We start from the raw sequence: 144,179 nt of genomic DNA, 5'->3' as shown, positions 1-144,179 counted from the left end.
AAGTACGCCGTCTTGCAGTAGTGTTGCAACAGATTCCGTGGAAGAAAGTCAGTGATAATATTCAGACCTTGGAGGAGTACCAAATTCTTCTACAACAACTGTTTCGTTTGAATTTTCGATGCCACGTAGTGTGTGTTATAGTGGCTTTGTTTTGGGGTCTTCGTTTACTTTATTGACGAAGAGTACCTGCACGATCACTTTGACCTTTTCAATAGATTCATAGTGTTGACGAATAGTTCCTGCAAAGACATCATATTTGCTCCTTTAATGCGCACAAGAGACTCATTCTGTTAAACTCATTGCGCTTTGATATCTATACTTCTCTACCTCTGCGTGAAAAAAATATTTGTGAATTTTATCGATTTTGGATGCTTAACAAGATGTGTTGTTTGCTTGCTGGTGACACAAATACTGGATAAATGTGCGTGACTGTTAAAGGTTTGGATTCGATGGTTGGACTTAGAAAATTGCTGACTGTGCCAAACATTTGCATAATTGATCAAAGAAAATAAGTTGATTTAAAACGCCAAGTGAACACTGTGACATTTAAACCCTTCTTCGAAAGAGTTACAGAGGAACCGACACAGGTGAAAACGACATTCAGGACAGCAGCACCGTCGTCATCGACACAAATGGAAAGTCATTATGGGAGAACTTTCAACAGAGTAGAGACTCAAAGAACATTACTGTGTGTCCCCAGAAATTCCAGGGTACAATTGAATCGACAATGCTGTACAGAGACTTGTTTGTATTGCTCTTTTATCCTGTTGCTTTGTATTTAAGCGATGTACTTAACCATTTGTCTTATGTGTTTTTGATTTCATGTCATATTTCAACTTTGAACACCGAATAAACGTGTATGGAAAGTTTAAAATCTCTTGTCTTATCCAAGTTATTTCTAGAATTCTGAACACCTTCGCCATGGCTACAGCTTCCTCTGCTATGTATTCATTTGCTTTCAAAGTCATTTATAAAACGTTAGAGCGTTCAAGTTGGGTGGAACTGTTTCGTTGCCATCCCTTTTACAAGTTGATTGTGGACCGAGTGGTTCATGCAATATCAAATTTATCAAACGTTTGATTGATCACAAACCCAACTTAATCGATCATCCACCTCACCGAATTGTCAGGGGTTACAAAGAGTGGCAATTGGCTTACAGTCTATTTGAAGAAAGTCAAGGAGAATCCATTGTCTTTGTGAAAGGGATTCCTTGCGAAGACGAACGGCAAATACATCTGGTCTTCTTCGATCTCGTGTTAGAAGACGAAGAAGTAATTAAACGTTGGTTTACACGCAAAGGGCATCTTCGTAAGGCCAGCACCATTGACATTACCCACAAGTTGTTTTAAAAAGCTGAAGCCCATCAAATCATCAATATCAGCGTTCATTACGTGGTCTTGTTTAAAAGTCTTACAGATAAATCTCAAATTCAAGTGTTAGTCAAAGGGGTAGGAACTCCTTGGCTGACATATGCGTACAACGATGCCACTCAGACACCTCATGCGTATTTAATCGTCGGTTTAAACACGTACCCATCAGTTTCACGACTAGAGCCAAGAAGAAAGAACCACGGTCGTTTAAGAAATGTATGAGTGTGTTTGTGTGTGCGTGTGTTGGATTTGCAACGTCGCTTTAACAATGTTTCAGTCATATTGCTACGATGTCTGCAGCGTGACAGTTTATATTGATGTCTAGCACTAGGGCATCATGCTGCAGACATGTACCATGATGTTCCACACAGACACATTATCCTGACACCAGGCCGACCAGGACTAACACTAACCTCTCTTAAGGCTGAGCGCCAAGCGAGGCAGCTGGTTGTACCATTTTTGTAAGGCTTTGGCATGACTCGGCCGGGGATCGAACCAGCTACCTCCCGCATCCATTGAGAACTCTCCAACCACTAGGCCATTCAAGCGGTTCCCCAAGAAACAAAAGGGCTCAAAGAATTAACGCTTCTTCTTGAAAGAGAGGAGGTGCCGTACGGACACAGCGATACTCCCCAGACAACGACCTCTGGTGACAGTGTCTCCAGCTTCTTCGACTTCGCAGTTGCTCGGTGGGATGCCACCCAAACCCGATCCGACAGTCGCGTTTCCCATTTTGATGAATAAATGGAATTTGATGGAAGGACGAAAGCTGACTTTATCGCTTTACAAGCAATGTATGGAATTCCATCCTTGACAAGAACAACGGACCCAACATTTACCTCCCAATCTTAATCTAACCAAGATATCACATTTTCAACAAGAATTACAATCGTTGATTGATGTATGAATCCGAAAGAAAGGTTTAGATGAAACTGCTAAATCGACTGTGAAAGATTTCAAGGCCATGACAAGGCCATGACAAACTCCATGTGGAAAAATGAAAGTGCATTGGAAAGGATATATAAAACTTTTGATTTTCGGACAAACGCTTTGCAAGTCATCGACTATAAAATGAAGTTACCATCATGCGACCACTCCTTTCAGAGTTCTTCTCTTCAATATCTACAAAAGCAGCCCCTGTGAGTGTGGTGCGGAGAACATGTTCCTAAAACGTAAATTGTCCTTTTCTGCCAAATCCTTCCCTATTCACAACATGACAAAGCATAAATAGACGCACAAGCTCCTCCAGAGCTCATAAACACGTTGATAGAAAGACTAAGAAAATAAGAATAGCCAGAGAATTAGACGTCTTTGATTACTAAAGAAAAATGATGCACCGAGATTTTTGCGAATGTTCCAGTTCAGAACTGGATTTGTTTGCAATGTCATCCACCATGATGACCATGCAGGAATTACAATGGGTCGAATATAATCCCGTTTCGTCTTTGATGGCCTCATTCCCTATTGAATTTTAATTCAAAGGACATTCCGAAGATTACTGTATAGAAGTTGCTTGTAAATCGTATAGAATTTCATGCATTCCTTGTTCAGCGAAGTTGATTTGTACTTCAGCAAAAAATAATTACCCTTACCGAGCGTACCTAGGAAATCTCTTGATGTACGGAAAAAAAGCCAAGAGTACCCATCTGGCTCTTGCATGGTATAGTAACATGTCAACAAGACAAGATTGACGAACCAGAATTGATTCAAGATGAAACAAACCACACTGGGAGATTCACGACTGTCGAAAGGAAATTAAATATGGGGTCAGTTTAGAACTGATGGATCGTTTACATTTGTACACGTGGCTGCCAGACATGTGTTTGCTGAGACTGAATCGAATCAGTGCCACTTTGCATTTGATGGCTGATTCTCCCCATTACAAAACCATCATCGAAGGAGCCCTACTCTACGTGTGGAAATGGTACAGAATGTGGCAAACGACATCAATCACGCTTTGAGCAGTTCGACCGCTAAGAATCCGATATGAAGAGTTGAAGTAAAACCTTCACAATTGCCGCTAATCTCCGATCTAAGGTCGAAGATCATCTTTTCCATGGACAGTGACCCAAACATTTAATTATTGACATCGTCAGTAATGCAGCCCTCTACAGAGACATAACTCTAAATCCTTTCGAGTTTCAACAATACGAGGTGTCCAAGATAGAAATCAGTCGAGATGGTAAGACCTTGTGTACCTAACTAACGCAAGAAGAATTACTTGAGGTCGTACTTGTCCCTGCACGAAGCCACCGGACAGTTAGGTACCAACACTAGTCACGGTATTTCGTACGATAATTAAGCAGCAGATTACACTTTGTGCTCTTTTGATTACACTCTTGATCAAGGTTGCGACGAGAGACATATCCACCCTATACAAGCCTGTCAATTTCGCGTGGAACTTCAGTTTACACAAGCTCTTCTGTCACGGTGAACGTCATCTTGTATGCAGAATTTGATAATGGTCTGGAAAACAGCAGCTTGAGAGATATAGAATCTATGTTGGGGTTTGGACCGGGACAAGGAAATCCCAGTCCAGGGGTTATATTATTTGTCCCCCCCACGAGGCTTGCCCGAGTGGGATACATTTAATATAGCCCCGCGACTGGGATTTCCTTGTCTAAGTTCAAACCCCAACGTAGATTATATTTCTGATCCAATAGTTTCCTTTAAAGTAAAAAGAATTCTTCACTAGTGTTCACGTCCAATGTTTATATGTGGCGCATGCATATAAATATGTTAATGAGGGCTGTGGTGTGACCGTTGTGTCCGAAGTACACAGTTTATACGCATGAGCAAAGAAACAAAAACAACATAAAACGTCGCATAGTAATGAGGTATTATCACATTTAATAGACGGATGTTATATGAAATTGACAATAAATAATTAATATTCATTGCAAGAAACTGTTTTATTTTCATCAGTTCCAATTTTGAAAAGTTATATTGTAAATAATAAAACGATATTGGCTACTCAGCCCTACTGTAGTTATACTTAGTTCAAGCAGTAACGAACAGTAACATTTTGCTTTAGATTATTCATGGGTAATTAGAGATATGAGTCAGTAATGTATATAACAATTATTTTCTTTGGAGGAGGTGAAACTGTTTGTGACATACTTGTGTTGTCCTTAATATTAATTGTAAAATTACCCGAGTATAATAGACCCTCCAAAAACTGACTCTAGCGGATAACCATGTGCTAAACTTTCAAATTCACGGATTCTTTGAACATTTACTTTTCTGTCCTGGAAATATGGCAAGTGCTACAGTGAAATGTGCTTTGGATTAAGGTGTTGATGGATAAATGATTCCTTCTGGCTGGTAAGTGCATTATTTGTCTTTAAATATTGTAGTTATATTTTTGATTCAACCGAGACACAATGGAGATGGTTAAGAAAATTAGAATATAGCATGTTTTATATAACAAATTTCTGGCTGTTACTAAGTGTTCCTTAGCTGTTAAGAGAGTTGGGAGGCTATGAAATATATAGGTCTATAGTCTATGTGCATGGATCAGTGTTTTATGTTATAGTTCATTTCACACTGCATTGAAAATTTTATCCTATCAGTAGCAGTCATTTTTCAGGACAGCGTCATTAAATGTAGCTAACAGTTTCACTCGAAGTATTTCAAACTAGTTAGGTAGCTTTAGCTATATTTATTGACGCTGACCTGAAAATGTACTGAGCTAGGCCTGCATATTGGATAAAATTGACCATGCTGTGTGGAACGAACTAACATTATACCAAAAAAGTTCAACATCATATGCGTTTGAGTCTTTGTCTCTCTCGAAATGTTTTTGTATGGTGTGTTTCCAAAGATGGATTTACCTTAAGTTTCTATGTTTTTGTTATATATTTGTTGCTGTTGTTGTTGTTGTTTGATTTTAGTACAACTATGTCAGGCACAGCAGAAGACAGCACGGGTTTCTTTTTTAAAAGTAGTTCTGAGCGCGTGAACACCTTGACTGAGACGACTGGTCTGAGATGACTAGACTGAGATAAGAAAAGAAAGGTTAGCGAAACAGCCAGAACACAAAAGGATTTTTCTGTTGATAAATGCGAACTTCTTCTTACACACAGTTCATATAGGGCTTCGTATAATCCAGTCATGTGTGCTAAAATTGAACTTCATCATCTCAAACCTAAAGGCATTTAATCCTATGTCATCAACAACGACAATGCATGTTAACTGTGGTCCAGTTTGGTCTAACGATATTGGATATATCTTGCTTACAAGCTGACATCATCTATTTTTAGCTCTAAGCATTGCCTTTTTATCCTAAAATTAATTCACAGCGACATCTATGTAATCAATTACCGGATTATGTCAATATATCCAGATTTTCAATTTTGCTTAGCTTGGTTTAATAGTTTCCAAGATCTCATGTTTACAAGTTCAGTATGATGGACAATGGACATAAGGACAGGGCAAAACAAGTCTCCCACCAATGAGATTTGGTTAGGTGGTGGGATGGTTGCATAAAAGTGCAGATTTATGAACAAAGAAACCAAGAATTCTTGTATTATTCTCAACTCCCTTAGACCAAGTAAACATCAAGAATTGCATCTCTAATGTGGTTCTGATTTTTAGGCGCCATTTGTTTACATACATACATACATACATACATACATACATACATACATACATACATGCATGCATGCATGCACGCTTGCACGCACGCACACACACACATACATACATACATACATACATGCATACATGCATGCATGCATGCTTGCATGCACGCTTGCGCGCACGCACGCACACACACACACACATACATACATACATACATACATACTTTATTGAAGAACACTTGCGCGCAAACACTAACTAAAAGCATGTACACCAAGTCCTTTAAATAAAATCCAATCTGTACTATCTCACGTTTGAATGAAGGCTAACATAGCTACTGTGTGAATTTCCTTTTCTTCTTTTCATTCAAACAACATTTATTATTGTGTAACTTAATCCTTCCTTAAAAGTAATGATGAAAATGTGTGCATTTGGATTCACGGATCAGCGCGGGGGTATCAAAGTCTGCCTTTTCGTAAAAGCCGCTGAACATAAATCATCCAAAAAACATAAAACATAGAGAGCACATGGAAACATCTCATTACTTTGACACCAGGAACATTCATTCCTGTGCATTCATCCAATCATCGTTACTAATAGTAACATTAGCTTTCCCGTTAAGGATTACATATGATGACTGGACTGAACATAACAGTAGGTATCACGTGGCAGATCACCATTCATGATGATTTTAAACAATAATTAAAGAAAATGCAACTTTAACGTTTCCGGCTGATTACCAATGATATGATAACTGTACCCAATAATGATCATCCTGAAAAACAACAAAAGTAAACAAACCGCTTATTAATCATTGTGCTATTTGTACGTTTTATAATTATACGTTCTATGATATTATAACGTTGTGATATTCATATATTATGCCCGCATTTTTGTTTGTTTGGGTAACGAATATATACTGTGAAGTCTTAAGTACCTCTCTCCGTCAATAAACATTGACTTTATTGTTGAGAATCAAGTGATCAAATTTCAGACATTATCTATGCACCTTTTTGGATCATTTATCAAATTTCAGATATTATCTATGCACCTTTTTGGATCATTTATCAAATTTCAGATATTATCTATATACCTTTTGGACCATTTATCAAATTTCAGATATTGTGTATGGACCTTTTGAATAATTTATCAAATTTCAGATATTATCTATGTACCTTTTGGATCATATCCTGAAGGAAAGGTTTAAAAACTGTTTTCACCATAGAAGGGAACCTTTCACTGGCATGTAAACGTGCATTCTATTATTTCTGTTGTTTCCGTTTTCCCATTTTCCTACTGTATATTTGCAAAACAGGTTCTTTATCTCTGTAACGGGTAAACTTGAGAATGGGTGGTATACGTGGCCCGTGGCCCTTTCCACGGATATTCCTGTGTCATCAATGCCCATTTCATCAAAATTATAAAATCTTATTAGGCTTTTAGTGTCTTGCGACTTTTCCCTGCATGATTCTGAGAGACCCTATGAAATTGTGTTGATTTTTTGGATTTTAGTTCTTGATATTCCAGTTTAGTTTTTGCTTTCTTCATCCTTTGGGAGATAACCATCCAATAACTTTATCCTTTCCAGCCTTTTATTTTCCTGAGTTCGATTTTAATTCTTCAGTCTTTGGGACCAAACATTTACTTTTCCTGGGGATACCAGGGATTTTCTTAAGATCCAGATTGATTTCTTTCTTTAATCTCAAGATCATCAATTTTTTCATCTAATATAATGGAACATAATTTTTCTAGAAATAAAAACAAGATTATTCTTTCAAGCTATTTGTGCACCTGAATTTTGTAATATACGTTTTGCCAACTAAATATAATTGCATAAATAAGTTTAAATAATAACGATGTAGTTTTTAATAAAATGAATACATTATAGTCTGTAGGAAAAGTTTCAAAATATTTATATCATTTTTCACTTGTCTATAAGGGTCCTCGCACGTATTTATAGTACATGAGTAATCATCATGAGGTTTCGACTCTCTCTTGGTAAATGTGTTCATAATGTTATCCAGTAAGTATAATAAACTACAATTTCAGTTAAGATGTATTATAACGAGAGGTGGTTTCACAAGTGCGAATATTTCAATGTTTACCATCGTGCTTTGATATTGTCCCTTTCACATGCCTATTTCTGTGTGGATTGACATAAACCAATAGTCAAGAGCAGATTGAACAGTAATACAGACTTGTATCTGGTTTTGTGAACGATAAAATGATAGACAGACGGCCAATGTTAATTACTAGCTTACTTCCATACACGTAACGCATTATTTGTCCACTGTATAATAACTGCAATAGAAATTTGTATCGATCCCTAGATGTATCAATAGGAAACAATCTATATTTAATCGACAATATAAACATTTAAACTAGCGGTGTTTCCCCGTGAACATACATTACCTCTGTGTTTTGGCTTTGTCCCTTTACTTAGGTATTTTATGCGTCTTGACATGTGTGGTTTTTATTAACGTTCCTTGTTGACAGTACATTGAATACAAAATACTTTTGAATAATACGTACTTACTAATCAGTAACGTATGCGATCCAGTCTACTTGGAGTTTCAACAGAATTCATCTAAAGGTATCTAGTTGGACCCAAACGAAAATAATGTCAATTTTTCATCCAAGACAGCAACCACAGTGGCCATATTTAGAATATTACTACCGCTACTACTAGAGAATAGACAGTCAATGGAGTTTACACCGAAATATTTCTTCTAATATGTAGTTGATTCGAATTAATTATGTCTCCGATTTTGCATCAAATATGGCCTCCTCGCATTTAATTTGAATATAGCGTTAAAATATCTGATGGTACCATTACACGGAGCTAAAACGAAGAAATTGTCTTATCTTGAAATTCAGTAGAGCATCAGTTCCATCAACTTATCAAATTTCAAATATTGTCTATGTGCCTTTTTGGGTCATTTACCAATTTCAGATTTGGCATACTTACCTTTTGGATCGTTTATCAAATTTCCGATATTTTATGTGTACCTTTTGGATCGTTTATCAATTTCAGATATTGTCTATATACCTTTTGGATCATCAAATTTAAGATATTGTCTATGAACCTTTTGGATCATTTATCAAATTTTACATATTGTCTATGGACATTTTGGACAAATATCAATTTCAGATATTGTCTATGAACCTTTTGGATCATATCTGAAAAGAAAGGTTTCACAACGTTTTTCATCATAGCAGGGAACATTGCACTGGCACGTACATGTGCATTCTATTCTTTCTGTTGTTTCCGTTTTCCCATTGTCCTACTGTATATTTGCAAAGCAAGTTCTTGATCTCTGTAACGGGTAAACTTGAGAATGGTTGGTATACGTGGCCTGTGGCCCTCTCCACGGATATTCCCGTTTCCTCAAACTTGCAAGATCTTATTTGGCTCTTAGTGTTTCACCATTTTTCCCTGGGGGGGGGGGTTCTGAGGGACAACATGAAACTATGTTGTCTTTTTGGATTGTAGTTCTTGATATTCCAGTTTAGTTTCTGTTTTCTTCAGCATTTGTTGGAGATAACCATCGAATAAGTTCATTCTTTCCAGCCTTTTTTTTCCGGAGTTCGATTTTCATTCTCCAGTCTTTGGGACCGAACATTTACCTTTCTGGGGATACCAGGGATTTTCTTTAGATCCAGATTACGTTTTGTCTTTTATCTCAAGAACATCAATTAAAAAAAATCTAATACAGTGGAATTTAAATATTTATACAACTTGAATAAAGATTATTCTCTCAAGCTATTTCCGCACCTGATTTTCGTAATATATGTTTTGCCAAATAAATATAATTGCATAAATACGTTTAAATAATAACAATATTGTGTTAAGTCAAATGAATGTGACAGTCTGTAGGAAATGTTTTGAAAAATTTCTATCATTTTTCACTTGTATATAAGGGTCTTTGCACGTATTTATACTACATGATTGACCATTATGCCGTTACGACTCTCTTGGTAATTGTGTACATAATGCTATCCAGTAAGTATAAAAACTACAATTTCAGTTGAGAGGTACTATAACGATGATGGTTTCACAAGTGCGAATATTTCATTGTTTACCATCGTGCTTTGACATTGTCCCTTTCACATGCCTATTTCTATGTGGATTGACGTACACCAGTAGTCAAGAGCAGATTGAACAGTAATACAGACTTGTATCTGATTTAGCAGCAGGGAAGTTTAACAGACCTTTGCGTTCCACCAAAATAAACCTTCCTACGAGAACTTTCTCCGTAGAAGCCTCAGAATTCAAAAATAAAGCCTTCTACGGAAGCTAATTTTCGTGCATTTCAGACCGGATGCATCGGGTGGTCACGCCGTGTGTGTTAGTAAATATAGCATCCGAGACATGAAAAATAAAAGTCAGGGAATAATTTTTTGTTTTTTGTTGCATGGTGGGGCTGTTTTTTCATGAATAAATTTGATCAAGACCAATTCGATACCGACTGCGTGGATCGTGAAGATTTATCGTGATGAAACCATGCGGCGTTGCCTGAGCGCGGCTGAACAAATTTTTAAATTTATTTATATCCATGTCGCCGTTGCACCAGGTTTGATGGATATTTCTCAGCGTGTGCGTGTCTACGCCGTTGAACACCGATAAAATATTACAATTGTCTCTAATCACCTTTGGAATCTGCGTATATCTCTGTGTCACGTAAATAACATCGGTGTTCTTGTGTCTGCCACGCGAGAATATCCTAGCCGGGTTGGTTTGCTTGTCCAGCATAACGTCATCGAAAACAACAAGATTATTAACATCGCCGTCCAAATTTTCCACGGATGGAGCTTCATTGATGTCTGTGATGAATTCGATTGTGCCTTCGTCGGTATTGTCGCTAAATTCTTTTAATACTTGATAACAACGTTGATCGTCAACGGATGGTGCAACCAAGTACAATTTGTCCCATTTTAGCCATCGCATGATCAAATTCAATAACAATTGCGTCTTACCAGATCCTGACGGGCCGATGATTATCATTCTGATCGAATTCGGTAATACCGCATGATGTTTCACTTGTTCGCGTCGTTTAGTGGCTGAAAAATCAATTACATTCATGTTATTAAAATACATGGATCTATATTGTGTTAAGTGTCGCACACACACACAGCTACGATAAATCCAACCGAAATCGTTACACGCAATAACAGAAACGCAATTGCAGGGGAATGCGAAGTTTGTAAGACACGCAAGTTCAGATTTGTAAAAAAAAAAATAGAAGAACCGGAGGAGATATCGCAGCCTCCTTGACAAATCTACCTGGGACCCCCTGGGCAAAATATCCCAAAGAAAAGCATCTGCCAGGGTATAATTATTGTGGACCCGGAACGAGGCTCGATATCAGACTCGACGATAATGACCAACCAAAGCAAGGTGAAGATCCGGTAAACGCAATCGATAAAGCTTGTTACTACCACGACCTCGCATATCGCAGCGGAGATTTACAACAAAGGCATCTCGCTGATATCAAGCTAATTCACGCACTAGACGCAATTCCTGACAAAAGTTTCAAAGAGAAATTGGCATCCTGGCTGATAAAAGGCGCGATGAAAGGCAAATTAGTATTCGGTGCTGGTAAATAATATGGAACAAATATATTATTCTCCGCGAGGATTCTGGCGAGGAAAATCAGCGATCGCCAAACTCGCTAAAGCCGCCAAAGTAAAACAATCCGTCGCTGAATCGTGGCTATCGAAACAGGCAATTTGGCAAATATATCTTCCTCCACCTAAGAAAATACCGTACGCAAGTTTCACCGTCAGTGTCCCTAATGAGGTCCATCAGGCTGATCTAATGTTTCTTCCTCACGATACCGTTGACGGAGTCACGTACAAATATGTCCTGACAATCGTTGATATCGCTAGCAGGTATAAAGAAGCCGAGCCATTATCGAATAAAACAGCAACAGAAATTGCAAAGCATTTAACGAAATTTACTCACGATCCCCGTTGACATGGCCGAATCTTCTCCAGGTTGATCCGGGTCGAGAATTTCTTGGCGCGGTTACTTCATTGATGAAAAAGAATAATGTGAAAATCCGTCGCGGTATCGTAGGTGTTCATCGCAATCAAGCTATCGTCGAAAGATTCAATAAAACGCTCGCAGAACGATTATTCGGATACCAGTACGCGCGTGAATTTATTCAAGATAATCGATCTCACGATTGGGTATCAAGATTGCCTCATGTGATTAACGCGCTAAATAACGAGACAACTCGAACAATAGCAATGAAACCTGCAATTGCAATTACAAAATCGAATATACCCCTAAAGCGAGATTCCACAATTCAACCTGTACTAGGTAGTGTCACAGACAGATATTTATATAAGGAAGGCGAGGCTGAAGGAGGCAGAAAAAGAGCAACCGACCCAACCTGGAGCGTTACAACACATAAAATATCCGCCGTAACAAGATCGTCAGGAAGACCAGCGATTTATATCCTAGATTCGTTAGCGCCTCAACGCGGATTTACCAAAGAAGAATTACAAATAGTACCAGAAGATACTCAACTACCACCAGCGTCACTAAGATAATTTACTCGAATTCGTCCTAGCTGGGATAATTTTCTTACTCTCGACACGGCTAAATACACTAGATTTGACCAGGAAATTCTATCATCGACTATCCAAACTTGGCCATCTACGGTCAATCCTTGCGACGAGTGTATCGTTGTTGCATATCCTAGTTTCCACGGTGATTTTTCTGCATTTATCGCGTCATTGGCAAGATTAATATCAACAAAGATAATATCATTTAGGACCAAAATCTTTTCTTTTCCGCATGGTAAAATAATATTAATATTTTGTTTCCTAGTATTGGCGGGCCTGTAGCACAATGGTACCTGCAGCGTTGGAAATTTCTCGCAATGCAGCTTGAATAACATTTCCTGAATAATATCACGAATAATTTTCCTACTAGCAACGATCAAATGATCGGGACGCCACAAATTTAGAAAATCGCTCATCGAAGTCTCGTCGATTATTTTCCTCATGACATCACACTGAATCTTATTCGGTTGTAATCGAATCAATTTTTTAAATTCGGTCAACAAAATATCTGTAGATCTATAATCAGCGTCGATTTCCTCATAATAATCAACGAAGTTTCTGAGCCACTCGTGGGGCGATTCACCATCGATAGGATTAGGTTGGCCGTGATCTTCGCACATTATCACAGCGGTATTTTTCCCTTCCAGCCAAGATAATATCGATTTTAAAATATCTAAATTCACCGTGCAAATCTCATCAAATATAATGATCTTGTTGATATATTTGTTTCCCATGCGTGCCGATTCCCATGATCCACCGCTGTATTTGAAATAACTGTGATACGTGCAAGAACCAACGCCACGCTGCTTTATTTCTCGCGCTAATCTGTGAGTTGGAGTCAACACAATCATGTCAGAATTTGCAAATAAGTTTATTGCTCGCGTTGTTTTACCGCTACCACCAGGTCCATTTAGGTAAACGAATTTGCTGCGTGAAATTGGGTCAAATGCAGATGCGGCTTTGGAAAAATCTAGAATCGAAGATTCTCCAGATTTACCCCGATGAAATTCATCGCGATCTTCAACATCGGCGTCTTCGCAATAATCTAGAATATCTTCATTTTTTATCCTCCAAGTTCCCCATGAACTACCGTCGGTGATTAAATTTTCCAGCCTACATTGGTATTTTTTATCGATATAAAATGAATCCGTCGCGACTCTTACCGCGATATCAGAAAATTTGTTTATCATCGACAGCAAATTTATACTAACATATGCGAGCATTGACGATCGTAAATGTGTATATTGAGCTGATTCTCCGTCAAGGTAACTAATTACGGTACCTAACTTTGCTCCATCAATGATAATATTTTCTCTGTTACAAAATATTCCCCGCGATACCGTATCGGCGATAATAAAATCCATCTCGGCGTCGTTGATAAATAATCTAGCGTGTCGATGCTTGTGATCAACGGATCCACCCTGAGTAAATTTGCCAATTATTTTTCTTCCTATATCTTTCGCGTTGTCACAATCTGTCGGTAGCCACACATCGGTCTGTTTTCTGTAAGATATAATCGCCTCGCTCACTGTCAACGATACTAACATCGACGAATCCAGCATATATCTCAATAACACCGTAGGGACCCAACGGCGCTGAGATAAATGCCTTCCGAACCAAATATAACAAATTTTATGTAAATTTTCAGCAAACTCGAACGACGTTACACAAGCGAATCCGGTCATGACAAAATTAGGTAACGGTCCGTTAATCGCTACTCTTGTCATTTCGCTGGTAGGATGGCCGAATTTAGCAAAATAATCTGCACAATCGCCGTATCCAAGGAAACTTCCAGGATAACACGCGCTCATGTCAACAGAGATCATATCTTCGAAATCGTACCTGGTATTCCACAATCCGCCATGGCCGTATTCGATACAACTAAGTTGAACATCAGCGAGAAATTCGTTCCTCGTAGGCTTCCACGAGTTTTTCTCTCTGGCGGCGTGAGCGGCCACAGACGGAACTGTAAAGCAATTCGTTAGTAACTGATCGGGATTCGACGAATATTTTACCGCAAGTTTTTTCATCGACTCGTGTAATATCTCATCCCGGTAAATATCACCGCATGGCAAAATAAACTGATCGTATTTTTCTTCACTCGAGAATAACCATATCGATATTGGATCAGATGCGCTTAATTTTTTGATATATCTAAACATGGCATCGGAATTGTCCTTCGCGGTGTCAACGGGATAAAATTTAACCACACGATCCCGCGGAAATATCATTACCGATTGCGACCACGCATGGGAATTGTGATCGACAATCTCGATTGGTGCTCCTCGGGATCTATACGGCGACGAGTATAATATTTCTCCCGATAACGTTTTCACGGTAATTGGAAATTTAAGTTTTTTGCTCAACGCAGCTACATCGTCCACAGATGCACCATCAGCGACGGTCTTCGCCCACGCGTTAATTTTATCCAACCTCAACTGGGTCAAACCAGATCCACGTCGGGCGTTTTTCATGTGCTCCATAACACGCTCGGCCACGCAGTTTATCATCGGTGATTCTTTCATCGCAGGTAGATTTTTCACATCCGGGTTGTTATTTAGCCGATAAATTCCATAAACAACTGCACTAGATGGATATGCCCTAGCATAATAAGGACCGTCGATTCCCAGTAATAATCCGGGCTTAGAGTTTTTATCGAGAACAACGTTTTTCTTACCGCCACGCACTGGATCTCGTTTATCGCGAATAATCCAAGTATCGTCGGGCATTTGTGCGATAAATTTTATTCCAAAGATAAATCGCTCTTCTTTGTGTTCGGTTTTTATGTGTTCGATTATTTTCTTGGCTCGCTCCAGATTCATCGTAGCATCGACAGAGTTCGTTTTCCAGGTCGACCAAGTGTGAACAGCTCCATCATCGAAGAACTCTTTCTTCGCTCGGTCAACTTCAGGTATAATATATTCTGCCTCATCAAGATCAAATGCATCCATTGATTATATTTTAGACATATGTTTAAATTATAATGCATTGCAAGTGGATATTAATCGGCTCAACAAAATTCTGTGACAAATCCTGCAGAGGCGATTATTGCGGCGCTCATATACACGCGATTCGACGTGGCAGTAAAGGACCACAGCGATGTTTAGTTTGTCAAGTTGGCACGCGAGGAAAAATTCGGTTGTGTTTGGCCTGCGGAGGAAAGAATTATCGGGAATTGCGGCGATATTATGAAAAAAGATCCTCGTCGGTGATAACATGTGAAGAAGATTATATTAATCGATTCAAGGCAAATAACGATTTAGACATATAATTATTATATAATGAACTTGAAATCAGTGATTCCAGAAACAACAATGACATGCGAGTTTAAATCTCATCCAACGATCGAGGGATACGAGGCGTCATCGGATGGTGTTGTCAGACATATCAAAACGAAGAAACATGTTGGTAGAGTTGGCAATTCGGGTTATTTGATATGTACCTTCAGCGGGGGTAGAAAACGAAGATACACAAATTATACCCTTCATAGATTTGTGTTCGAGTGTTTTCACGGACCCATCAAGAATAATTTGGTAATCGACCATATTGACGGAAATAAACTTAACAACAAACTGTCCAATCTTCGCGCGGTAACTCAGAGTGAAAATTGCATATCCGGCAATACCGGCCGCGGATATCGACCAGCTAAGGCGGTTAAATCAATAAATAAAGAAACAAATGAAGAAATTATATTCACATCGATGAATGCCGCTGCAAAGTACTTTGGTATTCACATGGTCTCGGTGCGACGTGCAACAGAAAAAATAATCAACGCGACATTTTCCTATCGATTTGGTGAATGGATCGAGTTTTCTTATATTCCGATAATTTCAGACTAAAAATAAGGAATCGGAGATTCTTCAGGATTTTCTAAAAATTAATTAAATATTACAAATTTGTATAATGAACGAGAAGAATATAAATAACATCATCGAGGCCATCGAGGATTTAAAAAAGAAAAATATAAATTTATCTTCAGATTTGGACGCAGGTAAAATCCGGTCCGAATTTGAAACGATTATCCAAGGGAAACTCGAATACAGGTACACGCTACCGTCAGAATACAAATTTATAAAGAAAATCCAGATTGCGATGTACCAATCTCTTGCGACTGTCAGCGATGATCAAATCGAGGATTTTGTTAAATTATCGACGCTGGTAGAAAAAGTTAGGTCGAGTTTGTCTGACGAATATGAGTCAAGAAAAATTACCAGCTCGCGCGTCAGGCAGCTAAAAAAGCTGGTCGATGAAAGTAAAATTAGCGTCAAAGATTCTTAAGATTCTTAAAAATCTTTGATTTTCATTCTTGCCACAAAAAAACCCCAAAATTTCAAGAATCTTCGATTCCAATTCTAATTTTTATTATTTTTTTGATTCATTTTACTGAAATTGTACAATTTTCTTGTTTCTGACTACCATTTACCACAACAAATTTAGGAAACTATATAAATTACTCAATTTGACGGGTATTTACTCCAGCAGATTCACGAAATTATATAAATTACACAATTTGACGGGTATTTACCCCATCAAAAACATAAAATTACACAAATTTCTTAATTTCCCTGATTTTTATTATTTTTTTTTATTATTTACTAAATTAATTTATTTTCTGAAATTGTACAATTTTCTTGTTTCTGACTACCATTTACCCCATCAAAAACATAAAATTATATAAATTACTCAATTTAACGGGTATTTACCCCAACAAATTTACGAAATTATATAAATTACTCAATTTGACGGGTATTTACCCCATCAAAATTAAGAAATTTACTAATTTTGAAAAATTTCCTGGTTTTTATTTATTTTTTTGGTTATTTTTCTCTGGCGGGCAGATTTTTTACGATCTCACCAGCAAGTTGATACTTAGCGTTTCTTTGCGTATATCAAGTAAATTTCCGTTTTGATCCGTCAGTTTGAAATTTATCTTCGATAATAATCGATTGTGGCATCGCAGGTAAAACGGATTTACTGGCTCTTTTATTATCAAAAAACCCGGAGATGCGCTAGGTGAAAACGAATATAAGATAAATCCCTGCTGTGCCTGCTCTGACACAGACGAATCCACGTTGTAGCTACCTTCGACGACATCCGCGTGAAGATAAATCGCGATAACTTCCGTTATGTTAACGATACCTGGCGAGATATGTCGTCCCTGCCCGGTTGGATCATTATTATGTTTGAGAATCGATTCTGATTGTATTTTTTTAGTCCACGCGGCATGTAATTTCGGAAATAAATCATCGATGGTATCAGTGACGGATTTTCTCATTTTATCAACATCATAATCGGGAAATTTGAAATTTGGTAGCGTTTCCTCGGTTAATCCAAATACTCTCATGAATTTTTGTTTTTCTCCTGAATTTCTGATCAACTCGAATTTGCTAATAGGAAGAACATAATCGGCAATTGATATATCGTCGATTATCGCCCGAATGAACATACCATGATAATATTCAACATCATTCGCGAGTTGATTTAAAATCTTCACGCGATCGATAATTTCGCTACATGAACCTGATTTATTTAAGATGCATTCATGAAAGGATTCCCGCAATAAATTTAATTGTAATTTATGTTCTTGAATAAATTCGTCGAGGGTTCTTCTTATCAAGATACCGTCTACGGGGTTTATTATCCTGTTAATATTGGTAGCGTCGAAGATTTTCACACCGGGGGGAATTTTAGGAAGAGGCAACCACGAGAGAATTCTTTCGTCCCTAAAAGTAAAAGCGAACATTACCAGGTTAAATTTGTGGTTGTTCATGAGATTAATGGCATTGTGGATTATAGGTTTATGTCTGATATCTCCGTACCATCCTTCGTCGGTGGTAAAATCTGATTTTTTTGGCTCCGGTAGCTCTGGAGGAGCTTCTTCGTGCCAACCTGGAATAATAAAATCTGGTTTTTCTGGTTTTGCCAGAGGTGCGATTTCGGGCCAACCTAGAACTGTCCTAATCGATGACTGGTAAATATCGACGATATATGGCGATTTTACTTCGATTATCGATGACAGCGTTGGTTCGTGTGCTAATATTTTTATTCCTGGCTTAGCATCGCCGGTTATATTCGATATTCTACTGGTGAGTTCCTTGTTGATTTGCTCAATTTCGTAACTGCCTGTTGGTATGCCAACGACGATCCAATCGGGAGTTCCATCGGGGCGGTTTTTATTGGCAAAAACAAGCGAATTATTCGACGATAATCTACCAAATGATTTCGATCTAACATTGGGCCAGCTATTATAGACGCGTAACTGTGACAGCGCAATTTCCTTGACGCTAATTGGGATTGGAAAATCGATACTAAATTCTGGCCTGTTTGAGCTTGCCGATATCAGCGTTGTTATCGGCGGTGTCGTGTTTGTCACGATTTGAGTTAGTTCCGACATTATTGATATTCATTTGTTCAATCTCAGAGTAGATATTTACCATCATGGAAAATTCTAGATCGGATATAACTCCGTCGTTGAGACTCTCAGAAAGCAGCGATGATAATTTCGAATACGCTTCGTTGACCTGGGATAGTTTACTCGTGTACAGGGACAATTTTTCATTTGTGCATGAGGATATTTTTTTTGCGATAATATTAAGAACACCGGCGATTGTTGTTGTCGACGAGATTATTATCGTTGCTACGATTGGTGCGATTGTTGTCACCGCGGATAAGATTATTCCCGCGCCGGCGATTATTGCACTTACCGCGTACACGGCGACATCGATGGCAATTAATCTGCGTTGATATTTTTTTATTTTTATCTGATATTCGTCGAGGAGCTTTTTTAACGAATCCTGCCTTGAACGCGCCTGATTGTATCGGTAGTCCGATGCAGTCATTTATTAGTTAATTTATCTAACCAATTGCGTATATTCCGGATAAATATTCGAAAATTGCATGACAATTGTCCAACATCACGGTTCTAGTTAGTGGTTCTAGCTTAAAAGTTTTCGTTCTATTTTTAAATATTGTCATAACAAAAAACCCAGGATCATATTCACGAAAATCATAACCATCGTCTATTATCACATTGAATTTTGTTATCAAGGAGATAATATATACTCGATATACGCCAGTAATTGGCGAGGTAAAGCTAAATGTGTTATTCTCAGGTGTCCATGTAATATATTGTATTTTTACCACAAATGGTACATGGCAAGAAATATTTTCTGTTTCTACCTCCGCTGGTATCGAAATACATGCTAATCTTCCAAGATTCATTGACGATATTTTTGTGTTAATATCGCTAATTTTTGTGGTTGTGTCGAGAAGTTTCGTGTTAAAATCTCGAATTTCTCCATCGTACACCGATGTATCTACTTTTTGACGCGCCAATTCACGCACCGCGTTAATTTCATCGTTAATTTTGATAATATCATCGTTGATTTTTTTTGTTTTCTCGCTGAGATCGTCGTGTAATGTTTTATCGCTTTTCTGACTCATTGCGATATTTATTTCGGTAATATCGGCGAGAATATTAGTAATATCATCGTTGATTTTTCTCACTTTATCGCTGAGAACATCGTGCGATGCTTGATCGACTTTTTTCTTTGCTAGCTCGTTTGCGGTGGTGGAGATATTATCGACGGATGTTTTTATATCTTCCTCGATTTTTTTGCTAAATTTGGTTAAGGTATCGTCGAGTTTTTTAAGATCTCTATTTAGCCCGTTTAATCTTTTTGTCAATCTTTCTTGAAGATCATCGTGTAATGCTTTATCAGCCTTCAGAAGCAACGTTGCTGATAATTCGCTATCTTTTTGCTCAACATCCGCGATATTAGCCTTCGAGGGTAACTTCGCTATAATATCGGCGATATCAGCGATGGATTTTGATACCGAATCTGACAGGCTAGTAAATTGATTAATGCGATCGTTATATTCGTCTCGCTTGATTATATCTGTTATTTTCACGTTGCTGGTTTGTAATCTTCCTTCGCGGCTCTGAAAAACAGCAACTTCGCCAGGATCTACCTCTGACAGCGATAGAAGATTATTAATATCATCCCTGGTTGCGAATTTTGATAGATCGACGTCGGCTACTTCCTTCTTCCTGTAGAGGAATCTCCCGTAAATATCAACCATGATACTTATCTACGACATATTCAAATACGATTCTATGATACGGACCGGATGATTTTGAAATTGCGTCGAGGACATTAATTGATTCAGGACCGCATATCGGTGGATCCATTAACGTCTGCGTTGGAAGTGTCGAATACCAAATCGGAATATTTAACTTTGACACGTAATCGATAAATTCTTTTGGTGGAGCTAGTCCGTACGAGTCAAAATAAACAACTTCGCGAGGATTAATCGCGTAGGCAACCCAGTGTGTGCCAGGGCCAGTATTTGAATCGAGATTTATTATTCCTGTCTCGGTGGAATTTGGTTTTTCTGGTAGTTGATCCCGCATAAATACGCCTCTGAAAAATTTTATTTTTTTATTTTTTGCTTCGCTTGACAATTCTAAATTTGAATAGGGCGCGCTAATCTTAGGCCGGATCCGTACGGGGGGCGTCTTAGATAAAGGCCGCTTCCCTTTTTTTTACCATATCGCCCTCCCATTACTTTGTGTACTAGTTTGTCGCCTACAGCTCCGGCCGCACCTAATCCTATCGATTTTGCAATTGCCGGAAGAGCCCCGGATAATAATCCAGGAATAGCAGCTAGGAAAGGGAAAATTCCACCTGTTTTGACCATGTCTCTGATGGCACCTATACTAAGATTCACATAAACGCCAGAATTTGCTGATTTGGCTTTGGTAAAGCGTTCACGTTGATTCTTAGTTAGCGACAGTTTGTTAGGCCCGCCCTGAATTTGATCATTTTTCAGGGTTAATTTCACACCGCATCGTTTTGCTGTTGCTGTTTGAAGTTTTTTCATCTGACCCGGGGTCAGAGTTACGCTGACGTGTTCGTATGGCATATTAATAATCGTTTAATCTAAATTTAGAAATCTTAAAAATCTTAAAAATCTTCGATTTTCATTTTAAAGTTACATTTTTTCGACAGGAGCGTCGATGATTCTCATTCTGCCGCTGATTCCTTCCAAGATCATTATTCTATCGCTGAGAATCACCGCGATTGCTTTATGTAAATTATTTCCCGTGCGAATTCTGGCTTTGAAATGGATATCGACAACAGATTGTTTTACCAGATCGAGATGCTCCAGGGAAAAATAGTAGATCGGATAAAGTTTATTAAAATCTAGCTGCGATATTTGCAATCCGGTATCGATATTTTGATCACGACCCATGAAACACAACAAGCGATGATACGCGCGAGCTGTCGAATAATTTTCAAAATTAATTGATATTTCCTCTGATGGTTCTTGTTGGCCATTTACTCTTAGAGACACATTTGTTGCGTGGATACTATCAAATATCATGTGGCTGTATAATTGATGATACCTTCTTGTGTGCAAAAAAGCGATAAAGATATGCCTAGGTGCAGAGGTGCCTTGCGATGCAATACGCCAGGTAAAATCACCATCAATATCGGTATTTATGGAATCTGTTGTTGTTGTTAGCCATGACATGACAGATTTACCACCTTGGTTCATAAATGACAATAATTTTTCTTCTTCGATCATTGATGGAGTTATCGCTGGCATCCACAAGGTAAATTTGAGTAATTTTACCTGGCCGCTATTTGCGGGATCGGCATTGGCATCTATCACATTAGTATTGTAATTGATAGCACCTTCTCGCCAGATAGCATCATCGCTATTTCCTTTTCTGACAAATGTTACGGTATGTTTCGCTCCGTAGATAATTTTCCTGAAATGCCTGCAAAATCCGAATATATGGGATAACGGAATAGCACAAGAGAATCTTCTGCGACCTCCTTCTAGCATAAGTTTTCGCGTGGCAAATCCAATATTATGATCATTATTAGCACTAATAATCATATCTTCGACATCAGCGAGAGCATTATTAGCGTGATTATTCGGTTGTCTGACGATAAACGGCCTATTATCGGGGCGATCAGAATTATCTTTGGCAAACATCATACTAGGGCCAGCTGATCTGGTAAAATCATCCGAGTATCTAGCTAGGCCTATTATCGTTGTTGCTAAGTCAACATCATTAGTAATTGACTCAATCTCTCTTCCGTCGATCATGTAAGTGGCACTCTTGAATAATGCCATAATGCCGTTGTTAACAAATCCAACTCTAAAATTTGCTCCATAAGCGGTATTATCTGCTTTAATAACTTCCCCAACAACTTCGATATATGCCTCAGATTGAAGAAAATATCTTGTTGTATCGTGAACTTGAATTTCCAAGCGATTAGATGTGTTTGGTTCAACTGCGTCGTATGAAAAATACTGGAAATCACGCACGGATGTGTCTCTACCTACAGGCTCGTCCATGTCGAACACTTCGTTTGACACTTGTGCGAACATTTATTATTAAGAATTATCGTCTAAAACGAAGACCACTACCTGATATGAAACTTGTGTTCGCTACTTCCTGTACTAGATCATTTATTTTTTTATTTGCTGCGTCGTTTATAACTTTACTAACATCAGCGGGCATTTCGCTGGTGCTAGGTAATTTGACAGGCTGCTTTTTTTTGCGCATTAAGTTTGATATTTTGCTTTTGACAACATTGAAGCCTTTACTGGCCAAATTACCAATACCAGAGATGACAGTCTCGCCAATTTTTCCTATTGCTTTTGATGCAATTTGCTTAGCTGCGGGTCCTATTTTAGGGACTACCCGCGTGACGAGGCTTCCAACGATATCGCCTAATCCGTTGCCGTGAATATATTTGTACACGGGCAATCGAGAGTTAACTACACGGACCTGTCTAGGTCTGCGTTGATGTTTGTGAACTATCATGTTATTTCAATTGTGTTGTTTTAATCGATGAGTTCGTCAACGAGCTCTTTGTAAATGTGAGAATCAATAACACCGCCGCGAAATAATCGCTGGCAAATATCTGAGGCCTCGTTGATTATTTCATGAGAGTTATTTCCGGCTCGTTTTCCTCCTATTAATATTTCAAGGCGAGATACGTCGTTGACAACGCTGTCAGGGCAAACGGTATATCCGCTTCCTATTTTAGGATCTTGTGGTGGTGGTGTGCTTGGTCCTCCAGGATCTCCCCATGTTACCCCGCTAGGATATTCTGGTACTGATGATCTTCTTTTCATTATTCTTTCATATTCATCGAGCTCCCTTTTAAAATCTGAATATCCGAGATCGAATAAATCCATCGGTTTTCCTAAACTACCAAAATAAATTAACTGCGGCCATGTTCCTGGTCCGAATGAATCAATGTACTCTTCTTTCAAGAATAATTTTTTATTTTCTGGAGTATAATTCGCAGCAATTTGTAATCTTGTAAAATTGTCTTTGAGTATATCGATATTGTCTTCTCTCAAATAAATATCAGCAGGTTTACTATAATCAACTTTTCCTCTTAAATGAGATGCAATTTCTTCCTCAGGTAATAATCGAACTCTCTCGTCCGCAGGTCGTTTGTAATCGCTTGGTTGAACTATTGGTTCCTGGTCGCTGTTATCTTTTTTCTTTGGTTTTTTCTTTTTTTCCTGAGGCTGACTTCTTACTTTTGGTCTGGCCCCTAATTCCTGTGGTCGAAATTCTTCTTCCTGTGGTTGAAATTCTTCTTCTTGTGGTTGAATATCTTCTTCCTGTGGTTGAATATCTTCTTTTAATTTTGCTTTTCTTTTCCGTGAAGATTTAGGCTTTTCTTCTTTCTCCTGTCGTCTTTTTTCTCTCGTTTGTTGAATTTCTTCTTTCTTTTGTCGCCTTTCTTCTTCCGCTTGTTGCTTTTCTTCTTTCGCTTGTTGCACATTATAATTATACGTTTCCCTTGCGGCTGTTAAAAATCTTCTGTAATATGGATCCGTTTCTCTCGCCTGTGATTTTCCCGTGTAAACTTTATATAACATATTATACCAATTTTTACGGTTTGCGTATCTTTTTTTTCCTTCATCAGTCAGATATTCTCTTCGACCATCAAAATAATCTTCCGCAAATTGACCAAATTGATCTATATTACTATACAACGTCGAGAGCGGCTGTGATATTATTCCCCATCCCGCCTCGGTGAAATTTCCTCTTAAATCCTCGAGACGGAACGCTTTTTTTCCTACTCCAGGTTTTCCTACTCCAGGTTTTCCTCCTCCAGGTTTTCCTTTACTTATTTTAAAACCAATTGCAGGGGTTCCTCCTCCTGGTTGTTGCCCGCGTTGTTGTGCTAGTATTGCTAATCGTTCCGGTAATTCTCGTGAGTGTTCCTCGATACCTTTCTACATGGGATAAATTCCACTTTTCATGATATCCTTATCTTTTTTCTCACCATATACGACTCGCTCGGTTGTTTCGGTAACTGGCTTTAACCATTTTGACGATAACTCGGTGATTCCATATTGCGTATCTTCGTAATCACGAACATTTTTCTTGAATAATTTTTTTACTGGAATAAGTTTCTTTAGTGCCGCTAATTGTTCTCGCGCTAATCTAGCAGAAAGAGGCTCTCCAACTGTACTAGTTTTCGAACTCATATTATTTTCAAGTATATCATTTTAATGTGACGTAAAATTGGCCAAAGCAGCCCCTAATGACAACAAAAAACAAAAAATTATTCCCTGACTTTTATTTTTCCTGTCTCGGATGCTATATTTACTAACACACACGGCGCGACCACCCGATGCATCCGGTCTGAAATGCACGAAAATTAGCTTCCGTAGAAGGCTTTATTTTTTAATTCTGAGGCTTCTACGGGGAAAGTTCTCGTAGGAAGGTTTATTTTGGTGGAACGCAAAGGTCTGTTAAACTTCCCTGCTGAACATACATTACCTCTGTGTTTTGGCTTTGTCCCTTTACTTAGGTATTTTATGCGTCTTGACATGTGTGGTTTTTATTAACGTTCCTTGTTGACAGTACATTGAATACAAAATACTTTTGAATAATACGTACTTACTAATCAGTAACGTATGCGATCCAGTCTACTTGGAGTTTCAACAGAATTCATCTAAAGGTATCTAGTTGGACCCAAACGAAAATAATGTCAATTTTTCATCCAAGACAGCAACCACAGTGGCCATATTTAGAATATTACTACCGCTACTACTAGAGAATAGACAGTCAATGGAGTTTACACCGAAATATTTCTTCTAATATGTAGTTGATTCGAATTAATTATGTCTCCGATTTTGCATCAAATATGGCCTCCTCGCATTTAATTTGAATATAGCGTTAAAATATCTGATGGTACCATTACACGGAGCTAAAACGAAGAAATTGTCTTATCTTGAAATTCAGTAGAGCATCAGTTCCATCAACTTATCAAATTTCAAATATTGTCTATGTGCCTTTTTGGGTCATTTACCAATTTCAGATTTGGCATACTTACCTTTTGGATCGTTTATCAAATTTCCGATATTTTATGTGTACCTTTTGGATCGTTTATCAATTTCAGATATTGTCTATATACCTTTTGGATCATCAAATTTAAGATATTGTCTATGAACCTTTTGGATCATTTATCAAATTTTACATATTGTCTATGGACATTTTGGACAAATATCAATTTCAGATATTGTCTATGAACCTTTTGGATCATATCTGAAAAGAAAGGTTTCACAACGTTTTTCATCATAGCAGGGAACATTGCACTGGCACGTACATGTGCATTCTATTCTTTCTGTTGTTTCCGTTTTCCCATTGTCCTACTGTATATTTGCAAAGCAAGTTCTTGATCTCTGTAACGGGTAAACTTGAGAATGGTTGGTATACGTGGCCTGTGGCCCTCTCCACGGATATTCCCGTTTCCTCAAACTTGCAAGATCTTATTTGGCTCTTAGTGTTTCACCATTTTTCCCTGGGGGGGGGTTCTGAGGGACAACATGAAACTATGTTGTCTTTTTGGATTGTAGTTCTTGATATTCCAGTTTAGTTTCTGTTTTCTTCAGCATTTGTTGGAGATAACCATCGAATAAGTTCATTCTTTCCAGCCTTTTTTTTCCGGAGTTCGATTTTCATTCTCCAGTCTTTGGGACCGAACATTTACCTTTCTGGGGATACCAGGGATTTTCTTTAGATCCAGATTACGTTTTGTCTTTTATCTCAAGAACATCAATTAAAAAAAATCTAATACAGTGGAATTTAAATATTTATACAACTTGAATAAAGATTATTCTCTCAAGCTATTTCCGCACCTGATTTTCGTAATATATGTTTTGCCAAATAAATATAATTGCATAAATACGTTTAAATAATAACAATATTGTGTTAAGTCAAATGAATGTGACAGTCTGTAGGAAATGTTTTGAAAAATTTCTATCATTTTTCACTTGTATATAAGGGTCTTTGCACGTATTTATACTACATGATTGACCATTATGCCGTTACGACTCTCTTGGTAATTGTGTACATAATGCTATCCAGTAAGTATAAAAACTACAATTTCAGTTGAGAGGTACTATAACGATGATGGTTTCACAAGTGCGAATATTTCATTGTTTACCATCGTGCTTTGACATTGTCCCTTTCACATGCCTATTTCTATGTGGATTGACGTACACCAGTAGTCAAGAGCAGATTGAACAGTAATACAGACTTGTATCTGATTTAGCAGCAGGGAAGTTTAACAGACCTTTGCGTTCCACCAAAATAAACCTTCCTACGAGAACTTTCTCCGTAGAAGCCTCAGAATTCAAAAATAAAGCCTTCTACGGAAGCTAATTTTCGTGCATTTCAGACCGGATGCATCGGGTGGTCACGCCGTGTGTGTTAGTAAATATAGCATCCGAGACATGAAAAATAAAAGTCAGGGAATAATTTTTTGTTTTTTGTTGCATGGTGGGGCTGTTTTTTCATGAATAAATTTGATCAAGACCAATTCGATACCGACTGCGTGGATCGTGAAGATTTATCGTGATGAAACCATGCGGCGTTGCCTGAGCGCGGCTGAACAAATTTTTAAATTTATTTATATCCATGTCGCCGTTGCACCAGGTTTGATGGATATTTCTCAGCGTGTGCGTGTCTACGCCGTTGAACACCGATAAAATATTACAATTGTCTCTAATCACCTTTGGAATCTGCGTATATCTCTGTGTCACGTAAATAACATCGGTGTTCTTGTGTCTGCCACGCGAGAATATCCTAGCCGGGTTGGTTTGCTTGTCCAGCATAACGTCATCGAAAACAACAAGATTATTAACATCGCCGTCCAAATTTTCCACGGATGGAGCTTCATTGATGTCTGTGATGAATTCGATTGTGCCTTCGTCGGTATTGTCGCTAAATTCTTTTAATACTTGATAACAACGTTGATCGTCAACGGATGGTGCAACCAAGTACAATTTGTCCCATTTTAGCCATCGCATGATCAAATTCAATAACAATTGCGTCTTACCAGATCCTGACGGGCCGATGATTATCATTCTGATCGAATTCGGTAATACCGCATGATGTTTCACTTGTTCGCGTCGTTTAGTGGCTGAAAAATCAATTACATTCATGTTATTAAAATACATGGATCTATATTGTGTTAAGTGTCGCACACACACACAGCTACGATAAATCCAACCGAAATCGTTACACGCAATAACAGAAACGCAATTGCAGGGGAATGCGAAGTTTGTAAGACACGCAAGTTCAGATTTGTAAAAAAAAAAATAGAAGAACCGGAGGAGATATCGCAGCCTCCTTGACAAATCTACCTGGGACCCCCTGGGCAAAATATCCCAAAGAAAAGCATCTGCCAGGGTATAATTATTGTGGACCCGGAACGAGGCTCGATATCAGACTCGACGATAATGACCAACCAAAGCAAGGTGAAGATCCGGTAAACGCAATCGATAAAGCTTGTTACTACCACGACCTCGCATATCGCAGCGGAGATTTACAACAAAGGCATCTCGCTGATATCAAGCTAATTCACGCACTAGACGCAATTCCTGACAAAAGTTTCAAAGAGAAATTGGCATCCTGGCTGATAAAAGGCGCGATGAAAGGCAAATTAGTATTCGGTGCTGGTAAATAATATGGAACAAATATATTATTCTCCGCGAGGATTCTGGCGAGGAAAATCAGCGATCGCCAAACTCGCTAAAGCCGCCAAAGTAAAACAATCCGTCGCTGAATCGTGGCTATCGAAACAGGCAATTTGGCAAATATATCTTCCTCCACCTAAGAAAATACCGTACGCAAGTTTCACCGTCAGTGTCCCTAATGAGGTCCATCAGGCTGATCTAATGTTTCTTCCTCACGATACCGTTGACGGAGTCACGTACAAATATGTCCTGACAATCGTTGATATCGCTAGCAGGTATAAAGAAGCCGAGCCATTATCGAATAAAACAGCAACAGAAATTGCAAAGCATTTAACGAAATTTACTCACGATCCCCGTTGACATGGCCGAATCTTCTCCAGGTTGATCCGGGTCGAGAATTTCTTGGCGCGGTTACTTCATTGATGAAAAAGAATAATGTGAAAATCCGTCGCGGTATCGTAGGTGTTCATCGCAATCAAGCTATCGTCGAAAGATTCAATAAAACGCTCGCAGAACGATTATTCGGATACCAGTACGCGCGTGAATTTATTTAAGATAATCGATCTCACGATTGGGTATCAAGATTGCCTCATGTGATTAACGCGCTAAATAACGAGACAACTCGAACAATAGCAATGAAACCTGCAATTGCAATTACAAAATCGAATATACCCCTAAAGCGAGATTCCACAATTCAACCTGTACTAGGTAGTGTCACAGACAGATATTTATATAAGGAAGGCGAGGCTGAAGGAGGCAGAAAAAGAGCAACCGACCCAACCTGGAGCGTTACAACACATAAAATATCCGCCGTAACAAGATCGTCAGGAAGACCAGCGATTTATATCCTAGATTCGTTAGCGCCTCAACGCGGATTTACCAAAGAAGAATTACAAATAGTACCAGAAGATACTCAACTACCACCAGCGTCACTAAGATAATTTACTCGAATTCGTCCTAGCTGGGATAATTTTCTTACTCTCGACACGGCTAAATACACTAGATTTGACCAGGAAATTCTATCATCGACTATCCAAACTTGGCCATCTACGGTCAATCCTTGCGACGAGTGTATCGTTGTTGCATATCCTAGTTTCCACGGTGATTTTTCTGCATTTATCGCGTCATTGGCAAGATTAATATCAACAAAGATAATATCATTTAGGACCAAAATCTTTTCTTTTCCGCATGGTAAAATAATATTAATATTTTGTTTCCTAGTATTGGCGGGCCTGTAGCACAATGGTACCTGCAGCGTTGGAAATTTCTCGCAATGCAGCTTGAATAACATTTCCTGAATAATATCACGAATAATTTTCCTACTAGCAACGATCAAATGATCGGGACGCCACAAATTTAGAAAATCGCTCATCGAAGTCTCGTCGATTATTTTCCTCATGACATCACACTGAATCTTATTCGGTTGTAATCGAATCAATTTTTTAAATTCGGTCAACAAAATATCTGTAGATCTATAATCAGCGTCGATTTCCTCATAATAATCAACGAAGTTTCTGAGCCACTCGTGGGGCGATTCACCATCGATAGGATTAGGTTGGCCGTGATCTTCGCACATTATCACAGCGGTATTTTTCCCTTCCAGCCAAGATAATATCGATTTTAAAATATCTAAATTCACCGTGCAAATCTCATCAAATATAATGATCTTGTTGATATATTTGTTTCCCATGCGTGCCGATTCCCATGATCCACCGCTGTATTTGAAATAACTGTGATACGTGCAAGAACCAACGCCACGCTGCTTTATTTCTCGCGCTAATCTGTGAGTTGGAGTCAACACAATCATGTCAGAATTTGCAAATAAGTTTATTGCTCGCGTTGTTTTACCGCTACCACCAGGTCCATTTAGGTAAACGAATTTGCTGCGTGAAATTGGGTCAAATGCAGATGCGGCTTTGGAAAAATCTAGAATCGAAGATTCTCCAGATTTACCCCGATGAAATTCATCGCGATCTTCAACATCGGCGTCTTCGCAATAATCTAGAATATCTTCATTTTTTATCCTCCAAGTTCCCCATGAACTACCGTCGGTGATTAAATTTTCCAGCCTACATTGGTATTTTTTATCGATATAAAATGAATCCGTCGCGACTCTTACCGCGATATCAGAAAATTTGTTTATCATCGACAGCAAATTTATACTAACATATGCGAGCATTGACGATCGTAAATGTGTATATTGAGCTGATTCTCCGTCAAGGTAACTAATTACGGTACCTAACTTTGCTCCATCAATGATAATATTTTCTCTGTTACAAAATATTCCCCGCGATACCGTATCGGCGATAATAAAATCCATCTCGGCGTCGTTGATAAATAATCTAGCGTGTCGATGCTTGTGATCAACGGATCCACCCTGAGTAAATTTGCCAATTATTTTTCTTCCTATATCTTTCGCGTTGTCACAATCTGTCGGTAGCCACACATCGGTCTGTTTTCTGTAAGATATAATCGCCTCGCTCACTGTCAACGATACTAACATCGACGAATCCAGCATATATCTCAATAACACCGTAGGGACCCAACGGCGCTGAGATAAATGCCTTCCGAACCAAATATAACAAATTTTATGTAAATTTTCAGCAAACTCGAACGACGTTACACAAGCGAATCCGGTCATGACAAAATTAGGTAACGGTCCGTTAATCGCTACTCTTGTCATTTCGCTGGTAGGATGGCCGAATTTAGCAAAATAATCTGCACAATCGCCGTATCCAAGGAAACTTCCAGGATAACACGCGCTCATGTCAACAGAGATCATATCTTCGAAATCGTACCTGGTATTCCACAATCCGCCATGGCCGTATTCGATACAACTAAGTTGAACATCAGCGAGAAATTCGTTCCTCGTAGGCTTCCACGAGTTTTTCTCTCTGGCGGCGTGAGCGGCCACAGACGGAACTGTAAAGCAATTCGTTAGTAACTGATCGGGATTCGACGAATATTTTACCGCAAGTTTTTTCATCGACTCGTGTAATATCTCATCCCGGTAAATATCACCGCATGGCAAAATAAACTGATCGTATTTTTCTTCACTCGAGAATAACCATATCGATATTGGATCAGATGCGCTTAATTTTTTGATATATCTAAACATGGCATCGGAATTGTCCTTCGCGGTGTCAACGGGATAAAATTTAACCACACGATCCCGCGGAAATATCATTACCGATTGCGACCACGCATGGGAATTGTGATCGACAATCTCGATTGGTGCTCCTCGGGATCTATACGGCGACGAGTATAATATTTCTCCCGATAACGTTTTCACGGTAATTGGAAATTTAAGTTTTTTGCTCAACGCAGCTACATCGTCCACAGATGCACCATCAGCGACGGTCTTCGCCCACGCGTTAATTTTATCCAACCTCAACTGGGTCAAACCAGATCCACGTCGGGCGTTTTTCATGTGCTCCATAACACGCTCGGCCACGCAGTTTATCATCGGTGATTCTTTCATCGCAGGTAGATTTTTCACATCCGGGTTGTTATTTAGCCGATAAATTCCATAAACAACTGCACTAGATGGATATGCCCTAGCATAATAAGGACCGTCGATTCCCAGTAATAATCCGGGCTTAGAGTTTTTATCGAGAACAACGTTTTTCTTACCGCCACGCACTGGATCTCGTTTATCGCGAATAATCCAAGTATCGTCGGGCATTTGTGCGATAAATTTTATTCCAAAGATAAATCGCTCTTCTTTGTGTTCGGTTTTTATGTGTTCGATTATTTTCTTGGCTCGCTCCAGATTCATCGTAGCATCGACAGAGTTCGTTTTCCAGGTCGACCAAGTGTGAACAGCTCCATCATCGAAGAACTCTTTCTTCGCTCGGTCAACTTCAGGTATACTATATTCTGCCTCATCAAGATCAAATGCATCCATTGATTATATTTTAGACATATGTTTAAATTATAATGCATTGCAAGTGGATATTAATCGGCTCAACAAAATTCTGTGACAAATCCTGCAGAGGCGATTATTGCGGCGCTCATATACATGCGATTCGACGTGGCAGTAAAGGACCACAGCGATGTTTAGTTTGTCAAGTTGGCACGCGAGGAAAAATTCGGTTGTGTTTGGCCTGCGGAGGAAAGAATTATCGGGAATTGCGGCGATATTATGAAAAAAGATCCTCGTCGGTGATAACATGTGAAGAAGATTATATTAATCGATTCAAGGCAAATAACGATTTAGACATATAATTATTATATAATGAACTTGAAATCAGTGATTCCAGAAACAACAATGACATGCGAGTTTAAATCTCATCCAACGATCGAGGGATACGAGGCGTCATCGGATGGTGTTGTCAGACATATCAAAACGAAGAAACATGTTGGTAGAGTTGGCAATTCGGGTTATTTGATATGTACCTTCAGCGGGGGTAGAAAACGAAGATACACAAATTATACCCTTCATAGATTTGTGTTCGAGTGTTTTCACGGACCCATCAAGAATAATTTGGTAATCGACCATATTGACGGAAATAAACTTAACAACAAACTGTCCAATCTTCGCGCGGTAACTCAGAGTGAAAATTGCATATCCGGCAATACCGGCCGCGGATATCGACCAGCTAAGGCGGTTAAATCAATAAATAAAGAAACAAATGAAGAAATTATATTCACATCGATGAATGCCGCTGCAAAGTACTTTGGTATTCACATGGTCTCGGTGCGACGTGCAACAGAAAAAATAATCAACGCGACATTTTCCTATCGATTTGGTGAATGGATCGAGTTTTCTTATATTCCGATAATTTCAGACTAAAAATAAGGAATCGGAGATTCTTCAGGATTTTCTAAAAATTAATTAAATATTACAAATTTGTATAATGAACGAGAAGAATATAAATAACATCATCGAGGCCATCGAGGATTTAAAAAAGAAAAATATAAATTTATCTTCAGATTTGGACGCAGGTAAAATCCGGTCCGAATTTGAAACGATTATCCAAGGGAAACTCGAATACAGGTACACGCTACCGTCAGAATACAAATTTATAAAGAAAATCCAGATTGCGATGTACCAATCTCTTGCGACTGTCAGCGATGATCAAATCGAGGATTTTGTTAAATTATCGACGCTGGTAGAAAAAGTTAGGTCGAGTTTGTCTGACGAATATGAGTCAAGAAAAATTACCAGCTCGCGCGTCAGGCAGCTAAAAAAGCTGGTCGATGAAAGTAAAATTAGCGTCAAAGATTCTTAAGATTCTTAAAAATCTTTGATTTTCATTCTTGCCACAAAAAAACCCCAAAATTTCAAGAATCTTCGATTCCAATTCTAATTTTTATTATTTTTTTGATTCATTTTACTGAAATTGTACAATTTTCTTGTTTCTGACTACCATTTACCACAACAAATTTAGGAAACTATATAAATTACTCAATTTGACGGGTATTTACTCCAGCAGATTCACGAAATTATATAAATTACACAATTTGACGGGTATTTACCCCATCAAAAACATAAAATTACACAAATTTCTTAATTTCCCTGATTTTTATTATTTTTTTTTATTATTTACTAAATTAATTTATTTTCTGAAATTGTACAATTTTCTTGTTTCTGACTACCATTTACCCCATCAAAAACATAAAATTATATAAATTACTCAATTTAACGGGTATTTACCCCAACAAATTTACGAAATTATATAAATTACTCAATTTGACGGGTATTTACCCCATCAAAATTAAGAAATTTACTAATTTTGAAAAATTTCCTGGTTTTTATTTATTTTTTTGGTTATTTTTCTCTGGCGGGCAGATTTTTTACGATCTCACCAGCAAGTTGATACTTAGCGTTTCTTTGCGTATATCAAGTAAATTTCCGTTTTGATCCGTCAGTTTGAAATTTATCTTCGATAATAATCGATTGTGGCATCGCAGGTAAAACGGATTTACTGGCTCTTTTATTATCAAAAAACCCGGAGATGCGCTAGGTGAAAACGAATATAAGATAAATCCCTGCTGTGCCTGCTCTGACACAGACGAATCCACGTTGTAGCTACCTTCGACGACATCCGCGTGAAGATAAATCGCGATAACTTCCGTTATGTTAACGATACCTGGCGAGATATGTCGTCCCTGCCCGGTTGGATCATTATTATGTTTGAGAATCGATTCTGATTGTATTTTTTTAGTCCACGCGGCATGTAATTTCGGAAATAAATCATCGATGGTATCAGTGACGGATTTTCTCATTTTATCAACATCATAATCGGGAAATTTGAAATTTGGTAGCGTTTCCTCGGTTAATCCAAATACTCTCATGAATTTTTGTTTTTCTCCTGAATTTCTGATCAACTCGAATTTGCTAATAGGAAGAACATAATCGGCAATTGATATATCGTCGATTATCGCCCGAATGAACATACCATGATAATATTCAACATCATTCGCGAGTTGATTTAAAATCTTCACGCGATCGATAATTTCGCTACATGAACCTGATTTATTTAAGATGCATTCATGAAAGGATTCCCGCAATAAATTTAATTGTAATTTATGTTCTTGAATAAATTCGTCGAGGGTTCTTCTTATCAAGATACCGTCTACGGGGTTTATTATCCTGTTAATATTGGTAGCGTCGAAGATTTTCACACCGGGGGGAATTTTAGGAAGAGGCAACCACGAGAGAATTCTTTCGTCCCTAAAAGTAAAAGCGAACATTACCAGGTTAAATTTGTGGTTGTTCATGAGATTAATGGCATTGTGGATTATAGGTTTATGTCTGATATCTCCGTACCATCCTTCGTCGGTGGTAAAATCTGATTTTTTTGGCTCCGGTAGCTCTGGAGGAGCTTCTTCGTGCCAACCTGGAATAATAAAATCTGGTTTTTCTGGTTTTGCCAGAGGTGCGATTTCGGGCCAACCTAGAACTGTCCTAATCGATGACTGGTAAATATCGACGATATATGGCGATTTTACTTCGATTATCGATGACAGCGTTGGTTCGTGTGCTAATATTTTTATTCCTGGCTTAGCATCGCCGGTTATATTCGATATTCTACTGGTGAGTTCCTTGTTGATTTGCTCAATTTCGTAACTGCCTGTTGGTATGCCAACGACGATCCAATCGGGAGTTCCATCGGGGCGGTTTTTATTGGCAAAAACAAGCGAATTATTCGACGATAATCTACCAAATGATTTCGATCTAACATTGGGCCAGCTATTATAGACGCGTAACTGTGACAGCGCAATTTCCTTGACGCTAATTGGGATTGGAAAATCGATACTAAATTCTGGCCTGTTTGAGCTTGCCGATATCAGCGTTGTTATCGGCGGTGTCGTGTTTGTCACGATTTGAGTTAGTTCCGACATTATTGATATTCATTTGTTCAATCTCAGAGTAGATATTTACCATCATGGAAAATTCTAGATCGGATATAACTCCGTCGTTGAGACTCTCAGAAAGCAGCGATGATAATTTCGAATACGCTTCGTTGACCTGGGATAGTTTACTCGTGTACAGGGACAATTTTTCATTTGTGCATGAGGATATTTTTTTTGCGATAATATTAAGAACACCGGCGATTGTTGTTGTCGACGAGATTATTATCGTTGCTACGATTGGTGCGATTGTTGTCACCGCGGATAAGATTATTCCCGCGCCGGCGATTATTGCACTTACCGCGTACACGGCGACATCGATGGCAATTAATCTGCGTTGATATTTTTTTATTTTTATCTGATATTCGTCGAGGAGCTTTTTTAACGAATCCTGCCTTGAACGCGCCTGATTGTATCGGTAGTCCGATGCAGTCATTTATTAGTTAATTTATCTAACCAATTGCGTATATTCCGGATAAATATTCGAAAATTGCATGACAATTGTCCAACATCACGGTTCTAGTTAGTGGTTCTAGCTTAAAAGTTTTCGTTCTATTTTTAAATATTGTCATAACAAAAAACCCAGGATCATATTCACGAAAATCATAACCATCGTCTATTATCACATTGAATTTTGTTATCAAGGAGATAATATATACTCGATATACGCCAGTAATTGGCGAGGTAAAGCTAAATGTGTTATTCTCAGGTGTCCATGTAATATATTGTATTTTTACCACAAATGGTACATGGCAAGAAATATTTTCTGTTTCTACCTCCGCTGGTATCGAAATACATGCTAATCTTCCAAGATTCATTGACGATATTTTTGTGTTAATATCGCTAATTTTTGTGGTTGTGTCGAGAAGTTTCGTGTTAAAATCTCGAATTTCTCCATCGTACACCGATGTATCTACTTTTTGACGCGCCAATTCACGCACCGCGTTAATTTCATCGTTAATTTTGATAATATCATCGTTGATTTTTTTTGTTTTCTCGCTGAGATCGTCGTGTAATGTTTTATCGCTTTTCTGACTCATTGCGATATTTATTTCGGTAATATCGGCGAGAATATTAGTAATATCATCGTTGATTTTTCTCACTTTATCGCTGAGAACATCGTGCGATGCTTGATCGACTTTTTTCTTTGCTAGCTCGTTTGCGGTGGTGGAGATATTATCGACGGATGTTTTTATATCTTCCTCGATTTTTTTGCTAAATTTGGTTAAGGTATCGTCGAGTTTTTTAAGATCTCTATTTAGCCCGTTTAATCTTTTTGTCAATCTTTCTTGAAGATCATCGTGTAATGCTTTATCAGCCTTCAGAAGCAACGTTGCTGATAATTCGCTATCTTTTTGCTCAACATCCGCGATATTAGCCTTCGAGGGTAACTTCGCTATAATATCGGCGATATCAGCGATGGATTTTGATACCGAATCTGACAGGCTAGTAAATTGATTAATGCGATCGTTATATTCGTCTCGCTTGATTATATCTGTTATTTTCACGTTGCTGGTTTGTAATCTTCCTTCGCGGCTCTGAAAAACAGCAACTTCGCCAGGATCTACCTCTGACAGCGATAGAAGATTATTAATATCATCCCTGGTTGCGAATTTTGATAGATCGACGTCGGCTACTTCCTTCTTCCTGTAGAGGAATCTCCCGTAAATATCAACCATGATACTTATCTACGACATATTCAAATACGATTCTATGATACGGACCGGATGATTTTGAAATTGCGTCGAGGACATTAATTGATTCAGGACCGCATATCGGTGGATCCATTAACGTCTGCGTTGGAAGTGTCGAATACCAAATCGGAATATTTAACTTTGACACGTAATCGATAAATTCTTTTGGTGGAGCTAGTCCGTACGAGTCAAAATAAACAACTTCGCGAGGATTAATCGCGTAGGCAACCCAGTGTGTGCCAGGGCCAGTATTTGAATCGAGATTTATTATTCCTGTCTCGGTGGAATTTGGTTTTTCTGGTAGTTGATCCCGCATAAATACGCCTCTGAAAAATTTTATTTTTTTATTTTTTGCTTCGCTTGACAATTCTAAATTTGAATAGGGCGCGCTAATCTTAGGCCGGATCCGTACGGGGGGCGTCTTAGATAAAGGCCGCTTCCCTTTTTTTTACCATATCGCCCTCCCATTACTTTGTGTACTAGTTTGTCGCCTACAGCTCCGGCCGCACCTAATCCTATCGCTTTTGCAATTGCCGGAAGAGCCCCGGATAATAATCCAGGAATAGCAGCTAGGAAAGGGAAAATTCCACCTGTTTTGACCATGTCTCTGATGGCACCTATACTAAGATTCACATAAACGCCAGAATTTGCTGATTTGGCTTTGGTAAAGCGTTCACGTTGATTCTTAGTTAGCGACAGTTTGTTAGGCCCGCCCTGAATTTGATCATTTTTCAGGGTTAATTTCACACCGCATCGTTTTGCTGTTGCTGTTTGAAGTTTTTTCATCTGACCCGGGGTCAGAGTTACGCTGACGTGTTCGTATGGCATATTAATAATCGTTTAATCTAAATTTAGAAATCTTAAAAATCTTAAAAATCTTCGATTTTCATTTTAAAGTTACATTTTTTCGACAGGAGCGTCGATGATTCTCATTCTGCCGCTGATTCCTTCCAAGATCATTATTCTATCGCTGAGAATCACCGCGATTGCTTTATGTAAATTATTTCCCGTGCGAATTCTGGCTTTGAAATGGATATCGACAACAGATTGTTTTACCAGATCGAGATGCTCCAGGGAAAAATAGTAGATCGGATAAAGTTTATTAAAATCTAGCTGCGATATTTGCAATCCGGTATCGATATTTTGATCACGACCCATGAAACACAACAAGCGATGATACGCGCGAGCTGTCGAATAATTTTCAAAATTAATTGATATTTCCTCTGATGGTTCTTGTTGGCCATTTACTCTTAGAGACACATTTGTTGCGTGGATACTATCAAATATCATGTGGCTGTATAATTGATGATACCTTCTTGTGTGCAAAAAAGCGATAAAGATATGCCTAGGTGCAGAGGTGCCTTGCGATGCAATACGCCAGGTAAAATCACCATCAATATCGGTATTTATGGAATCTGTTGTTGTTGTTAGCCATGACATGACAGATTTACCACCTTGGTTCATAAATGACAATAATTTTTCTTCTTCGATCATTGATGGAGTTATCGCTGGCATCCACAAGGTAAATTTGAGTAATTTTACCTGGCCGCTATTTGCGGGATCGGCATTGGCATCTATCACATTAGTATTGTAATTGATAGCACCTTCTCGCCAGATAGCATCATCGCTATTTCCTTTTCTGACAAATGTTACGGTATGTTTCGCTCCGTAGATAATTTTCCTGAAATGCCTGCAAAATCCGAATATATGGGATAACGGAATAGCACAAGAGAATCTTCTGCGACCTCCTTCTAGCATAAGTTTTCGCGTGGCAAATCCAATATTATGATCATTATTAGCACTAATAATCATATCTTCGACATCAGCGAGAGCATTATTAGCGTGATTATTCGGTTGTCTGACGATAAACGGCCTATTATCGGGGCGATCAGAATTATCTTTGGCAAACATCATACTAGGGCCAGCTGATCTGGTAAAATCATCCGAGTATCTAGCTAGGCCTATTATCGTTGTTGCTAAGTCAACATCATTAGTAATTGACTCAATCTCTCTTCCGTCGATCATGTAAGTGGCACTCTTGAATAATGCCATAATGCCGTTGTTAACAAATCCAACTCTAAAATTTGCTCCATAAGCGGTATTATCTGCTTTAATAACTTCCCCAACAACTTCGATATATGCCTCAGATTGAAGAAAATATCTTGTTGTATCGTGAACTTGAATTTCCAAGCGATTAGATGTGTTTGGTTCAACTGCGTCGTATGAAAAATACTGGAAATCACGCACGGATGTGTCTCTACCTACAGGCTCGTCCATGTCGAACACTTCGTTTGACACTTGTGCGAACATTTATTATTAAGAATTATCGTCTAAAACGAAGACCACTACCTGATATGAAACTTGTGTTCGCTACTTCCTGTACTAGATCATTTATTTTTTTATTTGCTGCGTCGTTTATAACTTTACTAACATCAGCGGGCATTTCGCTGGTGCTAGGTAATTTGACAGGCTGCTTTTTTTTGCGCATTAAGTTTGATATTTTGCTTTTGACAACATTGAAGCCTTTACTGGCCAAATTACCAATACCAGAGATGACAGTCTCGCCAATTTTTCCTATTGCTTTTGATGCAATTTGCTTAGCTGCGGGTCCTATTTTAGGGACTACCCGCGTGACGAGGCTTCCAACGATATCGCCTAATCCGTTGCCGTGAATATATTTGTACACGGGCAATCGAGAGTTAACTACACGGACCTGTCTAGGTCTGCGTTGATGTTTGTGAACTATCATGTTATTTCAATTGTGTTGTTTTAATCGATGAGTTCGTCAACGAGCTCTTTGTAAATGTGAGAATCAATAACACCGCCGCGAAATAATCGCTGGCAAATATCTGAGGCCTCGTTGATTATTTCATGAGAGTTATTTCCGGCTCGTTTTCCTCCTATTAATATTTCAAGGCGAGATACGTCGTTGACAACGCTGTCAGGGCAAACGGTATATCCGCTTCCTATTTTAGGATCTTGTGGTGGTGGTGTGCTTGGTCCTCCAGGATCTCCCCATGTTACCCCGCTAGGATATTCTGGTACTGATGATCTTCTTTTCATTATTCTTTCATATTCATCGAGCTCCCTTTTAAAATCTGAATATCCGAGATCGAATAAATCCATCGGTTTTCCTAAACTACCAAAATAAATTAACTGCGGCCATGTTCCTGGTCCGAATGAATCAATGTACTCTTCTTTCAAGAATAATTTTTTATTTTCTGGAGTATAATTCGCAGCAATTTGTAATCTTGTAAAATTGTCTTTGAGTATATCGATATTGTCTTCTCTCAAATAAATATCAGCAGGTTTACTATAATCAACTTTTCCTCTTAAATGAGATGCAATTTCTTCCTCAGGTAATAATCGAACTCTCTCGTCCGCAGGTCGTTTGTAATCGCTTGGTTGAACTATTGGTTCCTGGTCGCTGTTATCTTTTTTCTTTGGTTTTTTCTTTTTTTCCTGAGGCTGACTTCTTACTTTTGGTCTGGCCCCTAATTCCTGTGGTCGAAATTCTTCTTCCTGTGGTTGAAATTCTTCTTCTTGTGGTTGAATATCTTCTTCCTGTGGTTGAATATCTTCTTTTAATTTTGCTTTTCTTTTCCGTGAAGATTTAGGCTTTTCTTCTTTCTCCTGTCGTCTTTTTTCTCTCGTTTGTTGAATTTCTTCTTTCTTTTGTCGCCTTTCTTCTTCCGCTTGTTGCTTTTCTTCTTTCGCTTGTTGCACATTATAATTATACGTTTCCCTTGCGGCTGTTAAAAATCTTCTGTAATATGGATCCGTTTCTCTCGCCTGTGATTTTCCCGTGTAAACTTTATATAACATATTATACCAATTTTTACGGTTTGCGTATCTTTTTTTTCCTTCATCAGTCAGATATTCTCTTCGACCATCAAAATAATCTTCCGCAAATTGACCAAATTGATCTATATTACTATACAACGTCGAGAGCGGCTGTGATATTATTCCCCATCCCGCCTCGGTGAAATTTCCTCTTAAATCCTCGAGACGGAACGCTTTTTTTCCTACTCCAGGTTTTCCTCCTCCAGGTTTTCCTTTACTTATTTTAAAACCAATTGCAGGGGTTCCTCCTCCTGGTTGTTGCCCGCGTTGTTGTGCTAGTATTGCTAATCGTTCCGGTAATTCTCGTGAGTGTTCCTCGATACCTTTCTACATGGGATAAATTCCACTTTTCATGATATCCTTATCTTTTTTCTCACCATATACGACTCGCTCGGTTGTTTCGGTAACTGGCTTTAACCATTTTGACGATAACTCGGTGATTCCATATTGCGTATCTTCGTAATCACGAACATTTTTCTTGAATAATTTTTTTACTGGAATAAGTTTCTTTAGTGCCGCTAATTGTTCTCGCGCTAATCTAGCAGAAAGAGGCTCTCCAACTGTACTAGTTTTCGAACTCATATTATTTTCAAGTATATCATTTTAATGTGACGTAAAATTGGCCAAAGCAGCCCCTAATGACAACAAAAAACAAAAAATTATTCCCTGACTTTTATTTTTCCTGTCTCGGATGCTATATTTACTAACACACACGGCGCGACCACCCGATGCATCCGGTCTGAAATGCACGAAAATTAGCTTCCGTAGAAGGCTTTATTTTTTAATTCTGAGGCTTCTACGGGGAAAGTTCTCGTAGGAAGGTTTATTTTGGTGGAACGCAAAGGTCTGTTAAACTTCCCTGCTGAACATACATTACCTCTGTGTTTTGGCTTTGTCCCTTTACTTAGGTATTTTATGCGTCTTGACATGTGTGGTTTTTATTAACGTTCCTTGTTGACAGTACATTGAATACAAAATACATTTGAATAATACGTACTTACTAATCAGTAACGTATGCGATCCAGTCTACTTGGAGTTTCAACAGAATTCATCTAAAGGTATCTAGTTGGACCCAAACGAAAATAATGTCAATTTTTCATCCAAGACAGCAACCACAGTGGCCATATTTAGAATATTACTACCGCTACTACTAGAGAATAGACAGTCAATGGAGTTTACACCGAAATATTTCTTCTAATATGTAGTTGATTCGAATTAATTATGTTTCCGATTTTGCATCAAATATGGCCTTCTTGCATTTAATTTGAATATAGCGTTAAAATATCTGATGGTACCATTACACGGAGCTAAAACGAAGAAATTGTCTTATCTTGAAATTCAGTAGAGCATCAGTTCCATCAACTTATCAAATTTCAAATATTGTCTATGTGCCTTTTTGGGTCATTTACCAATTTCAGATTTGGCATACTTACCTTTTGGATCGTTTATCAAATTTCCGATATTTTATGTGTACCTTTTGGATCATTTATCAATTTCAGATATTGTCTATATACCTTTTGGATCATCAAATTTAAGATATTGTCTATGAACCTTTTGGATCATTTATCAAATTTTACATATTGTCTATGGACATTTTGGACAAATATCAATTTCAGATATTGTCTATGAACCTTTTGGATCATATCTGAAAAGAAAGGTTTCACAACGTTTTTCATCATAGCAGGGAACATTGCACTGGCACGTACATGTGCATTCTATTCTTTCTGTTGTTTCCGTTTTCCCATTGTCCTACTGTATATTTGCAAAACAAGTTCTTGATCTCTGTAACGGGTAAACTTGAGAATGGTTGGTATACGTGGCCTGTGGCCCTCTCCACGGATATTCCCGTGTCATCAAAATTGCAAGATCTTATTTGGCTCTTAGTGTTTCACCATTTTCCCTGCGGGGTTCTGAGGGACAACATAAAACTATGTTGTCTTTTTGGATTGTAGTTCTTGATATTCCAGTTTAGTTTCTGTTTTCTTCAGCATTTGTTGGAGATAACCATCGAATAAGTTCATTCTTTCCAGCCTTTTTTTTCCGGAGTTCGATTTTCATTCTCCAGTCTTTGGGACCGAACATTTACCTTTCTGGGGATACCAGGGATTTTCTTTAGATCCAGATTACGTTTTGTCTTTTATCTCAAGAACATCAATTAAAAAAAATCTAATACAGTGGAATTTAAATATTTATACAACTTGAATAAAGATTATTCTCTCAAGCTATTTCCGCACCTGATTTTCGTAATATATGTTTTGCCAAATAAATATAATTGCATAAATACGTTTAAATAATAACAATATTGTGTTAAGTCAAATGAATGTGACAGTCTGTAGGAAATGTTTTGAAAAATTTCTATCATTTTTCACTTGTATATAAGGGTCTTTGCACGTATTTATACTACATGATTGACCATTATGCCGTTACGACTCTCTCTTGGTAATTGTGTACATAATGCTATCCAGTAAGTATAAAAACTACAATTTCAGTTGAGAGCTATTATAACGATGATGGTTTCACAAGTGCGAATATTTCATTGTTTACCATCGTGCTTTGACATTGTCCCTTTCACATGCCTATTTCTATGTGGATTGACGTACACCAGTAGTCAAGAGCAGATTGAACAGTAATACAGACTTGTATCTGATTTTCTAACGATAAAATGTTAGTTATACGGCCAATGCTAATTGCTAGCTTTCTTCCTGACACGTAACACATTATTTGTCCACGTATAATAATTGCAATAGAAATTCGTATCGATCCTTGGAGGTGTCAGTAAGAAAAAAATCTATTTTTAATCGACAATATAAACATTTAAACGAGCGGTGGTTCCCCGTGAACATACATTACCTCTGTGTTTTGGCTTTGTCCCTTTACTTATGTATTTTATGCGTCTTGACATGTGTGCTTTATATTAACATTCCTTGTTGACAGTACATTGAATACAAAATACATTTGAATAATACTTACTTACTAATCAGTAGTTTATGCGATCCAGTATGTTCTTTCAAGTTGGAATCGGAGTTAGTAGGTATTGAAATGAGATTTCTTTTCCATTGAAATTATATTTATTTTATTACCAGTGTGTTTTGGCATTTGCCCCTTCGGCTTGTCTGTTTTTGTGTAAATTGACGTTCATTTTAGGGACTGTTAAATTAGCATGTTCTTGATAAAAAGCTGATAACAATATCTTTAATTATTCTTACTTGCGTGTAAATCCTCTATGTTGCCTGTGTGTTTCTTATTAGAGATACACGCGGCATTGCATTCATATGCACTTTCTAATTATACTGGGAAGATCTGCATCTTGTAAACTCATATGTCTTTCTTCGATTATTATTAATATGCTGTATTACAGATGCAGCTAAGTGAAAGGTTGTCGAAATATCTTTATTAACCATTTACTATTTACTGAATATTGCCTTGCATATTATGCCGGTAAGTATCTGTTCTCCTATCCACCCTCCGTTTAATGGTACATAATTCGTGGAAAAAGAAGCTAATGCAAGGAAATTGCCACCCTCTGTCTGATCGTACATATGTCATGGAAAGGGAAACAAATGGAAAGAAATTGGATTAAAACGTTGCAGTATCCCTGTAATTGATATGCTGAACAAAGTGATACTGAATCGCAGAGGTGTCAAGCAATTTGTTTTGTATTATCCTGTTTGATTAGATGTGCACAGTCTCTTCATGTATGGACATGTTGCGTTGAAAAGCAGAAGAGAGTAAGCGTGATAGCCTTCTGTCGTGGTGTTTTAGCATTGGCAGTTAAATCACTAAAATTATTCATGGAGAGTGGTTGGATTGATTTAGTTTCTGTGGGTTTAACGCTCTTTTTCAGCATATGATAGTCTATACATAGCGGCCAGTACATTTGGTGGAAAAGTGTGTGTGTGTGTGTGTGTGCGTCCGTGCGTGTGTGTGTGTGATTTGAATTTTTAACCTAGCTTTAAACATGTTCCTGTCAGATCGCTACGATGTCTGCAGTATGGAAGTTCATTGTGATGTCTAGCACGGGGGCATGATGCCGCAGACATGTAGCATTATGTCTCGCCCAGTCACATTATCCTGACACCTGGCCGAACGGTCCTAGCACTAACCTCTTAATGCCATGCGCCAAGCGAGGCAGCTTCAAATACCATTTTTATAAGTCTTTGGTATGACTTGGTCGGGGTTCGAACCCGCATCCAAGGAAGACGCTCTAACCACTTAGGCCACCGGAGTGGTATCTTTGTTGGCCCCAGTTACCGCTTGAAGCTGACCAATCAATCAAGTAAGGACTATTTTCGGTTAATGTGAAGGAGAAGTGTGTGTGTGTGTGTGTGTGCGTGTGTGTGTGTTTGTGTGTGTGTGATTTGGAATTTTAACGTAGTTTTAACAATGTCCCAGTCATATCCATACGATATCAGCAGTGTTGGCAGTTGACAGTAATGTCTAGCTCTGGGTCATCATATCACAGACATGTAGCATCACGTACCACCCAGTCACATTATCCTGACAGCTGGCCGAACAGTCCTAATACAAACATCTTAATGCTGAGTGACAAGCGAGGCAGCTTCGAGTACCATTTTTATTAGAGAAAGATATATTGCCCTAAGAAGTATATCACAACCAAAACAATATGCTAATAAGATATGTATTATTCGAAGCAGCATTATCTGCTCATTAATTTAAACATTCCACAGTTACCGCTTGAAGCTGACTGACAACTCTGGGATGATTTTCTGATTATGTGAAAGAGTAACCGAATGTCTAAAGAAAAAAGCGATTGACCGACCAGCGATTTTCCTGGGTGAACTGTAAGTGACGTTTCCCCGCCAGTCCACACGTTTCTGTTTTACATTTAAAGGTTATTCTCCGATGACTCTAACACATATACCTTGTTTCACTATTCTTTTCTTGGCTACGTTCCAAGTCATAACGATTGATCTATTTTGTTTCTTGTTTTAGGTCTGTTTGTACTCTGTAGTCATCACATATCTGCATATCTGCAGATAGGTTAACATTGTGATGAAATTGCAGATATGTTTACACTATTAATAAATTTTTTTGTCTATTATTATTGTTCACAACCAAAACATGCATTTATAAATAGTTTCTATTTCTATTCAGTGCAGGTAGGAATGAAAATCTGATTCAGTGTCATGTGTACACATGAAGGTGGGTTTCTCATCAGTAAGATCCCGTGTTCTAAATTCTGTTAGCTCACGGGTAGGTCGTGTCTTATCAGTAACTTGTATTCCACGGATGGCGTTACCAAGTGGGATATTAATTAAAGAATGACCTCAAAACGATGTCTACCATATCGAGTCAAATACATCTGTAGCATTTTCTCTCAAATGGAAAGAGATTTTGTTATCGAAATCGAATCATTGAACAAGTAACATGTTGCGTAGACATTAACAACTGTTCGTATTTATCATACTTTTGTATGTAAGAAAAGTGAAAGAAAACTTTAAATTGATGAAAAACGGTGGTGACAGAAAATATGTGCGCTAAAGCCATTTTCTTTTAGCAGTACCCTTTCCGCCACCCCACCCTACAACATCTCTGCTATTTTATTGCGCATATCTTCTAACTAAAACTAGTGCAGATTCTCAGACATGTAAGAAATACAACTCTGGCGTTATTTGAAATGTATGCAAAACAGACCCATATTCCAACCCAGGTGCGTAAAAGTGTTGGCACAATTGACAGGCATAGGTATGGTTTGACATGTTTAGGTGTGCAAAAGTAGGTAAGCAACATATAAATTTGGCCGTCGGTACGCTTTAAAATAGTAAGGTTTCTTTGCTGGTTAAGGTGCTAGCTCTTCTACTACGAGTCAACTTTACCATACGGAGGAAGTACCTAGTTACAATACTAATGGAAAAAACTCCTCATAGTATAAGAATTCTGTAATTTATATGATACGGTGACGATAACATAACAAGTTTGGCCGTGGAAGCAACCTGTTCAGTTTGACTCGACTGAACAACCACTGTCAATGGACTCATTTTGCGTAGATCTGAAAAAAATCAACATTCCTCCTGGCTGGCTTTCACAAAAAATGATCACAACGAGAGATTAGACAAAATTATGAAGAGAACGCCGAACACATGGATGAATCTCAATGAAGAAAAGTCTTATTTTCGCGTATCTCAGTAAAATGTATAGGTCGCATAATTCCATCATCTGGTAGCAGTCTAGGCCAATTCAGTAAACCACAGCCAACACCTACATTATTAGGAGTAAACCATATAGAGCGTCTTCTTCTACTGAATTTCATTATTCGTTGTAAGATTGCGTGTGAAAACGTTATCATCATATATGAAAACACTAGACGAGGATTTACCCGCTTGAATAGAAAAAAACTTACGTCTCTTTGTAATGAGTGTTAATAACTTTTTAGTCTATCAAAAGAGGCACAAACAACATTTCTTTTACCTTATAACAACATTAAAAAATTGTGAGTCGTACATATAGTTAATATTGCGGATAACAATTAAGTTGCTGTCGCAGATTAAAACCAGTTGCTACAAAAAGCCGACAGTAAAAACTTAACGAGTTCGTTAGATAGCCCGATTGAATGCATAATTATTAAAAAATAAAAGGCAGCCAAACCGGGATAAAAGACTAATAATGAACAATTTGTATAAATTAAGCACCGTTGTACTGAAACACAGCGTGGGCAGAACTGACTTGAAATGTTGACTACACTATGAATTGCACATTCATTTTTTATATACATTTTGAACATATTGACTTGTGCACGCTACATTGAACTGTTGGCTGATTTTTTGTAAAATGAGATATCGGAATAATGATTACAGACATCATTTCATTAATTGTTTCTAATAATATCCAATCATATCTAACAATGTTAAAAAATGCAGATCATATGTATGTCAATATGCAAACGAATTGGTTAAAAAGTTTTCAAGAACTTAGATTATTATCTCGTAACATAAATTTAATAATGAACATTGCAGTATTCAATCTAGAGCGGGGAATGTACATAGTAATAAAATGACTTTGTTTTGGTAGGGAAGAAACCCGAAATCGTACAAAACAAACAATATTGTACTTTGCACAGCAAAAATTGTAAAATATAAGTCATAAATTATAAATTATAAATATATCTTATACCATGACACCAATATATGGTTATCATTTGTTTCCTTAAATCTAAAGCATAGATTCCAAGATTATACCGTGTGTGAAATAATCTGGCCACATTCAATACTTTATAAAACGTTAACAAACGGCCGACTGTGCAAATGTCATCTTGATTAGAAGCTATTTTATTCACTGCTGGATAGACACGGCTTAAAAGATCGACTAATAGATACGTGAATAGTCATAAACAAATGCGGTATTACTTTGTTCGAAGTGAACTCATAAGGTCTGAGTATTCAGTAGAGTAAACAACGATGCATAATTTTACCCTCTTAACCTCCAACCCTCCCAAACAAAAATAAAAATAAAACCAAACCGACGTTATCTTTGTAGATTGAATAAAACTACATGCCAACTTTACTAATATGGGAAAGCCAGTATTTAAGAACGATTTTAGATTCTCATGTGGTGTATTTTCTGTAGTCGTTGTGCAGACAAGATCTCTCCTATTCTTTTTGGAGATTACACAATTTATGACCGTTAAGTCTTGTTCTAATACTTTTTATCGAATAATATTCAGCCGAAATGAAATCGTCTCGTAAATACGGCGACTGAAGCAATGGGGGAAGGGGGCGGCAACAGGGCCTCAGATGAGTTTTTTCTAGTGAAAAATACCCTGAAAATGTATAGCCACAAACGGGACCTTAACAAAGATACGTAAGTTTTTTCTATTCAAGCGTCTAGTGTTTTCATATATGATGATAACGTTTCCACACGCAATCTTACAAAGAATAATGAAATTCAGTAGAAGAATTTGGATTTTTTTTAAGGTAGCTTTAACAATTTTTCAGTCATATCGCTACGATGTCTGCATTGTGACATTTTAAAGTGTTGTTTAGCACTTGGGCATCATGCCGCAGACATGTAGCATGATGTCCCACCCAGTCACATTATCCAGTCAAACCTGACCAGTCCTAATACTAACCTCTTAATGCTGAGCGCCAAGCGCCAAGTTATTTCCATTGTTGTAAATCTTTGGTATGACTCGGTCGAACACACGACCTCCCGCATCAGAGGTGGACGCTCTAACCACTAGGCCACCGGAGCGGTAAGCACAAGACGCTTTATATGATTTATCCTCATAATATAGGTGTTGGCTGTGGTTTATGGAATTGACCTAGACTGCTACCAGATGATGCAGTTATGCGACCAACACATTTTATTGAGATACGCGATATTTGACATTTCTTCATTGAGATTGGTCAATGTGTTCGGTGTTCTCCTCCTAATTTAATCTCTCGTCATGGTCCTTTTTGGATTTTATTTAAAGGTTTGGGTGCACATGCTTCTAATTCGTGTTGCTTGCAAGTGTTCTTTAAAACTCGTATGTATGTATGTATGTATGTATGTATCAAGAAGAAATCAAATACTTGGACGTGTGTTCGCTGTATCCCTACGTGTGCAAATATTGTCGCTTTCCTGCAGGGCATCCGCAATTGCTGACGGAACACATCGACCTTGACCACATTCGACAATACAAAGGCTTGATTAAATGTAAAGTCTTGCCTCCCACCGACTTGTACCATCCCGTGTTACCTCACCACTGCCAAAGCAAACTGATGTTTCCCTTGTGCCGTACTTATGCCGAAACGTGTAACCAAGACCAGCCTTGACAGCACACCCAGGAAGAACGCTTGACGGGAACGTGGGTTAGCGTGAATGGTTTAATACTCTGGACATGGGATACTAACTGTTAGAAGTGTACGAAATTTACCACTTTCCCAAGACACAATAATACCACAAGGGTGACTCGACTCAGAAAGGCATTTTCGCAGACTACGTGGATACCTTATTAAAACTGAAACAAGAAGGCAGTGGATATCCTTCCTGGTGTCACACTCTCGCAGACCAAAAGACATTCAAAGAGAAATACTGGGAACAAGAAGGTATCACTTTAGACTACATCGAGAAAAACGAAGGCAGGCGATCGTTTGCCAAAGTGATGTTAAATTGCTTGTGGGGTAAAATGGCACAACGACCGTGTTTATCCAAGACGGAGTATTTGACAGAACCTTCTCGCTACTTCCAGATGATTCACGACAAAACCAAATACATGAAACACGTGGACGTCGTTCGTGAGATTTGATCTTAGTCAATTACGAAGAAGATCTGGACTTTGTACAAGCCGACGAATTTGGAAATGTCATCATTGCGGCTTACGTGACAGCCCATGCTCGCTTAAAATTGTACGAAGCTTTAGAACTGTTAGGTGATAGTGTCCTGTACTTTCACACGGACAGTTGCATTTACATCGATCGCCCGAGTCAACGTCACCCTAGCATCTAAGGACACCGTTTAGGAGCCTGGACAGACGAGCACCCGGACTACAAGATTTTAAGTTTCGCTAGTGGTGGTCCTAAACATTACGGCTACGAATACCGGGACAAACAAGGAGAAGTGCACACGGAGTGTAAAGTGAAAGGATTGACTCTGAATTATCGTACCAGTCGAGTGGTCAACTTTGGGGTATTGAAAAAGGCCTTGCAGTCTGGACAGGATGAAAACTTTAAAGTGACCACCCGTGAACCGAACAAGATTGTACGTTTACCCACTCATCAAATCGTCAGTCGACCCTTGAAAAAACTGTATCAAATCGTGTACCAGAAGCGAGTGCGGCTTCGCAACCACTTCACTTTGCCGTACGGTCATGTCGATATTGGTCAGCATATAAAAAAGGACAACGTCCAAGACCATTAGTTTATTGTCACTACCAAGAACAATCGAGAAAAAACGAATCCTTTCAATCAGCATGTATAGAGCTAAGACTAAAGTCCAACGAGAAACTCGGGTGTGATTCTATGCCTCACTATCACATCACCAATGCAGTACCACATCTTAGTTGTTTATGTACTAACGCCATGACAAACTACGTGCAACCAGTGAAACTTCCAGACCACAAAACGTTACCTTATGGACATACTGATGTCACCCAGTATAAAAGGGACGACTTCCAAGAACGACACTTCATTGCGAGGACAAGCGACGAGAAAGATGAATCACTCTACGAAGATGAAAAAGAGAAGGAACAACAATTCATTGACCTCTTTCACCACCATACAGTCACAGTAAAGTGCGTCCAAGAAGGGAAAGGATTCAGTAGACCTAAAGGAGTATTTTAGCATCCAAATGACTCAGACAGCAACCTCGAGAAAATTTAGAACGACAACTTACACCTACACGGTGAAATTTAAAGACTTCGCGTCTGACGTTCCAGCCGAGGAAGTAACAGGTTTCATTACGGATCTACTTGACTCACTGTCAGAGGAACTCAAATGTCATTGCTAAGTCAAAGATCGAGGTCATTTGAGGCTATCTATGTATCACGACAATTTGAACTCCCATATATGTCTTGGGTTTAGCACTCCTGCAGAACTAACTTCTTCCAAACTTTTGAGGGCTATAGAAGACGTGCAGACGATGAGAGAAAAAGTTGACAACACCGATGGAAAAGTGCCCATTCATATGGCATACGTTGTACCTCCATGGGAAGAAGACGATGACTGCACTTGATCTGCTTACCGATAAGTATACCTAGCACGATGGACTTAACAGCAGATTTACGAATGAAAGGGAGTACGTGATGGGAAACATCTACGCTGGGACACAAATGGTAGCAGACCAGAATTTTAACAACGTGTGAGACGATATAGAGAGAAACATGAACTTTGTCCTATTTGATTGATTGTTACTTGTTTTGTTTTAGCTTTTTCTTATAAATGAACATTAATTGTAAACACGTTGCATATGAAGTGATTTTAGAAAGGAGTGAGCTTTAATTTTAAAGAGTAGTTTACTAGAACCAAGAACTAAATAACTTGTAAATAGGTTTGTTTAATGTCCAAATGTTTGTTTTAAATGGATAGTGCTTGGACCAAAGCACGGGCCAGAGAGCCCATGTATATCCTTGAATAAATGTTTTGAACCCATACAACATACTTTTCTTTTCCGAGTCTCTATTCTATCCGTGAGTCTTTCTTTTGAACATTTATGTCCACTTTTCTGTGTGTTTGGATGTGTATTTGTTTGTTTCTGTATGTCTCTATTTGTCCCTATCAACCCTTTGTCCCCACAAATACATTTCACTTTATAAAATGTTTTGCCCCTATAAACCCCATGACGTCACCAATGTTCAATTCCCATTGACCTCCAGGTGACATTCCCATGTTAAATTCCCATTGTCGCCAATTTTGATATACCCATTTTTAACGTTAAAGTCCAATTGTCGCTAAAGTGGCCATGTATTCCTATATTAAAGTTCCATTGTCGCCACAGTGCCGGCCCTGTATTCCCCATGTTAAAGTCCCATTGTCGCCAATTTTGATACACCCATTTTTAACCTTAAAGTCCAATTGTCGCTAAAGTGGCCCATTATACTACTCGCATGTGTATACCCCCCCCCCCATAGACTCACACTGCTCTGCCGACACGAGTATTATCATAGTTCACGCTGTTAAAACAAAGTCTTATGTTAACGTTCTTTTCTTTCACTTTCTAAGGCCCAGCTACGTGGAACGAATTGCCCATAGATCTTTGACATAAGGACATTATGATCTCATTTAAAAGTGCTCTTAAAGTCACCTATTCAGTCTATAAAGAACAGACTTAAAGTCTTCATAATGTTTACTTCCTTAACTGTTGACAGCATGTTTTTGTTTTGTAATTTCGTGATGCTTTTTTGGGTAACCTTGTCGTTGTATATGTTTTAATGTGTTATCTGATACTGTAAAGCGCTTAGATAATAATAATAATAATAATAATAATACTGATGTTGTTATTCTTGTCGAGCTTGCAATGACACCAAATTGGAAAAGTGATGCAATGTGTCTCGACCATGCACTCGCAAGAAAGACAGAACAAAGTTCTTAGATTGTTTAACATTCTAATCAGGCCATATCCATATTTAAATAAACATATTTACAAACCAGTTTAATATTATTTATATTTAGTGTTCATTTACGAACAGAGAAAAGAATCAATGAATAAGTAAAAAGGATTGTTGGTCTCACAGAAAAGAATACGAAATTTGTCTTTTTCAAAGAATCTACAATTAAAACATTTTGATAATATTGTATCGTTATCAGGATAAGTGATCTGAAATTTTAGTGATAATTCTGAAATGAACATGAACCAATTGTTTTCTTACGAAAGGTTTATCTTAGAGAAAAGGTATGCATAAGTACATTTTGTGTGGAGATGCCGGTAGCTTTTCTGTGAGTAATTTTATGAAAATTAGAACTGTAGAAAAGTCAGGAATATATAAAAATTGTGACATTGCTTTACGTTGCGCTATCCCGCTGCTGGTTTGTGCAGTTGTTATGACTGTCTTTTATCAAACAATATATATATATATATATATATATATATATATATATATATATATATATATATATATATATCTACAGCCAATACCTTCGTTATGAGGAACAAATTTACGTCAAGTATATATATATATATATATATATATATATATATATATATATATATATATATATATCTACAGCGAATACCTTCGTTATGAGGAACAAATTTACGTCAAGTGTCATCTTCTTCTGAATTAGAGTATTCTTTGTGAATGTGAAAACATCATCACTATATATGAAACCACTAGACGAGACTTCACTGCTCTGTCACGATTTGATGAATGTTATGAATTTTTGAGATTATTAAAAGAATCACCATTTTTATTCTCATAAAAATGTTAGCAAATCTGTGTTGTGCGGTTAGTAAATATTGCGCACAAAGATTTAGTCGTGTGTGGCAGATTACAACGAGTTACTATACTTATATAAGAGATAGTTGAAAGTTACGAGTTCCACATATAGCCTGATTGAATGCATAATGATTAAATAATATAGACAGTCAAAAGGGCGTAAAGGTTAATAATCGGTAATTTGTATTAATATAGCTGAAAGTTTGAAACACAGAATGGAGAAGCTGACTGGAAATGTTAAATAGAATATAAATTACACGTTCATATTTTACCCTTCCAGCCCATCGATTTCTGCAAGCGACACTGTTCATAGCGCTTATTTCCTTGGAAGGGCCCTGGCAATAATAATGTACCAGCATCATTTGATTAGTTGCTTCTAATAACATTTGGTCATCTCTCGCCATGTTTAACAAATAGAGATCATAAATCTACCAATATTTCCTACTTTTCCGGGTGGATCATACATCATTCAGTGTACGGAGCATAAACATAGGTTGAAAACTTTTAAAGAACTTGTAATTAAACTATTAGTATCAGTGCATATAATGGGTACTGTATTGTTTCATTTGAAAACAGTGTTTGTACGCATTGATAAAAACAGCCATTTCTTCTGTTTAAAACGCCCCTCCCAATATACATGCAAATAAGCAAGTAAACTAACAAACATACAAAACAATATCATACTTTTACACAGCAAACTGTAAAACAATTAAGTCATACATTATAAACTTTGAAGATTAACCTTGCCATCAGTATGTGAACATCATTTTTTACCTTAATTCTATGTCATATACAGTTTCTTATTCTAATAAAATCCCTCTTGTATATCCCCCGCCCCTTCATTCCACAGAATATAAATTCTTACCTTATCGAGGCGTATAGATCCATATATATCAATGATGGTATGTCCAAATAATTAAAACAGTACATGAATAATCTGGCGACTTTTAGAAAAATTAAAACAGCTTAATTTTTACGAACGTTTTAAGTCAAACAGTGAACCTTCAAACAGTGAACCTGTATTCAATGTCCCCTGAAATTGCACCGCCCCGGGTTAGTTTATTAGAATAACTATGTTATTCCAAGATTATACTGGTTGTGAAATGATCTTGCCACGCGAAGCATTCAGTTAAATGTTAACAAACTGCGGTGTGTGAAAATGCCATGTTCAACATACGATTTAAAACATCGACAAGTAGATATTTTAATTTTCGTAAAGAAACTCTATATACACTGTATACAAGGTTATTGGTATGCGTCATAAATGCACAAATACTACCTGTATTGGTGGGTGTGGGTTGGGTGAGCACGCTTTGCCTTAATTGGCACAATACAAGAAATCATTTTCATGAGTGTGTGCACGGTCTTGATTTACATAAAGGACTTTCGATGACGCTGGTAGAGAAGTAAGGTGTCGTTGAAAGTGTAGAAGACTGGACATCATGGGACAGAAAACAGGACCGCAGAGGTTCGAAGCCAACTCATAAGGGCTGATTATTAAGCAGTATTAACAACGATACGACATTAGAAAACAAGACCAAACCGGCGTTTGCTTCCTTTATTATATCTACAAGTGAACCAGTTTACGTCATGCTTAAAAAAGCCAATCCCATGATATCATCAAACTTGTGGCAATATTTCAAAAACAGGTTGCCGGGTCAGGGTTATACTTCAGTAACCTGTCTATACATATCTCTGGCATGCTGTCTGTGTAAAGCAAAATTAAAGTATTGTTTTAAAAACTGGCGCCTATTACTGTATTGGGTTCATAATCAGAGCAAACATATATACATGTCTTATTCATACAAAAAGCTTTCACATCCAAGCTACAGAACTATAGATACGGAAAGACTTTAGCAATGAGATTATATTCAAACAAGACAGCATGTAATCTAGCCTAAGTAGGCTTGTAACGAGACTAATATACGTTGCATAGCTCGTAGAGATAAGTGGCTATAAGCTCATTTAAAATTCTGTGAAAAATACACGCATGCAAACTTTGCTAACGTTTGGAAGTCATTATTGCATAACTACTATTACTGGAATAATGACTTCCCCGTGTTTGTAAAGTTTGTATGTGTGCATTTTTCACAGAAATTTAAATGAGCTTATAGCTTATTCCATATCTATTATTACCTGGAGGGGCCCCAAGTGGCCGAGTGGTCTAAAGCGCTATCCGTTACGGATCATTGCCATCTCACATCTGCCTGTGTGAGTTCGAGTCACGGATTCGGCCAATGTGGGTATGTGAGAAAGCTTGCCTGTAGCTTCTTGAGGGTCGGTGTTTCTTTCAGGGGATTTCCCTGGTTCCTCCTCCACCATTAATGCTAACCGCCTTGCTTTTTTTTCTCCCTTTCATTTACTTACAAAGATAGGCTATACATTTCGGCCAGTATAACTGGTGGAGGAAGAACCCTGGAAAACAGAGGGAAGAACCACCGACCCACGAGAAACTACTGGCAGGCTTTCCCACGTATCCACGCTAGCCGAGCCTTGGACTCGAACCCACGCAGACAGAGGTGAGATGGCAGTGATCCAGAACGGTGAGCGCTTTAGATAACTGTATTAATGATCATGATGATGATGATACAAAAATGTAAATACCCTGAAAAAGTTAAAGATTTTGTTGCAACAGTGTTCCTCAGAAACACATACATAAATCTGAGTCGATCTTTTCTTATTTCACAGCACAGCCATTTGAATTTGTTTTTTAAATTCTACTTCTATATCCGTTCCCAAAACACCAAACCAGCTTATATTGTTAAGAAATATGAAGAACAAGTCCAAGATGCCTCGACACGCGTGTTTTACATCGGCAATCTATGATTTGCTTCAACATTTATCTGTTTTGAGTTTTTAGAGCAGGAGAAGCCACTGACCAATGAAAAGCTACCGGCAAATTTTCTCACCTACCTACGATCGCCCTTTTCCGTTCGGTTACCCAGGTCCACATTTCAAATATGTATGAGATTACTGGCATGCAATTTCTAGGTCAAAAAACTGCGATGTAAAATCTACCTACTCAAAGTATTAAATTTACTCTTCTGTAAAATAATACGATTTCATATTCTTCGTTTGCTATAAGATATATACTCCAATATTACTTCAACAGGTTGAAAAAGATGAACTCTTTCCTATGACATCATCAAGGGGTTACAATGTCTTTTGTTCAGAGTATTTATTGCAAACTTGTTTTGTATAGTTAGTACATATCTGTGCGTTGCAGTCTTTCACATTAAAACTTCCTAGTTGCCATGCTGTATGATATAAGAGGGACACTGGAAGTCAAAATTACCATGCAAATTCAAAAGAATAATATATTGAAAGCTTTGTATATTAATATCTTACAAAACAGAGCACATTTTGGAACACAGTTTAATAAAACTATATTATTACTTACCTCTAATTAGACACGATTATTTAAAGTATGTATTTTTCCCCATAAGTACCTCGTTTACCTTAAATGGGAACTGTTTGCTGTTTTAAGTTTTGGTATTGTGGAAATACGTTTTTCACAGTATATAAATTCTAAACTTCCTCCTTAAACTCAGAGGCAGAATGGCTTCTGAATAGAAAGTCTCATTGCCCGCAGTTAAAAAGCGTATGGATTGTAAAGTGTCGATTGCCTTTTGGCTGTTGTTATTTCTTTCTTTCGTGCCGGAAAGAAAAGCATGGAGCGGGTATGTTCAGTCAGTTTATTGCTTTGTCATTTTCCATTTACAATTTTCGTAGAATCGTTACTTATTAATCTTATGGAAAAAATAGGACTATTCGACAATCAAAATGAGGCAGTCATGGCTTAGAATGATCTGGAAATGAGTGTTTATATTTTTAAGGGGTACAACTTAATGGAAGACAAAGAAAATTGTTTTAACAAAACGTATGGCAACTTTTATGTCACTAACATATCAGATTGAAGAAATTATCCGGACGAATTTTACAGTAACATGACTTCTAGGCCATAGCAATAAACACCGGACTATTCATATAAGTTTCTGTACCATAACAATCAGGCCACGGTAGTATCAACTAAAGAGAACAACTGTGTTTCTATATTTTAAGGCAGATAATAGTTTGTAAGTTGCTCGTGTTAGACTTTGAGTCAGCACTCATGTATCTTTAGGAGTTGTTATATCATAAAGGTTTATGCTGGGTTTTGTATGTAAGTCTTACCATTTGTTTTCTTCTGTTATCATGCTGTTAAATTATGCAAGTGCTGAGAGAGAGAGAGAGAGAGAGAGAGAGAGAGAGAGAGAGAGAGAGAGAGTTGGAAAAGCGAAAGATAAAGGTGAAGTTAAGCTGAGAAAAAAGATGACTGAAGACCGCCGTGATTGTCTCCCGATACGTTTTCTTTATTCGTTTATTTCTTTTTCTGTCTTCCTTTCATTTTCAGCATTTACATGGGCTGAATCTATTTGTTTAATACTGCAACAAGTATACAGTAACTAAATCGTTGTTTTAGCTTGTTTTATTTTTAATTTGTGCTTTTTTAAACCCTTGTTCATATTAACGTCAATTTGAGTCAGATAGATGACTCGAGCTCAAACGTGCTTTGGAATGAGCTTTAAAAATCACCATAGTGATATATTTTTTTAATTATCTAAGACCCAAGGAAAACAAAATTGCTAAACAACATATGGGTTGATGTATGTATTCGTGTGTTGCGTTTAGGTTAATAATATTAACTGCATTAAAATAATTTTTTCTAGCATTTGGTCTGAAATTGGTAAAGGGAGTTAACAATGTCACTCCTTACAAACGTTTCACCATGGCTTATGACTCTTTTCATATATCATCATTATGTATATACATGAATGTTCAAAAAGTACGCTGTCAATAATAAAAGCTGGATGAGTATTTTTTAAAATCATTATATTTGTGCAGGTTGAAGATTATAGACTCATGGTGCACAAGAAAAGGAAACGCTCATGAATGACTTTTACAGCAAGGCCGATTTACATCACTTCGTAAATAGTTGCAGCGTTCAAGAGACCTAGTATTCTATTCGCTGACTTTGATTTTTTTCATATGCCTTTTATTGTGTTTTTTAAAAAAAGCCTGTATAATAACTCTTTCCTAAATTATGTGATAATATAAATCGAAACCATTTCATATTCCTTCCAAATTATCTGCCAGAGTTAATGGCACTATGATACCCCGTGTCCTAACAAACTCTGAATATTATCCCTCTGAGTTCTAATTTTCATTTGATCTTAAGTCGCCTTTTGTTTTTATCGAAATTGAATTATTGGCAAGTAATTTGAAGGATAGACATTACATCTCTTTGTATTTATCGTTCCCTCGTATAAAAGAACAATGAAAGAAGGCCGGAAATTGTGGAAAAAAATGAGATAGCGCGAGGACAAAGAGAGAGAGAGAGTTTTTGTAAACTCGATACAGAGAATAACATGAAAACTGATTGTATTTATTATGACATCCAGCACATGAACAACGAAAGAAAACATTGAATTGCAAAAATTAAAGAATAATTCAATCCAAGGAAGAAAAAAGGAAAGAAACCCCCACTTATCTTCTTAGCAACTGTTCCACAATTTAAATACTGCAACACACCATTGTATTGATGTCCGTAAATTCAGTTTCACATATCTTTGCAATATCCTGCACCATAAAGTCCACAGAACTCATTCTAACACAATATCAATTCGTTACAGAAAATAAAGCAATGCGGTATTTCTAGGTAAATGTAGTTTTCGATTGTTTGAAACCATTGCACTTTCCAGCCAGTTTTCCTTCAGAAGATTAAGTAACCGTCATTCTAAGCATCACATCATATATACAAATGACAAATGTCGGGTATTTGAAAAAGACACGAACATTATCACGTGGGCAGTAGAATATGATTTGTGACATGTTTATTGACAGACTGTGCAACATTAGAAAGAAACAAAATTATGCTGGAAAAGAGGCACGTGAGGGAAAGATGTGTCCCAGATGGAAAGAAAAGAGCTGAACATATTAATATCTAAAAGAAAGTCGCGATCATACAGTGCGTCACGTAGACAATATTCTCTCGTGTGATGCCGGTGATAGTTTACGATGGGGAACTCGAAAGGTATTGGTATAGAAAACCCGGACGCTAAAGACCCTAGATTTTTCTTTCCATAACATTTTCGTTGCTCCATCCTGCACTATATCTGGTATTCCACTAGCACTTACAGTCTTACTAATAGGTTTACTCAACATTGACTTTGTTCAGGTGATATAAAGCTAATTTTCTTTTCTTTACAAAGGGTCTAATAACAAACTAAAGTCTTTTACGTTTTGAACAACTAAAATATCTATGATCGCTAAATGTTTCTCATCGCTCTTAAAATATACACCTATTATTAACAGAATGTCGAAACTGACCCTAAACCCATATGCAAACGGTATATAAAATCAAGACTGGACGTGTTCTAAACCCATGTGTAGAATTTATATAAACTCAAGACTGTGGCAGTGTTATAAACCCGTGTGCAGAAGTTACATAAACTTAAAACTGTGAAAGTGTTGTAAACCCGTGTGCAGAAATTAAATAAACTCAAGATTGTAGACGTGTTCTAAACCCATGTGGAGAAGATATCTAACATCTAGATTGTGCATGTAATCTACACCTATGTGCAGAAGTTATATAAACTCTAGATTGCTCAAGGAATTATTCGCGAAGGTTTTGAAAACAAATTTCGAACTTACGCTGAGTCTGAATAAAATGTGAAACTTGCAGCTGTCAAGATTTTCCTAAAACAGATCTATCGTTTTTGGTCGTTAAGGTGTTTTTATATGGGCGGTTGTAAACGAAAAAAAAATTAAAATCATTGGTTGAAAGTATTTTTTCACAAATTTCTAGACTGATTAAAAAGAAGGACACTTGTTTTCCTTTTCCGTTCTCTGTCCACCTTTTTTAATCCTGCTTCTTCTCTCTCATTTACTTTTAATTGAATTTCTATTTTCAATGGTTGCCACAGTACCTTTGATGCTTTAGTATTAATTGATTTTTATTCTATTAATACATGACTTGAGCTGCATCCTGCAACAACAATTTTAAACGTTAAAAAGCAATATATTATAAGAACGTATAACCAAATCTCATTGATGTACTTGGAGTTTAAGTCCATTAAAATATTAAATAGTTCTGATGAACAGTAAAAGAGAAAATCAATGGATAGATGTTGAAAATAAATATGTAAACTTATGAGCATAAACACTTCCCAGTTAAATCTAAAGCATGGACACTTCCTAGTCAAGCAATGTTTGGGGAAATTACCGTAACGGTTGGCTTCGTACTTCCTTGTCTGACTTAGAAGGTTCCTTTGCAAACTATGCTCTTAATATTTAGCAAGGTAATTCTTGAAATCAGCCAGAGCACTACGTTTCCATTACACTCGGCAAAATATTAAATTGTTGTGAAAGTCTACCAGGAATATGATATCTATACAAACCTAGCACTACAAATGTACGAATGAATGGTTGTCAACCGCTTGACGTGCCTCTACATTTAGCTAAGTATTTAAAAAAAAAAAAATAAAACAAATTGCTGACGTGAGGGTTACTAGCCTGACTGTTACAGTTGTTTAAGTGGTTTGAGGATATGAAAACAGTTTTAACTTCGTGTGCCGATTAAGGACAATTCAGATTCGTTTGGTCCCAAATGCTATAATGAACCTCAATTTGGAGAAAATACTGCGACATGAATATTTCGGACACGGTCTTTTATGTATGTTTGTTTTATAATAGCGTTGAAGAAACCCCATTAATCATTGAATTACATTGCTCGATGTGGTGGACAAATCAGAGTAATATATTATTTAACATGGCTGACAAATCATTGTAATACGTTGCTCTATTTGACTGACAAATCACTATAATGCATTGTTTTATTCGGCTGATAAATCATTGTAATACGTTGCTCAATATTCCTGATAAATCATTGTAATAGTTGACTTTATATCAATGACAAGTCACTGTAATACATTTCTCTGTTTGGTTGACAAAGCACCGTAATACGTAGCTCTGTATGGCTCAGAAATCACTAATACATTGTTCTATATGGCGGACAATTCAGAGTAATAAATTACTGAGTATGGCTGACAAACCACTGTAGTACATTGCTCTATATAGCAGACAAATCACTGTGATATATGGCTTCATATGCCTTACAAATTTACTTTAAGTAGTACTAACGTTCAATATAAGTTGTGAAGACATGATAGGATATTTCAGTCCTACCATTTCTCGCCATCAATCAATTCTCGGTATGGTTAACAAAATAAAGATTTTTAAATTTAAAATATTTCCCGAGGAGAAATGATGAACATCTTGTAAATGTTTTTATGTGAAAAACAGATCATATTCTCTAATGTATCTTGTTAAACGCATGCTGGGAATGGGTGAGGAGTGGTAAGCGCGAAATCAGCACGTGCGGAACAGAAGCCAAATAAGGGGAAAAATAAACGACTTTTTTTTTGTTACATGCACATGTTGCGGACAGCGCGATAAATGTATGCATTTATGCGTCTAACATTACGTTTATTCCACTGATGATATCAAGTTACCATTATTTAAAAAAGTCACCTGGACAGGCACGCTGTAAGATACGATGTTGTTTCGAGATCAACGAGGCATTTTGCCGCGATTATCAATATAAGGATAGCTTAAGTATAAAAACGTTGAAAGAAACGTACCCACTGAGATATAATCAATCAAATGAATATATCAAGCGCGTTAACTGCAACCAGAACTTTCCATAGATTTATCGTTTTGACAAATGAGTATACTTACTCTTTGCAACATAATTTATATGTTTTGAACAACTAACATCTGTAATTATTTCATTTTATTTTGTATCTTAATGTAGTTTCGAGGAAACTTCCCCTTGAAACTTCATCTTTCTTTCCAGATATTTTCTAAAAATGCAAAACTCCAGCTTGTATTCTTTCAAAACAATATTTAAAAAATATGTATAGCTAAACAGAATAACAAGTATACTGAATCTGACTTCTTAGAATTTGCAAAACCTGAAGAGTTGTATGGGATTTATCCTTGTATTTGAAAATATATAGATATTATATAATAAGACTATCTTGTGCAGTAATAATTACTGCTACAATACAAGCATGTCATGAATAATGTTGGGGACTCAGTCAAAAAAACATTACTTTTATTCCTACACCGCTAGCAAATCAAGCCGACTAGAACATTTAAAACAACCATAATGCGGAATATCACAATAATTTCAAACACTGTAGCATATTTCAACAAATGTACAGAGAGAAAAATTGGTTTGTAGGAGGTATCTAAAAGGGTGAGTAGGTAGGTATGATAGATGAATCGATAAAAAAGATGGGTGAATGGAGATGCGAAACAATGTGCAGGCAGAACGATAGATAGTTTGACAGATGGATGGGTTAAAGATACATGGTGGGATAAATTCAACTTGATTGTTAATACATAAACAACAAGTAACTAAGCTTTAATAGCTTATCGTATTGGCTCACAATTTGGTGATGTTTTAAATACGCGTTTGTCTACTCTCTTGTATTTAGAAATATAAAGTCTAACATTGATATTATCAGACTTTTGATTCCTCTACGCAGGATAATCATCAAACAGTAAAGTGTTGTTTAAAGAACTTTCTTTCATTTAAAAAGAGTTTTCTAATACAAAAATATTTTGTTAGCGTTTTGAGAACTGGCAGAAGAGTTATAACTAAGTGCCATATTTTACTGGTACGCAGGTTTCCACACTAAGCAAACTATTCGAAGCTCAAAACGGTATAGGAGCGTCAAATAGTGCGCACCCGAAGATGTTTCTAGATTAATGTTTGTGCCTGTATATTAGATACATCCACAGTGTTTGATTAAAAAAGAAATCTGTACGAATTAATATACTTATAAAGAACTCACAATTGTATAACAGATAAAGAGAAATCTGCAAAAGGAGAGCTTTGTTCAATTCATTTGATAAAATGAAGAAAACAATAGTCTTTGGTTACACTGTTCCATCGACTATGGTTCCTAAAGTCTGTTCATAGTTTTAATCTTCCTTACCTTTATACGACATGAAGTGTGCATGGATTAAAATCTATTCATCTTCCACCATGTTATTATCGATTAACTTACCGGACATTGTTCGTTTGTCATTGCTTTTGTTTCGCCAATGCTAGATCGAACTAATATACAGATATAAGTACTATATCAGTAGTATATAAATACTTTGATTCCGTTTCCTCTTTACTTTCAGAAATGTATGCAGTAGGTGGGCGGTACGATATGTCTGGAGTCCATATTGCATTTGCTATTATGGATGGTACGATTCTTTTACTGTTGTCAATTAGTTTCTTCAATAGTTTGCAATAATATGTATAAAGATATATTTTTGTATATGTTGACTAACTCTGTATGCTCTTTATAAGTAATTGATTCGAATAAATGAAAAATTACTTGGTGTGTAAATGCTACTTATACTTTGCCGCCATGAGTAAATACCATGCTTTAACGGATTTTCACTTCAACAAATAGTAGAGGAATTTTCCAGTTGATCGCAACATTATTGAAAGCGAAGTTTTGTTGTTGTTGGGAGGGGGGATGATATTTCAGATCGGTAATTTATTTCCACTGCTGATATTCTTGGTATTTGTCACTCACATGCCTAGATTAGTAATTGAGACACACACACACACACACACACACACATATATATATATATATATATATATATATATATATATATATATATATATATATATATATATATATATATATATATAATGAGGACTTTGTATAGCGCCTAATCTTTAGAAGCTCTAAGCGCTTTGCAACATTAGACAACACCTATAAGATAAGAAACATATAATGATATGATTACAAAAACAAACACCATGAAATTAGAAAACATTAAAAAACATGCTGAGAATATTTAAGGTAGGAAACATTATTATGTCTTTAAGTTTGTTCTTGCAGTCGAAATTAGTGAGTTTTGAGAGCCCTCTTGAATGTGATCACTGTGTCTTTGTGTCTAAGTTCAGTGGGCAATTCATTCCACGTTGCTGGCCCTGGTATGCAAAAGAACGCTGTCCATATGACTTTGTTTTCATAGTGGAAGTAATGAATATACGATTGTCAGAAGAGGAGCGTAAGTATCTTGCTGGTGGTACACATGGGTGAGGTCGGATAGGTATGTTGGACTAGAGTCCGACAGTGAAACGTAGCACAGAGAACAGATTTCGTGTTTGATTCTGTATCGAATGGATAGCCAGTGTAGGGTACAGAGCAGCGGGAGGCATACTCTGATCGTGGTACTCTAAGTATGATCCGAGCAGCTGTGTTTTGAACTTTTTGAAGTATCTGGAGCAGATATTGAGATGAACCAGACATAATTGAGTTACAATAGTCCAGTCTTGAAAGTGCTAATGAACACACAAGTGTTTTAGTGGCATCAACTGAAAGATATTTGCGAATGGAGCTGATGCGTCTCAGCTCAAGATATGCAGCCTTGCATATGTTCATGACATGTTGGTGCAATGTGAGAGTACTGTCCAGAGTAACACCTAGGTTTCGTACTGATTGTGTGAATTAATTGTTGGTGTTGCTGATATTTATTGTTTGAAGTAAAGGATGTGAATGAGAAAGTCTTTGTGCTGTGATCAGAATGGCCTCAGTTTTATCATCATTCATCTGCAGCTTGTTACATGTCATCCATGATTTCACATCAGAAATGCACCTCTCTACACCTCGGATGGTAGCATCAACTTCAGTTGGGTGGCTAGATTTGTATATTTGGGTGACATCAGCGTAAAATTGGTGAGACACTGGATGATGATCTATGACACTTGAGAGCGACTGAGTGTACATAATGAAGAGAACAGGTCCAATAACAGACCCCTGTGGAACACCACACCATAGATCAACTGGGCTGGTGTGTATTCCATTTGCAGATACAATTTGTGTCATGTTGACCAAGTAGGACTTGACCCACAGTAAGGCTGTATCATGAATGCCAAATACATGCTGGAGACGGTGAAGTAATATATCATGATCTATTGTGTCAAATGCTGCAGACAAATCAAGGAGGGTGAGGACTGTAATCTTTCCGCTATCCAACGCAGAGAGAATGTCATTAACTACTTTTAAAAGAGTAGTTTCAGTACTGTGGCAAGGGCGATATGCAGATTGTACATTACTAAAAAGACTGTTTGAATTTAGATGAGATACAAGCTGAGATAGGACAACCTTTCCTAAGATTTTTTATATGAATGGGAGATTAGAAACTGGGCGGTAGTTCTTTAAATCGTTATAGTCTAGTGTTGATTTCTTCAGCAGAGGCTTTACAATGGCAGTTTTGAAAAATGATGGGAATTCCCCGGATGAGAGAGAGGTATTAATAACATCAGTTAGTGAAGGCAATACTGGATCTAAGCACTCAAGCAGCAGTGATGTTGGAATTGGATCAAGTTCACATGACTTTGGTGCACTCTTCATCAGGATTGTACGTACGAAATCCATAGAGACAGGTTCAAATGCTGCCAATGGTTGCAGCTCAAATTCTGTATCCCAACTGTATGGTGACGACGAGTCAATTGAAATTGTGGTGTCAAGCTTATCTCTAATGGTTTGTACTTTGTCACAGAAGAAATTTGCGAACATGTCCGGAAGGTCGACTGGAGAGAAGGTAGTTGGAAGTGGTGTAGATTTGTTCCTTGACATTAGCTTCCTAGTAATCTCGAAGAGCTCTTTGCAGCTGCAACTTTCCATGATCTTAGTAGTATAGTGGGCTGATTTCGCTGCATGGACTATATTTGTGACATTCTTCTTAGTGGCTTCATATATTTGCTTATGAATAGTGAGTATGGTGGAAAGCCAAAGCCTCTCAGCTTTACGGCGGTCTCTTTTAGCAGTGCGAAGTTGGTCCCTCACACTGCTATACTATGGAGAACACTTTTGAATTGATACTCTGCACTTGGTAGCTGGGGCATGTTTGTCAAGCAATGAACGCAGGTAGTTATCGAGTTGTTCTGCGGTAGGAGGTAAGCAAGTTGTTAGGTTAGCTTAGATATTGTGCATTAGTTTGGTTCTATTTATCATACGGAGATTTCTTTTAGCAGCAGATGAAGGTGGAGGGTTAGGGACTGATACGTCAAGATGGCATATAATGCAGAGGTGATCTGATGCAAGGTCATGGGATACCAGGGAGGACCGTAGTATGTTATCATCAGGTCTATGAAGAATCCAGTCTAAAATGTTACCATGTTTATGGGTGGGTTTTGTTAACTGATTGTTTGAGGTTGAAAACATTAATGGAATCTATGAGTTTTAATGTATTTGGGTGTCCGGGACAGTCATAGTGAAAGTTGAAATCTCCAAGAATAATCAGGTTGCCACCTATCGAATTTCCATAGTCCAGGAGATTCGGAAACTGGTCCAAAAACAGAGAGTCAGCCAGCTTGTTTTTTCTACTAGGTGGAGGGCGGCATAGGCAGAAAAAATGGACTGACCATTGCTCTCTCTCTCTCTCTCTCTCTCTCTCTCTGTATATATAGAGAGAATTATAAATATACACCAGACAGAACGGAAAGTAATTTCCCTGGATTCTATAGAAGAATGCTTGATAATAGTAGGCAGAATTAATATTTAATACAAATAATGCTATCATACAGGTTAGAGAATTGTTAATTCGTACTCTACGGAGATTCGAATACAGGTCCACGGGTGAATGGCACCCATCAAGCATTCTTCTATAGAATCCAGGGATAGCACTTTCCATTCTGTCTGGTGTTTAGTTATGATTCTCTATAATTGATCATATATACCTTGATTTCTTTCATAGGGATCCGGAATGACTGTGTAGATAGATGAGAATTAATTACTTGATCGTCATGCGAGTGTGTCTGCTACACAGGAGTGCACATAACACCGATTCAGTCGCATCAGTTTTTGGTGATGCGTGCTTAGTCGTGAAGGAATATGGGCTGGTGCGTACAGGCAAGGCGATGGGTGCCATATACCCGCGGACCTGGGTTCGAATCTCCGTAGAGTACGAATTAAAAAATTAAAATGCTCTAAGTTGTATAATATTATTATTTGTATTATATATATATATATATATATATATATATATATATATATATATATATATATATATATATATATATATATATATATATATATATAGTGTGTGTGTGCATGGATGGACGAATGAATGGATATATAGACTGTTCTTTGAAATAGTTCTTGAAAATAGTTGCACACTGGTAGGTGTTTTCCTCTTTCAGGGGATGTTCGGCATGGAGAGATAGATGGGTACTTGTCGACTACCAACAACAATACTGTTGTCCAGGGTGGACACATAACGGAAACGAAGTTTGCACAATACGTAATGATTTTTTTCCTCTCTATTTTGATCTAGATGTCTTAGGTTACGTGTTTAGGCTCTAATAAGCAGTAACAAAAGAGTGAAAACAACAAGCTTTGAAAAATTTAACAAATAATTTATTTCCCTGGAAAAACAATGTAAAAATAAAAAATAAGAGCTTATGGTTTTAAGCAATCAAATCCAGAAATAATCCCAGAATAATCCATGAATTAAATTTTAGAAGTCCTAGTATTGAAATGTTCTAATGAATTCAAGTTCAAGTCCCGAAGAAAAATCCAAAATGAAAGTTGATGACGTATGCGGTAGTCAGTATAGCGCTGATATGTTTACTGTTCTTTGTGAACCATAGAAAATAATATTCCAGTGTTTGAATTCCGAATAAAATTTAAAGAAATGTCTTTGTCCAAGAAATCTGTATGAGCACTCAGATATTTCCAGGACAAGAATTACTTTTAGAATCCAAATAATTTGAATAATAACTTCAAACTGGTCACAACGAAACACTTTTCCAGTGTCGAAAGTAAAAGTCCAACTGAGAAATATCTATCTAAACATCACTATTAAATCTAACTGCTGCGCAATTTCGGAAAATCCATAATTGCGAAATAGAGACTTTTTACAATTTAATGTCACATACTCCCAGTATGACTTTGATAAAAACCAATCATTTTACTCCGAGAATAAAATAAAAATAGAAAGTTGTTTACTCGTCTCAGTGATTTCTGAATCAAGGGCGGGAACTAAGTCAAAAATAGAAACAGTGTTTCTTTTATTAGGTATTTATGAAAATGTTAGCTCAAAATGAATTTTCTGGAAAATATAAAATTCCTAGTAAACAAAATTACATTACTTTGACATATAAAGAAATTAAAATATTTTTTTCTTCAAAACTTACAAACAATTAAATTAAATCAAATATAAATTAAATCAAATATAACAGATGGTCACCTAGTTTAATAAGCAGTCCAAAGCTGCTTTGGGCATACTATTCCACAGCGTTAACATATCTGTTAATGTTGTACATATGATAGTTTACTAGCAATTTACACACACATTTTTCAACATTTTATCCGTACTTTTATTCTTATACTTTTTCTTTGACTTTCTATTTGAGATGGTTACCTTTATGCTATTTAACTTACTAATGTCCATATTTAACTAACATAACTTAAAGTGAGTTTTAAAATGCACCAATCTGATTGGATAATATTTAAGCCTTACTAATTATCTTGCAAGTAGTATATAAACCCTGTCTCTTGGCTCAACCGACTAAGTTTTGGCCTTCAAGTCCAGAGATCGCTTGGCCAGGAACCTGGTTTAGCTTATTATTTGGCGTATTGGTCAACGTTTTTATTGTTCTGCTAAAAACATGGTTTCAAAGATTTTTTTCTTACAGATTCCTAACTTCCGGGTTGACTGCCTAGTTTAAGCTCTAAGCCCAGAGTCATCGTTCTTGTGCCAACAACCCTATAAAAATATAGGACATAAAGCCAGCCCCTATCCCCACACCAGTTTTATTAACTGTTTCTGTCCATTTATATTGTATCATACGAAAATGAGAATATCCGTAGGTGATTGTTGAGTTAACTGTTATGTTATTGTCCTGTTTGTTCTGTTAGGTGCTTTATTTTGTATTGCTTACACATTGATATTCACACCCCTTGAGATATATAGTTGAAACAAACAACAGCTAATGCAGGACGTGAAAATATATTCTGCATCTGGTTTTCCATCTATTTAAAAAAGTTCATCAGTCGATACACTAAAAAGCACAGGATAAAAAGGCAGCACGCTTCACCATCTTTGATTCGTTTCGAATCCACTATGAAACGTTTTGGCAAAAGAGCGCACTACAGCATCAAGAGCCTCTCTATGTTGATAGTACATAGGGAAAAAGGTTTCCAGCTACAAGTAGAGGCTACATCTATTTTGCATATCTTGTTTTTCACCATTCAAGAATCGAACATTTGTGCACCTGTTTTTCAATACAGGAGATTCTGTGTTATGCTCGTCATTTAAGTATTGTTTTATTCCTTTTTCATTTGCATACAATATATTTTGTTTAAAGCTTATACTACTTTAGCAGCAAGGTTTTTATTTTTGTGTCTGGAGCTTTGTTTCTTGCCGAGTGGATTTTTTATTTGCTTTTATGCACTTAGCTGTCGGAAGCTGAGTATATCTCCGGGTTTAAATATAGAAAATATGTCTGGCGGAAACCAGGGTTCGAACTATTAACATTTGGTTTGCAAGTTTGATGCTTTGAGTGATTCACCTATTGCGATCAGTTATAAATACTATAGCACACTTCCCGTATCCTGCAATAAAAAAAATGATGTTTTTAAATTAAAAGTTTTGATAGAGGAACAGTTTTCACGACTTAAAGCTCCATTCTCATCCCTATGCTGTAAATGAAAACATCCTGGTCTTTTTAGAAAATTCTTAGACATTTTACTCTATCTCACAGAATAAATGACACTTAGATCTAATACCAGGCCATACAAGATGTTAACTACCTTTGTAAATATATGCAGTTTAACCTAGAAAGAAATATTTGGTATATTCTTATCAATCAAAGAGGAGACATGCAAATCAGTCCCGTGCATGTGCGTTTCAGTCTAAAATCAAGTTAACAGTCACTTTCTTTGATCGATATTGTCAAGATCACTAGCGCACGTGTTCAAATAGTCCAATCGTCTTATGACTGACAAGACATTTTTGGAATAATATAATCAGGTAATAAACTTTTCTTTGGTAAACGACACACACTGTGAAAGAATAGTACATGAAATATATATAAAACGACCCTTAGGTCCGGTTGGTTTACTGATGGATCTGTGAAATATGTTAACCAGTATCGCTTAAAACTATTACACATAGTGTTTCGCAAAAAGGCGTCTTCGTTGTATATACACATATCAATAACTACTCGCACAATATCGTATATATTGTGGTATACGCTCATTGGCATTTTTGTGTATTTCGGGTCTTTGTCTTCGGTCATTGACCTCTGTGTTTGGGACAGATTATGGACCCATTAACGGCATGAAAATTCGTCTCTGTTAAATATCTCCAATCATGACATGGTAGGATATTAAAGCTGTTACAAATGAAAAGCAGATTGCGTTAGCTCTATATTGTTCTTTGCAGAATTCAGTGCTTGATGATGGTAAGTGTAATGAGCATTCATACATTAGATTTGTATATGACAGTTTATATGAAGCTATTGACCTTATTAAGCTTGGCACACTTTAATCTGATAAATGCCAGTACGATATTCCAGTTCATAATGATGAAAAGTTTAATTGATTTTGCTAAAATTTCATAACACACTATGCACTATAACTGTTCATTAAATCATGAAATCTAAACTGTAGTTTTAGAAAATGCTTACTGCAGTTAAGCCAAAATTTCGAAATTTGTTTTTAGAAAAATGTCTTGAAAACAGTGTTTTAAATATGCTTTAAAACATCGGCCAAATGGAAAAGAAAAAAGAAAAAAGGGGCCGGAAAATTGAATGGCTTGTCCATGAATCTTGACATAAGGATAAAATCTTAGTTTGCTGAGGCAGCACCTTAGGGTTACACAACTGTTGTTATATTTTGAGGATATAATGTGAGGCAATGTTTTAAAATATCGTAGTTTTCTTTGTTCTCTTGATAACACATGAAACTAGGCATTTGTTTGAGATTACAAGGATCCAAAGTAACTGTCACTCAATATTTTTATACTAAATTATGAATATATTATCTTAATATTACAATATATTTAAAAATAAATATTGTTATTTTCATTTGTAACACATGAACACTTACTTTTGCAGTTCCATATCTAGGTTCATGTTCTGGTAAATGTTTCAGACAATTTATTTTTGAAAGAAATTGTTTGTTTCCATGTTGAAACTACGATACATTTTATTTTTGTTCATTGCAGTTCTAAAACGATCCCTTATGAACAGAATTCTTTAAACGGTTAATGAATGAAGTCTTCTGTAAAGAATGATGAATGATTTGGAAGCGACCATGCCAAATTATATTTTTCCATCGATGGCTATTTTCACGTAATCTATTAAAAAAAGAAAGATTAATTTCCCTTTCCATTTCAATGACGTCACGAAAAGATGCCATCACGCATCGTTGTGATTGGAATGTACAGGTTTAATTGAGAGTATTCATTCTGAGAATATTTCCTGTGGTTTTGTAACAAACGGTCGCTAATTTCTTAAGTTTTCCAACACAGGCGGTTACTCATCTCATCCGGTAGAGGGCGTTTCCTAGGTGAAGTGTCTCCGAAATGGATAAAATGAAGAAATTCCTGTCTCATAAAACTTAAGAAATTAGGGTCCGTTTGCTACAAAACTATTGGGTCAAATGTGCTTAGATATTACAGATATACAAAACAGAATGAACTCTATCGATTGAGTGCAAAAGATAATGTAACTCATATTTTCCCATTTTACTCACGTTGACACGGCAAAAATCAACCAACATAGGGTTAACTGTCCCTATTCTTTAGTTTCTTTCAAGATCCTGTGGATTATCTTTTAACCTGGACGACATCAAAATGTTCTCCATTAAACCGTAAAATTATATTTTCTGCAGAAAAGAAAAGGTCTTTATATGCCTATTATTATTATTATTATTATTATTATTATTATTATTGATATTATTATTATTATTATTATTATTATTATTATTATTATTATTATTATTATTGATTTGTAATCTCTGGCTTCAATACTTTATTACAGCGATTTGTTATCCAACTTGTAAAAATGGAGGAAGATGCACATCTCCGAATGTATGTCAATGCACCGATACTTTCACTGGTCCAACTTGTGACACACGTAAGTACACTTTTGCCACTCCTGTTGAACAATAAAACAGCTTACGGATTCAAGAAAGTCATATGTAATCTTTAGTCCCAGAGGCCGTCCCTGTAAGAATGCTAATACAATTTTCTAATTTTATTTCATTTATATATTTTGATTTTATTGTTATTATCTATTTTATTTTATTTCTATATAAGGTCCTTCCCCTCTGTATTTGGATTGCTTGCCAGCGATAGCCATTACAACGCCTTTCATAGAAACTTTTAAAGTCTACATCGGCGCTGTAGGCCCCATGTCTTATTTTAACGTGTTTTTAACTTGTACAAGTAGCCTTTTTCACACATATACATAGTTCACCACAGTGCGACTATACCTGAATATGGGCCAAGCACTTAATTGGTGTGTGTGTGTGTGTGTGTGTTTGTAACTGATATAGATTTTTAATGTTGCTTTAACAGTTTTTCAGTCATATCGCTATGATGTCTGCAGTGTGGCAGTTTATAGTGGTGTGTAGCACTGGGGCATCAGGCCGCAGACATTTCGTATCATGTCGCACCTGTAATGTTTGGGTTTTATAATGAGAGAGGAAAAGACCTGTTTCTACAAACACGTTTATTCCATACCATACAAACTAGAACTGACTTGCTTGTCAGACGTACATCCAGTACCCTATAAATCAGCCATATCACAGTTATCTAAGTTGCTGATTCAGCAGTGAGGAAAGTCTATATTACCGTATAGCACTGCTTCTAGACCACTATATCCTTCCTTTTCTTTCAGATTTAAAATGTATGTTTTTAAATTGAGAATAAGTTTAGTGTTTCAGACTTTTCATAATGATGATAATATATTTCCTAACGATATAAATTCACACGACAGAAATTCATTAGTGTAATGAAATTTGCGTGTTGATTTTCTGATATTGTACAAAATGGTCAACTTAGAACTGGGTAAAGTAGGTTTACATTTTTCACGGTTTGGTCTTAATAATGTTCTGGGTTTTGATTGACGGCATAGTTCAAGTTCAGCTTGTTAAACTAAATTGCCATTTGAAGAGAGATGCATGTGTAATTGTTATTAACTATCTAGATCTATACAACAGTTTACAGTTATAACATCCGACACAATTTATAAACAAAACATCATAAAGCACAATGCATGTGGTAAAGCTTCTAAAAGTTCTGCATCATTTTGCACACACATAATCCTCAAGGTAGTCTGGTGGTTTTCTGAATCATGGTGATCTTCTTAATGCTAAGTCTGATGATGGATATATATCACATACATCTCCACCCTTCTTTAGATTTATTGTGTCATATGTCTGGTCATCGGATGGTGGATTATGGGGTGAAGAATAACGAATTTCTAGTAATCTGATGGTCTACTTTGCAAGGTTTTCATCTTTGCCTTTTTCTCAGTATCGGTCTTCCAAGTTTTGTTTACGTCTGATTTGATTTGTAGACTTGGGAGTTTAGTTTTCATTTTTCATCCAAATAGCATCTCGGCGGGAAACTTGTTGGTTGTTGCATGAGGTGGGGCTCTGTAATTGCGTAACACGTTGTAAATTTCATGTTTGCAACTTTTATTTCTGCATTAGCTGCTTTAATCACTTCTCCAATTATCATCATAAACCTTTCTGCTTCACCGTTGGCTTGAGGCCATAAAGGTGTGATGTTTCTATGCTTAAGTCCCATGTATTCTGCAAACTTGGTAAACTCTTGTCCATTGAATGGAGGTCCATTATCCGTTGTTACAACTTCTGGCATTCCGAACATTGAAAATATTTTGTCAAGTTGCGGAATGACCGTTTTTGCAGATGTTGAGTTAATAATTTCAACAACTGGATACCTTGAATAGTCATCAACAAGTACCATTAAGTAGTCTATGGAATATGAAACATCTGGAGACCCAGACATAGCAGATCACCTGATCGATTCCCTGGACACTGCCAGGCGCACTCGCTGGGAGGAAACTACAGGATCTCTCAACTTTATGCGCTTCAGCAGGAAATGCTGAAGCTTGATTCGAAGACTTGGCACCGCACAGCAACCACCAGTTCAAGCTCACCCTTTGTCAAGCCAAATGCTATAGCTAGCCACTTATTACAAGTGGCAAAAGTACCCGTGGAGAAACAGTACCGGTGTCAAGTACGAGATGAGTGGCGACAATACTGCCGTCGGAAGTAAGATGAACTAGATCAAAATATTCCAGAGGCATTTACAACAGAACTTGAAACAGTGCTATGCATCATCAAATCAGGCAAAGCAGCAGGATATGACAACATCCTGCCTAAGTTCCTGAAGCATCTTAGTCCGAAGGCAAAGGAATGGCTTGCCACATTTTACACCCGGTTTGTTGGGAAAAGTGCATGCCGATTTTGTGGCGCCAGGCAAAGATTATTGCGATCCCAAATCCTGGTAAAGATCTCAACAATGCGACCAGCTATCGGCCGATCTCCTTGCTGTCATGCTGTGTTAAGGTGCTGGAGCGCCTGATTCTCCAAGGAATTGGTCCTGATTTGGAGAATATCATAACTGTTGAGCAGGAAGGCTTCAGGCATAACTGTAACACTTGCGATCAAGTCCATGCTCTGAGCACATTTGTTGAAAACGGGTTTTAGAGGAAACTTAATATTGGAGTTGTTACTCCTTTACAACGGTTGCCGGTACTCAGCAACATTCATTCCTCCACAGCTGCGTGGACAGGAAGCAACCAAAAAAGTGTTGGCTAAGATATATGCCAGTGAGAAACTTCCACTGTACATGGACATCACCTCACATCCAGCAGTCCGCTTGACTTCGAGACGCCCAATCTAGTTAGGTCCGTTATCGGAGGATATGACAGCTATTTCGGCATGGAGTGTCAAGTGGTCTTCAACATATAGTGTAAACAGCTCCCTCTTAGCTGAGCCATCTGTCTGCCCTCCTAGCTTCAATCTTCCACGTCATCTGTGGACCACACTGAACCACTTTTGGACAGGACAGGGTCATTGTGCGTCAACATTGTCCTATGGGGCCAGGCCAATAACTCTTCCTGTTGATGTGGAGCTCTTCAGACCATGTCACACATTGTGGACAACTGTCCACTGACAAAACTCCCCGGTGGATTGCAGGCTTTGCACCTTGCCGATTATGACGTTAAATGACTGAGGACGCAATGCACACGATAATAATATAATAATAATTAAGTAGACTCCGGATGGAAGAGGGCCACTGAAGTCCATGCTAATTTGACTCCAAGGGGTGTCTGGTAGAAATGTAATTTTTAGCGTCTCCGTCGTTTGCTTTGGCGTTGACGCAAGGCAAGGTTTACAGCTTTGATAGAAACCCTCTACTTGTTGTCAATACCAGGAAACCATATTTTCTCATGACTAATTTCTTTTGTCCTGACTATGCCCTGATGCCCTTCATGTGCTAGCTCTATCACTCTATTTTGTAGCCCTTTCGGTATTACTAGCTTCCTGTCAAACAGTAGGACAACACCATTTGTAACTGGAACGATCGTAAGTTCATGTCTGAGTCTTGAAAATGTTTTCATGTTTTTTGTTGTTGTTTGTATGAGTGTTTCCAATTTCCATATTCTGTTGATTTGATAACACGTTGAAGGTCCTAGTCCACTAAAGTAGCTCTCTGAATTTCTTCAGTGGTCATGACCTTCGGTACAGAATTGACGTATATGAATTGAACGTAAGGTTCTGCAACTTCGTTTTCAACCTTGGGATGTCGCGAAATGTAATCAGCTGCATTTGTTTTACCTGGCTTGTATATGACTTTGAAACTGCATGCTTGTAATCTCAATGGCCATCTCTCGATTCTTGCAGACTGTAATGATTTTGGGTTGTTGAAAATGACTTAAAGGGGCTTGTGGTCACTAATTAGCTTAAACGTATGACCGAGCAGGTAGAGATGGAAGTGCTCACCACTCCAACTTTACGAAGTGCACGACGTCTAAGACGTGTTGACAAACATCATTGAATTACTGGTGATTTTATTTCTTTATCGACATCATTGAATTAGTACGTTGCTGAAAGCTGCCTTAGCTTGGTGTGGAAATCATCAATCGATTGTCCACTTTGTTGTTTTTGCAGCCGAAATTAGTAGATTTCAAATTCATGGTTCTTCTTTGGTGCGAAATAATTGGTCAGTTTTTCTGCTGCGGTTGGATAATCTTCTCCTGTCTCTTGGAGTGTTTAAAAAATGTCGTTTACTTCCTCTCCTGCATAGTGTGAAAGCAATGCAGGTCGACGTTTTGTGTCTCTGACGTCCATTCCAATCAGACGGTTATCAAGTCGTTTCACCCACTTCTTCCATCGGACGTCAGGTACATGATCATGGGCTGAGAATGATGGGAAAATGGGCAAACTTGCTGTTTTTATCAGAGATGTAGACTTTCACTACAAGATGAAGATATATCTATATCTATCTATCTATCTATCTATCTATCTATCTATCTATATATATATATATATATATATATATATATATATATATATATATATATATATATATATATATATATATATATATATATATATATATATACATATATACATACATACATACATCTCGCAGTGATATCAAATGAGAATGGTTATAATTTTGGTTGATTCCTACACAAACACACAAAGATGTGGTTAAGTTCACCCATATCTGAAATCACTGAAGGATAATTTTGCTGTTTCGTTATTACTACTATTTACTGTTCCCTCTCATCATCAGACAATCATCCCAAAAATTCCTTCTTAGCTAAATATGCGTCTATGTTGATGGTATTTTATTCAGTTAAGGAACGGTGAATGATCACATTTTAAGTTCAAGTTCTTTTATGGCGCAAAGCATAAAGTTGACTTCTAGCCTCAATATGACATATTAACACCATGTGTATAATGAGGAACACGGAACAAAACAATACTAATTTGCAGATAATTATCAATACCTGTCAATGATCTATCAGATAGATCTTTTCTTGTTTTCTTACCATGCACATTTCTCTATTCTTTTAATTAAGCCAGTCGTTACATTTGTCAGTAGATTTATTAATTTGGATTAATATGCTAATATCTTGGTAATGAAATTATATATTGGCTCAAAGCGAAGCTTACGAATGGTCTTGAAAATTTTTGTTGGTGCCATATAAGGAAACGTGTCCTTAATGAGTGGCCATATACAGGTTATGGCATTGGATTAATAACCATTACACATGAGGTTGGTTTAAAAAATCAGCTGAAAAATCTGGTTTCAACATCTAAACAATTGATCTGCCGAAACCTGGAATGTAAATGTTTACATGTTCTGTACTTCAATGATTTTGTTGAAAGTGTCTGAAAGTTAAAATAGTTTGAAGGGCTGTGCAAGATTATGTTTTGATAAACAGAGCTGATTGTTTTCCTTGAAATTGCTTCGTTGAACCGAAGTCCTTTGCGAATTCATAAATTTAATTATTAATTATTGAGGTCTGCAAAACGTTCTTAGCCTCTAATTGAACAATGATCTGCATTAGTAGCAATTACGTAAGTCTCTGATGGATAGACCTTAATATGACATGGGTACGCGAAACTTCATGCTGGCCGTCCTTCAAGCTTATTTTTAATTATTTTTTGTAGCCCAGTGTTCCTATCAGTTTCCGTGTTTCCCTGGTGATTGTGCCTATCCACGAAATTGCAATTGCACCCCAGTTTTCGGTGGTTCAGAAGCAGACGGTTGCAAAGACAGTAAGTAGAGGAAGGTTTTAAGAGTTTTTACCTATGTACGTTGTCAACCTAAGTTTACAATGAATCATCGTCATAATTATTTGCAATGATTATATCCGTCCCAAAAGATTTAAAGTCTACAATTCAGAGATAACAATATATGTAAAACAGGAGTTGCGTTTTTGTTTGCTCATGATACAAATATTAAAGACGACGAAAGCTGTTTCGTGATTGTGCAAATCTATTTACTCTGTTAGAATTTGAACACGTCGAATTTTGCAAGAGAACTTAGATTTTATCCTCTTATCTATTCTTAGTAAAACAGTAGAGAAAACACAAATACATAAAACAGTTATGCACGAAGGTGAAGATAGACTACGTGATAAATGTGTGTGTGTGTGTGTGTATTTTATTAATATAGTAAAACGTGTCACTTCTGGAAAGTAAACAAAATGGCCTCTTTAGACAGGTGTCTGCTTTACAGACGCATATGTATTCAATACAGGAAGAGACCTTACAAAGTGTCAGTTCAATATAGATGATGCTGAACATAATTAATCTTTCAGGTAGACTCAATTGTTTATAGACTGTCTCATATATAAGTATGGGCTGAACGAATGTGCACAATTTTTTTTTATTGAAAAGCATCATGTGTAATTTGTTTTTACGACTTAATGACGTGTAACGATGGGATCTCATGTCTCGCAGAAGGAGGACATATATTGTTATGTATATTTAATTTTCATTGTTGGTGACTTATTTATTTATTTTTTATTTTTCATGATATCCTATTGATAATGTGGCATTGTATGTTAGACTTGACATTGTTCGAAATCAAGTTAATTTTCCACTTGACCTGAATTATTGATTTTGGTTTTGCAGTAAACAGGTTTATCTGAATCTGAGTCTTGAACTTTGGAAATTCCCAATGAATTGCCGGGTCTACATGTCGTCTACTACACATTTTAGATTATACGTTTAACAATAGACTTCTAATTAGAACTAAGATTTCATATTGTAAAAATTATGAACCTTCCAGAATGATATTTTTGATATTTTTCATCAGGTAATTTTTTTTTTTTTTTTTTTTTTTTTTAGAAAAGGCTAATTGTGACTGAAGGTCAATTATTAGACTACATAACCTTGTTACTGGAGAGATTATTTACTCCTGCTTTAAGATCTTAGCAGAATCAATTTTATTATTGTTGTGTCCAGAAATTGTTTTGAGCTGAAATTTTATTTATCCAAATTGTTTAATTCTTCTCTGGCAATACCGAAGTGCTCTTCGAAATTAACAATTATAATAATAGAGACTTGAATTAATACTAAAATTTCAAATAAAGATTTAATTCTTGGATTGTATCATTGTGATCGGACCAAGTATTATTGGCACATCAACATTATGCGGGCCACCACAGGCGCATCAACACTGTCTGTAATTCTAGGATTATTTGGGATTTAATTCGCAATACCGTAAGTTCCTTTTTTACATTTTCACTCTGTTTCTTTAGAAATACATTATTTGTTGATTTTTACAAAGCTTGTTGCTTCTCACTCTTTTTTACGACTTATGTTAAGACCGGAGAGTCGTAATCATTTAAACCCTTTATTTCTCAATCGCAGTTGTTGATGAGAAGGAAAGGCCTGAGTTAGGCAAAGTAACTGCAATTCTCGCCAATATCAAGAGAATAGCAAATGCATCTGATAGGTTGTTATACGAATTCGTCACGGATGCCACCTTGATGAACGAAACAGTCACTATATGGAGTAACCAGAATCCGTTTAACTCTCTGACCTTTCATTTCGAATCCCACTACATGACCCCTGATGGCATACCAAAGGATAGACCAGTGTACGTTCACGAATTTATGGTTGGGATTGTCGCTGGTAGTATACATGTCAACTTGACGAAGATACCCCGAAATAGTAAGTTGGCTCTTTTAGCTGTCATGATTTATTGTTGACTTTATAACGCATTCATAAATAATACAGTAGTGAAATAAATTGAGAGACTAACTGTTATTATAATTTAATTTTGTTCCTGACTGAGGTGTACATGTTTTTGTGTATTAGCAGAAAGTCTTTCAATATATGCTGCAGTTATCATAATGATGAATACACGGATGATTTCTGAATGTAGGATGTTCGAGATGATTTATGTGGGTTTTATTTTACTTTCAAGTACTAATATTTGTTTCATTCCAACCAAATCATAATCATCATCAACAACAATAACAACAAAAGTAACAACAACCAGTATAGTTGTCAATCATATAACAGTAATTAAAATTCTTGCAAGAGAAAGATTATATATTCTTACAAACATTTATTGGAGAATAATCTAAGCATACTTGTCATTTTTAATTCAGAGGTTAATAATTATATCAGGATATACATTAAATGTACGCAATTTGCAGATACAGGACCGAACATATTCATATGTGCAGATGATGAGATTGAAGAAAGTATTGAAGATTAAAAAAAAAAACTATATAGTTACAGTCGCTTATTTTAGCGTTCATAATTGATTGATGGTATCCTAACACATTCATAAATGTAACATCAAAGAAACTTAAAGAATATAATGACAGGTATTATTCTTTTTATATTATTTTTGGCTGTCAGAGACCTCATTAGTGCGAGATGTACATTTGGACAAGACATACAACTGCCCCAGTTTTTCGTACCTAAGCCCGGTAGCCGACAAGTCTGCAAACTGCACGATTGTGGATAACCAATTCTCTACACTTATTGAACATGGGGATTGGTGAGATCGTATTCGTTGTCTTCAAAAAGTAACATTTTATAGAGGAGAAAATACGGACTATAGAATTTGCGTTCGTTTATATTTACTTCAAAGCTCTATTGAGAGTGGTATAGTTGCATTAAACTACCGTAAAATGGCAGACAAAACCAACGTAGAGTTATTAATTGACAATTTTGGTACAACATGGATCATATGGGAAAGATTGTTTAAATATTTTTAAACATGGCTTTTGTGGTCATGATAGAAGCGTTTTGAACCATTTGAAAATATGTTTAAAACTTGGTGGAATCACTTCATTGTAGAATAGCAATAAGCCTCAGAAAAATTCTTTTATTATTTTTGTCTACCTTTTTCTAGTGTATATTTGTTTTCTTGCAAATATTCTAAAATTGCTCAGGAATTTGAAATACTTGTTAAGGGCATATGATAAAATCCTTAGCATGCGTTTTATATGATGTAAAACATAAGTTTTAGACCTCCAAGCTCATACGGCCTACTGAGGCAAATCACTGGTCTGGGATGACCAAATGACGTGTGATTTTCTCGCACAGTCATTGTTAGCATGGTCTGTGTGCACAAGTTTTAGAGCTCATTCTTTTTATTATCAAGGTTGACAATTACATTCGTGGCCGAGAATGGTGGATACAGGAAAAGAACAAACACATATACTGGTCAATTTATATCGCCCACGGACAGAGTGAATGGAAAAGTGGACAGGAGAAAGGTCGAATTCAGATTTGACTATGAAGTTCCCGTCCACTGTTCGGAGTCAAATGGAACACAATGCTCAGATCCACCGCTGAATATTGCCGAGGACATAACGAGGGTAACGTTGTTATGACTTTTCTTTATTTCAGACTATTACATCTCACTGAACTAATAAGTATGAAGACACCCCACCACCATCAACAAAAGAAATTATAAAGAAGGAAGCTTGGAGACATAAACAATTAAGGATAGAAACGAACTGAATAGTGATAGAGAAATAGTGAAATAAATGCTTACCTTTGTGTAGGACACGGCGAGGGACAGTTTTCGTATTTATTTCTGTACTTCAGGTTGTCTAATACATTGATAACTAGTGATCAACCTACCTACCTACCTACCTATCTATCTATATCTATATCTATATATATATCTATATATATATATATATATATATATATATATATATATATATATATATATATAGAGAGAGAGAGAGAGAGAGAGAGAGAGAGAGAGAGACAGAGAGACAGAGAGAGGTTAGCCCAGAGCTATGACTTTTGATTAGGTATTACGAATGTTTAAAGTTTAATGGCTCGTCAGCAGCACAATATTGGCCATATTGCTTGGCTAAGGAAAACATTTTAGCCTAATTTCTATCTATTATTTAAATTTAAGAACACAATCAGAATTTCTTGGAAAGGGTGGGTTGACAAGTTGGTTGGAATGTGGCAGTATTACATTGAGATCTTCAAACTCTCTCCTGATCCGTACGGGAGATTAGTCGAAATGGAACCCCTAAAGCCTCTCTACACCCAAACCATCAATGAAACTGAGCCACACGCGGTGCAGTACAAACCAATTGAACCAGGGATGTACTCCATTCTTCTGCATGCCAGAGACATGGCCAACAACACCAAAATTGCTCGCCGACTTTGTCTTTACGATCCCGTCTCTACTCTGGAAAAGGACACCACAGGAAAATACAACCTATACGTTGCAACGGCTGCACGTGATACGGGTTTTGTATGGCAGTCATCTACTGCCGCTATAACTGTGACCTGGAATGGGCACTTTTTCAATAGGATTCATCGAGATGGCAAGCTCTTAAATCAAGTAATGGAGTATCCGAAACAGTTTGCAACAATAAAAGAGGATGGGATTTTAAACGCACTAAAGTAAGTTTACAGTTGTTTATGTTTTAAAATTATTGCATAAATTTCCTATTTTGTACAACAGCCTTAAGAGGAGATACATATAAATGGTTTAACGGAAGAAAGCGTTAACGATCCAACAACATTTGACGATTATACCGAATACAAGCAGTACGAACTTGCCACCATGCGTTCATCTTTGTAACTCATTATACGGTTATCTTCGATAAATTTTGAAATAATAGTATTTATACGTAAATAAAATTGAACTTGGTTTATATTTGTAACGGAACGTTTGCTTTGTTAAACTATACGCTTAGCTGATAGAGAATTATATCGTATGAAAATTTCCTTGTTTAATTTTGGATATTCGTAATAGAGTGAAAAATCGAGAACCATTAAACCTTGTAAAATTTATGGGGGAACATAATTTGTGCTACGAAGTGCTACAGTAGTGAGAATGAAAGCACGAGGAAAGTTCCGAAATAACTTATTCACACAAATTTAACGAAGGGGAAATTTTATCTGATATAATTTTCAATGGACTAGAGGTACTGCGTTAACATGCCAAATGTTATTTTTGCCTATGTTGAAGAGGCTTGATTGTAAAAGATTTTTTTTTGCTGGAGATATGAGACCCAGAAATGCAACCATCAAACAGAAGTTTAATAAAATATCATGAGTATGTAAGAAAATTCGAAAGCATACCTCTATAACATTTTCATTTAATGCATTCTCATGGCAATTTGAATCGACAAATGTTCATCACTTGATAATATGTTATCTTTTCTTTATCGGTCAAATGCATTTCAGATATGTATATCCTGGATTAGACGATAACGATGGAAATAGAACCATCCATGAAATCACAAACTTTAATGGAATCGTGCGCTTTGAGGTTAATGAGGACTTTCAGGATAGCAATGCCGTACCAAGTACGAACTGGAAAGATCTGTCTCCACTGGCTGAAAACTACACTTTCAACGCGAAGCTATTTGACGGCAGAAAGATGAAAGTGTGGGTTAGAGCCTACGACATAATGGGTTTTATTGCATATAATTATACAGAGGTGAAGATTGATAGTTCTCCTCCAATACTGAATGCAGTAACTTTCCAGAAGAACTTTCAAAATGGAGGATACAAATATTCTAGCAGGTATAAAATCATTATTGTCATTAGTTTGACATTTACGATAGTTTTTAAGGCGGTGCTAAATTAAAAGCATCTTCTTTGAAATAATAATCCTAATTTTAAGTCACAATTAACGTAAGAAATACAGACCGTTTTGTTACAAAAAAAAAAAAAGCCAGATTAGATTGGCTGCTATTTTATTTCAACCACATGTGTCGCAACAAATATTATTCATCCATTCTTCTTTACATTTTCCAGTTGTAATATTGTAGTTTTTGAAACAGTAAATACCATTGTTGATGCATTTGGTCAGTACATATTGTTTGATTATGCTTAAATGTAAGTAATAAAAGATAGATAGGATTTGTTTAATTTGAAATTAAAGGATACTTAGGTTCGCGAAAATAAATTATTTTTAATGCGTCCGTAGATTATTTGGCTAATACAAAATTTGATGTGTGTAAAAGTAAACAAGAACACTCAAGACTGACTTAAACCATATCAGACATTGTATTGTACTTATTCTTACACGACTAATTCTATATAAATACATCATGCATGAAATACCAACAAGGACGAGTTTTTATATACGGTGAAACTGTACTGAAAACTATATAGAATTTTAATCTTTGAATACAGTTGACGTCACTAAAGAGTAACTTTAAACCAGATGGATCCGCTCCTATCAAGCAAGAATGTTATCTTTGTTACATGTGTCTTTGCACTGTCTTTGAAAAATGTAATTCCTTGACATGCATAAAGTTCTATCAAGAATTAAAAGTAGGTGAATAATGCTTTAACATGGATTGATTTATGAGTTGGTGCACCATTTTTGAAACGTCTTACGAGATCAAACCGGATTCAGTTGGTTTAACGAGTGTGATATCTTGATGTCAGCTGCCTTGAGCCATAGAAGTAGCCCATATTGTTTTTTGAATACAGACATTTTGTGTTTTTCTTAAAAGAGAGACATGTTTTCAGGTATTGTATACATACTTTATTCACACTGTAATTAATGCTATAAAATAATGATCATACGTTGTTTGTTGTGTGGCACAGTTCCCAGAGTCCTTGAGAAAGACTTTAAACCTTCGGGATAGAACATTTCCTTGTGCTAGAGACAAATTTTCAAATTTAGTCGTGTATGATCTCTTTTGTATTGATGTGTGTCATTGGCATGATAACCATTTGTCCTGAGCCAGTTGTTTTGCATTATGGTGCAATTTGTATTAGAAGAGTGATTGATTTGCCTTACTCGAGTCGTCTTTTCCAGAGAATGGAAGGAAGGAAATATATGATTATATCTGACTTCTATTCTACTCTACACAATCGGAGTTTGGGACTACCAAATTCAATAACTTATTGCAGGATATACGTCTGACAATGTATTTATAACCAGTTTATCCTCCGTCACCATATTTCCCTGTTATTATTATTATTATTATTATTATTATTATTATTATTTCAGATTTATGTTTACAGCAAGTGATCAAGATAGCGGAGTTCACACGATGGAATTCAGACTTATAATGAATGACACCGGTGAAGTTAAGTATGCCGGAAAAACACTTGCAAACTTTGATACAGTAAGTTTACTCCGTTCTTATTCCACACAACTATTTTTGCTGCTTTATTGAATTGAACGTTTGTCTGGAATGATCGATACTGACAAAAAACTTCAAAGTTAAATCTTGCTTTTGCTGATATAGTTGTTACTATTGTTGACAGTTTTAGCTTGAAGTCCAACAAACGTATTAAATCTGTATATGACAACTTTGTATAAAACATGTTCAATGTAATTAACTCTATAAATATTTAACCATCACCTTTACCTGACATGTAGGAGGAAGTAATAAACTATTGCATATTAATTCAAATATATGTTAGCCTCTCTTCGAACCTTGCAGGTCTCCAGTTTCAAATCAAATTAAAAATCAGAGATTTATATAGGCAAGCAGTTATCATCGATCGAACACATTCGGGTTCATCTATGCAAATAATTGAATGAGAAACTCATCACACGTGAACTCTAAATAGATGTTTTTAAACATTTCCCACGATGATGAAAAGTAGTCATTTTAAGTTGTGTCCATCTTCATCCATTTTGTGTAATATCAGTAAAGTCTAGAATACAATTGCTGACTTTTGATGGGATTTATTCGGACCAGAGAAAAATATATTTACCTTAGCCTGCAACCTCAGTGAATATCATTTGTATCTAGTCTTGGTACACCCTTGTGTTAACCGCAATAAAATTCAGTAACAGTTTTATTGTATGATAATCTCCTGGTGTCCCTTCATTGTAATAGCAGAAATGCAACAATCGTTGAGGTTATAATTGCAAAAGATCAAGTTAGCTATATAAATTAGCGTCATGAGTTGATTTCGTGTTCTTGATAATTTAAAAATGAAGCTGTTTCATTAAAATATTACAACAAAACCCCCAAAACCCCACAAATAAATATGGACTTTTGAAGCGAAGGGCAGGGTAAATGATGCATACTCGAGCATCTTCTGAATGTAGGCTACTGGCAAATAGAGGTCTGGAGTCTGATTAGCCAATTGAATCTTATATCATCCTCGCATGCACACGTGATGGTCATATAACATGTTAAACAAACATCCTCTTGAGGTTTAATCAAAATCGTAACAAGAAGAACAAAGTCATAAAATGATGTACGATCTTTAAACTCTGAAAGTTTACGTCTACAGAGCTATGATGTGATTAAAAATACATAACAGTTTGTCAACTGGAATAGGGTACGCAGGTTGCCAAAGGAACTATGGGTCAATTATTGTAAACACAACTTATCAGCAACTTCAGCATCATGCCATTGTTATGCATTTTGTTCACCATGTTTTACAAAAATATATCAAGCAAAAGCTGATATTGCAAGGTTCTCATTATGGACCATCAAACCCTAATTTCAAGTATTAGTTAGGTTACCGAAGGTACCAAAATAGCATACCATATACTGGTGTACCAACAAAAACCTGGTATGAAGATAATTTCATAACGATGGTTCATGTATTATATACATAGGTACAAAAGTGACACAAGTGGCAAACTCAAAGAAATTTAAAAATAAGAAGAGATACGAATGTTGTTGATATGATTAGGTTTCTTTCTGTATATCGAACAAGACAATTAAAATCTTGTTTATACGCATGATTTCAGGATCCTTCCCTCTGTTACAAAGATGCGGAATGTTCATGTGTTGAGAAGATTTGTTTCAAGGATAAGCAGATCTTGGATATTAACAATTGCTGGTTTCTCACCAAAGCTGAGGTACTCAAAAGAGCAAACGCGACTATTCAGGTTGTGATATACAACCAAGCATGGTTATCAAAAGAATTCTCACAGCAGGTAAGAATAACGCCAGAATTATATCATGTAAATAACATTCAGGTTCTATCATGAAAATAACATTAAGCGTTCGTATAACGTTAATATTATACCATACGAATAACATTAAGATTACATGACGTAAAGTAGTAAAATAGAATGTGAAATAGTATGATACTAGAAGTTTCGAAGTTACTGATCTAGGTCAAAGTCTTTTCTCACCCATGACTTTGTCCTGACATTCCATGCGCGAACCATTAAAAAACGTTGCCAAGAGGCGCCCGTGCCAGAGGATAGTCGTGTAGGGTAGACGACTTTAACCTGGATTAGTAACCAAAACTAACCGCTACTATCATACTACTCGTGCACGTACACGTGCACAATCATGATCTGCATAAGCGCTCGTTTTGTGAACAAACCGAGCACTATTATTGAAATGTATTACACACGCACACACGCACACACACACACACACGGACACGGACACACACATACACAAACACACACACACACATCAGGCCAATATTATTATTTGTGACTTTACTACATATGTGGAGATTTCTGTTCTGTTAAACTGAAATTATAATGCAGAAATATAATATTGATCGCTTCTATACTATGTCTAAAACGCTGTTAATTTTGTGTAGCTATATTTTATATTGACGGTGGCAGAGATTGTCTGAGAATATTATTTTAAACAAATACCGCATGATATATTTTGAAGACTTCACATACTGAAGCGTATATTATTTGGAAAGAGTTTATGACAGATCTAATGCGAAAATCATGTGCCCTAATATTGGAATGTTTATAGCGTTACAGGAAAAATTAAATTACTATTTCGCTTCAATGCGTCCCAAGTATTTGTGGCAGAGGCTCTAAAGATGTTGTATGAATGTTCAAGTACGTAATCGGGGCTTCTTGATAAATTATTCGATTTAGGGATTTGTTGGCAGTACAACGACGTAGACTAGGTGAAGTGTATAACATAAAGCTAGAAATGTCGTTTGATATTGTGAAAAGAAAAGAAAAAATAAGGATTATCATAATTAAAGAAATACTTCTGTTATTAATATAAAAATGACATCTACAATGGCATCCACACTCACTAACCAATGGGATAGATTTTATGGAATCTTTTCTCTGTCCAGACAAGCAAACATTACTGAGATAAACAAACAATCCAACCGTTCAGAGGTTTTAGATTTGACACATCAAAAAACGGAAGTATGCGGGATGGTGCACTACACAGTAACTGGATCTTTTGAGCCCATTGGGCTTGCACACATTTTACACAGGTTTGCAAATAAATTTGTTACTAATTATTCAGTTTGCAAGCCTGATTATTTACAAGACCCTCGTACAGTAGCTCAGATTATCATAAATGAAGAGCTTACTCTATATGGTACTGTATTCTTAACCAGTTAGATAAAATATTTCACAATGCAATCAGTGCAAATTCATTTGTATGTAGGACATCATCAAGTCACACTGTCGAAACCATAGGATCAGGTGAACTCGCTGCACACGCATTCCAAGCTGTGAATACACATATTTGTTTAGTATGCTAACTACATAGCTGCACCTAGGTTTCTGTAAACCACTACAACTACTTGCGGATCATCGACAGGGTTTCAGATTCTATTAGATAATCATTGTGGCCTCTGTGAAACTTGTCTGGAATACTCAAGACCAACTTCAAGGAAGAATCCAACGTCGCAGTTAATTATAGTCCCAGATGCATTTTTCAATTCTATGTGCGAGAGATCCATCCGCTGAAACTCACCAACGGGCATTGGAGGCATCACCGCCCACCATACAAGATACACGATACAACCTTTTGGAACGGCGGGGCAGTATCTGTCCATTAGCGGATTGTTGGCGATATTGTATCAATCACTCGCCCTGGAAATTCCGCCACAGATATCACATTCAACAAACAGATGTTGATAGGTGTCAGTGAATAGTTCCAAATCAAGTTTGGTTTTATACAACAATGCGTCCCTAACCACTGCATATGACGAAAGGTCGAGTGTGGGATCGCGTTTGTATATGCGCATGAATGTATAACAAAACGTCTCAAAGATATCCGCGAGCACAAACATATCTGTTATCAATAACAGATCATGACAGCTGGCGGAAATCCCTTAGCGAAACTATGACGAATGGAATTGTACAATGGATGGTAACTGAGTGTCAGTAAACTTGTCCCATTGGCTCGTGTACTCGTATGGGTACAGTCCTTTTCTAGTTATGAACTTAAAGTTGTCATGGTTAGAGATACAATAAGGACTGAATACTATGAATCTATAATTGTATACCGCAGAGAAGTTATTGACTAACTTGTCTAGTCTGGAATTCAGAAAGTTCAGCGAGCCAGCTGACATAGCCTTAACTCCATGTACATTCTCATGTTATAGAGGATTACGCTCTTTGGTTCCATGGCTGCTGCTACAACTCCTTGCATAATCAGATGACCGTCATACCCATGCAGGTTGTGAAGCACCTAAGCGATTTTTGTTTTACTAAAACCAGCGTGAGACTTTTCTTTAGCAACTTGCGCTGCATTTGACTTAGCCTCTGTGCGTCCACAGGAACTTTCAAATATTCAAAGTCCGCGTAAATATCATACAGAACTATCATATTCCGTTGCACTGCGGAGAATTTCTGAATGTTTTTGTCAGATTCTGACATAATTGTAAGTTACTGTATTTCAGTGATTCCCCCGCAGTAAAGGCATGGTCCGCTATCAGCTGTTGGGTGCAGAATGTATGCATGCAACGTCCGCATGGAAATTTTTAACCCTCGTGCTTACTATGCCGGTGTATCATTTGTGGAAAACCTTTATCCACACATAATGACGCCCCTCCTCTAAACCATGAAACAATAACAAATCAGTATTAAACCTCCTGCACTTGTACAAAGATTGCTGAATCGGATACAGGCTTCTATTCTAAACAAACATATTAAGGATGAGTCGCACAAATTGATGTCCGTAAATTGTACAGGAAATTCAATCTTTCGAAACTTAAGTTGTTTGTATTTTAGATGTCGATCCTTATTATAGCTAGCTAAATGCAACGCGGATAAAAGCGCATAATTTTTCATATTGAATACAGCTCGCCGTTAGATACCCGGGGGCGTTTTAATGAAATTCGAAAGGCTTTAACAGGGAGGCATGCAGTTGAACTTTTACGCATTTACAGAATCCATCCTGATCCTGCAATGGTAAATATTTCCAACGCCTCTGGCATCCTTGCAAAAGCTTTGTCGATTTCATCATTAATGGTCTTTTCGGTTCAGTAGCACATGAGCACTTCTATGAATGCAAGGTCTTGTCGTTTTATAATGCATAAATAATGTCACGCTTTAACGGCATAATCAAATCCACATCATGAATAATTTCCTTGCTAAACGAGGTGTCCGTGCGCTATAACGTTGATATAAAAGGCCGAACGCATCTTCCAAAGAAGTTACACCGCGTCTTTAACTGGATTGTATTCGATATATATATATATATATATATATATATATATATATATATATATATATATATATATATATATATATATATATATATATATATATATATGTGTGTGTGTGTGTGTGTGTGTGTGTGTGTGTGCATGCCAACTAATAATCTTGTAAATCATCACGAACTTGCAGTTGTCATGTTTTAGTTCATTGCCATCCACCTTTTCTTTTTCGGGCCGCTTGGTCCATGTAGGAATTGTAATATGATGCTGCGCTACTAATGCACGAAATTACCTCACCGTCTTGAGAAAGTCATAACTTTACAAGTATGTCGGCTTTTCTCATTCCGCTTGGTATTCTTATCATATGCTATCACGCGAGTTGACACAGTTGAATCGCAGACTGCATGTTTGGATGTAATGGAAATCCTTGTCTAATTGAATTTTTTGTAGCACTGATTTTACTTCACAAGGATCAGCAGCTGCAATTGCTTCAATTCTGGCTATTATTTCACCGACGCCTGTATCTTTTTCCTCAACAACATAGTCGGGTGTTTCTTCAATCATAAGTTCGGCGAGTCTTCGCCTGCATGGGTGATGATACTCGTGAACAGATCCACATGGTCGGTAAAGCTGAACACGTGACTAAACTCCGATACGACATTGGCGCAAACACACCAAAAATGAGTTTGATAATGGCTTCTTTAAACTCATGGCAAAGCAATACAGAACCTCCGCAAACATAACAACGTTGGCGTTGATGTGCGTTGTCCATGAATGTACTTACGTATCAGTAACTTGAAGTATGATGATGTGCTATCAGTATTCCAAATGATTCCAATAATATAATCAAAAATGTCCTTGTCATGAATCCACTATAATTTCAAATTAATATTTCTGTCCAGGAATAGTATTTAAGAACACTTTGTATTTCCAGTGACTAATAATTTTGAATAAATACTTTCAAGCACATAAAATACTTAACACGACAATACATATAATTTCAGCTTCAGATTTTATCACAGGAATTAGCAATTTCTCAGATAAACAGGATTATAAAACCCTCCACTTGTCCTAGGTCACAATTTGCATTTTCTGGAAATACTATGATTTAATGTAATGTTCCATTCTAGAATGTTCCAAGTTGTTTATAAGATAAAATCTGTTAATAAAACTATAATAGGGTTGTAGAAAACAAAAACACAGGTAAGCTTGGTATTGTTGTGGGGAATACCAATGTCATAGACCCAGACCTAAATAAATATGTTTACACCTTTTGATAATGATGCTAATATTTAACCCACATTCTTAGGGAAATATTAACTATGTATTATTTGTTTACAAAATAAAATCGACATCAGTGTCTTTAGTCAGGTACAACACTAGATTTTGGACAAGGTAAAATCCAGAATACACTTACGCATAACATTTAATCATGGAGAAAGAAAAACTAACAAATACAAATTATGTATACATAACATGTACTCTTGGACGGCTTAGCTTTATACTTGGTCTTCGTTATGCCGACAACACACGTACGCGAAACGCAGTTGCAGCGATAACCAGCACAAGTGTGAAGAGCAACTTATGGTGACTCACTGCAACAACATTCAGCACATGGTCCAGCAGCATCTATCTGACACACGTCTTTATTTGCAGCTCTTTCCACTTCATTTGCTTAGAACCGTGCTTGATACACACTGCAAAGACATGGTCATCCTGGTAGGTCATCACGTAATTGTAGAGAGTGGTGGATGGTTCTTGTCAGAGAAACGTTTGGGTTCTTGAAATAGAAAGCGGTGTGGGTAGACCTGGGAAAGGCCCTTAGCGCAGTACAGGTCAACATTAACGTGAAGCATCTGTTTCATGAGCCTGTTCTTGGTTGGGTCATCATTGGCAAAGATGACGTTTGCTTCCTTACACCACTGGACAATGCCATATAGACACTCGAGTCAGTGTGTGATGCAGATGTAGATGTCATCATTGTATCTACCTACATTTCAGGGGATGAAGGTAACGCTGTCTTTTGCGCCTGCTGAACGTCGACCCAGTAGAATTATAGCGTTGCCTCGTCAATAACTTAAACGTCTAGCTCGTTACACAAAGCAGTATAATGGGAATTGATTTTGCCTGTTGCCTTAGCCTAGCGATGATGTTTTTGCCTGTCGCAGGATTGGTTTCCACAACTAGAAGCGGGTCGCTATTTGAAGATTTCGCGACAATCCGGTAAGCGCTTCTTGTTCATGTTTTAGCAAAGTATCTCTGCTGTGTTGGCGTTCATTTCGCTCGCTGACTAAGACTAACAGAAGCAGATGAGTTTTCGCAATGCGTCTGCTTCAGTCAGTCTTGTAGCCCTTCAGTTGTCCCTTTCGTCGCCTATGGTTATTTGATGCTTGTTTTCGATGATAAAAATGCGCGGAATAAACCCACACCTAATACTGTTGTCCTAGCAGGCATATGTGCAAACAGAAGTAGGTGTCCATCTGCATTTTCTCTCTCTTGAGCATGAAACTTCAGCAAATTGAAAGCCGACCTAATGGGGTCCGTGATTCAAACGTCTAATGAAGGCGGACCAGATAGGGTCGCCACTGGGTTTCTAAAGGCAGTCATATTTGGATAACACTGGCAGAGGCCATCATATGGGCGAAGGTGCGGGCAACGTAAATGATGGTGCCTTCTGGGTACACTTGCGCACGAAGAGGCCCACAGCGCCGGCTGTAGCAGTAGCCGTCAAGGAAGGCAAGAACGTACTCGCTGTAGTGTGAGAGCGTAGCTCAGAGAAGTCCTTCTTTATCGTCCCATTCCATAACATTCGTTTAGTGCTTTTGGTCCCTTCCTTGCTGTCGCCCAGCAGGTTACTACAATATTGCCAATCAGAGTGTGCGATACATGGTCAGGAGTATTGCCTGAACGGAAAAGCCGTCTACGACTGGGTCGCAACATATCAATATACCAGGCAAAATGTTGCGTTGAGAAACGTACAGGTCATGGATAAGATCCTCTGGTAATGCAAACCACTTTACCTTTTTGTGTTGCGGAGAGACTGCACCATGTCGTTGGCAAAGTCTACTGTAATAACCGTTTCTTTGTCTTTCCTGACTTTGACAACTTGTCGTTAAGCTGTTCTTTGGAATTCGGTGGTGGAGGCACTATCTAAACATTCTTGTCTGGCTTAAATATGGAACGACTTCGACATTCTTCTTTACAAACCAAACATGGGTGTAATAAAGGAAGAGTGAAAGGGAGTTTTGACGTTTTTGTTGCACCACTCTTGCTCAAACCTGCATATCACATTGCTGTGCATGCCAATAGCAATGCCAGACAGGCGTCCATTGTGCAGCCAAACTCTGGCATCGGTCCACGATGTTTCCCAGGGATCATCGTCGGCTAGCAAAGACTGGTCCGTTCTGGCAAGATTCTATAACCCCTCATACGGCAGGTCTGGGTTGGCCGTTGTGCAGATTTTCTCATGGGCCTGCTTGTGCAAACCGAGGAACACGATAAACATTTTGAGACAAGAACGTGAAATGTTTCAAACTCACTGAAAACTGCGTTTTGCATTTTCTTCGAAACTTTTGGAAGCAACACGAAACTCAGGCCTGAGAGATTCACAGACATCCAACCACTCTAGCTCGTCCGTCTATGTAATGAGATCAGTAAAACATTGATGTCACTTTTTATGGGCTCCTGTAGCTTTTCGCAAAAGCAAAATTAAAAGCACCTGTTAGCACGATTCCACAGTTTGGAATAGTTTGGGATCAAGGCCTCACTTTACACCATTTATTGACCGTAAATGTAGCCTCAAGCTCTATAGTGCAGGTTTTTTTCTTCCTATGGTACGACACTTTGAGCATAGACTTTAGCAAGGCCCTATTCCTACCTCTTTTGTCCTGTCAGAATGGTGACCTTACTGTTTCGCGCGAAATGTAAATGTCTCAGTCCTGTGTTGCTTTGGCAGAGTTTCAACACTTTTCTGATCTGCATGTTGTTGTGCTGAAAGTGACAGATGGGCACTGCTCGACAGTAATAAGTTCAACGCATCTTTATATTAAGCAAACCAATAACATTAGATATCGTTGCCACTCAGGTAATTTTGGGAGTACTTTAATCTCTAAACTTATTTCAGGGTAGGTGTTTATCTCTAAATGGAAGTTGATCTCTAAATGATATCGTTAATGAATGTTACCTTACGTGTCAGCTCATCGAACACGGCTAAATGTGCTTTATTTTTTTGTTATGTTCCTTATCAGGAGTTTGTGGCGCATATCACCATCGCAGCCTAAGTATAGGGCAACCATTTCTTCGGCGTTGTTACCAGAAATATGCTGGAACGATGCGCTAGAAGTCAACACCCTCATCAGTCTCCTCTCTACCTCTTTAATTTCAATTCAATTGGAAGTTTCCATGCCACGGACGAAAACCGGAAAGGCGACATGAAAATGGTTGGCCCTACCCCGTATGGGGAGGCCGTATTTTAATCTTATGAGAAACGTGCTGAAACGAGGCACCGAGAGGTCCTTCAGCCCCTATTAGTATGGACGAGGGTTGTTGTTGTTTTTGTTGTAGGGTTTGACGCCACTTTTCAGCACACGATAGGCTAAACATGGCGGCCAGTATTAATGGTGGAGGAAGAACCTGGGAAAACCCCGGAAAGAATGACCGACCCACGAGAAGCTACTGGCAAGCTTTCTCACGTACCCACATTGGCTGAATCCGAGACTCGAACCCATGCAGACAGAGATGAGATGGCACTTTAGACCACTCGGCCACTCGGGACCCCGGACGAGAGAGAGAGAGAGAGAGAGAGAGAGAGAGAGAGAGAGAGAGAGAGAGAGAGAGAGAGAGAGAGAGAGTATTTGTAGCTATGTTAGCTATCCAATTTCTGGAAGAACTATTTTTCCTTGATAGTGTTGAGACTTGCGATATACATTTTCCCCATCTGATCTCTGTTTTCTAGGTCACAGAATTGTACAAACTCGATGGACTGACAGATAGTAAGTACTATGTAATTATGTAGTGTTAGTGAGTGGACACAATTTTTCTCCTGGAAAAGTTGTGTTAGAGGTCATGTCTGCAAAAATTTAAAATATCTAGGTTCATATTGCATACATATCTTAGTTTCATGCCATATTTACCTGACACCGCAAATGAGGGTGCCTTTGACGCAGTGTTGATACGAGTTATTTAACCATCTTCATCTGTTCGTATGTGTAATACTTTAGCAGAGATGACTTCTACAATTCCTGTGTTTCATTTCGTGACGGAATTTCTTACTAACCCTATAAAATGTTCAATGGACTTTTCTATACTGTTTTGTTAGTCCATTTAAGGCTCTTGGTTCCACCTAAAAGGAACCAAAGAGCTCAGGCAGATAAGGTATAAGTAAAGTCATAAAAGGACACCACTTAACGACAGGTTTTACAACAATAATATAATTTGCCGCAAACCCTTTCTAAACCCAAAATATGCTGATAGGAAAAAATTACATACCGAAATAAATAAATTAATCAATACTTTAAAAAGTTATCTCTATCTAAAAAAATCTACTTAATCACGTAATTTGCTAAATATTTATCTATCTTTAAAATCTGTGTTTATGGTAATTATTTGCTGTATTTGCTTATTTGCATCATTTGAAAGATATCGTATAAATGGTTTAAGATTGGCGTTGCGTTTAAAAAAACATATGTTGCCTGTATACAAACATATTGAGGCAATGTCTAAATGTATGCAATAAATTTATATATTTTAAAGATAAAATCACTTATTGGGACACGTGACAGTATTTACAAAATAATCTACATCTTGGGTCATTCGTTACATTATGCATGCATATATTCATGATTTGCATTAACAATGTTATATGTTCATCCGAAGTAAAACGATATATTTTAAAACTTATGAATCTTTTACTTGTATTTATTTTTCAGATATATGGCTTTTTAAAAAAGTTTCTTAGAGACCCAAATAAAATTGTCAATCCATTATTCTATTGTATGTTTGAGTCAGAATTATTCGAACCTATTTACAATCAGCTTGTGAACTCGCCAGTAAGATTCTAAAATAGACAAATTTGTTATTTTGACCTTGTGCCTGCTCTGACTAATGCATATGTATACACCTACACTCACATGAAACTTTGAGTACCTTAATTTGCCTCTCGCAACTTGTTGAATCCTGACTTAAACTTTTGTATTTTCTTCGATTTATTTCAGTAGGAATAATTTCTGAATGTATGTAACTGATTCGTCTCTCTTCGAGCCATCTTCAGACCGCATGTCAGCATTTTTGTTTAGCGAAACTGATTTGATAATATAATTGAAGCGAAATGAATATTTTTTAATTAAGTTGGAAAATGAGTGTTATAATCAGGTTATTGCGATATATAATTAGAAAAGACCCGACTTCTTAAGGTTGAAAACATGTGCTATCATCGTTGATACAGCACTATTTTGACTATTTTACTGTAGGGGCTATATACTGTGTTACGTCACAACAGGGAAGAATGAAAGACTAGCGGCGCCCGATTGAATTTCTGGCTACAACAATTCATTTTTTGAAAGTTTTTATTAAAAACTCCTTTCATGCATTTGTCAAGTTATAAATATAATTCTAGATATATACTCATTTCACTTGAAATTTGTGCAGCACGTTTTATTTTTAAAATATTTTACTCTTCCGCTCAAATAGAAGTATTTCATATCGCATCAAAAATTTGAAATGGGCATTCGTGCTAGATTTTCAGATATGTCTTGACGTAGACGTATTGTTATAAACATGTCAATTTACGCCACATAACTTCCTTTAATGCATTGCGTATTGTGACTTTCATACATATTAATATGCACTCGTGTATAAATAACTCCTTTTTATTTTTTGCCTACAAACAATCTAACAATTCTTAATATGTATCCATGGATAAATCTGAAATGTAAACTCTTACACGATATCTTCATTTTAGCATCATAGCTTAAACCTATCTTCTGAGCTATTTTTTATATTTGGTTGAATGGAGATTTAGTTTTAATTTCTATAATAATTGTTATGTAGTATCTTTATTTTATTTGTACATTTTACGTTTAGATTAATTGTTAATGTTTGCCCTCGTATAAACTTGAGATTAGTACTTGATTGTTTCGATCTACTTCCTGATTGTTTATTTACATGTATATGTATGTATGCATGTATGTATGTATGTATGTATGTATGCATGCATGCATGCATGCATGTATGTATGTATGTATGTATGTATGTATGTATGTATGTTTCAGTATAGCATTTTGCAGTTGCATAGAATTTTGTTTTAATTGCGCATATAACACTAATATCATGTCTCAATACTTTCATGTGCGATGTGCAAGCAATTTACGTTGAATGAAAGGTTTTCTTTCTGTCTTTTTCTGTCATAATACTCTGCTGTCTGTATCATAGCTTTACCGATCTAATGCTAATTGATTTAAAGTAAAGAGGGAAGCTAATTGTAGAACATGTAGGCACATTTGTTCATATTTCAGTGATCTTTCCCAGTTTAGATATACGCATATATAACTTTAAATATTTATGTTGCCTTACTAAAATATAATGCATGTCATTAAAGAAATTAAATCTGAACTGCCTTACAGTGAATTTGTATTAATTCAGTTATACATTTCTTGTCAAACTTTCCAACATTATTTAAACATTGTTATCCCATTTACTATTGAACACTTGCTCTTCAAAATCGTGGGATTTTTGTTGTTTCAAACAATCAAATTATGTTAGTGTACTTAGTTAAAACATTAAAACACTGTTTTACTGAAAGTTCCAGACACTGTTCACTAGAACATATACCATACAAACAATCATAAAATATATTGCATGCATATGTTTTTAGATGACAGGTAAGCCTTTGTTCCAAAACATTTTTAAAAAAGATATTTATTTGATATTAAAATTTCAAATATTTCCTTCCTTGTGCGTAAAGATATATGTAATTATGATTTATTTTACTTGCTGATATTTTATAAACTTTCAGAAAATATATAATTTCACACACATAACACTGAAGGAGGAAAGTTATAATACTTAAAATATCCCACATTAAAAAAAAAATGTTTAATTTCTTATAGCATCCGGTCCCAAGAACATAAGGACTTCTAATGAACAGTCAAACGGAGTTCGCCTTAACTGGAACCTACCTGATTCTTGCTACGGGCAGACAGATATCTTAATACATATTGTTGAGACAAACACAACTTACAGGGTGGCTAAAGAATCCACTTTTATCGATGTCCTCAGTCTTGGCGAGGAGAAGAAATACAATGTTATATTCAGCATGATGTACCAGGGTGAGGACCTTGGCATTGTTGTACCTTTCACCTTCCAAACTCGTGAGTTATTTTTTCATTTATTTTATTCACTCTCACATTTATTTTGCCAATTCACTCTGTTTTTGAGGCAGGGTGGGAGTGCGGATTATTCTACACGTAATTTGCTCCCGGAAAAACTGGCTTGCTTTATATGAAACTCATACGTTCCAGAGAATAAAATGAAAACTCAAAATATTTCAAAACATTTAACAAATAAATCTGTTTCATTCTCACACACGATGCGCTCGTTTGGTTATTACACTTTTGTTGCAATGTTTACCACCCTAGAACCAAACTGAATATGCTAAAGACAAGGACAGAACTTGTAACAATAAAATAGTTGTTTGTAAGGATTGGATACTAATATACACTTAGATTAAATGGATTTCTCTCCACCTACTTTATATTTAGTTTGAATAACTTAAAGAAAAATTGATAATTTCAGCAGAAGTGATCCTTTCTTGTCCCTAATATCATGATTCAAAACCATACCGTCAAAAGATGAATAAACGAAAACGCTCATAAATCTTTCGACGATAAGAAATTTATAGTTGCTAACTTCATATTTTTTCCATATATTTGCTAGTTATACAAAATGCGTGCAAAGCTCTTTCCGAAATAACATAACTGAATGCTGCAATTAAATTGCTGAACAATTTGTTGTTGTTGTTGTTGTTGTTGTTGCTGTAGGGTTTAACGCCATTTTTCAGCACACGATAGGCTATGCAGGGTGGCCAGTATTAATGGTGGAGGAAGAACCCAGAAAAACCCCGGGAAGAACCACCGACCCACGAGAAGCTACTGGCAAACTTTCTCACATACTGCTGAACAAGTACAGAAATCAAAATCTCCATTATCTTATCAAAGAAAAAGATCCGGACAGCTTCTGCTTTGCGTAATGTGTTTTTTAAATCGATTCTTGCAATATGTTAGTATTTTACATGTTTCCAAGGTAGGCTAAGATAGGATGAAATAATGTTTGGATCTTTTATACTATTTTAGTATGAAAAGAGAAGAATGAATAGTCTCGTTCATCTGATTCCTGATCTGACCAACTCTCAAAAAGAAATTTACCATAAATTTGGACATTTATGCTGATTAAAATTTTTGCGACCTAGAGATCTCTCAGAAAAAGAAAAAAAAAGATACATTTTAAAGGTTTTAATCTAAACTTTTAAACTTGTATCAAGGGTCTTGATTTAAAAAAAACAAACTATGAATCTGTTATTATAAGTCTGAAATCAAAATGCATAACTGATATCATTGCCATTGCACTGAGATATTCAGATTGCAAGGATGAAAACAAGAAACGTTAAACTCACCCAAAACTTAAATCCTCAAAAAGAACAAATACAAAAATGAACATACGTTTTTTCCTCGATATCACAAAAATAGCGATTTATGGTATACCACACCTGCCAGTGTTTGATGTCTCTGTTGAGAATATTTTAGCTGTTGACGATATATCTAGCAAAATTATAATAACGGGACGGGGTGGGTGTGATTTTACTTCTGATTGTCCTTGGGATAACATAAGTCATTCGTGTTATTCATCCTCAGTGTGTTTTCTTGCAATATTTCTTACCAATGAGAGTTTTAGGACAGATTTTATGTTGACTTTTCTCTATATCACTCGTTTTATCTCGACTGATGACATAGTATATAAAAGAGCAATGAAAGTCAACGTATATTTTATCAATAATATGGATACAATTGACCGGTCACAATCTATTCACAGAGTATAATCCTTTGAATTTTCTTTTAAGACTAGAAATGCAAAATGTATGTGTTGTACCTTGTGACACTTTATAGCATATTGTATCACCTTTATTTGTTTGCAAATATTATTGTAATTTTAATTTTAATGGCATCATTTCTTTTAAGTTATAAGAAATCTGTTTCCATATTTGAGAGAGCGCATGAGTAAATGTAGATACAAATTTGTTAAAAAAAAGGCCGGATTTGACTTGGCGGTAATTGCTTGAATTTGACTATGTAAAAAATAATGCTACTCCTGTGTTTATACTCTGTCGAATGCAAACCAGACCTGTTTTCTATTATATCATGAACTGAAAAGTCTTTGCTTCTTTTGTGATAAATATTGATACAATTTCTATGAATTAAACAAATATTTGGAGCTAAATGTATTACCTGAATTTCGTGTAGTAACTGTTTAAAATTCCATAAATATTTTACCTAAATTGTTAAAGTGTGACAAGATAAAATAGTTCGCATTGTGTTTAAACACTAGTCCTACAAAAAGGCAGCTGTCGTGAAGCAGGGAAATGCATTGCTGCCTTCATTTAGTAAAATAGACAATTGTTTCAGATAACTAAATATTTTGCCTATATCTAGAAACACAATTAAATTAACAAATTTTATTAACATTATTTGGTCTCGAGTACTGATAATATTTTGAGCGGTCATTATTTACTTGCACGGGTAGGCGGTGTATTTGTGGGATGGGTATGAATTTTGGAACGTGGAAAACATGCTGAACACAATTGTTAGGATTCATCTTTAAGTCTGTTAATAGAGCTTGATATTCTGTTCAAAGGCGTTGAATAGGACCGATCTAATGTGTAGTATGATTTACCATTCTGTCCTCATTAATCTCTTTTATATGATCTATTTTACAGCCAAGGTACAGATAGGAGCACTGATAGGAGGAATAGTCGGAGGTGTGCTAGGTACGTAACTGCAATAGCCGTAGTCAATATTTTATCTTTCGATACATATATTTCATATGCAAATACTGTATGTATGTATGTATGTATGTATGTATGTATGTATGTATGTATGTATGTGCATGCATTAATAGATGGGTGGATGACTTTGTTTCTGGATAGACCGTCAGTAAGGAGGAAAATTTCTATAACAAGTTCTATCTGATTTCTCTAATATTTATAGGTCACATATTGAACTGATATTTTGGGAAATATAATAAAATCTTTTAAATCAGCCAGATTTTTTGTGAAAATCAGCGGATACAATATGCAGGAAATAAATGAAGAGACGAGAAAAGTGTTTCATCTGAACAAAGTCGGCTTGAGTTTCGTAATTGAAATTATTGTTCGCAGATGCATATTACTAAAAATATTTTTTAAGTTCTTCAGCAGGCACTGGCTGTAGTTTTATTTTAATTTAACTGATCGTTTGTCATCGCACTACATATTTCAAAAGGTTTCCTGCTGATCATCGCCATATTGATTGGGGTAATCATCTTCTTGTTACGCCGTGGTCGAGCACCAGCACCCATACAGAGGAAGTATAACGAATTTTCTGTGAGGCGTAGGGAAAGGAGATCAATGGCAGCCGCAAATCAAAGCTACGGGCTTGACGTAAGTATAAACATATTTCCCCCACGCATGAGATATCTGTTGAGAAGCACCTAATTCAGTATGTTTATGTATACAATTGTGACCTCTTCGTGCCTCACATCTGATGAATTTCTTTGCCGACATCGTAATTAGCCTTGAAAAAGAAACTCCTTGTGTATGGTCAACATGTGACACACGCATAAGAGTGCAGTGAGAGTGAATCAATTGATGAAACTGACATGGATCCGTATTTATGTATTTATTGTTTAGGTCATATCTGCACGGTCGATGTTAATGATGCATTCAAAGACGGAGATTTTCGATGTTATCCTTGATGAACATTTATTCAACAGTCTCGCGTGGAAATAAATGATATTTTATTGCTATAACGTTAATTACAATAATTAAATTGAAAAAATTCTAACAAAGTATTTAGCTGTGCACATTTTTATGACTTTTTACCTTTACATTAGATTTAACCGCAATATGACAGGATTTCTTCAGATCTACCTTGCATGCACCTTTGATGACCAAAACTATTTCCAAAAGTAAAGAGTGCTTAGGTGCCTCATATTACTGTGTATTTTATGCATGTCCCTGCCATCTATTGAAACATTTAAAGACCAACAACCTATAGAACAATACACAAACTCACTAGTAGGATTATATAATATAGGTCTACATCCCCTGTGGTATTTTAAGATAAAGTTAGGAGGTGATGTCTTTACCTGCATTCGACTTTCTGTTAACATTATTTTCTGCGACTTATTATTTTTCACAGATTTAAAAAATATAAGACTGGGTGGGACATCGTGCTACATGTCTGCGGCATGATGCCTCAGTCCTAGGCATCACTATAAACTGTCACACTGCAGACATCGTAGCGATATGACCGAAAAATTGTTAAAGCTACATGAAAACACCAAAACACGCACACACACACACCCGCAATAAATAAATTCGTGATAGAATAGTTCTTATGCATTGAAGAATGAACTTCTTAGAGTCATTTGAACACATATGAGGTAGAAAAGAACTCTGTGAAAGAGGAACTTAAGCTTTATAATTAGATTATCATTCGAATACAACTAAAGGAATGTTTGATCACTCGAATAAGTTTTAAATGATAAATAAAAGTGATGAATACAAAATAAATTTGCTGAAAGATACACATACTATTAAGAAGGAAGACATCGCATAAAGATATGGAGAGGCCTGCCTCCGATTGCAGTATTTAATGTGCCCATAGTCCAGCTAAATAATAACAGTATGTCTCGCTCAGTAATGATGCAAAGGTCATATTGAAAGCGCAGGACTAACAAACATGAACGCATTTTCAAACAACGATGGTAATATAAGGTAATATATAGCATGGTACTATAAGATAATATATGGCATATCTTAGTCTGGTGTTGTATCTTTTTTTACGTGTATTAAACTGCGAGCTGACAGTGTTTTGTTTTATTCGAACTGACTTCGGCATTGCTATTAAACCATTGCTTACGTGGTTGACGTTCCTTAAATGAGTGTAGTGAACTTCAGGCAATATAAATAAATAAAACTGGATGACTTTTAGCAGACACGGCGATCATTTAATTCAGGCACATAACTAGACCACTTGTATTTCGTGTAATATGGACAAAACCTTTTGTTTTATTGATAATGAGTACAGAAGCTTCGAATAATAAATATGATACCTCTGTTATTACTATTACAGACTGTACAACTCTTGCTGATTAATTTGCAAAATAAAGAACCTTGTTTCAACACAGGGCCAAGTTGATGGATATGTTGTAATATGTGTATGTTGTATTGCTTTAAGTCTATGAGAGTTGCTTTATTATTAGCACATTATGGTAACACTGTACACTTTAATGCATTTTGACACTGTTAGAAAAAAATAATATGGTTGACAGTCTATCAGCTATTATTATTATTATTATTAACTTTTTAAATTATTTTTTAAAATTTTCTAAAAATGTTATCACTGATTACAAAACGTTATACATCTCTACAGAATCGAGCGATGTCAGAGCTGTACCTTTATGGAGGGATGTCGTTTGAATCGGAGCAGGCTTGGCACTTATCGAGGGACGACATCACGTTCGAAAGTCTCATCAAACAAGGTCACTTTGCTAATATTTACAAAGCCACAATGCACCACGGGACGAAATCCCAATTACATGTTGCGGCAAAAACATTAAAGGGTATGTCGCACTCTTAATATTCTGTTTAGTGTCTTTTCTCACTGTAGAAAAGTGTCTTCGTTTAGATATAGTCCAGCTCCAATTATTTCTCTTGCGTGTGTAAGAAAGTATTACGTTTAGAATTGTTTTAAATAGTCTTTTGCGATTTCAGCATAACAAACGTTTTTCCAAATATCAATCTGACTTCATTTCTGGACATTTGTTCAAAATATACAGCAATATTTAAGCTTTGAGTGATAAAGACATGGTGCCAGTATTTATTTTGTTAGAATTTTTTCAAACGAATTTGATTGAATTTGGCACGATGAATTGATTCATAACTTTTCTACTTATGGCGTAAGCTACAATTTATTGAAATGGTTTACTATCCTTAAACTAAGACACGGTCTGTTCGTGTTAATAAAATACTTTCAAACACATCAGTAATGACATCTGATAAGGATTCGAAATGAGGCCAATAGTATATCTGAGTTATATCAATGATAAAGTTGATAGTTAAATTATCGTATAAAGACGTTTGCTGACGCAGATGTATTAGCAGAGAATTAGCTCGGTCAATGACATCGAACAAACTCTAAATTAGGTTTACGCCAAATATCACCTTTAATCATCAGAATGTTTGGTTAATTCATAACAATTATAGCTCACCTAACACGGCGAGGATTCATATAAATAGCAATTTAGTTGATTATTACATACACGTTGACAATATTTATCTGACCTCAAAATGGGTGGATTTTACAGTTCAACAAAGAGGCAACTATCCAAGCCGTGTTAACTTTAGCATGCCTCGTAGGATCAGCTCTAAACAAAATCTATGTGACGTTCTTTAGGTCGAAAATTGAATAAAGCCAGTGAACATCTTATCTGTAAATAATTGTGTAAGGTCAGAAAATATTCAGTTTGAGACATTTCGAATCGTAACTGGCCTGCCACAGTACGGCGATAGAAACGGCCGCTGTTGGGTGAAACAATATTGGATCCCTGATAATCAGGAATGAAATACGGTGAACTTTCTTTGTGTAATACAATAGTAAGCAACCTGGCCCCACAGTTTTTTCTATCTCAAAGTACGAATATATGTAATTATTTTTTCGAATCAATGAGCTGACAGAAGCTATGTCATGTGGAATCGGACTTTATCTTTCTTACTGAATCTTTCTATCCAAGCACAACTAGATGTTGGAATTCAAATCCAATATGAATGTGGCAGATCTTCGTCTCTTGGAGCATTACAGATGCATATAAAGCATAATTTTCAATCAAGGAAATATAAAACCTAATACAACCCAAACCAAGCTGACGTACCAGCTTGAACAGTGAGATTGTTCAAGTAAACTAACAAGCGATCCATCTATATAGTATTTAGTAGTCCTAACATACTATTCAAATATTACAAGAGCGTAAGATGGGTACACTTTGTTTCTTGCAGCTCAGCGTCTGGAACCATTTTAGTCAACTCTAAATGTAATACACGAGGCTTTCAGTATAGACATAAGCATTTATTTTAAAGTTTTGCGTTGTACCTGAATGTACACACCATGTCAGGAAGATATGCACAGAAATAAGATGAGCACGAAGATAAGTACGGTTGTGGTATTTTCGGGGCATTTATCTGAAAAGTAAAATTAACTCTTGTAGAATTAGATAAAAAATAAACTAAATACTGCAGTACTTTAATAGTTTTGTGTATGCTCTAGCTTTTAAATCTGCATTTCTTTCAAACAGAAACACACACCGATAATGATCTGCAACTGATGAAGGCAAAGATCAACTTTCTTGGTACCAAGGTCGGAAACCATCCCAACGTCTTGAAATTTGTTGGGGCAGTGTTGAGTGATGACACACGTAGGTTTGAAGGGCAAGAACAGATATTATCCATTTTGTCTTTGAATATCATTAAAAGACTAATATCATAAAAAACAATCAGAGCTAATATTATTACAGTTCAGACACGAAGTACATTAGATTTTACAGCATAGATTTAATTACACACATATAGTGTCTGTGTTTACATATATATGTGTTTGTATGACAAACAATAACCAATGCAATACACAATGCAATACACAAGATCTTTATGACTAATTTTAAAAGTGATACTGTTACGGTATATACATTGTAAAGTGCTCCGGTTCGGTTCTGGTAACCATGGCGCTTCGACGAGTTTTCGTCTGTTTTCATCCTCGAGTCTGATGCGAATGTGATTGATACAGAGCTGAAATAGAAAATTGATTTTCGAAATTTTTTATTCCTATAGGGCCTAATTTTTTTCTTATCTATACTATTATAATATATTTCGAGTAGGATAAATGTATTTTCATACGGTCCTAATTTACCGGACAAAATTGCTTTGCTTTATAAGCAGAAGTCGCTGACTATCTTAAGTCATCAGGTCAGTGCACTAGAACGCTCATTTGTGGAGCCATTTCAAAGTTTCTGACTATCAAAGAAATGTACACTACGTAAGACTCGAGAATTTACTGGAAACAGTGTACTTGCACACTCCCTTGTCACACTCCCTTTATAAATATGAACTTTAAATTTGTTGAATCTTAGCTGTTATTGTCCGTGTTGCTTTATATACATACATATACGTATATATATACATATACATACATACATACATACATATACATACATACATATACACATACATATACATATATATATCTGTGTGTGTGTGTGTGTGAGCTATCTTTTCATTCGTTTCGGGTTGAATTAATAAGACTAGCTCGTCGATTGTGGGATTTATTAATGGTACGAGGTAAACCTAAAACAATACAAAACGCATACTTAGAATACAAGACAAATACAACACAGAATATAATCGACACAAATACAATGCACAGTATACAACCCACCCACCGGCATTTATAATTTCATCACAGAAAAAGCTAATTATTCCTTACCAGACTCAAAGGGTATAATTTTTACAAATTATATTCAATTCCTTGTCTTTCACTTGCGTGAAAGACCAGTGCTCTTCACAACTCGCACTGCTCGAGGTGTTGTCTGTCTCTAAACTAGAGTAGGAATGCCTGAAGCTTTTTTTGTTAGTTTGCCGGGGAAGTGATTTTAATACTCCTGACGCACGGGAATTATGCACCGCGATCGATCACTCACTCGATCGCTCACTCATGACAACTACGCACATTGGTACACGACGCAAGTCCTGGGTCACATACTCCCTCCCTAAATGTAAATGTCTCCTGAAATTTTAGCAAATTTGTGCTTGCCGCGTAAAAAGTACAATATCAATCGTTTGGAACTATCCTTCGAGTCTTTTGGAAACCAATAAAAAACCTATCATACCTCTGAAATGATTACCAATACAGAGCTTAACTAATTTACTCTCCCTGCAGATAAAACAAAACCCTGAAATAGGGACTACAACTAAAAATAAAAATGGAATTGTCGTCGTCAAATACCTTGCTGTATTTAATTTACATGAAAGGGGCTCATTTGCATCGCTCCAGCTATCAGCTGCAAATAAAAACAGGCATGTAATCTAGATCTCAGTAATTCACACGTAGTAAACAGTTTGCGAATACACCCACTGGCATAGCCGGTTGGGTGGTTTTCGGTCTCTGGTTGAACGCCTCAACGGTTGCTGGCCTGAGTCTTTCTGTTGCGCCAGTGGGCTTAGGATCAACACCACAGACCGGCTGTCCGGGTCTCCCTCTAAGATGGTCGGGCTTTGAACTGACCTTTCGGCAGATATCTCTGGGGAACCGAACTAAGTACTCTCATGTGAGACGCGAGAGCGTGCAGAAAAATGATTCGTGGGTTCACTTAACCTACTGCCATATTGCCTAGACCTACTTGTTTGAAAGTTTACGCTGGCTAATATGGGGATCGATAATAGATGGTGATCTATTAACAGGGGTTGTTTGTGTAAAGTGTTCACGGAACTGAACACTATCCTTCCTGCCCCCCCCCCCCCCCGATTCGTCTTTGTGGTATAACATACCGGTCGGAGTCCGAGTCAGAACTCGAAGATTCAGAGCTCGACTCCAAAGGGGTAGCGTTTGCTACACGAAGTTTCTTCTGAACTTGTTTCATGGGGACTGGATCACAGGGAAGGTAGTCGAAGGGCAAAAGCATATTACGATGCAATGTGCATGTGGATTTCGAACCCTCGACCCTCCTTACCTTGTACACAGGTATATTTAAATTGGGGATTAATATCACCTGATATACATCCTTGGACCACTTGTCGGCTAATTTCTGTTTCCCTTTCAGTCCAACGTTGCGCACTAAGACTCGGTCCCCTACTTCAAGTTTGGACTCGCAAACCTTTTCATCGTCCTGGGCCTTGTTCTTAGTATGGCTCTTGCTCGACTCCCTCGTCGCGGCCTTGTAATCAAACTTGAGGCGGTCTTTCAGTTTTGCCACGTACGCGAGAGGTACTTCAGCAGCCTCGCCACTATCTGGTGTAGTGCCTAGATAGGCGTTGACAGAAAGCCTGGGGTGCCACCCAAACATAAGAAAATGGGGCGAGAATCCGGTGGAATCGTTCTTAGTAGCATTATATGCATGGACAATTGGAGCAATGTATGACTTCCAATCAAGTTTTTGCTCTTCCTCCAATGTCCCTAGCATTTTTAAGAGCGTTCCATTGAAGCGTTCGCAGGCGCCATTCCCCTGTGGGTGAAACGGGGAGGAGCGAGACTTCTGCATGTTCGCTAATTTGCATAACTCCTTTATAACTTTACCCTCGAAATTACGTCCTTGATCGCTGTGAAGCCTTTCCAGGAAACTAATATCGAAAGAAGTGCTCATAAAGGGCTTTAGCGGTAATCTGAGCTGTCTGATTTCGGCAAGGAACGGCCTGAGCATACCTGGTGAAATGATCGGTTATCACCAAGATGTTCTCAAACCCTCCCTTAGATCGCTCAAGAGACAAAAAGTCTATGCAGACGAGCTCCATTGGGCGGGTGGTGTGAATTGGGGTTAATTTGACCATTGCCCTAACCGTGGTCTTTCTGCGTACGCACCGTTCGCAAGACTCCACCTTGCGGTTCACGTCCTTCTCCAGACCAGGCCAATAAAACCTTTGCCTAGCTAACCAGAGTGTCTTCTCCCTGCCCTGATGGCCCATATCGTTGTGGATACCTTTCAAGGCTAGGCTCCGGTATGACTCTGGGATCACGAGCTGTCAGATAGATTGACCATCAAGAGAAGTGGTTCTATAGAGAACGCCGTTTTCGACTCCAAGGCGGTTCCATTCACGGAGAAATTTCTGCACGGACGAATTTTCTCCCCCTAGATCCTCCTCCCCGGGCCGAAAACCCTTACTCTTGAGGTAAATAATTCTCGCTAGAGTCTTATTAGTCAACTGTTCCTTGCCCCACTTGATGTTATTATAATGTTTAGACGCAAACACCTCATCGGCCGAATGAGGGGCTGGATCATCCGAAATACTCTCAGTCAAGGGTACAGAAACAGTGGCTGCATGGCAAATAGCTTCTGCCACGTCTGGAAACATTTGTGGTAAACGCGAGAGACCGTCGGCGTCAGCGTTATTTTTGCCAGCTTTAAACTTGATGGAAAAATTGTAATTTGCTAGAGCAGCAACCCATCTATGCCCTGCAGCATCCAGTTTTGCCGTCGAAAGGACGTATGTTAATGGGTTGCTGTCCGTGACCACCTCGAAGAAAGAACCTAAGAGATAGTCGTGGAATTTATCCGTCACTGCCCATTTCAACGCTAAAAATTCGAGCTTGTGATCTGGATAGCATCGTTCACTGGGTCTCAATCCACGACTGGCGTAGGCAACTACTCTTTTCACCCCCTCTTGCTCTTGATATAGGATCGCGCCTAAACCAGAGCCACTAGCATCCGTATGTACGATAAATAGTTTAGTATAGTCGGCAAATACTAAGATGGGGGTAGAGGTCAACTTGTCTATTAGAGTTAAAAAGGCGGTTTCTTGGGCAGTGCCCCAAGTCCAAGGAGCTGCTTGTTTGTTTTTGGACTTATTCTTTCGAGGCACCTTGGTCGTGCCATGGCCCTCTAATAGAGCGTTTATGGGTTGTGCTATCTGCTAGAATCTCTCGACAAAGCTACGATAGTACCCTGCAAACCCTAAAAGCTGACATAGCTCCTTAATGTTTTTAGGTTTTGGCCAAATCCTAATCGCAGCGGCCTTCTCCGGCTCGGTCTTTGTACCTTCCTCGGATATAACATGACCCAGATAAACGACTGAGGACATGAACAACTCGCATTTAGAGGGTTTCAGCTTAAGACCGTGCTGATGTAAGCGTGCAAACACAGCTTCTAACCGTTCTATGTGCTCGTCGAACGTCCTTGAGAATATGAGAATATCATCTATGAAGATTTTGCACTCTTTGAGGTGCATTCTCCCATGCATTTTTCCATAAGACGCTGCAAAGTAGCCCCAGCGTTGCACAGACCAAAACTCAATCGGTTCGCCTCATAACAACCGAGCTGACCCACCGAGAAGGCTGTATATTGCTTGTGTTGTTCTCCTATCTCAACTTGCCAATATTCGGACCTAAGGTCCAGCTTAGAGAAGAACTTGGCCCCTTGCAAGACATCAACAGTATCGTCAAACCGTGGAAGCATATAAGCATCCTTCCGGGTCCTTGCATTGAGGGCCCTGTAGTCTATACAGAAACGTAGGCTGTTATCACGTTTCCGCACTAACACAACATTAGAGGAGTAGGGACTGTCAGATTCCCTGATTTCAGCAGCATCTAACATTTCCTTAATGTGCCGACGCACCTCCTCGTACATCCCCGGCGGGATCCTCCTGTATGGCTGCCTCAACGACTTATGGTCATCAAGCACTATCTTATGTTTGATGAGATCCGTCCTTCCCAAATCTGTGGGGCCCTTTGAAAATATGCAATCACATCTGCCCAATAGCTGCCTAAGTTTATCCCGTTGCTCTGGGTTCAGATTTGCAGCACCTATCTTAACTCTTAAATCTTCCAGAAGGTAATGTCCACTGTTTTTGGACATGTCAGGGGTGAAATCAGAAGCCAAGTTGTCAACAACTTTGACTTCACTTATAAGACATATATCCGATTTGGGTCTTATTGTCAAACATTTGGCCGACATATTGCAAAGTCTGACCTGAACCCTGGAATATGAACCCTTATGATCAACCCTGATCACCCTTGGACAGACCGTAACCTGTTCTGAGTTTCCTAAGTTCTCGGTAACCACTTCTGCTATATGAGCATCAACATTGCGGGCAATGCCGTTGATAGTAATGGTTTTATACGGCGCAACATTGACAGCATGCATATTGGTAGATTTTACTGTAAATGACTTACACTCAATGCTATCAATAGCAATTTTCCATGCATCTGGAATTCTATCTGTAGGATGATTATCAATCATGTAATCCCTACACAAATGAATGACATTTGTTCCAATAACGATAGGACAGGTATGGCTGGACTCTGTATCTGGTACAACTAAAATGGGGACACTGCGTTCAAAATGGGATAAAACGGCATTAAAATTGGACACATTGTTTCCCAGATAACTCAGGAAAGAGCCGTCTGCAATAGTCACCCTGAGACCCAGCGATTCAAGCGAGTGAAGCACCAGCTTGTCACCAAGCGACAAATATAAACTATTTGATACGGTAGTCCCCATGGACCCACTGTCAATAAGGGCAGTCACCGGAACGTTGTTTAGATAAACAATACTAGTGTTGGAAGAACCAACCAAGCGCTTAAATAGCGTATTCTGGTTACCAGCCTCCGTATGGCCATCTAGAGAGGCGGTTTCCATTTTCTGCTGCACTCCTCTACCATAGTCACGCCCTCGGTTGCCGTTAACTCTTGTACCGTTCCCCAGATTCCTTCGGTAGTTGTCGTGGACCCTATTGCTATAGTGGCATCGGTTGTTATCGCCGTCGTTTTGGGCCTGTCCGTTACTGTCATCCCTCCCTTTGCTAATTCCAGTCAGTTATCTGAGGAGTAGCGACTGTTTTTTGAGATCCTAATCTCTCCTCTGTCTGTTGGATCCTTAAGTCGAAATCTCTCTCCACCTTGCAACTTTCGTAGCCGCTTTCTGCCATGGGCTGGTGAAGTACTTTCTGGGGGGGGGGCGGGGTTGGGTTAGCGTCCTTCGGCAAGTTCATCTGCTTGTCGACCATCCTAATTTCTCGCAGTAACTCGTCATAAGTAGTGATGGAGTCGAACTTATGGCGAGTGTGGCTCTTGAGGAGTTCACTTCTTAGTGAAGACCAAACTTTTGTCTGAGGAGGCCACCCTTATCCTCTTCTCTGATGTGGCCTGCTTCGATCGCAGTTTGGAGAAGTGTCTCCAGCTTGCAACCAAAGGAGGTCACCGATTCCCCTTCTCTCTGGAAAGAGTTGAACAACTCTTGCATAATCATGGCTGAGTCGACATATCTCCAAAGGCAGTATCTAGGCGTCTCAAGATGGCTTCAGTAGATGCTTTCTCGCCTAAGGCTATAACGGTATGTCTCGCCCTGCCCCGTAGAGACCGTCTGATAGCCTGAGCATAATCGTTGGGGGATATTCAGGTATAAGACATTTTACCTCGAATCTCCATTCGTAATATGTAACATCACCTTTCTGTGTTGGGTCATCCCCTGAAAAGAAAGGGATCTTAGGTACTACAGCTGAAGTGGGTGGGGTGGGGGTATCGTTGGCTGCGGGCGATGTACCCTGGGAACCACCAAATAGTGCTGAAGCACCTACTTGAACCTTGGGCTTGATGTCCACACTCTGTATACCAAACCGCATGAGCGATCCCCTCCCCATTCCTGCAATTGGAGTGCTTTGCGACAAAGGGGTAGACGGAGGCATATCAGATTTGGCTGGGGTTACAGTGTGTTTAAGTGGGGCCCCCATGGGCATTACCACATACCCGCTAGCATTTAATGCCTATATCATTTCCTCATTTGTCAGAGTTCTTACTTGTAGCCATCATGAAAAGAGCCCTGAGAAAAATCGCGATTATATCAAAACACTGCAGACAAGTCGTACGAAAGCGATCGGTTGTATAACCACGATTCAGAAAAAACATTTACCAACGTTAAAAAAAATCAATAAAGGCCTACGTCTTTAAATTAGTTTAGGTATCGAACTACGCTGGCAACTCTAAATGGCTCCTTAAAAACCGTCTCGCACGCGTGAAAATATCAAGCGCAAGCTTATACATGTAACAAACACATAATGGGGTGTACATATATAACCCCCCCCCAAAAAAAACAAATGTAAACAGTATTATCATTTAGCTTTCTGCCACTTTCACTCGGGCGTCGAAGCGCTGTAAAAGGTTGTGAGTGGGGTTTAAAGAATCGTGGTATGTTAGATAAGGAGGTCAGAGAACTGTCTTGTCAAGTCAATAACACCTCACGTAGTGATCTATAAAACTATCTTATATGTGGCGGTCAGATAATCTAAATATAATTCACACCAACCTGTACATTTCGCAACAAACGAAATTGTCATACCCTCTATCAGTAATGTAAAAGTAAAGTAAACATATGAATAATCATGGTAATTGCTATAAATGTCATTGTAATGTCCATTAAATCAACGCAACATTATTTTTAGGCAACAAGCAAGTCCTTGCATCTGCTAATATGTCAACTAGGCCGAATTCATAACAACGACCTTAACCTCGATTTACACACCCATTCCTATGTCGCATCTAACAAGTGGGTCAACCCGTGCTGCTACCACGTGTCGAACTAAACGGATAGACCGTTCATGCAATGCTGCTCTTAAGCGCAACTAGAGTTAGAACGTCATGGCTATTTTGTGCAAACGATAAATGATGGATTGAATAAGCCAACAAAATTGTATGGAAGATAATACTTACAGCATTTCCAAATCCAAGAATTCTTCCTTACGAAACTATAACACTAATTTAACAAACAACATAACATAGAACACGCATTACTCCTCGTCCTATATATACACAGGTAAATGTCCATCAGCTGTTATGATAATTGTCTCGACTTTCCATGACGTCATCTTACTGTCAAAGTTCCCGAGAAACATTACGGACGCCGAAAGTATGCGCGCAAGTTTCCTGTTCGGGCCCAGAAAGGAACACTAAATCACGTGGAAGCGCGCGTTAGCGTCCTCCAGTATGCTGACTTTCCAATGCAACTTCTTTTCGGGATGCCTTGGTTGCAGCCCTTCGGTCTGGTTCACCCGTAAAATGCGATCTTCTCTCCATCCCGGTCCTACGGTGGGCGCCAGATGTGAGCTATCTTTCCATTTGTTTGGGGTTGAAATAATAAGACTAGCTCGTCGATTGTGGGATTTATTAATGGTACGAGGTAAACCTAAAACAATACAAAACGCATGCTTAGAATACAAGACAAATACAATACAGAATATAACCAACACAAATACAATGCATAGTATACAACCCACCCACCGGCATTTATAATTTCATCACAGAAAAAAATAAGTATCCCTTACCAGACTCGAAGGGTATAATTTTTCCAAATTATATTCAATCCCTTGTCTTTCACTTGCGTGAAAGACCAGTGCTCTTCACAACTCGCACTGCTCGAGGTGTTCTCCGTCTCCAGCCTAGAGTAGGAATGCCTGAAGCTTTTTTGTTAGTTTGGCAGGGAATTGATTTTAATACTCCTGACGCACGGGAATCATGCACCGCGATCGATCACTCACTCGATCGCTCACTCATGACAACCACGTACATTGGTACACGACGCAAGTCCTGGGTCACACACACACACACACACACACACACACAATATATATATATATATATATATATATATATATATATATATATATATATATATATATATATATATATATATATATATATATATATTCAGACCAACCAAGAAAAATAACTTTGATCTTGAAATTTCGATCATATGTGTGTCTTGCGTGAGTTGACGCCAATATACGAACGTTAATGTAAATATTACTATACTTAATAATTTCTTAGATGGAACCCCGACAACAAATAATAACGTTGAACTAAGGCTTAGCCTTTTTGAAACTACTACGAAATATTAATGAAAGGTTCGGACGTTATAATTTGAACATAGAGGATATTTTCTTTTCCTGCGTTAAAAACGGCGAAGTCACGAGTTAAAATAAAGCGTATTTGGTACCATAGGATGAAATATATCCGGTATTAACATGGAAAAAGAAAAGTTTATTTTAATTATATACCATACATACTCTAGAATCAAAATTTACAATATTAAACTCACTATTCGGCGCAACACGTTCACCCCCATCCTCCTCTCGTAAATTCACATCACTTTCATATAAATACACATGACTTAAGGAAGCAGTAGGACTGGATTTACCTAATCTGTCGCAGTAAATAACATTTATAAACTATTTGATCCTATCTGGAAACAAAGCCAGTCCGAATCAGCAATGCGTCACAGCGGGTTTATCGTTTTTGTCAAGTAAGTGATGGGAAATAACTGCAGAGAAACGCTAACGGCGTCGTTTGAAGTTTTTATTTTATGGTCAAATTATTGGCATTCTAAATTATTCTTTATCAAACGTCTGTAACAATACATCACAGAGAACTAGTTACGACTGCATATCTCACTCTCCAACATATACACATTTATCACATAGTAGGTATAGTTTTCCTATAGTATGTGCAGTTTCATATTTTTGATAGCACCACATATTAAAATATCACTTTATGTGATTCTGATTGGTCCAAATAAGCCCATGAAATTATTGTGCAGTATCCTCTTTACTGATTGGCTGGGAAAACGTTTTTAACCCCGCATTTTGGAATCTTTGGTTTTGAATGAACATTTTTGGCGGCCATCTTTTTAACTCGACTCGCGAAAGGAAATTGAGGAAATATTATATTGGCTGTCTGAATATGGATATGTTACCCCTATAGGGGTTTGTTATGTCATATATAACAATATGATAATGAGAAAAATAGCGTAAAACTACAAGACAAGAATAAAAATAAGAAGTAAAACTAAGGGTATTGCTTATTTGATGGCGGGGTGGGTGAAGGAGCGCTATATCCGTAACATAGATATAGAATTCATCGTATATACAAGCGTTGTTTAAATGTTAGCTTACATAAGTAAATAAATTCACCTCTGTTCACCGAAGAATTAGGACATAAATGGGTCTCCTAACTGACAGAACTTTATCCAACCACGCCATCTTTACGCAGTATATATGGGATGCAAATCCGACTCAGAAAGAAATTTGTTTACGTCTTCTGTACAGTCTATTGTTCCAGTCAAATACTGCAAACATTCGGTCACAAATGCATTGCAGTAATTTTGGGAATTCCTGCATCCAGTATTCCTATTTCACATAAAAATCGCAACAATGTAATGTTTAGTTCTGAAAGGGACATTTTAGGGTAACCATGTACTTTAGGCCTACGGTTTACCGTATCAAACAATGTGGCATCACATCGCATTAATCATTCTGTTTTGAAAAATGATTTTGTCGTTTTAAAATGTTCCCGTTTATTCGGATGGAAGCTTTGTCTTTGATTTGTAGTTAGTAAAAAAGTACAATCTACTTTTACTAATTCAACTTTGTTTGGGACTTTATTTTATGCACAACAAATGAAAGGTTCACCGTCTGTCAGAATGAACGAAATTATTCGTTCTTCTTTCTATATAGATAATTTCCACTTGAAATAAAAACTATGTGACAAAAAGAATCTCAAATGGGTAATTATTTAGTATTAAATTTATGAAACTCTTTAAATAATGTCCAGCTTTTGCGAGCCTTGGCGAGCAAAAGATGGACATTATTGAACTCGTTTCATAAATTCAATATTAAATCGTTACCCATTTGAGATCTTCTATATATAGACTCATACACACGAAATTACTGATGTGTCAAGAAAAAAGTCTATGATATTGAAATATTTAAATTTTGTTATTCTTTTAATGAGAGAGAGAGAGAGAGAGAGAGAGAGAGAGAGCTTATTTACGTGCATAATGAATTAAACAATAATAATAACATTATAAACAGTTTCAGGCTATTTTGGATACTACGCAGTCATGCACTTAAAAGTCAAAGGGACGGAAGTATAAATCAGATCCTTCACTCTCCACGCTCATTTCCATTAATGATAACTCTAGCCATCATATTGAATGCATAGACATTCCTTCGTGACTACTGTATATATATAATATCATGCTGATTTCAAATTGCTGCAAACATCTTAAGCAAATCAAGTTGTAAACTTAATCATTAATAAGCCAGAGTCTGTAGTATTTATAGATGCTCCATCATCTCAGGTCAACTTACTTTATGCTTTTGTCTGTATGCTCGAAGCTTTTAACTACTTTGCATCTGTTGTAGTAATTGCTATTTATTCTTTCTCCGTCTTCGTCATCGATCTAATCCCATCCGTACAGGAGCTTTTTTAACAACAGACATTTCTTCTTCGGGGATGTAGGTCATTGTTGCACCCACGTTTAGACAGAGACATCAGCCTCTGCAGTAATAACCGCAATTGTTCGAATATGTATACAGATTCCCTGTGTGTCATCTATACAGATTTCAAATATGAAAGTTTGACTTTAATTATTTATGTAATTCTGAAACTGTTTTACATGTTCTTTATGAACGAGGAAGTTGTGTTTTTACAAGTACTTAAGTTTCCTAGAATATTCTGTTCTTCTTCAAGGTACAGAACACGGCTCTTTTAAAAAATTGAAATATCGGACTTTCAATCTGTTCCTCTACCTTAGCTGTTATTGTCTATGCTGTTGAGAGAGAGAGAGAGAGAGAGAGAGAGAGAGAGAGAGAGAGAGTTAGGCTATCAACTATTCAGTAAATTGGAATGAGCCAGTTTTTTATTAACTAGGGCTCATGAAAAGTGAAATCAATATACGCAGTGATTGTAGCATTTATTTAACAAAGTTATAGTTAATAGAAAAAGAGAATTCATAGTTGATTACTGCCGTCGTGTAACAAAAAGATGAGTGTACTTGCAGACGTGGACGGGCACCCAATCTTCATTGCAATACTGCTATTACTAATATTTATATTCAGCATGACCTTGCTGCGAATGTTTATTATTATTATTATTATTATTATTATTATTATTCAGTCGGGCCGTTTATTGTTCATGAGTATTGCGAGAACGGGACATTGAAGGAATATCTTGAGAGGAACAAGCATAACGTAACCGTGGAGCTACAAGAACTGTTGTTCCGCTTTGGACTGGATATAGCAAAGGGAATGGAGTTTTTGGCAAAGAAGGATGTAAGTACATCAAAACATTTTGTTTCATCTGAACATACAAACAAAATATAAAATGCAACAACACTCTCACATCATATGACAACATCGCCACGTCCCTAATAGAGTTATGGCCCTGTTTTAATGATACTCTTCAGCTCTAGTCAGCATGTTTATATGTAAAAATCATTTGTTGTAAATGAGTTTGATCAAGAAGAATGAAAGATTTGAATAGTTTAGTATATCAAAGTTAAAACATAAGATTTTAATACCTTGGGTTAATTTGGACCTTGACTACATCAACTCTATGGGAATTCAAATTTCTGAAAATGGTAATAACTAACCTAATAATAATCGTGTGGAAGAGGAGCTGGATTAATTGCATATTGAATACTGATATTTATACACGTACAATATTTTGACAAAACCTATGTGCCTAAAAGGTAAAGCGATTTCACATGTATCTATATTATCTCGTTTATATATTGCAAAAAAAGATGTAATCCTTTTATAATTTTGTTTCAGTATGGAAATGATATAATTCTCTGTTCTTGTAATAGATCGTTCATCGGCGTCTGGCAGCTAGAAACATTCTTCTGAACTTCCTGAATGAGGTGAAGATAACCGGCTTTGGACCTCAGCCAGCCGAGTCTGCTGATGACGGCGATGCCGAGGCTGGACCATCTGGAAAGAAGGTCAGACAAATTCCATTTCTTGTTTTGTAGAACACATCCACCAAAATAACATGACTGGTCGTACGTCAACATTTACAAATGTAAAACTCAGTATGCTCTACTTTTGGAAGTTAGGAACTAACTGTGACTCACGAATCTCCGCCGGAAGTATTACAACGGATAATTTCGTTTTCGGTATATATGTAAACATTTTCCGAGTAAGTGCAAAACAGATGAAGCAGTCTTGTTTTTGAGACTTGAGAACAGTAACTGTATCTTTATTGTTGCAAATATATGTTTTGCGACAATAAAATTACCTTTAATGTCCTCATATCATTCAATACAAGACTTTGATTCAATCAGTTTTGCATAAACGATCTTAATTTAATAATAGACTTTACATTAGAGATTGTATTTAAAGGGTACTGAAACATGTTGATGTTTCCAAAGTTGATGAAAAGCAAATTAGAAAACACACACACACACACACACACACACACACACACACACAATTTAGAACACACAAACATACACACACACACACCTTCATGGTAATACTAGTTAGTGACAAACGACTTGTAGAATACTTGCATTAGTTCGTGGCGCATAGCTAGCTCTATTCTAACAAAATTATTCAGAGAGGAATCGTTGGTCTCCTTGATGTGGAGCTGCAACGCAGGGCATTATTCGTCAAATGGCAGTTTTATCATTGTCCATTAGTTTCAAAATTTGGCATAACCTGCATGACGTGTATAATAATTCGGTGGTTTCCTGAAAATTATATTTTCACCGGAGTTCATGAGAGTGGCTACCTAATATTCATGTGTCAAAGAATTTGTACCCATCATAAAATTATAATGTCCCAATACATACAGTCATCAGCTATATATGTCATCTCTGACAATTTTGAAAGTGGTCCAAAAACAGCCTCCATTTTTCATTTACTACAAAGAGAAGTCGAATATCAGATGTGTCTCAAGGCGTTGGGGTTTACAACCAGATGGGACTATATCTCTTGTTCATTTACCCTGACTTTAGTACTCTATGAAACGTTCTTTGCAATCATCTGACGTTAGTGAGTTTGCATGTTAAATTAATATTGTAACTTTAATAGTCTCCCCTGTGTCAGTCAATGGCCTCTGTTTAAATGCATACATTTTTGCAGGAGAGAATTCCGGTCAAGTGGATGGCGCCAGAGTGTATGGAAAGCACCATTGGGGCGACACAGAAGAGTGATGTATGGTCATATGGAGTTGTTCTTTGGGAGATCTTTAGTCTTGGTGAGTCTCTATACAGCATTCGTATGATTAATAATTTTAAGTCACATGGTCTCGACTTTCCGTCACCATGGCAGCACAAATAGAGAATTTTAAAGAAATTCATTTATATTGTCCATCTTGCTATTCAAGAGAAGACAATTATATTTTTTTTCCATTTACAATATAATATCGACTTTGACTTAGTTGCTATCCATTGTCAATTGAATTGTTTTTAATGTATATAATACTATTTATTTATGCTTGTATTCCAACCTTTTTGCCATTTGTAATCCATTTAGAAAGTATGTTGATGATTATTTCCAATCTTGAACAGGTGAAACTCCGTACTCCAACATCCGAAGCAATGATCTACCCAGCCGACTGAAGAAAGGAGAGAGACTGCCAAAACCAGAACAGTGTGATGACACGTTAGTAAAAATTAGATACCATATTCTCAGTTCCATAGCAATGAATAATGCATTCATTTCTTCTAACTGGACTTTTTAGATGAAATCTGTTACTTTTCTTCATGTAATAAATCTGTTTTGGTTTAGAGGAATTTTAGCACCACTGCAATACATATTGTCAATACATTTTGTTTCAACTCTAGCACATGCGTCTTAGCTTAATCATTGAGATTTTATCGTGACGCAGTAGTTGAGCACTTTCACTTTTGTGTATTTGCAGTTAAAACTCCTTGCACCAGAAGTGCACACTGTATGGAAGGTTTTGTTTTGGCAAATATATTCTGAATATTTCCACATAAAAGTAGCATTGTATTATTAGTCATGCATTATTTTCTGATATTCTTTCTACTTAATAGTGAGACATCAGAAAGAAAATATATTAATATAGATAGAGTTACACAAAACGTTATGACATGCGAATGCCAAACTGTTGGTAAATATAAAATTTCATCACAAAATGGATATAGAATATTTGACATGACCTACGTTAGAAAAAAAGACGCGTCCGCACATATATTGACATTTTATGAACAGCTAAACGTGTTAACTGTCTTGAAGTTCAAAAACAAATACAGAAATATGTTGGCTTTGTTATATTTATGTTACATTTCGTGCTTATTATAGACCATGAACATTTCCCATTATTCTTATTATTTGTATTATTATTATTATTAGATGGTACAACGTGATGAAAAGGATTTGGAACTTTGATCCCAGGAAACGACCAACCTTCACTGAAATCCGCGACGAGCTGGACCAATTGTTTGTCACTTCCGGAGACGACTATTACTACTATAAGAGATAATTTCCAAACCATATCTTACAAAATATTCTGCACATACATTGAATATTGTCTCTATTCTCTCACAATTTGCCAAAACATTTTGTGCATTGTTCATGTGTGATTCTATGACATTGTATTAAAAGTATCGTAGAATATTAAGACTATCCATAAACACTCACACTTGTATAGAAACATGCCTTGTGTATGCCTGAATCTTAGTTTGTTTTTACTAACGTAGTATATATATATATATATATATATATATATATATATATATATATATATATATATATATATATATATATATATATCACAGGTGTAGATTGTGGAGATCTTTCGATATCAAGAAAACCATGCAAACATGCCAGATTCGTATAGTAGGGATCATGGTGCTGGAAAGAGTATTATGACTATTTTATTTATATGTATATAATAGATTAACTCTTATAATCGGTTGGCTTCTTGAATATTCTTGTCACGGTCTTTTAATTATAGAAACAAAATAGTTAAAGCAGCCAATGCAAGTCTTCAGGCCGAGAGAGTTTGAGTAATAAAAACAAGAAGACTAATTTTCTAGAAATATATTTTGCTTTGATATATTGCTTTTGTTGATTTAATTCATTTATTGACAATATACATAGCACTGTAAGATAAGAAGATTCTTTAAAGATAATTTAATGAGTGATAAATACCATAGGTATTAGATGTCATTTATTTAGCTTTTAACATTGAAAATCATTTAATGTAAGAAGATGACTAATTATTATAAACATCTCTGCCTGCATCTTGATTTTGAAATTTCTATTTACCTATACAATTCCAATAAAAAGTTATAGATAGATCAAACCTTATGAGAGACATTGTCAACGAAATTTGACATTACACGCCATTTTAGAAGTTGATGAATTTTAATTAACTGTTTTTCTATACTTAAATAGCATTAAGATGAAAGCACATGTCACTAGAAAACACATGTCACTAGAGCATATATACAACTTCATAATCACAAGCACATGTCACTAGAATATATGTCCAACTACATAATCGCTGACACATGATTGAATATATCTTACTGAGGAAGCTACATGTTAAATCTAAATGCAAAACTGTATTTTGCCTTGAGAAAAAATATGAGACATCATGTTTGGTTGTCTTTGACAATTTATGACCTATACGAAAATGTCAAGAAAAACTCCTTTCCAGGTGAAAGATAAAAGTTATTAAGCTAAAAGTATGGCAACGCTTCAAAGTTAAAACTATCCGCTGCAGTGTCTTATTTTTGTGTGAAAAATGGTCGAAATTGAAAGAGCAATGTTTCAAATTTTTTATATTTTATCTTATGGTGAGTCAACAGAAATTTTTTTTACAGGAAAGCATATTCTGCTGATGATATCGGTTTTAAATTCGTTCTGCCAGTTCATTTTAAGTTTCCAGCAACAGCACGTCCAATATGTATAGTCTGAAATGTATCTGCCTTGGTTTCATATACAACTGTTATAGATCACGTTCATTAATTGTATTTTCAAATCTGTTTAACAAAGCTTTTGATGAAAATATTGGAGTTTTATATATAAATGATAGAGAATGCTGCATATGATAAATTAAATATTTGCTACTTTATAATGTATTCACAAACATGTCATATCAACTGTATTTGCAGCAGATGGTCACTAGTATCTCACTTTCTGATTGACATTGGATGAATGCACATTAAGTTCAGGTGATGTTCTGCTTTTCTTAAACAAGACAAACGTGAAATTTTCATGGTGGGCTATTTCAAACTTATTTAACTGTCTTATCTTTTTTTGATCTATATTTCTGACTGCCTTATTTTAGTTTAGCTAGAGACATTTACAAGAGCATATATGTGCGATAGATTTAAATTGTTACATATATTTAAAAACTGGAAAACATATCCCATAACACTGAGCAAAACAAGAATAAGGCTTGATATTTGTGATAACATTTAACATACATAGTTGGCATTTTTTACCTTAAATGTTTTCTGTGGCCGGATATTAAATGTATTGTTGCTGTTCCTATGTACCTCACTATTATAGGAACCCGGCTCTACATACTCCAGCCCTGCTTGTGGGTCTCGACCTAGCTGTCATTTAAAGCTGTTAAATCATGATTAAAAACTATTTTTATGGTAACATCTCTATTATCATTTGCTTATCAGAATTGCTGGAAGCTATTTGTCCAATACGCTATGCCCAGAAGTTTGATACACAGTGTGTTTTGACTACTCAACGGGAGCCAGGGCATTACGTCTTCCATCTTCGTATTATATAAAAGCAAATGAATATGTAAAGCAATATTAAGTTAGAATCAGTTATATGTAAAAAAGAATTGTAAAACTTAAGCTATGGAAATAATGTATAAAGCCTTAATTTCGTAGAAAAATTAGAAGAATGAGAAGCGTTCTACCAGACAAAGGAAGTATTGCTTGTATATCATGAAATCTATCTGCCCTAGGGACAAAACTTGTTTCAATTGGAAACTTAATTAGTGCACTTATAAATCTTATATTAATAAAAACTAGTAAATATTTTTAAGGCTATTTAACGCTATATGTAATGATTTTCAACGTATTACAATTTTAACTATATTGGCAAAAGAAATAAGGGCTGATACTATTTTTTGCAAGATTATGAAAGCCATGTTGATTACCAGATCTATCTTTACTCACAGGAACAATTATTTGATTTGTCGACCTTGTCAGTGACTTTCTATTTTAGTTTATATTATGTGTTCAAGACAAACATACTTATATCGTAACATATTCCTTATACAACTAACATGTTTCATGTACTTTTGCTTTATTTTTCACCGACTGTTTTTCTTTTAGAGTCACATTCTAGAAACAAAACTTTGAAAATGTGTAGTAACCATTACACATTAAAAGAAGTAAATATTACTTTGTTTATTGACTTCAATTCTGTAAAATGATAACAATGTTGTGAGTTTTAAAAGGACGTTGGGGAAACAAAATATAATATAAAATGCATAAAAGGCTGGCTTTCGAAGATTAAATAAGTAGTGAAGGGGGTTACGATACGGACAATGAGAAAATACATTACAGAACCCGAGGGACATTATACGGACAATGCAAATGTCAGTCAAAAACACCTTGGGACTATATACGGACAAATGGTTGGGGTTGTATAAGGACAATAGGAATGGAACAGGTAAGGTGACGTCACAGCACTGAAGATTGGTAACAATGTAGTAAGGGGCTGACCTCAATCGGGACCAAAGAGGGAGAAAACCATAGAACGGTTTGGCGGGACATATACATATATAACACATACAACATATAACATACAGACACAAACAACGATACAACTGACTAAAGTAATGTTTAGGCAAGAAAGCAAATCTTTTCGAGGAATATGAATGGCCCTGAAAAGGGCCTTTGGTTTTTATGTTAACATCATTCCGTTAACATAGAGGGGAACGCATAGGTCTTCTTCTCGTTCTCAAACTTCTTCTGACTTCTGGACGGTAGATGAGAACTACCTTCAAACAGTCTTGTCTCTCCACATAAATTCTTCTTTTCCAAACGTTCGTATCGGTGTTCTGGATAATTGTCCATGATGATCTGACATACATGGGTAAGTCCATACGGAACAGCATTAACGATACGAGAGAAGATTATTGTACGTTTGTCCACATCTTGTGATGAGAACAAGTGAAGGGAATGCAGTGAACTGAGGTTTTGTATCATGGAAGAGCGGATCGAAACGGACTGGGTTTCATTATAAATCCTAGCACAAGTTACAAAATTCAGTTACAGTGTAGAGTTTGTCTTCCGATCCGAAGAAAGCTGACTGTGACGTCACATTCCCTATATAGGTGCGCTAGCGATTGTGCGCGGTGAATCAATGCAACAGTGTTTTCAAACATGAAGGAAACTAAGAAGACGATGAATTGGGGTGCACCAGCCTTGGGGATGAGAAGCGATGGCATAACAGTGGCTACCAAAGTCAACACACTTCTACGTCCAAAAGAGGCCGATTTTAATTGGGATTTAGTGGATTTTCTCTCGTTTTCGCAAGAATTAGTTCCGGTACGAGCACCTTCGCCACCTTCTATTTCTTTACCAAGAAGAATTGGAGAAATTTTACAGCAGCAGAAGGAAGCAGAACAAGCTTTTCTCCTTCAACAGCAACAGCAAGAAGAAGATGTAAGAATAAGGAAACGACAGGAAGAATCAGCAGCGGAGAAAAAACAAAGTCTAATAGAGAAGGAGGACAGTGCAAGTCAAACAGTAACGGTACTCTTGTACTCTTGGACATTTTGGCAGAGTTAATGAGTCTGAAACAAATGTGTCAGTCTTCTTTAATACGACCCAAGAGAAAGGGACCTTCCCGAGCCAAACAACCCAACCGTGTAACTACGTCTGCTCTACCACCCCTAGTGATTTCTATCAAATCATCATTGAAAGAAGCCAGTTCAGACGTTGGCCTTGGCCGTGGCAAAGACTTAAGGCAGTTAAAGCGGACTACGTCCCGTTCCTGTGTTTGGGTTTTAAAACACAAATACCAAACTTTCCCTTTCAGGGCCACTCACCTTTCTCGAAAAGAGATAGCATTCATTTTGCCAAAATCAATTAAAACCTAAAATCCCTTTTTTTTACCCATGACGTATTTGTGAGTGAGTGCGTGCATGTAGATCCATACTCTAAAAAATCAAAACCAAACCCACTTACGTTTTCTGTCTGGTCTCTTCTGGTACAAATTTTACAACCCAATTCACAATACAGCACAACACTTTATAAAGTCCATAGACTTCTTCCGTGTCTTTGTTAACACCTCCTGTTTTTTAAATTTCTTTACTATCACAGATATTTCCTCATCTTCTTTCTCACTTTCTCCTAATCTTTTTTTCTCTTTTTTCTCTTTTTGGACGTGTCTATTTTCTTTCTTGTGGAGGGTACCTCTTCTTCCTATTGGGAACCCCTCTCTTCCTCTTGCTCCTGTTGTTTCTTAGGGCAGTCTGAAGACCAATGTCCTTTCTCTTTTCAATGATAACAGGTATCTTGACTTTTGTTTCTTCTGACACTTGTTTTGCATTTTTCACGGTTTGGACATTCTGTCGCCCAATGTCCTTTCTTATTACAGATGTAGCAGTTATATTGACCTTTATCTCGAAAGGAGTAGTGCAGTGCGTCGGCATGTCTGAAGAAAACTTTCGCAAGACATCTCGCAAAGCTCTGATCAGAAGTTCGATCTGTGTGGGCTGTTCCGTCGTTCTGGTCGGCTTGAGAGCTAAATGAATACTGGAAGGGAAGACACAAACCCTTTATATATACACTAGTCCGATATGGATATAAAGGGACCCATACCATTTAAAATGTAATCGCTCGACTTTTACAGTCAAGATGAAACGATCGCATGATGTGGACAAAGGAGAAGAAAGTAAGAGCAGAAACGTGATTTATCGCCTCGTACAGTAGCGGAAGTCTTGGCAGAAAATTCATGCCAACGATTTTGAAGATGACACGAGTGAGCCAGACTCCAGACCCAGAGAGTCTACACCCAACCAAAGTTCACCACCATTAGTAAACCCTGAGAAGTACTACCACATTCGAAAGACGGAAAAGCGCTGCTCTCGAAAATTTAGAACCACGGCTTACACGTACATGGTGAAGTTTAAAGATTTCAAGTCCGACATACCATTAGAGAAAGCAGAATGGTTTATCACTAAGGTGTGGGATTCTTTATTAACCACGATGAAATGGCAATGTGAAGCCAAATAAGACGATCGCTTGAAACAATCCATTTATCACGACAGTTAGCAGCCCAGCAAAAATGACACCATCCAAAATCATCGACAAGATTAACCACGTGTAACAATCCAACAGCAAGTTTCACATCACCGATGGAAAAAAATACAATGTTCGTGACCCACATTTCTCTTCCACAAGAGACCAGTCACCAACAGGTGTTACTGGTGATCAACCTTCGCAGCATCAAGAGTATCCTCGTCCAAATTAACAATCCTCAAGACCAGATGTGTTTATCCCGTGCCATCGTGGGTGGTGGGACGAACGTATGCCGACAAGAACGTCACGGTAGAATGGGAAAGAGCTTGGCAAACAATTCAAAAATCGAACCGAGCCAAACAACGAAGAGTAGCAGAACTCCGGTTACACCAAGCAGGGCTATCACAAGGCACACCCTGTGGCATTTCTGAAATGCAAAAATTGCAAGACTTCTTGGCTCCGCGCTATACATTGAAAGTACACCCTCAAGTGCGCGGACATCTGTTGGTTCGAGGCAAATATTTAAAAGACGGAAAATACATTCATATCTATCATCGTGATGAACATTTCGATGCCATTACTAGTATCACTGCATTACTGGCTATTATTGCGAGGAATGTGACTATGACTATCACAATCGAGAGCAACACAAGTATTGTGGATCAAAATGTGAGGGATGTTTGGCTTCTCAACCCTATCTCGACGATAGACAAGAACGAGTCCATTGCCCTGCTTGTCAGCGCACTTTTGTTAGCCCTGCATGTTACCAACAACATCTAAAGACGCAAGGTTCACAGCAGAAAAGTGTTTGTCGACTCCTGTGATTGTGCCCTACTTGTGGACAAGTCATAAAATCAACGAAGTCGCTCGTAATTCTGATCTTTTTTTCCGGAGTGCCCAAAAGTAGTGATGTGATATATTCGACAAATTCCATTAGTGACTAATCTAATAATAACACTCGCACGTGGAGCAGACATACAATCGAGGACAAATAAAGACGTGCATGCCCGCTTTTCTAAAGTGAATCTGAGAAGAAAAGCATGCAGTAGAAAAAAATAGGACTCGGTGAATATTGGTATCAGCTGGGGCGCCGGAATATACAATGAAGCATTAACTTGGGCTGAAGAGAAACCGACATAGCGTGGTGTAAGCTTCGTATGTTTACAACAGTGAATTCATCAAATCCTGTGCTGCAGCGTTCGACTCAAATCGGTTCACCTACGTGTGTCGCCTATCAACATCGGAATAATTCGTACGACTGTTTTAGACTTAACGGCGGCATTTTGGCTTTAAGTAAAAGATTGAATTTACCGAAATCTCTAAAATTAAATTCAGATAGTAACGATTATACGTTTTGAATCGAGATATGATTATACTTCTTTAAATTACTTCTATCTAATTTGGAATTTAAACACGGCTAAAATCACTGGGTAAAATAAGGTTGTATTGCACGGGTCCAACTAAATAATGCACTTTTCGTATCAGGGATGGGGGCAAAACTATTAATTGCGCGATATAGTGCATTATAAGTGATATCTACATAATTGAATATTCCATCAAAATCGGTATCAAATTTAGAAATGTAGTGTTATTGTTAAAATTAAGGATTGTGACACCAGAAGAACGAATCAAGCCAGATCTCCATACTGCATTAAATTTCAAATTTTCTTGAGGTTTTGAAACAATGATTCTTATTTGTTTTACAGAGTTCCTTGTAGAAGTAAGAGATCGATATGATTTGAAGTTATACAGTTTTTACTGTCATATTTTTATATTTGTATCGGCTCGAATGCCATTGCTATTTAATGTGTGTGATTTGGATTTTTAACTTAGCTTTAACAATTTTTCAGTCATATCGCTACGTTATCTGCAGTGTGATGTCTAACAGCGGGGCATCATGCCGCAGACATGTAGCATGATGTCCCACCAAGTCACATTATCCTGACACCAGGCCGACCAGTCCAAATACTAAATTCCTAATGCTGAGCGCTAGTGAGACAGCTGCTAGTATCATTTTTTATAAGACTTTGGTACGACTCGCCCGGGTTTCGAAACGCGACCTCCTGCATCCGAAGCGGCTATTTAATATAAGGATAATGATTTTACATGGTGTTTTTTGTGATACGTGGATTATGTCCAAAACGATTAAAAAGTCGTTCATGTACGATAAAGTTAAGATGCGCGTCTATTTCGTGCAAACTGGTTGCACGAAGCGAACCGGCCAGAACTCTTGAAAGGCAAAAACCATGATGTATGAAAAATTGTTGAAAGCCGAACGAGCTTACAGAAAAATAAAATGAAGGTGAGGTGTATAAGCAAAAAATGTAACGTACAATAAATAAGAAACGTAATAAAGTTTTATTAATATAATAACTAATATGAACGAAAATTTGAATATATGAACACTAAATTAATTTATACGAGGAATAATTTACGGTTTAGAGTGATAGTAGGAAAAGAAAGGGAAAAATAAAGATGAATAAGAAAGAAAAGGAAAGATTGAGAGGTGATGAGTATATAAACGTAGAGAATATAAAAAGACTACCATGTGTTGTACGGAGAAAGAAACAAATTTCATGTACAGATTTTGAATGAATAATTAAACAGGAAAGATACTTGAATTATTTATTGTTAATGTGCATAAAGTATTTGTCTTAGCTCGCTCCTAGTGCGAAAAACATAAATACCTAGTGCGAAAAACAAATGAATAAATAAACGAAATAGCTATACGAGGTGATTTTGTTTATTTTCGGTAAGGAATATGCGCCGGGATCAGCCTCTGTATTTGTTTTGGTTACTGCTGTAGATAAGAAAAAAATTGCTGGCTTTAACAAAAATCATTTTTTGTTTTTGCTACATTTTTTTATTTTCAAATATCTTATTTGATCTAAAGAAACTTGCAATGATGCTAAATGAAGGGTGATGTGGCAGTAAAGGGAAGAAAAGAAAAAGTAAAGACGCACTGAGTTGGGAAGTATATTAAGAACAGAAGAAGACAACAACAAAAGAAAGAAAGAAAGAAGGAAGACAAGACAAAAACATTGAGAAAAATCATACTCAGGCAATCCATACATGATGAATCAAGTACAAAGTTTTATGACACAAGAAACCATCGTGGGGTGATATAAATAAGAGCAAGACGAAAGAAAACGGAGATAAAACAAATGAGAGAGAGAGAGAGAGAGAGAGAAAACACATACATATTCAAGTCTAAGGAGTATCTTCAACATGAACTATAAATAACTTAAATGAAAATGATATATGTTTCACTTAAACTATTGCAAGATAAGAGTTGAGACAGTTGAAATGTGAAATCAGCACTTTGCAAGCGAAACCTCTATTCACTTTCTAATTTCCAGCGAGACCTCTATTTACTTTATAATTCATTTATAATTTCACTTGCAATGTTTTGATTATTTCAATGGTACCTTTTATTTGTCATTAAATGTTGGTATTTCAAAGTATTGGGATGTATATCAGATCAAAATTCAGTGTAGACTCCCGTAAAAATCGCATCACCTACAACGTTTTTCTGACACCTGGTACATTTTCTTTCTTAGTATTGGATTTTATTCCATCGACCCAATTTCAGTAAGTAACACTTGGTTTGACGTCCTAAATTTCAAAATTGTTATGTACGCCTTTAAGGGATTTCTTAAAATATCGAAATTGGATAACCGTATATAATTTAAACATTCGATCCTTTGCATGCTTTCGTCTAAAAAAGGAACAAAACCTTGTCTGTGTGGATCTAAGGAGTTTTAATAGAACCCCTTAGGACAATAATATTACCTTTTCTATTATTTAACCATACAGTTAAGTCTTCCTAAAATTTTAATAATTGTCTTTATATCGGTTTTCTGTTTATGGTGCATAAAGCTAGTCTCAGATGTTAAGTGCATCATTTAATATACTGTAATTGACACTTTTTTCATTGATTAGCGCTAGAGAAAGGTTTATCATATACATATTGATAGTAAATGGTTATGGTAATACATATAGTACCACTTGAATCTTACATACACTGAGCTAAATAGTATTAACAGACTAACAGCATAATGTATATTACATACACTGAGCTAATTAGTATTATTAGAGTCAAAGCATACTGAGCTAATCCGTATTAACATGCAACATACTGTATATTACATACACTGAGCTAATTAGTACTAATAGACTAACATCTTACTGTATATTACATACACTGAGCCAATTATTATTAACATGCTAAAAACATACTGTATATTACATACTGTGCTAATCAGTATTAACATACTAACAACATACTGTATATTACATACACTGAGCTAATCAGTACTAATAGACTAACATCTTACTGTATATTACATACAGTGAGCCAATTAGTATTAACATACTAACATCATACTGTATATTACATACTGTGCTAATCAGTATTAACATACTAACAACATACTGTATATTACATACACCGAGCTAATCAGTACTAATAGACTAACATCATACTGTATATTACATACTGTGCTAATCAGTATTAACATACTAACAACATACTGTATATTACATACACTGAGCTAATTAGTATTAACAGACTATCATAATGTATATTACATACAATGTGCTAATTAGTAATAACAAACTAAAAGCATCATATGTTACATACACGAGCTAATCAGTATTAATTAGCTACATCATAATGTTTATTGTATAACTTTGAAACCAGACAATTTCATGAAGTGTTTTCAAAGAGCTTTGTGTTCTAAGAGCATTACAATGAACTGGTGAATTGTACACGTCTAATCCTGATTATTAAAAATCTAATATTTAACATTTTATATGATTCATTGACCAGTGAAATGAATAATCAAATTAAACGTATGAAACCAAATTTGGTTAAGCATAAGAATTGATTTTGTTAGACAATCCGATTATATGAAGTACTATTAAATATTTATCCACACATGTATTCTAAAATTTGTGATTCATCCTTACGGATAGGTGTCATCACAATTTATGAAAATATCCCCCTTTTTTTTCTTCTAAAACTATATTGTTACGGAAATGTCGGTAATTGAAACGAATTTCAGGTGGGAAGTGCTGGAACATTTTTAAATATTGCATGCATCCAGTTTGCATAACCTATAATATTATCACTGTTTCCGTATTTTCCTCCTAAATTACTCGAAACCGTGTTTTTAGCGGTCAATTCTTAATACTTCCATCATACATGGCTGATTGTCTCATACTCGGAACCGTGTTTTTAGCGGTCAATTCTTAATACTTCCATCATACATGGCTGGTTGTCTCAGATTTCCCCACAATAAGGTCCAAAATATCCAAAGTTTAGATTACAGTATTTTATATTAAAAAAAAACAGCTTTGGTTTAAGGTTTTTCTGATTTCGTTATTTGGGGTTTCAGTTCCATAATCTCCCTTCAGCTATTTTCCTGTTCATCGGAATTCCTTTTCTTACTCCCCTTTGTCACTTTCCGTGTATATGTGAGTCCTACCGGAGGTCCTTTTTAAAGTTTAAATACCAGTTTAATTTGGAATATTCTTTTGTGTGCTTGGTTTGACTATGCCAAATGGTTACATGTTTTCTTTCATTTATCCTAAAAGTTTTTTTTTTACGAGTTCGTGTGTGTAACGCTCTTCGGAATTTCTTTTATTTTTACATTTATTGTATACATGCATATGCCATTTTTGTGGGATGTTTTCCTATATTAGCTAGAGGTGACAAACACCATCCATAAATTATGCGAGGTGGAGTGGGGTAAAATTATATACCATACGAATCGTCCGACTGGTCGAGATGGCCACTAAACTACGCCTTATTTTCATTTGTCTTCACTGGTGAGTAGTTAATAGGGACGATTCAGAGTCAATGGGAATTAGCATTACAGACCCCCCCCCCCCCGGGACTGTTTAGCGTCAATGGAAATTTAACATTAACCACCCTGGGACTGTTTAGCGTCTATGTAAATTTAACATGGACGAAAAACCCTGGGACTATTTAGCGTCAAGGGAAATTAACATGGGAATATGGAAATTTAACATGGACGAAAAATCGTGGGACTGTTTAGCCTCAAGGGGAATTGAGCAATGGAAATTGAACATGATGGGACTGTATAGCGTCAAAGGAATTTAAACAGGGTGGGACTGTATAACCTCAAGGGAAATTGAACATGGGATTTTTTTTTTAAAATAATAAGAAAACGGGGTAGGCAATGGAAAATCAATCTCTTTTCGAGAAATGTGGGTGGCCCTGAAAAAGGGCCTTTGGGTTTATGTTAATGTATCCATTAACATAAGGGGCACCGCATTGGTCTTCTTCTTGTCCTTAGGCTGCGTCTCACTGTAGGACCGTAAATCAGGACTCTTTTGAGGCATCCTTGTCTTTCTACGTAGATCCTACGTATCCACAGACTGGTGTCTGACTTGTGGACAACTGTCCACTTGGATCGGACATACATTAGCATGTCCGTCCTAAACATCATTGAAGACACAAGGGTGGATGATTCGACTGTGGTCCACATCTTGAAGCGCCGAGAACAGGTGAATCAATGCGGTGAACTGCGCTTATTTATAGGGGTAGGAAGGATTGAAATGGATTGAGTTCATTGACCAATCCAAACACGCGTTACAAAATTCAGTCAGCCCGCATCCAATCCTAAGAAAGCAGTCTGTGACGTCACGTGGTCTATATAGATTCGCTAGCGCCTGTGTGCAGTCAATCTATGCGACAGTGATTCAACATGACGGAAACTCAGAAAACGATTAACTGGGAGGCACCAGCAGTGGAGACCGCCCAAGGGAACCCGGACTTACTTTCAGAAGAGGTAAATTGGGATTTTGTGGATTTTCTTACCTCGCAAGAATTTGTTCCGGAACCTTCGTCTCCTTCTTCATTACCACACGTGGAAAATTTTAGACAGAGACAGAAAGAAGAATTGGAGAAATTTATACAACGACAAAAAGGAAGCGGAACAAGCTTTTCTCCTACAGCAACAGCAGCAAGAAGAAGAGGTAAGAAAAAAACAACAAGAAGAAGTAGCAGCAAAGAAACAAGAGGGTGAAAATCAAACGGTCACGGTACTGTTGGACATTTTAGCGGAGTTGAGAAGTCTGAAACAAATGTATCAGACTTCTTTATTACGACCGAAGAGAATACGACCTTCCCGAGCTAAACACGTCAACCCTGTGACTAAGCCTACCGTACCACCCTTAGTGATTTCAACCAAATCATCATCATCAACAGTACGCAGTCCAGAAGTAGGTCTTGGCCGTGGCAAAGGCTTAAGGCAGTTAAAGTTGATTGCTTAAACTCACCCCTACACCAAAAACCAAAGGCCCTTTTCAGGGCCACCCACGTCTCTCGAAAAGAGATACACTTTCAATTGCCATTAACTCAAAAAAAACAAACATTTTACCCCTATAATACGTGTATATGAGTGCGTGAGTGTAGCTTCTTATTTTAAAATCAAAACTCAAAGACACTTACCTTATATAATAAATGTATTCTTTTCTCAATAGTTACAATCCAATTCACAATTCACAACAGAACACTTTAAAAAGTTCATAGACTTCTTCTATCTCATTGTTTACTCTCTCTGTTTTTTCAATTTCTTCACCGTCACAGTCTTTTCCTCTTCTTCCTCCTCACTTTCTTCCCTTCTTCTTTTCTTCTCCTGTTTCTTTTTCTTCACCTGTCTGCTTTCTTCCTCTGAAGAATCCCTCTCTTCTTCTGACTCCTCTTGTTTCTTTTTTGGGCAATCTGGAGACCAATGTCCTTTACAGGTATCTTGACTTTTGTCTTTTCTAGCCCCTGATTTTCTTTTTTGACGGTCTGGACACTCTGAAGACCAATGCCCTTTCTTCTGACAGATATAGCAAGTATCTTCACTTTTATCTCGAAAGGAAGGAGAGTAGTCCGTGGGCTGGTCTGAAGAGAATTTTCTAATGACCCCTCGCAAAGCTCTGATGAAACGTTCGATTTGGCTAGTCTCTTCCATCGTTGTGCTCGGTTAGAGAGTGAAATGAATAGTGAAAGGACAAGACACACACCCTTTTATATACGCTGGTCTGCCATGACTATAAATTAGCCCATGGTGTTTAAACTTGAGTCATTTGACGTTTTTCACTCAAGATGAAACGATCCTATTCATTCGAGAAGAAAGAAGAAGAAAGTAAGAGGCAGAAACGTGATCTATCGCCTCGTACCAGGGCTGAAGTCTTGGCACAAATTCATGCCAGTGATTTTGAAGAGGACATGAGTGAACCAGAATCCGAACCCTCTAAACAAAGTTCACCACCCTTAGTCAACCCTGAAAAGTACTATTCCATTCGAGAGACGGAAAAGCGTTCCTCTAGAAAATTTAGAACCACGGCTTACAAATACTCAGTGAAGTTTAAAGATTTCAAGACTGAAGTACCGTTAGAGAAAGCAGAAGGGTTCATCACTGGGGTGTGGGATTCTTTGCTCACCGCACTCAAGCGACAATGTCAACCCAAAGAAGACGATCGCTTGAGACTTTCCATACAACACGACGGTTTGAAATCCCCTGTTTGGATCGAGTTTAGCAGACCCGCAGAATTGACTACTTCCAAAGTCATGGACAAGATTCAACACGTGCAACAATCTAATGACCAGTTTGACATCACCGATGGAAAAGCCACCCTGGACATGACCCACGTCTCTCCTCCTCAAGGGACCGGACAACGCATTAAGGTGTTATTGGTGAACGACTTTCGCAGCACCAAAAAGAGTCTCGTCCAAATTCACAATTCTCAAGACCAGATGTGTTTAGCCGGAGCCATCGTGGTGGGACGAACCTATGCGAACAAGAACGACGCGGTAGAATGGAAAAGAACCTGGAAAACTATTCAACAATCCGACCGAGCCAAACAACGAAATGAAGCAGAACTCCTGTTACAACAAGCCGGACTGTCCAAAGACACACCCTGTGGCACTCCTGAGATGCAAAAATTGCAAGATGTCCTAGCTCCATTCTACACCTTGAAAGTGCACCCTCAAGAAGTGCGCGGACCTCTGTTGTTTCGAGGGAAAGACTTTAAGGACGGAAAATACATTCATGTCTATTATCACGATGGCCATTTCGATACCATTACCAGTATCACTGCATTCCTGGGATACGGTTATTACTGTGAGAAATGTGACTATGGTTATAATAATCGAGAGCAACACAAACATTGCGGATGGAAATGCTTAGGATGTTTGGCCTCTCCACCCTGTCTGAGCGAAGGACAAAAACCAGTACATTGTCCTGCTTGTCTGCGCACGTTTGTCAGCCCTGCCTGTTACCAACAACATCTGAAGACGCAAGGTTCACAGCAGAAATGTGCTTGTCAACTCCTGAGATTGTGCCCTACGTGTGGACAAGGCCTATGTACCAACACTGCCAAGACACACGTATGTTCAGGAAAGAAAAAATGTCACATTTGTCACCACATCGTGGACTTGGAACACCAATGCTACGTGCAAAAATACCAGCCCCCACCAGAGAAAGAGGACGGTCACAAGAAGAAAGGCAATTTCATCTTTTTTGATTTCGAATGCATGCAAGAGACCGGTATTCACATTCCTAATTTCTGCGTGGCTCATCGAGCGTGCGAGAAGTGCATTCAAGAACCTATCTTCAGTCATTGCCCTCACTGCAGCAAGATTCATGGAGGACGTGAAAAAATCTTTCGGGGACCGAACACGCTAGCCGATTTCGCCCGATGGGTCTTAGACCCCATTGACAAGACGTGGAGCCAAGAGGACATCGAACGTTACGGAGATTGTCATCGTCATGCCACAGTGATGGCTCACAATTTCTCCGGATACGATGGACAGTTTCTTCTCAGATAACATACGGAACATGGCACCGAACGTCCTAGAGTGACTTTGAACGGAGCCAAAATCATTTTCATGCAAGTGGGAAAAGTACAGTTTAAAGATTCGATGAGCTATTTGGCCATGCCTTTGAGTCGAATGCCTAAAACGTTTGGAATGACAGAAATGGCTAAAGGGTACTTTCCACACTTTTTCAATACGGAAGCCAATCAACACGCCGTTCTACCCCATTTACCTGAGGCTCACTATTACGACCCCGACAACATGCGTACCGAACAACGAGAAGCTTTCTACGCTTGGTACCAGGCTCACGCCTCGGACCCTTTCGACTTTCAGGAAGAAATGCTAAAGTATTGTCGTTCCGACGTGGACATTTTACGACGTTGCTGTGGAAAATTTCGAGAACTGTTCATGGAACACGGAGGGGTCGATCCTTTGAAAGAAGCTTGCACCATTGCCAAAGCGTGTTCCTTAGTGTACAGGCAACGATTCATGCCTGAAAACACCGTGGCTGTCATCAGTACTCAAACGACCAACTATGTCAAACGTCAATACTCGGTCAAAGCCCTACGCTGGTTACATTACTTGTGCGACAAGGAAGACAAATGGATTCAGCATGCCCGCAACGGAGGAGGTGAAAAGACCATCGGAACGCATTCGGTCGATGGCTGGGACTTAGAAAACCCCAAGATTGTGTACGAGTTTAACGGTTGCTTATTTCACGGATGTCCCGTCTGTTACCCTGACCGCGACACTAAAAATCAGTTTTTACAACGAACCATGGAATACTTGTGCCAGGCCACTTGTCAGCGACGCCTAAAGTTAGAACAGGAAGGATACCAAGTGGTGGAAATGTGGGAACACGAGTACGATCACCGTTTGAAAACCGATCCCGAGTTTAAACGCCTCGTGGAAAGTTACCAGTGCATGGACCCGCTGAACCCGAGGGATAGTTTGTACGGAGGAAGAACCAATGCCACCTGTTTGCTGTACCAAGCCGACGAAGAGAAAGGAGAAGAAATCAAATACTTGGACGTGTGTTCGCTGTATCCTTACGTGTGCAAATATTGTCGCTTTCCTGTAGGGCACCCACAATTGTTGACGGAACACATCGACCTGAAAAACATTCGACAATACGAAGGTCTGATCAAGTGTAAAGTTTTGCCTCCCACGGACTTGTACCATCCCGTGTTACCTCACCATTGCCAAGGCAAACTGATGTTTCCTTTGTGCCGTACTTGTGCCGAAACGTGCAACCAAGATCAGCCTTGTCAGCACACCCAGGAAGAACGGGCCTTGACGGGAACCTAGGTCAGCGTAGAATTGTTCAAAGCTCTGGACATGGGATACCAACTGTTAGAAGTGTACGAAATTTGCCACTTTCCCAAGACAGAACAATACCAGAAGGGTGACTCGACTCAGAAAGTCATTTTCGCAGACTACGTGGATGCCTTTTTGAAACTGAAGCAAGAAGCCAGCGGCTATCCTTCCTGGTGTCACACTCCCGAAGACCAAATACAATTCAAAGAGAAATACTATGAACAAGAAGGCATCACTTTAGATCACATCGAGAAAAATGAAGGCAGGCGATCGTTTGCCAAAGTGATGTTAAATTGCTTGTGGGGTAAAATGGCACAACGACCGTGTTTACCCAAGACGGAATATTTGACAGAACCTTCCCGCTACTTCCAGATGATTCACGACAAAACCAAATACATGAAACACGTGGACGTCGTTCGCGACGATTTGATCTTGGTCAATTACGAAGAAGATCTGGACTTTGTACAAGACGACCCCTTTGGAAATGTCATCATTGCGGCTTACGTGACAGCCCATGCTCGCTTAAAATTGTACGAAGCTTTAGAACTGTTAGGGGAACGCGTCCTGTACTTTGACACGGACAGTTGCATTTACATCCATCACCCGAGTCAACAGCACCCTGACATCGAAGGGGACCGTTTAGGAGCCTGGACAGACGAGCATCTCGACGACAAGTTTCTAAGTTTCGTCAGTGGTGGTCCCAAAAATTACGGTTACGAATACCGGGACAAACAAGGAGAAGTGCACACGCAGTGCAAAGTGAAAGGATTGACTCTGAATTATCGTACCAGTCGAGTGGTCAACTTTGGGGTACTGAAAGAAGCCTTGCAGTCTGGAAAAGATCAACACTTTAAAGTGACCACCTATCAACCGAACAAGATTGTACGTTTACCCACTCATCAAATCGTCAGTCGACCCTTGGAAAAAGTCTATCAAATCGTGTACCAGAAGCGAGTACGACTTCCCAATCATTTCACCTTACCGTATGGACACGTCGGTATTGGTCTGTATATAAAAAGGAACCCTAGGCAAGATCGATAGTTCATTGTGACTACCAAGACCAAGCGAACAAGATGAATACTTTCAGAGAAACACAAAACAAGTTTAGACAGGCACAATTCAAGTGTGGGGCTTCGGAAGTGGAATGCGATTGTGAGCCTTGCGATGGGTACGATGCTGTACGTTGTGACCTTAGCGATGCCGTAAAGCATCATGGGAACTTTGTTCTTACTACCCCTATCATAGAAAGTGATGCTGTGCGTGTCAAACATGAGGGATGCGAAAGCGATGCCGCTCGTCCTCTTGGACACTTTACTGGGTTTCGTTTTAAAGGTGGATGTTCACCTTCACGTCTACCCCCCTACGGATGTCATCCAGCTCTGAGCAAACTCCTGTCCATGTCACCCAACCCTCATCGAAACGAACCTGTGAAAGACTAATATTCGTTTCCTGTGAGTTTGTCGGAATACTGCGACTATGAAAATCGTCTTCAATCGTTCAAAGGAAAATGGCCTAAGTATCTGGGAGGCCCAACCCCCGAAGAATTAGCCAGAGCCGGATTGTTCTACTTGGGCGAAGGAGATAAAGTCAAGTGCTTCAGTTGCGGCGTGTCACTTCACCACTGGGAACCACAAGATTCGGCCTACGTAGAACATGCTCGATGGTCACCGAATTGTCATTAATTACCTTTAGTGGGACCGAGACATTGAAGTAACTTACCATGTCGTTGACGAAGAAGAAACCAGATTGGTTAGGAGTCAAATGTTGGACATCACCGAGACCAGTATTTAAACTTCATTTCAAAAACGATATTGAATCATTACCTAAAGAACTGCAAGAGAAGATTTACAAAGAAGTTTGGCAAGGGTTTGCCAGAGTGAAATCTCAATGGGTCACTGTAGAACTTTTGTGCCGAGAAATTCACAAGAGGAAAGTGAAAAAAGTCAACCAGTGTGTTAGATTTCTCTGGGTCAAGTGTGCATTCGTCCTATTATATCACTCTAGACCGTTTACATCAAAAGAGTTCAGCGAGATTCTTGGACGTTACCCTGAATGGCAGTGGTCAGAAATTACTTACTATGTGGATTACATTTGCTCTAGAAGAAGATTGTGAATTGTACGGACTGACCTATTCATGGATACTTTGCTACAGAACATTCGTGCTTTGCCTGTGGAGTTGAGAGAACGCATTTGCCGAGAACTGATCAAAATATAAGTGAAACGCAAATGCAAAGTTATTCATCCGTTTTTAAATTATGCTCTGTTCCAAAGTATAAGAAGACTGATTATGAGTGGATATTACATCAGGCACAAAGGTAAACGAGGCTATTGGCCACCACCCAAGGATTCCAAAAACAGTATATATACTTATGGATACTTTACAAGAGAACATTTTGGGCTTGCCTGTGGAGTTGAGAGAACGCATTTACCGAGAGCTGGTCAAAATACAAGTCAAACGTAAAGAACAGTTGCATCCGTTACGTCACCAGATCTTTAACCACTGGTACCTGAATGGTATAAGAGGACTGATTCGTCAGAAATTGTTTCAGTGGTCAGACCTTGTTGAACACTTTCAGTTAGTGAATGAACTAAACGTTCGTAATTTTGGTTACTTCGAGATTCACCTACTGCAACGTATTGAGGAAGACGAGTTAAAGGATTACCAACATATTTTACGTGGAATCTGCTTAGCGGAAGACGAAACATCTAGACAAACTCTGACGTTTCGGTTACAGTATGCAAGATTTAGATTCCCTACTGGAGAACGAAGATGTCTAGTTAGAAATTACCTTTATTGCTTCCGAAACAAAGAGACTATAAAATCAGGCTGCCATGCCACGGATTATGTCACATGTTATTGAACAGATTCCGTGGAAGGAACTCAATGACCATATTCAAACCGTGGATCATTACCATCGATTATTACAAGAACTGTATCCATTCAATTTGGGTCGACAAGTGGTGTGTGTCTTAGTGACTTGTTTTCTGGGATTTCGTTTACCAGCCGATTCTTTGTGGACTCTTTACGAACAGTACTTACCATCCCAATGGCCTTAAATGGTCACGAAAGACTCCTTTTACTCAAAGCCTTGCGTTTTCATCTGGATACTTCTCGACCTCTACGGGAAAAAAAGATTCGTCAACTTTTAGCTACCCAAGACGTGTATGACGATGTGTGTGTAGCTTGTGACTTACACCCCCACTGGACAGATGTCCGTGCCTGGAAAGAATGGGATTTTGAGGCTTGGACCCAAGAAGTGGCCCAGTATGCACGAGAGTTGTTCAAGGAAAAAAGTTACTTTTCAACCAGTGTTAGTGACGGTGCCAGAAGAACCCGTCACCCAGGACATTAACGTCGTGGACAACCCTGAAAGACCCTTTCGGAAGGACACTTGTGTGACCTTACCCTCTATAGAACTGGTCAGAACATTACCCAAAACATGTTGTACAGACACTTGTGTTTATTCCACGTTGATGGTTATCATGTGCCTTTTATCCTTGTACTTAAGCCTTTGGCTTTTATGTGTTTTTGTCTTTCTTATTCATGTTTAAAACATTCAATAAACGTGTCCTGAAAAAAGTATATAAACTCTTGTCTTGTTTGTTTTCGTGTCACAAGTGACATTCCTAACACTATGGCTACCTCTGCTGTCTCTGCTCCCTCTTCCTCTACTGTCAAAGTCATCGACGAACACTTAGATCGTGCCAGTTGGGAGGCTTTGTATCTTCGCCATCCCTTTAACATGCTCATTGCTGGACCTAGCGGTTCAGGCAAAACCGAATTCGTCAAACGTTTGATCGAACATAAACATCATTTGATCGATCGGCCACCTCAGCGGATCGTGTGGTGTTACAAAGAGTGGCAATCGGCGTACAGCCTCTTGCGAGAAAGTCAAGGCGATTCCATCGTGTTTGTGGAAGGCATTCCTAAAGAAGACGATGCCATCGTCTCTGACTCCCGTCAAACCCATTTGGTCATTTTCGACGACATGTTAGGAGAAGACGAAGAAGAAATTAAACTGTGGTTCACGCGCAAAGGGCATCACCGTAATGCCAATGTCATTTACATCACCCAAAATTTGTTTCAACAAAGTAAAGCCCATCGCACCATCAGTCTCAATGCGCATTACGTGGTCTTGTTTAAAAGCCCTCGAGATAAATCGCAAGTGCAAGTCTTAGCCAAACAGTTAGGAACGC

At 37.4% G+C, this 144,179-nt stretch overlaps 1 protein-coding gene and 2 long non-coding RNA genes across 4 annotated transcripts in view; 1 reads left to right on the top strand and 2 right to left on the bottom strand.

Annotated features, from left to right (window-relative positions):
• The window catches only part of LOC149775987 (uncharacterized), a 71,043-nt gene extending 15,559 nt beyond the window's left edge, over positions 1-55,484 (bottom strand). For both annotated transcript variants that reach the window (XR_016416157.1, XR_016416158.1), the window contains exon 1: positions 55,192-55,484. This is a non-coding gene — a long non-coding RNA (uncharacterized LOC149775987). The remainder of the gene's footprint in view (positions 1-55,191) is intronic.
• A 2,377-nt stretch (positions 55,485-57,861) lies between these two features.
• LOC149775985 (uncharacterized) lies at positions 57,862-125,977 on the top strand. Its single transcript, XM_089941102.1, has 23 exons — positions 57,862-58,006; positions 64,566-64,631; positions 68,593-68,693; positions 73,441-73,536; positions 79,124-79,231; positions 80,834-81,136; positions 81,836-81,977; positions 82,587-82,803; positions 83,361-83,860; positions 84,650-84,991; positions 86,436-86,553; positions 88,146-88,334; positions 96,744-96,780; positions 99,895-100,155; positions 102,774-102,824; positions 103,318-103,475; positions 105,472-105,661; positions 107,390-107,509; positions 119,743-119,897; positions 120,434-120,568; positions 121,713-121,827; positions 122,141-122,234; positions 122,949-125,977. Exons 1-23 carry the CDS (start codon positions 57,930-57,932, stop codon positions 123,076-123,078), a joined length of 3,705 nt encoding a protein of 1,234 aa, XP_089797228.1. The 5' UTR covers positions 57,862-57,929; the 3' UTR covers positions 123,079-125,977.
• LOC149775986 (uncharacterized) lies at positions 107,201-116,082 on the bottom strand. Its single transcript, XR_016416073.1, has 3 exons — positions 115,501-116,082; positions 107,780-107,879; positions 107,201-107,276 (listed from the first exon to the last, which is right to left on the bottom strand). It is a non-coding gene; the product is annotated as an uncharacterized LOC149775986 (long non-coding RNA).
• Positions 125,978-144,179: the final 18,202 nt, after the last annotated feature.

This window comes from Sinohyriopsis cumingii, chromosome 18 (assembly GCF_028554795.1).
Source record: "Sinohyriopsis cumingii isolate HCF-2022 chromosome 18, ASM2855479v2, whole genome shotgun sequence".
NCBI classification, from domain to species: domain Eukaryota; kingdom Metazoa; phylum Mollusca; class Bivalvia; order Unionida; family Unionidae; genus Sinohyriopsis; species Sinohyriopsis cumingii.
This window is presented reverse-complemented; position numbering and strand designations above follow the sequence as displayed.

Coding starts and splice junctions, on each gene's coding strand:
- LOC149775985 (XM_089941102.1), top strand. CDS start 57,930: ATGGATTGTAAAGTGTCGATTGCCTTTTGGCTGTTGTTATTTCTTTCT. Junction 79,232..80,833: donor AGCAGACGGTTGCAAAGACA/GTAAGTAGAGGA, acceptor TCTCAATCGCAG/TTGTTGATGAGAAGGAAAGG. Junction 100,156..102,773: donor ACCTTTCACCTTCCAAACTC/GTGAGTTATTTT, acceptor TCTATTTTACAG/CCAAGGTACAGATAGGAGCA.